The sequence below is a fragment of the Caretta caretta genome, chromosome 7, assembly GCF_965140235.1.
Source record: "Caretta caretta isolate rCarCar2 chromosome 7, rCarCar1.hap1, whole genome shotgun sequence".
NCBI lineage: Eukaryota > Metazoa > Chordata > Testudines > Cheloniidae > Caretta > Caretta caretta.
This window is the reverse complement of record NC_134212.1, coordinates 122541445-122660344: the sequence shown is the minus strand read 5'-3', so window position 1 is coordinate 122660344 and position 118900 is coordinate 122541445. Positions and strand designations below refer to the sequence as shown.

Sequence of the window (118900 nt, the reverse complement as noted above, 5' to 3'; positions counted from 1 at the left end):
CAGCCCCTTGGCTTCAGTGGGAATTTGCGGGTATGCATGCAGAGAACAAGTAAATCGGGTGGGACAGGAGAGAGAGCACAGAGAACACTTATGAAAAAAATATCACTGAGCTAATGTTGCAATGATTTCCCAGTAATGCAGAACGATTTTGCAGTAATCTTTTTACACTCTTCAGTAATAAATTCTTTTAAGGTCAGAGAGAGGGAGGGTGGAATATCTGAGCTGGGGGAGGGGAAATGACCGCCTAGAAAGGAAGGGAGAAAGATGGATGAGGAGAAGAAATCCACTTTCGGTCTAGATTCTTTCTCTCTCCTTGAAGGGATACTGTTGGGTCACATCATCCTTAATTTAAATGGAAACAAGTTATCCTGTTGTCAGCAGAAATGGTTCCATGAGGTTATTTTTGAAGTCTGACCATGGAAACCATTCATTTCGACAGGAATAACCTTTGTCCTATAAACAGTGCAGCATCCTGCTACTGGGAGAAAAACCAGCAAGTGAAACTGACCCTGGCAAAAACTGAAATTGACTACCTTGTTTCCAGGGCTCACCCTGAATGGTATTAGGATTTTTGGGTTAAATCCGATCAGGGTTTCAAATGCCCCACTCGTTAATGTCCATGAACTGGGGTACTAGGTACCACTGAGCACTGCAAAGTGCTCAGCTTTACATGGGGCTGGGCTATTCTAGGAGCGTGCGAGAGAACAGGGTGCTGACTTGATTCCAGGGCCAGTGGCACTGAAGACATGCAGCTTGTCTTGCTCCGATCAGGTTGGCTGGAGTTCAGGCTGACACGCTGCAGGAGGGGATGTGCCCGGAGGTGTGGCTGGGTTTTTGTTTCTGTTGGAGAGCCCTGCCAATCAAGTGGGAACCCCAGGGAAGTTACCAGTATTGGGGGGGCACCCAATGGCCCAAAGCAGCATTCAGGGCTCCCTTGTGCTCTGTCCAGTGTGGGTGCAGACACACGCAATGACAAGATGCGCCCTGCCCCAAAGAGTTTGCTGCTGAAATATAAGACAAGGTAACAGCAAGGAGATGGGTTGGTAGTGTCCTGATCCTGGGCCTACTGTGAACGTTCTCTCCAGCCTCTAGGCCTGGCCCTGGCCCTTAAAACAACGGCTCTGTGCTGTGCATCTGGCCCATGGCGCTTGGTTAATTCAAATGCTGGAAGGTTGTGCTGAGAGCTAAGCACCAGGTAGAGCAGGGGCAACGTGCCCAGATACTACGGTGATGGGCAGCAGTATAAAAGCAGATGGTCGGGAGGGAGGATGGGTTGGCCTGAGGTCATCCCTTGAGGCAACTGAATTCTTGGGTCCACATCTGACGCGGTTTCTTTGGGCAGGCAACCTCTCTTCACGCCCCGGCCTGGGAGCTCAGTGGGAACACTGGCCCCTATGGTGGACCCTTCCACAGCAGCAAGGGGGCCACCCTTCCACAGCAAACACTGGAGGAAGGAGGCAGGTCAGAAAAGAAAAGCCTCTCTGTGTCACCAAAGCCTGTCTTTTGGATGCAGGTGGGGGGGCCCTCCATATGCTGCTTTGGTTACAGCCTTAGATCATGCTTGAAAAACCCCAAGACTCTGCCTTGGCTTCTTAGGGGGGCGGGGAGGAATTGTCAAGATCATCTCCACACCCACTTGTGCGCTAGCTTTTGGGACTGCCTCTGAGCCAGGCAGCAGCAGCCGCTGCCTTCTTCCCTTTCAGCTGCTCGCTGAACTCTGCCCACACAAGTTTTGTTTGAGTGTGGACTTAACCAGATTAGTCAGTACCACTTCCTGGAACCGATGAGAAGCAGGGCTTGGCCCCCACACATTCTCTGGTTTCCTGCTTAGGCTCCTTTTAAACCCCGTAGGAGTTTATGTGTCGCGGCCGTGCTCATGTTCCTCCAAGGGGCGGGGTTTCTGTCTCCCAAGACCCAGGGAGCTGGAGTCCTTTTTGCCCCTTTTGGGTCTGTTTTATACAAGCTGACGCCCTTCAAGAGGCGCTGTCTGTGGTGCTCTCGCGGGCGGCACGGTTAGAGACACTGCTGCTTTTGGCACCCCAGAGCTGATGAGCAACAGTTACCGGTTTGATGGCCCTCTACCCACTGCTGCCTCCTTAGCAAAGCTCAGCAAGTGCCATAGACTAATTAATTACATATAAACGGCTCTGGGCAGCACAAAGAATTTGGCCTGGTCTCCTTCCGACGAGGTTAGCATCTGGCATGACGTTTCGCTCCTCTGGGAGGGGGGAGAGGGCCCTCGTTGCCTTGCTGCGGATTGGACATTTTAAGGGAGAAACCTCTCTGTGCTGCAAGGACGGAGCACGGCAACGCAACTGCCTTTCTGGGCGGCCTCCAGTTGAGACGAGCCAGAAGCAACAGATCTGCTGCTTCCTATTAACCCCTCAGTAAGGCACAGGCATGGCACGCTATTAGATAATGGATAGATAATAAGACCATATATAAATCCATGGTCGCCCACAGCTTGAATGCTGCGTGCAGATGTGGTTGGCCCATCTCAAGAAAGATACATTGGACTTGGAAAAGGTTCAGAAAAGGGCAACAAAAATGATTAGGGGTCTGGAACGGCTGCTGTATGAAAAGAGATTAATAAGACTTAGACTTTTCAGCTTGGAAAAGAGAGGACTAAGGGGGGATATGATAGTGGTCTATAAAATCATGACTGGTGTGGAGAAAGTAGATAAGGAAGTGTTATTTACTCCTTCTCATAACACAAGAACTAGGGGGCACCAAATGAAATTAATAGGCAGCAGGTTTAAAACCAACAAAAGGAAGTATTTCTTCACACAACACACAGTCAACCTGTGGAACTCCTTGCCAGAGGATGTTGTGAAGGCTAAGCCTATAACAAGGTTCAAAAAAGAACTAGATACGGTCATGGAGGATAGGTCCATCAATGGCTTTTAGCCAGGATGGGCGGGGATGGTGTCCCTAGGCTCTGTTTCCTGGGACATGAAGCTGGGAATGAGCGCCAGGGAATGGATCATTTGATGATTCCCTGTTTTGTTCATTCCCTTTGGGGCACCTGGCATTGGCCACTGTCGGGCAGATAGGATACTGGGCTAGACGGACCTTTGGTCTGACCCAGTCTGGCCGTTCTTATGTTCCTCAGGTGGTAACAAGGGGTTCAAAAGACAGAAGGGGTCACACAGGTTCCCTGATTAATCCCCTTCACCCCTCCCTTCCTGCTGTATTACATCTTGGCACTGACAGTCTGACCTTCTGCCTATAGACTTCAAAGCACAACACAAAGATGGGGTGCGCATCACCACCCCATTACTTCAGGGGGAAATTAAACTATTGGCCAAAGCTGTAGTAAATCAGTGACCGATTTGGGAAAATAACTTGGGTCTCCTGACTTCCATCCAGCCCTGTGCTCAGTCCGTTAGAGCCTAGCTGCCCTTAAAGAGGGGCTAGAAAAATTCCTTAAGACTCATCCTGGGAAGAATCTTTATGCTTGATTCTGCCCTCTGGTTGGTTATTCTGGTCACTTTACACCCCACTCTAAGCTGGCTTCCTTTACATTTAATAATGAGAATTCTTAGCCCTCTGTGACAGGACGTATCTACTCTGCACCAGCATAGCTGGGATTGACCACACACGGTGGGCTGAAGAGGCCATGCCCCCTCGCCCCTGCTGGCCGTGCTCTAACTCAGTGGTTCTCAACCTGTCTGGACTACTGTACCCCTTTCAGGAGTCTGATTTGTCTTGTGTACCCCCAAGTTTCACCTCACTTAAAAATGACTTGCTTACAAAATCAAACCTAAAAATACAAAAGTGTCCCAGCACATGATTACTGAAAAATGGTTGACTCTCTCATTTCTACCATAGAATTTATAAAATAAATGGATTGGAATATAAATATTGTACTTACATTTCAGGGTGGAGTATATACAAGTCACTGGATGAAATTTTAACCAGTAGTCAAGGGTTCAGGCTCAGTTTCCCATTTCAATCTTCGTCTTCCCTGGGCCGCTTCCTACCCTTGACTCCTGCTCTGTCAGTTCCCTTGGGGATAGCTCCTGTCGCTCTTGTCCTCCGCGGCGGGCCAAGGGGAATTCTGGCTTGGATTCCGCATCTTCCGCCTTAGCAGTCTGGATCTCCAGCAGCTCTCTGGTAGGAGCCTGCAGCAGACACCCACTCTCCTCCTCCGTCAGTCCAGACTGAGCTGGACCGCTCCCTTTTATAGCCTGCTTCCAGTTAGAGCGGTTTCAGAGGGGTAGCTGTGTTAGTCTGTATCAGCAAAAAGAACGGGGAGTACTTGTGGCACCTTAGAGACTTGGCTAGGGCTTTTTCTGCAGCCTGTTGTAAAACTAGGCAAATATCTAGATGAGTTGATGGACCCCTGGTACGTGTACTCCTGGTTGAGAACCACTGCTCTAACTAAAAGAACGAGGCCCTGGGTCAGGACCCAGGAGAAGGCTGGGCCCAGGCTGCCCCTACCCCACCGCTCGGTGCAGGGACTGCCCGTAGGCTGGACATAGCTGCCCAAGGGCAGCTCCAAGGACTCTGGTCTCCAGGCTGCGCCACCCCAAGGGCAAGGGCGGACCTTGCAGACTCTGGCCGCTTGAGCTGTAGCTACCCCTTTGTCTGCCTCCACCGGACGGTGTTTCTACCCCAAGACCCCATCTTCAGGGGGCTTTGCAAACATGAAGTGCAGGGAGGGAATCGCTGTATTTGACTCCAGCAGTCAGTGTCCTCCACTTCCTGGCTGGTCCAGCAGGCTAAAGGTCCCCTCTGCTACAAAAGCTTGGGTCCTTGTGTCCACTGCCCCAAACTTACTTTGTCCATCTAACCGACCCAAGCTTTGTGTTTTTAAAGGGCTGCCCCCACATCTCATCTCATGTTGACCAACGGTGGGGAACACAATCCCACTTCCGTCAGGAGGCAGCATTCTCGATCTGGGTTTGCCTGGGGTGGGCCAGATGAATGAGCTAATCCAGTGATTCTTGACCTTGGTACAACAGATGTTTTGAGAGCCCTTCCCTCCCATCTAGTCATAAAGATAAAGAGGGAGGTGGCAAGCTGATGGAACCTGCTTGCAACCCCCTGTCGAGAAGCCAGAAGCTGATCATTCGGTCATTTCATTGAATGAAAATGCCTGGTGATGCTGAAAAGCAGGAACATTGCTTTCTCGAATAGCTTGCCGTGGTTAGTTAGTTAGTTATGGGTAGAAAGCCTGTTTTAGTAAGATCCCTAAAGAGGAAACAAACTGTCAACAGGGACAGTAACTCCAGCTCCACCCCTGACAAGAGGTTCAAGCCATAATCCAAGATCCACTGAGAGAGAGGAAGGGACTGCTGATGATCATGCCCTGTTCCTGGGAAGATGTGGATCGTTGCATAAGGCATCACAAACATGTAGCAGAGGAAATCCCAGCAGCAGTTGCTTGCCTTCAGATTCAGATTGGGGGTTGTATTGCAAGGCTTAGTTTGGACTTTGATGGTTTCTGTTAGCAAAATTGGAGGGGGGAAACCAGCTCCTTTAATTGCCCAGACCGAACAAAGGAGGTTTCACTTCTTTCAGGTTAGTCCTGTCTGCTCTCTAAACACGTCAGTGGGGTAATTAACAGCATCAGCACAGATGCCCGGCCCAATGGATTTGTGATGCTTCCTTGAGCTGCAGGGCCTGGGGATGCTGAGTCCTAATGTCATGAATCCCGCAGTTCTCTGCATTCTCCTTGGGTATGTAAATATCCCCAGAGAGCGTTTAATAGGACGCTCCCAGCCACAAACTTCATGGATGGTGGGTGCTTCATCAGCCTGACATGGATACGTTTAACTGCAGTGGGCACCGCTGGCTGCTGTATCCTGCTGGAAATTTAATTGGCTGCATATTTCCCCCCTTGTTTACCTTTTGTTTGTCATCTTTACCCAGCCATTGTGCCACTCCACTGCATTGGGGGGGTCTTATATGATCCCCTTGAATTTCAGTCCCAAGTGTTTCCTCTGCTTGGAAGTGACCAGCAGAGAAACCGAGCAAACTGGAGAACAAAAAAACCTCCCATTTCCTGCCCCGGGATGGCTGGATCCCCTATTGTGTCTGCAAAATACACAGTTAAAACCAAGTTCTGCACAGCCAGACAACCATGCGAAGGCTGCAGAGACTTGGTGGGGGGAAGCAGCCATGCTACTTCGGCCAGTGAGCTTGTCTGATGACTTCAGCTAAGAAAGGTGATGGTCAGGCTGGTGCCTGGACGGGGAGGTGCCTAAGGAGCAGCACCAGCGTTCTGTGGGGACTGCTCTTACCTTTGAATCTGTGAATTAGTTGGGGATTGGTCCTGCTTCGAGCAGGGGGTTGGACTAGATGACCTCCTGAGGCCCCTTCCAACCCTGATCTTCTATGATTCAAGGATTCTATGAATGGCCTTGTAATGCACAGATGTTCTCCAAGAGAGGTGTGTGCATGCAGAGGTGTGTGCTGACTCTGCACTGATCTAATCCAGGTGTACACCATACATAGGTGCTTAGCTGCCTAATCTACATGAGAGAGCAAGGCGGGGGAGGTAGTTTCTTTTATTGGCCCAGCTTCTGTTGGTGAAAGCGACAAGCTTTCAAGCTCTTCTTCAGTGACGTGATCGCTCCTATATCCTGGGACCAGCACGGATACAACAACACTGCAAATAACACGTACGTGTTACAAGTACCTACCTTGCTCCCTCACGCTGGATTTTGTGGGCTAAGTTTAGGTGAGTACAGATGCCGGACACCTAATGTGCCTCAGCCTTGATTGTGTCAACAGGAATTCAACTAAGACCAAGCCCTGCTCTTTTGAAGAGACAACTCGGGATCGCTGGTAGAGTAGTGCGCTCTATTATCAGAATATTCTCCCCAGATAGGTACTTGACAACTGTGATCAAGTCACCTCTGAACCTTCTCTTTGTGAAACTAAATAGATGGAGTTTCTTTAGCCTCTCACTGTGAGGCCCGTCTCCCAGTGGGCTGTAGCTCACGAAAGCTTATGTTAAATAAATCGGTTAGTCTCTAAGGTGCCACAAGTCCTCCTGTTCTTTTTGCGGATACAGACTAACACGGCTGCTACTCTGACACCTGCATCATTTTTGTGGCTCTTTTCTGAACTCTTTCCAATTTGTCAACCCCCTTTTAGAAGCCTGGACACCAGAACTGGACCCAGTCTTTTAGTTATGATCTCACTAATGCTCTATGTAGTGGTAATCACATTTCCCTACATGTAGGAACATAGGAACGTCCAGACTGGGTCAGACCAATGGTCCATCTAGTCCAGTGCCCTGTGTTCTGCCCGTGCCAGATGCTTCCGAGGGAATGAACAGGACAGGGCAAATCCATCCTCTGTCATCCAGTCCTAGCTTCTGGGGGGTTCAGGGACAGCCAGAGCATAGGGTTGCATCCCTGCCCATCCTGGCTAATAGCTATTGATGGACCTATCCTCCAGGAAGTCAACTAATTCTTTTTTTAATCTCGTTATACTTTTGGCCTTCACAACATCCCCTAGCAAGGAGTTCCACAGGGTGACTGTGCTATGGGCGAGGAAGTATTTCCTTATGTTTGTTTTAAACCTGCTGCCTACTAATGTCATTGGTTGACCCTTGGTCCTTGTTTTTATGTTAAGGGGTAAATAACACTTCCTTATTCACTTTCTCCACACCAGTCATGATTCAATAGACCTCTATCATATTCCCCCCAAGTTGTCACTTTTCTAAGAGGAATCTCTTCTAATACAGAAGCTGTTCCATCCCCCTAATCATTTTTGTTGCCCTCTTCTGTACTTTTTCCAATTCTAATGTATCTTTTTTGAGATGGGGCGACCAGAACTGCACACAGTATTCAAGGTGTGGGCGTGCCCTGGATTTATACAGTGGCATTATATTTTATGTCTTACTATCTATCCTGTTCCTAACATTGTTCGCTTTTTTTGACTGCTTCTGCACATTGAGTGGATGTTTTCAGAGAACTACCCACAATGACTCCACGATCTTTCTTGAGTGGTAACAGCTAATTTAGATCCCATCATTTTGTATGTATAGTTGAGATTATGTTTTCCAATGTGCATTACTTTGCATTTATGAATATTGAATTTCATCTGCCATTTTCTTGCCTAGTCACCCAGTTTAGTGAGATCCCTTTTTAACTCCTCATAGTCAGCTTTGGACTTAACTACCTTAAGTGATTTTGTATTGTCTGAAAATTTTGCCATCACACTATTCACCCTTTTTCCTAGATCATTTATGAATGTTGAACAGTACAGGACTCAATACGCATCACTGGGGGACCCTGCTATTTACCTCTCTTCCTTGGGAAAACTGGCCATTTATTCCTACCCCTTGTTTCCTATCTTTTAACTCGGTGTTCCCCTGCATATACAGCCAGAGATTTACTGTCTTAACCACTGAGTCACTGCTTTCCAAAACTGTCAGCTCCTTCTAGAAGTGTGACCTATATTCTTGGCTCCTAGAAGTATGACACTATATTGAGCTATATTAAAACACATGCTGTTCAAGCTGGCCATGCAATCTAGCTTTCTCTGTAAAACCAACCTGTCCTTATGACCCTTCCACTAATTTTTGTGTCGTGTGCAAACTTGACAAATCCAGGTCATTGGATAGTATTGGGCCAAGAATAAATCCTTGTGGGATCTCCCTAGAAAGGCCCCCAATAGATGATGATACCCTATTTAAAAATGTTTTTGAGATCTATCAGTTAGCCAGTCTTTCATCCATTTAATGTGTTGCACTAATTGTTTGCAGTGCTAATATTTTAATCTGAATATTGTGCAGTACTAAGTCAAATGCCTTATATAAGTATAGTATGTCAACACAGTTACCTTTTGTCAACCAAACTTGTGATCTTATCTGAACACTTTATCAAGTTTACTTGAGAAGAACTTTTTTCCATGAAATGACATTGATTGGAATTATTTATGCTCCATCCTTTAATTCTTCACTCATTGAAACCTGTGGTAGCCTTCCAATGATTTTGTCTGAGATTGATGCACGGCAACTGGGCTAGGGTTACCCAGGTTATCCTGTTCACTTTTTAAAAATACTGACACATTAGCTCTCCTCCTCAAACTTACTGGCCTTAGATTTTTTTTATTAATAAATTTAGCTTCCCTTATCAATTGTCTGCATTTTATGACTGCTAATTTAGCCATTTTTATAAAGTACCTCCTTTTTTCATTGATTTAATTTTTTTTTTTATTGCTGCTTTCACTTCCCATCTTAACTAGGGTGTGGTTTTTTTAACCAACTAAAGACATTTTTTTTCTTGATTGAGGAACTGTGGGGTTTTGGGGCATCTGATAATCTTTCTTACACAACTCCTAGTTATTAGTTTTATCTGCCCTATAGCTTGATACTGCATCCCTCGCCACCAGTTTATTTCCAAAATCTTGGCCGCTGTATGTGGCTTAAAAGCACAAACACTCAATGCTCATTGGAAACATCTACTTTTATTATTGGCTTCCCCCCCACACAGCCCCTCAGTGCAGATATGGGATGGGAGCAAGGAATTTTGTTAACAGTAGCGACTAAGAGTGGGGGAAATGAGGAATCCTCTGCAATCCCTGGCTATTTCATCCCCCTTCCCCCTTTTCTCTTTACCTTGTCTAGGGAAAGATATTAACATATTACTGATAATGATCTTTAGACCCTTCACAACTAATTTGATTAGTTTAACCCATAGAGTTCTCAAGCCTTGGCATCACATGCCCCAGGGTTGGGACCACCCTACCTCACTTTCTGGCTAGCTCAGGGGTCACGTCTTACCTCTATGGGAGGGGACTAATGGGGCCCTTTCCTGTCGTAACATGGGGTCGTGACCTGGCAATTGGCCCAAGCCATTCCCAGCCCCAGGGCAGGAAGCCTGGCTGAGCTGACTCCATCCTGCACCAGCCCTGGGGGACCTATCAAGTGTCTCCAGTCCTGCAGTGGCCACAGTCCTCATCCACATTCAAGCGTCCATCCATGCTAGGAAATGGACCGCTGGCGGACAGCTGCCTCTGCCCCATCCCCTCACTGCCCTGGATGCTAGCTCTTAACGCCTGGGGAGGGGAGGGCCCATTGATGACAACCATTGTCTTAGCATAGATGGGGGTCTTGCCCGTTCGTAGGCATCCTGTGGAAGGTTGTGCCGTAGCCTCATAGATCCCTCAGCATTTGCACGTGTTCCCTGATGGGCCGCTTAAGTGCTGGCTTTGGATACGGGCAGGTTCGCAGCTGGCACTGCCCTGGCGGGAGGTCCGATGCCGACGGAGGAATCCCACCCCAACACCTGGGTGAATTAGAGGGCTTCTCCTCCCCTCCCTGGGTGAAAAGTTCCCTTTCTCTGAGTCAGTCTAAGCTGCCTGCTGCCTTCCCGAGGGGCTCCTCTGGCCGGAGACAGCCACCTCTGGGCAGCGAATTTAATTAAGGTTTCTAACAAAGGAGTCTGAGATCCCCTCCTGGCTCTGATCTTCATTAGGAGCTGGTTCGTTGCTAACGGACACCCTTCTAATTAATAATGGCTCAGAGCAGCTGCCAAGCTGGGATGGGGAGGTCCTTCTCCTCCCCCCCCAAACCCCTTCCCCCACCATGTGGCTTGTTTTTTTTAAATCAGCAAAATAAATATTCCTATCTATGGAATGTAAATAACAAGGGGCTGGGATAAGCCACCTATGGGGCGGAATTAAGAGTCGGCTCCCTGGGGCGCAGTGTCCTTTATTAGAACCGAGGGGAGCTAGCCGCTTCCCCCATTTCCATGGCAGAAAACCCTCCACCAGCTGAGGCCTGCTCTGAACCACCCCTCGCGCTCTGGGGCTGCCCCACTGAAGCATGGGAGACAGCAGGGAGCAGAGGAGGAGAAGAGGGAACTTGATTGAGTGGCAAACTGACTCGCCGGCCCTTTATTCCCTGCCCCATAGGGACAGCTGAGGCCTGAATGACAAGGGCTGTTTGCTGGGAGGGAGCTCAGTGGGGCAGGCATCCCCCATGCTGCTCCTGCATCCCCCCTGCTCCACGCTTATCCTCCTGGCGTGGGAAAAGGGAATGGCCAGCAGTTCTACACCAGCCTCCCAGCCCTGCGCACAGGGATCCCCTGGGCTTGCAGCTCCTCTCTTGCGGGGAGGCCAGAATCCGGCCGCGCAACTGCCCAGCGACACTACAGTCAGGCTGCCCCAGCCCACCGTCAGGGAGGGGGCAGGCCAGGCCAAGCCCCGCCCATGTCAGTGACCGGGAGGTGAGCAGTCGTGCCTCATGGGGGGAGCAGGAGTCAGGCCTAGTAGTTAGAGCAGGAGTCAGTAGCCGGAAATCTGAGCCCAGGGTCAGAGGCCGGGTGCCAGAGCTGGAGTCAGAAATCCGAGGAGTTAGGCAGGGCTGGGAACAAGCAGATCCAGGCGCTATCGTGGCTGATGAGCCGGGCTGCTGACCTTGCAACCAGGCAGCCAGCTGCAGGCCAGCTGTGTTCTGCTTGTTAGGCTGCCCAGAGCCTGGCTCTGCCGCAAGCCCTGCTTCCCGACGCCCTGCATGGAAGGAAGTGTCCGCAGAGGAACTGCTGCAAACGAGTTTGGCTGGGGTGATCTCTACTGCCCTTTGGGCCCTGTCCGAGGAGCACTGGGCCGATAACTAACCCAGTTTAACCCCGCGCAGGTTGGTGGGTAGAAGCGAAGAGTCCCGCTTCCCTGGCCGCAACAGGACCTGCCCCCGGAGCACTTTGTGCCACCGGAAATGCTTCCTGAGCTCCAGAAAATGGTTTGTCTCCTGCAGGACAGGGAAAAATCAAAGCAGCCTCCCAGAGCCCGAGAGGAATAGAGCAAGTGGCTCGTGAGGTCGTGCCATGCATGGGAGCGTCTAGCAGCGGAACTGCAAACCTCGCAGAGGGAAGCTGTGTTTCCCCCTCTCTTGCTTTTCTTTCCTCTCCCTCCTGGTGCATTTGTCTTTGCTCTGGTCTATGCTACAAACGTCTGTATAATGACCTCGCTCAGGGTCACCGACAGCCCCCGGCGTAGAGAGCCCTGTGCTGGCAGGAGAGTGTCTCCCGTGGACGTAGCTACCAGCTCTCGCGGAGGTGGAGTCCCTACCCTGAGACAGAATCAGACTTTAACAGCAGAACCTGAGATGGCTTTGAAAAGACTCCCAAGCCAGGGCCTTTTCCCCGTTTTGGGACGGGACATGATTAACACAGTTAACATGATTTCTAACAATTTAAACCTTTTGACTATTCCCTTGGTATCAGGACCCCAGCTGGCCGCACGTCACTGCTAATGATGTGGAAGGGGAAAAGTAACTTTAAAATGATCCCCCATGAGATCCTGTCTGTCTAAAGCAGTGGCTCTCAAACTGTGGGTTGGGACCCCAAAGTGGGTCGTGACCCTGTTTTAATGGGGTCACCAGGGCTGGTTTAGACTTGCTGGGGCCCGGGGCTGAAGTCAAGTCCGAGGGCTTCAGCTAGGGGTGGCAGGGCTCTGGTTACAGGCTCCCCCTGCCCAGGGTGGCGAGGCTGGGGCTGGCTGGAGCAGGCTCAGGCTTTGGTCCCCCCTCCTGGGGTCGTGCAGTCATTTTTATTGTCAGAAGGGGGTCGTGGTGCAATGAAGTTTGAGAACCTCTGGTGTAAGGTTTCTGCAGCCCCCTATTGTTGTAGAATCTGTGCACCGTCCATATCAAATCAGCAGCAATAGCAAAGACCCTGGTGCATTAGGATGGATGTGCGAAGTCTGTGATGTGGCTGACAAAATCCAAGAGGCCTGACTTTGCTGGTATGGACACGTGCAGAGGACGGGGGGAGGGATAGCTCAGTGATTTGAGCATTGGCCTGCTAAACCCAGGGTTGTGAGTTCAATCCTTGAGGGGGCCGTTTAGGGGTCTGGGGCAAAAATTGGGGACTGGTCCTGCTTTGAGCAGGGGGTTGGACTAGATGACCCCCTGAGGTCCCTTCCAACCTTGATATTCTATGATTCTATGAACAAAGAGGTCCTGGTGAAGATAGCATGGCAAGAGAGTGGTGTTAGGAAAGAGACCCCGTGGAAAGCAGAGGAAGTGGTGGATGGATTGCATCAAAGAGGATGGCAAACAGGTTGTCTTATTTCCACCTCAGACAAAGATAGCGGACGCTTGCATGAGGACCCCACCCCAGATGATGGGATGAGAAGCCTATCCAAGTCCCTAGTGGACTTGGTGCAGTCTCTGGCTCTTCTCCTGTTGGGATAGGGTGGGGATGGTTGGTAGATTTGTTTGTTTCACTTTTGGGGAGGAGGGTGCCCGTGTTGAGTGTCATTCTTGCTATGTGGGAAGGCAACTAATTAGGGTCAGGCTCTGAATATGCTTGATCTCCTCTGGAAGGTCCCATACTTGGGGCCCCTTGACGGAAAATGCTTTGTCCCCAGCTCTCACCCGCTTCGTCCTGGGCTTTGAGATCTGCACTGTCCCTGAGGAGCCCAGCTGTTGTCCTAGTTCAGAGATCAAAATTCGATCTTGGACGTAACTGGGGTTTAATCCATGAACTGCTTTGACATTTAGGACTAAGGCCTTGAACTGGCATCAGAAAGTGACTGGGCGGGACTTGGGCACAAGCCTGATGTGCTTACAGCAGCCTAGATCATGGCAGAGGCAGGCGGCCGCCTTCTGTACCACCTGGAGCCTGAGGTACTTGGCTTCAGAAACCGTGAGTGACGGCAATCCAGCCTGATGAATGCAGCCAGGTCCTCAACTTATTGGAGCTTATTAGCCCCTTTGCCTGCTAGATCGAAGAGGCCTCTGTTATCAAATTTCTGTTCCCCAGGTAGTTACCTATAGACTGTGGTCAGGTCACCCCTTTATCTTTTCTTTGACAAGCTAACCAGGTAGACTGAAAGAGCTCAGTCACCGAAAGGCAGGTTTTCCAGTCCTTTAATCATTCTTGTGGCTCTTCTCCGATTTATCAACTCCCCGTCTTGCATTGTGGACTGGACATAGGCTTCCAGTAATGCAACCTCTTATAAAAGCGTTCCCTCAACGCTCGGCGCCCCTGCTGGACAGGCCTGGTATTGCAGCACTCCCTTCTAGAGCGCCCCCTGCCAACGGTTCTTCCGGCGCTCGGTAACTCAGCCTCCGGCCGGGTCACTCTCTTCAGTCCAGGTCTCTCGGGGTCACAATCGTCCAAACTAAAAGTTCCCAAAATGTCTGAATAGAAACAAAATCCTTCCACCCTCACTAGAGCCGTTCCTCAGCCTGTCTTCAGGGCTCCTCCCAAAGCCCCCTGGCTGGGCTCGATAACCCTTCCGATGGGCTTGGCTGCCCCCTTCCCTGGGCCAGGAGGGGAACCCAGTCGTACCCTCCATCTGGGTGCCGGCCCCGAGCCCTGCACGGCACAGCTAGGTCTGCTGCTTCACCTGTGCTCCGATTTGCCCTGGGCCACTCCCTACCTCGAGGCTTTTTATGTTCCCCTCTGGATCGCCCAGGCTCTTCGCTGTTTAGTCGGGGTCTCTCCCAGGCCTCCCTGCCCTGAGCTTCTTGCCCGGCTCTCCCACCGCTCAGGCCAGAGAGGAACACGGGGCCCACTGTTGTGCGGAGCCATCTACGCCTGCTGTGGCTTGTAGGTGAGCTGGATGTGCCATGACGAGAATGATGAAAATACAGCCGGGCCCAAAGCGTGCCATGCTTCCCCCAAACCCTGAGCCCTGTAGAATTCTGGACCGAATTCACGGATGGGGACGCCAGCTGATGTTAACAGGCAATAAATCTAGACCTGTTACTGCAGGGATGGGGGAAGGTACTAAAATCTGATTAGAATCATAGAATCATAGAATATCAGGGTTGGAAGGGACCCCAGAAGGTCATCTAGTCCAACCCCCTGCTCGAAGCAGGACCAATTCCCAGTTAAATCATCCCAGCCAGGGTTTTGTCAAGCCTGACCTTAAAAACCTCTAAGGAAGGAGATTCTACCACCTCCCTAGGTAACGCATTCCAGTGTTTCACCACCCTCTTGGTGAAAAAGTTTTTCCTAATATCCAATCTAAACCTCCCCCACTGCAACTTGAGACCATTACTCCTCGTTCTGTCATCTGCTACCATTGAGAACAGTCTAGAGCCATCCTCTTTGGAACCCCCTTTCAGGTAGTTGAAAGCAGCTATCAAATCCCCCCTCATTCTTCTCTTCTGCAGGCTAAACAATCCCAGCTGAATGGTGTTACTGTGGACAGGACCAGTCCCCTCCCTCTGCCTCAGTTTCCCCCTGTAAAAGAGGGATGTTGCGAGGCTTAATCCCCTAATGTCCATCAAGTGCTCTGAGATGCTTGGATGGAAGGGCAGAAGAGGTGGTCGGACTGGCTCTGTGGCGTCATGGGGCCACACGCCAGCCCTCGGCGCAGGACAGGTGATGGGTTGCTCAGCCCCGGGGGCTGAGGCCTTGCTGGGGCTGCTGAGCAGTGTGTGTGCTGTGCTTTTCTTACTGTCTTTCTGGAGGGGCCTGCGTCAGGGTCTGCCTGGTCGGCGGCTCAGCGCTCAGGAATGCCTCCCGGCCTCTGCAGGAGCTGATGCATTAACACCCTGAACTCCTGCGGGGCTCTGAGTCATGCCACGGTAACAGGAGATGCAGAGTCACCCAGCTGGGAACAGGGCAGCACTCCTTCCCCACCCTGGCGCTGGTGCCAAAGGAGGGCCCCTTCCAGTTTCTCAGCCGCTCTCCCAGCCCACAGGGCGGAGGGATGGCAGTGAGCCATCTCCCTTCTCCGTCTGGCCCCAGGCTATGGGATTTTCTGCGCCGCTCTGAGATTGCCTTGGAAAGAACGGAAGGGGGCTGGCCAGGGGATAGGGAGCGTTTCCCCTGCAGGCTGCCAGTTCACAGCCCAGAGCCAGAGTGTGATGGTGGTTCGGTGACTGAGGACCTTTCGCGGCTGGCGCAAACCAGCCCCTTTGTTGGCAGCCTCAGCATGGATTTGAATAGGCCACGGAGACCGACTCCTCCCAGATCCGATCCATGGCCCCTCCGGCCCAGGGCTGCGGCGAGCATGGCTTGTCCTGACGTTGTTCCTCCTCTAAGGTTATTCCAGAGTTCCTGAGGTCTCCAGGGTGCCCTTCACCAGAGATGGACTTCTGACACTAACGAACCAGCTGAGCTGGTTTCCTGGTCCCCCTGTAGTGATCCAAGTGTCGGTTTCAAGATCGCCGGCCTCAGGAGACAACTAGCTCTTTGCTTCTAGAGAAACTGATTTGATGTAGGCCCTATGTAAACGTCAGAGTTTGTTTGGGTTTAAATGCTCATGACAAGATTGTGGAGCGACTTAGGAGGTCGAGCTCTGGGCTTAGTTTGGCTTCATTATTCGTTTCCGGCAGTGCCCGCAATGTGCCGGGTGCTGCACAAACCAAAGGAAGGCACAGTTCCCTGCCCCAAAGAGCTTACCGTCTGATGTGTGCTTCGGAGTCCCCTGGGAAGAGCCTCTTTCAAGTCCCTCTCCCCAGCTCTGATTCACTGATGCCACAAGGCTCGCCGATCGTACCTCCGAGCTTTGGGACTTGGTGGGGGAAGGGAGTCCTCCGTCCCGTCACTCAGCACGATCCCTCAGCTGGCTGGTGAGCGGAACAACCATGGCTCCAAACGCGGATACCCACCCAGTCCATGGCAAGATGGTGACAGTCACGGGAAACCGGGGGTGGGGGTGGGGAATTGTGGAGGTGGGGGGAGGTGGCTGCTGTTTCCAGCCAGGATGGTATTTCCCGACCAGGCTCCGACAGGTGCAGAGCGGGTTGTGTTTGGGGCGGGTGTTGCCCGCAGGGAGAGCAGGCCGTGGGGAGGAGATCTCTGGCCAGGTGGCGGATAAAGGCAGCGCCAGGAGGCTACTCGCTCTCCAGGGAGGTGGAATTTGCCTTGGTTTGACTTAAGGAAGGACACGACGATTGGGATCTTGGAACTTAGAAATGACCCGACTTGGGTTTGCTCTGAACTGTTAGTCCCAGCCAGGCGGTGCTGGGAGCTGCAGGATCCTGCAGGGGTGATGGGTAAATCACAGGCCAGCCTACAGGAGGCTGCAAAACCCTGTGTGTGAGAGGGAGACGATACCGTCTGTGTGGCATGTGTTGCCCGCTGGGGCATGTGTGCTGGGGCCCCCTCTGTGGTTGACCCACAGAAGAGATGAGCCTGGTCCAGCCTCAGCTAAGCAACCTGGTGTTTTTAGCTCACACTGCAGCAGCTCCTGCTTTTAGTTTTGCAGGTCCTTGGTGCGTCATCCAAGATGGCTGCTGTCACATGCCCGTGCCTCTTTGTGGCTGGATCTCGGCGTGTGAGGCCTTGCTTTGTGCACTGATACACATTCTTGTGTGCACCGCTCTGTGTGTGTGTGTTTGCACCAGGCTGCATTCACACCTGCTTGTGTGCACATGGCTATGGTCCCGGGTGTACACATGGGCGCCCACGTGTGTTTCTGTATGTGCTGCCCGTACACACGTGGGCGCCTGCGGGCTCCTGTTTGAACAGGTGCGGAAGTAGCAGTGTGACCCTTACGGGCTGGTGCAGAGGGTTCAAGGTGTCCTGTTGCTGTCCCTGAGCGCAGAGAGTTCTCCACGTCCGTATGGCCAGGCAGCTCCTGGGGAACCAGCCCTGAAATCCTGTTTACTCTCCTCCCCGGAAAAGGAAGGGGACTCGCCCCCAGCAGCTCTAGTCCTTGCTGGGTTTGCTCAGGACAACTGCAACCATTCCCTGGCCATGGCGTCCACCTTGCCCCAGTTGCTTACACCTAATTCCTTTCCCTGCCAGGTGACCGCTGTGGGATGCCCGTTCTCACTCATTTGTTCTGCTTTCACCCTGGCCTCTGCCCTGGCCCCCTTTTCTGCTCACTTGTTTTGCAGGTGAGATTCTGATCTCTGGGCAGAAGGGACAGGAAACCCCCCAGGGTCTCTGCAGGCAAAGGAGGCATGTACTTCCGTGGGCCTTAAAACTGCCATATAGATCCCAGGATCTCTCTGCCTGCTTTCGGCACTCCAAAACCCTCTCCCTGGAGACCTCCCACCCACCCCACGCTCAGCCGTGAAACCTCACGGCCTCCCCCTCTGCTGCTCCTCCTTCGTGGACCGAGCGGAGCAGAGCGTGGGGGCCGGGTAGCTCAAGGGCTGGATGCGGCAGTTCAGAGCTGTCCGTCTCACCCGCTCCCACCCAGCCCCGGGCAATAGGAACAGCATTGTTACCGGGCAATGGCTACCGGTGCCCTGTGTGTATCAGGGAGAGGCTAGCGGACACCACGGGTGGCAATCGGCACCTTCGTAGGCAACCTGAGCAGCCAGGCCAAGGACCGAGTGGACCACACAGACTCTCATCCCTATGTCTGTCCAGGTAAGGGCTGGGGAACACGCACTGGGCGGTGCTTCCTCGCTTGCCCTTGTTCTGTGTCTAAAGGCAGCGTGGGTAGTGGCCAAAGCACAAGGCTGGAAGCCCAGGGCCTCCTGAGTTTTAACCCTGGCCCACCCTCTGGCTCGGTGCATGGCGGGGAAGCACATCACCCCCCACACCCCGCCTGCTACTCTGCTCGGTGGGGCTTATGCTTCCTGCCGGGGGGAGGGTCAGCTAAGTTTTGTGCAGTGCTTTGCAAAGTGCTTATTACATTTTTTTTTTCTCCCCGTGTTCTAAAAAGGCTCCCACATCTTGCTGTGGGTGCTAGGATGACCAGGTAGCAAGTGTGAAAAATCGGGATGGGGGAGGGAGGAATAAGGGCCTATATAAGACAAGCCCCCTAATATCGGGACATCTGGTGACGCTAGTGGGCGCACATGGGCCCAAACTGCCCCACACCAATCGGATCAAATAAACCCAGAGCTCCTCCCCGTTACACAGAGAGCTCACCCTTCCCTTTACGTCCCTTTCACTTCTTCTCTGCGGGGAACCCAAAAGGGAAGCAGGGGCTCAGGCAGGAGGTGCTAGAGAAGGGCTAGCTGTTACTGTTAAGGAGCTGGGCACTTAATTCTCCTAGGAAAATCCCAGTGCAGATCATCATCCCATTGGGGCAGCTTCCGTCCCAGGGGTACATCAGCAGGGGGCCCAAGTGGCAGCCACGTCTTCTTTGCAAGGGAAAGAGAATCTTAATCTCACAGCCTGGCCGCGTTTTAATGTGGGGTCTGTTTCGTGGGCACCCCATTGCATAAGGCCCCCGTGCCAGCCACAGGAACTGCTTGCACAGGAGCCGTTTGTTGGGAAAGGAGTCATGCATTTTTAGCTATGAAACAGCTTGGAACGAGGGGGGGGGGGGGGGGGCAACAGCCTCTGGGATCACCAGCCAGGGCTGTGCACGCCGCAGTCTGAGAGCCCCCAGCGTGTGCATGTAGCCTCAGCAGGGTGTTAGGCGCTGTACAGACATGAAGAAGCCCAAGTCCCTGCTCCGTAAATATTACAATCTTGGGATCCAATCCTGCTTGCAGGGCACCTCCTATTGGTGACTAAGTCCATAGGAACTGAGGCGCTCGGCGTCCTCAACTCCTGTGGACTCAGTGGGACTCGGTCACCAACAGGGGGTGTCCTGCACCTTGCAGGATTAGACCCACCGAGGGAAGGGGATCAAAGTGGTTGAGGGGGTGGGGAGTTGAGCACAAGCTCATTAGGCCCGTGCTTCTTGCACCGACTCTCTTTATCCTATTCTCTCTCTTGTGACCATCGGCGCTGACTCTGCGGGGCTCAAGCACCCACCAAAAATAATAGGGGATGCTCAGCACCCACGGGGCCGGATGAATCTTTCGTGCACCCCAACCGTGGCCCTGCCCCCTGCTCCACCCGCCCTGCCCATGCTCAGCCTCTTCCTCCCGAGGCCCCGCCCATGCTCTGCCCCGAGGCCCCGCCCCCATGTGGCTGCTTCCCCCTGAGGCCACACCCACTGCTCACATGGAGGGGGGCAGAGAGGAGCAGCCACCCGCAAATTCAAAAGCCCGGACCTGTGTTGTGACTAAATCGCAGCAGCTGAGTCCGGGATCCCTCTCCTTCCTTTCTGCAGGGACAATCGCCTCTGAAAGGGGGTGACCGGGCAGGGGGGGGCAGCTGGAACCCCGACCGAGCCCTGACCTGCCTCTTGGCTTTGCATATGAAGCAACCATACAAAGCCGCCCTCCTGAGCCTAGGGCTTGGCGCCCTTCCCCCCGCTCCGCTGCCGAGGCACCAAAACCTTTCGCGGAGACGCTGATATGCCCAAAAGCTAGAGCAATTACGAATTCTCTGAATATCTTTCATAACAACGGCTCCATCTGTCCAGCAAAGTTTGTGTTGGATAAAAAATGGCTCTGTCTTGCCACAACACCTCATCACTCACTCTAACTCAAACAGCACGAGAGACAGGCGAAGGCTGGGCCGCTGGGGTCAGCTCGAATGCTTTCTTTGTTTCCTGTTATTTACCTCCTGGCCCTGGCCTGCTCCAGTTCACCTGCCTCATCCCAAGGATAATATGTTGGAAAGCAGGAACGGGCTGCCACACTTCGGGATTTGCACAAAATCAGCTGGGGGGCCATTTTAGCTCAGTTCAGGAGCCGCTTGGATAGGCCCGAAGGCTGAAGCCTTGACGGAGCGTGTGTCACGTGGGAGACAGTGACGTGAGATTCCCCCCTCCTTGATTTCAGGTTCTCTGGTCCATTCAATCCCTGGCCTGGAAGTAAGGGGAATTCCCACCCTGCTCTGAACAGAATAGACGCACGTCGACCAGGATGTTTGGTTGGACTCTACACCCACGCTCGGCGCACGCCTTTTGAGAGCGGTTAGATTTGCAGGCTAGCTTTGCTCAGTGGATGCCAAGTTCTCTTGAAAATCCAGCCAGGAGCGTCAGCAGACCTGGTGGTCTGAACTCAGTCTCCACACCGCGGGGCAGCTTTAGCCGATGATTGTTTGTGTTAAAGTAGTGCGTAGAAATCCCAACATTGCTCAGGGGGCCCATTGGGCTAGGTGCTGTACACAGAGCGGGAGAGACAGTTTATGTCCCATAGAGCTTCCAAGCAAAATCAACTAGACAAACAAAAGTTGGCAGGGAAACTGAGGCACAGAAGCAGAAGTGATTTGCTCAAGGGCACACAGCTGGGACTACAACCCAGGTCTCCAGAGGCCTAATTCAGCAGTGACATTGATCCTTGATGTGGTCTTTCAGGGGGTCTTTATTGCACCCTGACTGGCTTTCTCTGGTTAGCCCCTGGTCAGGACAGTTCTTGGCCCAGGCCCCTAATTAGGCCTAGTGGTGTGTGTCAGTCCCCGTGGGCTGTTTCTGGAGGCAGCCTGGTACTGCTACCCCTTCACTCTCCCAGGCCTTTCTGCCTCTCCTCCTGCTTTGAGCCCTCTCCTTTTATAGCAGGCCTTGTTTTCCCCTATTGGCTGCAGCTGTGAGTTCCTGCCTTCATGATTGGCAGCTGCACAGGGGTGTGGCCAGGCTGCTTGCCTGTAGGCAGGAGGGGCTCCCCTCCCCCTTCTGCATCTGCTCAGTATGGGGTTTCTAGACTGCTCTGCACACAGCCTGGCCCCTGGGCCACACTGCTTGCCCTGGGCCTGCTGGCATTCTTTTCTTATTGCATGCTGGTTTCCCTCCCCTGCAGTGCATCTTCTCTAGTGACCGCCGTGACCTGCTAGCCCTGGGGTGCAGTGCTGGATAGCGTCGAACGCCGGCTTCGCCAGAGCCACGCTCCAACTGGTGCAGCCCTTCTCCAGCCAGCTGGCCATGCACAGGCGGCAGGGTGGGAAACCAAGGAGAGACGAGAAGAGAGAGCACCAGCCAGAGAGCACGAGAGAGATTTGACTGAACAGCGGGCCCCCTGGTGCAGCTCCGGTGCCCAGAGTTCCATGGGAATTGCCGTCGTGGATCAGAGCAGGGCTCCCTCTAGTCCAGTGTCCTGTCCCCAGCAGCGCTATGGAACCAGAGGAAGTGTGCGAGCACCCCAACGGAGTGGGAGAGCACCTGTCTTCCTTACCCCTGCCAGCCAGGGCTTGTTTTGTGCCCTGAAGAATGAGGTTTGTATTTATTTTATGTTTTATCCCAGCTAGTGTAAACGCAGCTGTTCTCGGTATCCCTGTACATCGACTGTGAGGCCAGAGGCGACCATTTTGATTACCCACTCTCTCACCTCTGGTGTAATGAAGGCCAGAGATTTTTACCCAGTGAGTCCTGCACATCTCCGCAGTCTTAATCCAGTACTACATTATTGCCTTCTTGTGGCAGTGAGTTCCACAGGCTCACGGCACGCTGTCTTTTACATGTGTTACCTTTTAATGTAACTGACTGTCTCCTTGTTTCTAACATGACGAGGGACTGGACAGGAGCCTTCTTTCTCTCCCATTCATTATTTAATTTACATGTCCTCTGTTTGTTGCACTAACCTAATCTTTCCACTCTCTCCTCTTATGAAAACGTTTCTGAGCCCCTTAGTAATTTTCATAGCCCTTTGCCATTGTATAAACCTCAGCTGGGATGCCACCTTCCGTTCTGGCTGCCTCACCTCAAAAAGAGTAGCGCAGAAAGCAATCAGCATTATTCGCCCCTAATACTCTCTAGCATTGCATTGGATCATTTGGGGGATCTCACTTTATACCAGACTGAAATGTGGCATGTTCCAGCATGGCCCCACCCCTGGGAGCTCTCTATTCCAATCGCACGTGCCCTTTGAGTATCCACTGCGTGATACGGAGCCAGAAATTCTGCTGATAGTAATGAACGAAATGATTATATTAATTCCATTTCCGACAGCACCAAATCCCAGAGCTTTGCACGCCTCATGAAACAGGAGTTTATCTCCTTAACCACGCCTCCCTACCCATCCCACCATACAGCCTGCCGCTGAGCACATGCAAACACAGCTGGGGTATCCTCCCTGATTCCCCCAGGTAAACCTGACACTGGCCCAGTCCCAGCTAGCAGATGATGAAAGATTTAACTTGGCGTGTAATTGATCAGCTCTTGAAAGGTCCCAGCTTGGGTGAGGGCAGTAGTTTGAATTGATTAGACTGTTATGAAAACAGGATCAGGCACCTGCTGACCTTGCCCACATCAGTAGCCTAAGGAAGAGGGAAACGGAAAGCAGGCAGGCAGCAGCTGCTGCTGCGTGGCTTTTGGGCTGGAGGCAGATCAGGGTAAATTTCACCAAGTGTTGATTGAAATATACTGGGTGCTGCCTCCTTAGCTGCATAAGTCTTGATGAATTCTGTAGCTTGACTGGTCATGGGAGCATGGTTTAAGAGAGCTCCTGCGGCACAGAAAGGCACAGTGTTGGCTGAGGTTGCAGGAGCGAGTGGCAGCGGTGGGATTCGAACCCAGGGCTTCCTGCTCCTTGCACAGCCCATGAGGCAATGCTGCCCCTCGAGTAAATTGCATCGTTTTCTTCTCTTGATATGCTTATTTTTCCACAATGAAAAACTAAACAATTAGTGGCTATAGTCAGAGTTCTGGAAACAATTGGTCAGAAGGGCTTGTCAGTCAAGCGATTCTCATTGTGTGTTCAAAACTTCTGACCAATAGTAGCTTTTGGGGGTTGATAGTATCATGGCTCAGCCGTCATATGTTATGAAGGGAAATGCCCCTAAACTAGCCCTTGGTCTATTGCTGTTCAGAATTTGTCTAAAAGGTACAATACGGAAAATGCAATACTTCACTGCAAAACTACCTTGGGGTTAATTCACACAGACACACTCCTCTCTCACCCTCTGCGTGTGTTCAATGCAAATAGTTAGGCTTGGATTTTTATTGGCGAACGTCGATTTCACCGCGCACGCACAAACTGACGACAAATATTTCCGTCAATAATACTTTGCCTCTCTATACATTTCAATTAAGAGAACTGCTGCTTGAGAACTTAGTAGAGTTGGATTGAAGGCTATAAGTAAAACTTTGTATATTTTGACACGTGGTGGTGACAATTTGTGCTGTAGCGGTTAGAAAGCGTTCTCTTTTTGAAATCAGTTTCTGCTGCCATGGAATAATTATCGCCTAATCCACCCTGTTGTCTGACTCCCCAATAAATTGCCCACAACCATGAACATTTAAATCGATAAAAATTGGGGGAAAAATGCTTCAAACTAACCATCAATATTATCTGTCTAAATGATTTAAAAAATTAATTCTGCCAAGCCTACACATGGTCCATATGTAGAAATGGACCCAAACTGCCATGTTGATAGCCAGATGCCAAATTCACCATACTTCCAGTGTAGTCTGAGTGGGGAGATTAATGTTTCACCAAACTTTTGAGGCTCTTTGGATCCAGGATTTTGATTCAGGCCTTTAAGCAGCATTAAACCTAGAGGCCGCAGATAGGACACTGAACTGGGAAACAAGAGACCTGGGTTTTACCCCTGACTTGCTCTGTGACTTTGGGCAGGTCCCTTTGTTTTTCTGTATCCTTTGTTTCTCTTTCTTATTTACTTGCTTTAAAGCTCTTTGAGCTTTCCAGATAGAAGATCCTACATAAGAGCTAAATATTGTTCCTCTCTCAAATTCATCCAGCACTAGTGACTGGAGAATGTATTCTTCACTCAGTGTCCTAACCTGTGGTTGCCATGTGCTTTGAAACAGCTGCAATGATCCACCCTAGAGCTGGCTGCATTTCAGAGGTGGGTGAGGCCATTCTTGTGTGTCTATGTTGTAAAACACTTTGTGAGCCTTTGGTGCTACAGAAATGCCAAATAGCGTTAGCATTGTTTCCTATCTGACATTTCCTTTCATGAGTTGCTGCAGTTGATTTAACAAACTCACTGGTAGTAGCAAAAAGAACAGGAGTACTTGTGGCACCTTAGAGACTAACCAATTTATTGGAGCATAAGCTTTCGTGAGCTACAGCTCACTTCATCGGATGCATGCTTGGTAGTAGGTGAATCTGTTTTAACCGGTTAATGAGCAAAACAAATAAAATCGCTTCCTATGTATAGGGGATTTACCATTGCAAAGGTGGATTTTCCTTCAAATCAGACTGGATGCCTTTCCTGAAGAGATGCTTGAGTCAAACCCAAGTTACTGGGCTCAAGTCAGGGATGACTGGGTGAAATTCTTGGGCCTGTGTTATGCAGGAGGTCAGGGGTAGTTAATTATTTTTTGTCAAGGTCCAAATTTCTTGGTCAAGGTATAGTCAAGGTCCAGACTCAGGAGAAAAGAATAATAAAAAAGAACAGTCATGATGATAATAAGTAAATAAAAAGATTTCGGGGTCTGTTCAAAGTGTCTGGCTGTCTGGATTTGGCCCACAGTCTGCCTATTGACTACCCCTGGACCAGATGATCTAATGATCCCGCCTGGCCTTAAAATCTGTCATCTTATGAATTATCTTTGGTCTTTCCAGACTAAATTTGTGGTTTTAATTGTGCAGCCATGACATTCCATTACTACAGTATTTTGCATTTGATTTCTTAGCTTTAAAAACAAAACAGAAAATACATTTGCAGATCTTACCATCTGAAATGTAGGGGCCTTTGATCAGGGGAGTTTGTAACTCCACAATCTAAGCAGCATGCCTGCAGCTCGGTGAGAAGACGTGTGCCCTTCGTCCATTGTTAAGGGCCTCGTTGTAGATTTCATGGAACTTTTTACTTTGCAAAAGTAAAGTAAAAAGTGATTCACAAACACTCATAGCCTTTATGAAATCAAAAGCCGTTTTTTTCAAACCAGACTGAGACACTCGGCCTCAAAGGCCCTGTTGACACGAGGAAAACTTGGAAGCGTATTTCTGCTCCAGGGCAGTGCCCCTGGTGCTACCAAAGGTAGATGCTATAATATAAAGAAGGGGGAAAGCATTTTTGTTTATATTGTGAACTTGTTCGACAGTAGCTCTTAGAGGCCCTGTGGTGCTAGGACTGTACATTTGTCATGAGTGAGGGTCTCAGTCCTGAAGAAATTCCAAGCTAGACAGAGACAAGGAGAAGGAAATGACTCACCCAAGGGTACAGAACCAGAAATAGACCCCAGATCTCCAGAGTCCCAGCTCAGGGCACTCTCTGTTAGCCCATGTTGCTTCCTCTCTTACTATTCTTAGAACAGGGGCTCTCAAACTTTTTTTGCTGGGACCCCCTTTGAAAATATTTCAGGCTGTGACGACCACCCCCAAAAAGTGACAATTCCCCCCCGTACGAGGCCACCCCTACTTCTGCGCTGCTGCTGGGGGTAGCACTGCCTTCAGAGCTGGGCACCTGACCAGCGGCTGCCGCTCTCCAGCTGCCCAGCTCTGAAGGGCTCCGTCTGTCAGCCCCACGCAGGGTTGACAGCTGGAGCCCCGGCATGTGCAGGGGCTGACAGCTTGCAACCCTCCCGTAATAACCTCATGTCCCCCAGTGCGAGAACCCCTGGCTTAGAAGATATGGGGGTGAAAATGCCAATGGTAATGCCAGTGGGGCCAGCCCAGTAGAAGGCAACACGTCCTCCTTGTCCCATTCCAGCTGTGCCCGAGGACAACGCGGACAGCCTCAGATTTCAAAAAGAAAAGGAGGACTTGTGGCACCTTAGAGACTAACCAATTTATTTGAGCATGAGCTGTAGCTCACGAAAGCTCATGCTCAAATAAATTGGTTAGTCTCTAAGGTGCCACAAGTCCTCCTTTTCTTTTTGCGAATACAGACTAACACGGCTGTTACTCTGAAACCTCAGATTTCAAAGTGCAGCTTTTCACCGCAAGGGAACAGTATTTGTAATTTGCTTTCCCATAACTCTCATTTTCTCAAATTTACCACACCCTAACCACAAATCATTCACCAAAAAGTGAGTGGATTAGAGCAGGTGTATGCAGGAGAGCGCCATAGAAACGGCTCTGCCGATACAATCTGAACATCCAGGCCGAGAACTGGTCCCAAGGCGACTCAATGGGAACAAAAAAGGAAAACAAAGAGTGACGCTTAGGGATAATTCCTAGCAGTGAGATCTCTTAGGCAGCTGAACAGCTGCCTAAAGCAAGCGGCTTGAATCATTTAAACATAGACTGATCAAAGCACTGGAGAAGAGACTGTGTGATTATTTATACAGCCAGAGGCCTGCTCTGCGCAAGACAAGGAAAGGAGCGGCAGAAGAAAGGTCAAAGTTCGCCCAGCCCGGCAAAGCCAGGCATAGCGCCCTGAGTCTCCAGAGTCTCTGTCTAGTGGAGACGACACTGCCTCTGAACCGGAGGGGACAATCCTGACCCATCCGATGGTGAAGTGGTAGATTTTTGTTTTTCTCTCTCAGTTTTCTCTGATCTTATCTACCCTTGCCCGCCTCACCATCAGGAAGAAAAAAACCCACTCCGCAGCCTGCGACGTGTAGCGTACAGAGTTCACCGTACTGTACTAATCGATCTGATATCATCCAGAGGCATTGCATGTCGTATCCCGGTGCACTTCAATTGCCACCATTTTATCTATTTTTAGAGCAGTCGTGAGCCCCATTAGCATGATTACTGCTCCAAAAACTTTACAACTCACGGCTTAATACGCTGCTGAGACCCAAGTGTATTTCATACTTTAGAGAGAAACTAATAGCTGCAAACATCTCCTGTTGGTCCCTACTCAAAAGGCGGGGGAATCTGTTTATTTCAATAGACTAGATCCGAGTATTTTGTGGGATGCTGGTCGGATCCTCAGGCCAGATCCTAGTGAGCAGCTGTCCTCATCACCCTCTCCCGCTTGCTCCAGCCGTGTCACTTTCAAGCAAATCTGCCAAGCAGACAACTATTTTCTCCTCTTTGGAGCTGGTCCCTTCGGGTCAGGGCTGAGGTATGTTGCTTGGTGAAGTTGGAGCTGCTCGGGGCCTAATCGGGCTTTTGGGCCAATGCGTCACTGCTGCTAAACGCAACCAGCAATGAAAATAAACAGCTAAAGGCAAAATCTCATTGCCCTGGTGGGAGCTGCACTGCAAACCAAAGAGGATTTGTGGGAGCTGTCGTTAAATTCAGCAATTCCACTGCACGTGGCGGGGGACAAGGAATTCTTCTTCTGAAAACCCCTTGCACAGATCTCAGACCCAGACGAAGGGGAAGAGCAGCATGCTGTGATCTATCACCGAGTGCTAAAGTTCTTCCCATAATCTCTCAACACAGCATCCAGGACACCTGATAAAAGCTTTTGTACTCTCCTGGCACGTGCTCCCTCCTTTGCCCAACTCGCTCCTGTAGATTTAGCCTACAACCAGTTTATAAAGGGGAATTGTCCTAACAGTAGTTAAGAGAACATGGTAATGCACTTGCATATGTATGTATGTGTGGCAGAGCTCGCTGCTGGGTACAAGTGGTATTACTCCGCTGTGTCTCATAAGCTCCATACTGATAGACATTCATGGAGGTTCTCCTACGGCTCAAGTAGCACTAGCTTGGGATTTTGGAACAAGGTGATCGGCGTTCCAGCCCCCTTCCTGCAATGACGTTCCAAGCAGACAGCGTGCGTGTTTGTTACACTCCTCAGCATTCATATAGTGCTTGACATTTTTTTCAAACAAACTGCAGCTAATTAAGCCTCACCCCCACCCACTCCCACGCACAGACTCTGAAACCCAAAGGCCGTTCCAATTGCTCCTGCTTTATCTCTGATTGCCTTCTGGACCACGGCTTGGAAGGGCAGCTCGGAGTCACGACACCTCGTGATGGAGGAAAATGCGAATCAACACATGGACAAAAAAATTCTCCAAATACAAATTCGAGGAGAAGTGCACAAAAACACCTTTGGGGTGAGCTATTTCTGAGCCTGAGTGGGCACTTTAAATAGTAACCTGCTTCATATTTATTCTTAGATTTGTTTGCAAATTTCATGTAGCTGGTGATTTTTAGAAAACTAAAACCATTTTTTTCTCCCATACTCCAGGGCAGCAGCCCAATATGCAGGAGCGACCCACTGATAACACCCTGGAGTGTGCATGCCTAGCCCACACGAAACACCCTCCACTGCTCAACTGTGCATTTGTGAGCCACTATACAACAACAAACTATTGTGTAAAACCCAGTGTTCATGAGAGACTCTACAATAACAATCCAAAGCATGTAATTCAGTCTTCATAGGCAGCCCTAGCAAATGAGTAACGGGAAACCTTACAGCTGACCTGTGGAACTCATTGCCACTGGATGCTGAAGTCAAGAGCTTGCTAGGGTTCAAAAGAGAATAATCTGTTTAGCTGGAGAATGAGATTATCCAGACTAGATTAAAATGAATAAAAGGGATATTGAACCTTCCTGCAGCAACGCCTAAGCCAGTCACTAATTGGTTGGGATTTGGATGAACCTTCTCCTGTGAGTGGCTTCTTCCATAATTGTGTGCCTCAGGAATCCTTTCACCTTCCTGTGAAACATCGCTGACTCCAGCAAGAGCCAGGCCACTGGACTACATGGACCCTAGAGCTGCTCCAGTCTGGCATTTCCCATGGAATGAGCTGGGAGAAGACTTTTTTTAATGTGAAGAATACCGTGAGAGTCCTTTAAAGAACAAAAGGGAAATAATCAAAACCAGAATGAATTCGTAGATGCCTGGCAAATAGTTCCGTCCTAGGCCTCTGAGCCAGCCAACAAGTCGCTGATCGGTCTTCTCTGATGCATGGGAGGCTGCCTTGATGATTTATGGGCAACGGAGCAGGAGCAAGAGGCATTGGGAACACGATCAGCAATGGGAATGCCAGTCATTGCCTTCAAAGGCGTCATCGGGGTGATTTGATTGGAAATTGTGTTGCAAATAATAAGACGAAACTCGGCAAGAGGGCTTTAGGGAGGCACCCGAGTTCAAAACAGCGGCAGAAGATGTTTTCATACATTCATAGCATTTAAGGCCAGAAGGGACCATTGTGATCATCTAGTCTGACCTTCTGTATAGCACAGACCAGAGAATATCACCCAGTCACACCTGTATCTCAGCCCAATAAATGGTGTTTGACTCAAGCATATGGTCCAGAAAGGCCTCTGGTCTTGAGCAGAAGACTTCAGGAGGTGATAAATCCAGCACTTCCCTTGGTAGTTTGTTCCAGTGGTTAAAAATTTGTGTTTGATTTCTGTTTTGGAGTTGTCTGGCTTTCCTTGGCCTAGGAAGGCCTATTCCAGATGGTGCAATGACACCTCCCTTTGAGGCACCCGACATGATGAGACTGCAGGTGAACACAGGCAGGGTTGATTGCCTCTCCTGATGAGAGAGAAACAGAGATTTCCACAGGGAAACCTCCAAGCTGCCCATCCAACCCAGGCTCTCTCTAAATGTTGACCCTTATATTTTTATCACATTTAAGGTTCCATTTATAAATGGCTTGTAAAGAGTTAATACACAATTCACAGACGTGATCGGCATGTCACCCCCATGAGCAGGATGTGTCATGGAGGTTTAGAAGCATATTGGTGGAGGGTGTTTATAAATGTTTATATGCCCCGGCAATAAGACACCTGTTGTCTTGTCTGGACTCTGTTTGATCAACCATCTATTAAAACACCTAATCGTGTATTAACCCTTTATAAACTATCATTAGAACTTAATCTCAAGTGAGACTTTTTTTAAACTAAAGCCATAAGAATTTTCCTTCTTTCTGCATTTTTGCTTTCAGAAGAGGAAGTCTGGGTCAATGGTTGGGCCGCTAACCTTGGACTCAGGTGACCAGGGTTTGGTTCCTGGCCCCACCCCTGACTTCTTGTGTGATTGGGGGCAAGAGGCTTAGGCTCAGCTCCACAAATGTATTTAGGCTTCTAACTTCCATGAAGCAGGAACTGCGATACCTTTGAGAATTTGAGCCTTTGTCTGGTTGTGTCTTGGTTCTCCACCTGTCTAAAGCAGATGAGGGCACAGCCCTCCCTCACTGCCGTGTTGTGAGGCTAAATACACTAAAGATTGTGAGAAGTACCAATATGACAGTAATGGGGACAAGATAAGTACCTGTGAGCACAAATCTGAGATGATGCCTTTGACCCTATGCATCTCAGACAGCAACTGCAAGCCTGCCTGTCCAACAGTTTGTCACACAAGGATCACCCAGTGTTTTTCTACGCTGCCCTTTGTACACAGAGCACTGTCCCAGGCATCAGCTGTAAGTCACTGCCCTCGCCTTCAAACCTGATCTCAAGACCCATCCACCATAGGTACTGAGTTTTACTTTTCCCTGGGGGTGCCCCACACCTGAACCACCCTGAAGCCCTGCCCCCACTCCACCCCTTCCCCTGAGGCCCCGCCCTTGCTCCGCCTCTTCCTGCCCCTGCTCCACCCTCTCTCCAAGGCCCCTGAATGCCTGCCGCTTGCTCCTCTCCGCCTTCCCCCAAGCTGTGGCTGGTGGATGCTGAGCACCCCCATTTTTTTTTCCTGTGGGTGCTTCAGCCCCAGATCATCCATAGAGTCAGTGTCTAGGACCACCTCTTCCATGGTGCCTATAGGAAACCAGCCCATTCATAATGGGGAGATGGGGATAAGTGACACACCCTAAAAAGAAAATTACAAACATGCAGCCCATTTTGTATCATGGTCTTACCACCCTTCATATGTCACTTGTTTGCTTAGACTGTGTCGCTACATGTGTTTGTACAGCACCCTGCACAAGAGAGGTGCTGCTCCTGATTGGGACCTACTGTAAAACAAGAGATGTTTGTTCCTAGAGATAATCCTGACCTGCGACTTGCAGTGTGTTTGGATCCAGGTTTTGAGGTGGCCTGTGATGGTGAATGGAGCCGGCTGCACAAGATGGACCCAGATTCAATTCCACAAGGTTCCGGTGTTCAAGTTTGGGCCCTTTTTTTATTTTTCTGGTCCGTTAGTGGGGTGTTTGGTTTTTAATGGCTGGGTTAACCTGTGGATGATTTTTAAAAGGCAGCCAAGAACAATGGAACCGTTTTGTGGCTACCGCCGGTCATGTGTTTTCCTCTTAGTAACTCGCGCCCCAGCAAAATAGCCAGCATGTCACGCCCTGCCGTGATATGTGGATTTGGTATCTGACATGCCTGACTCAGAGTCCGCAAGGGCCTGGCCTGGATGAAGTGATCACAGGAGGAAAGCTATCTTATTTGGCTGCTAGGACTCATGGGACCAAACCCACCCCCACGCAAGGAAATTCTGCGACAGAATTCCAGTCGCTTATAGCGCTCAGTCTCCATTCAGTCCTTGGCTGTTCTGCTGAAGCAGCCAACAAAGGAGTCTACAAGAGCCACTTCCAAAGCCCGCTCTTTAGAAATCAGCTTCTCTTTGGCTTTCCTGCCGGTGTTCAGGATTCTGTTCTCTGGAGAGCGCCAGTGGGCCAGCACTAAATGATCTGTGAGACACGACCCACAAAGGGCCCCAAAATCAGCCTTGGTGCAAGCTGGAGCCACAGACCCGCATCTATATGGCTTTTGTTTGTCAGTAGAAGCGTTTAGGGAATCTTTCCTTGCTCTGTTAGGAGCCGCACGTACTTTGTCCATCAGCTGTTGGCTTCAGGTTGGAGAGAGGATATGGTAGTGTGTCTCCCGAAGACCTGATTAAGCCTGTCGTGTACAGTCAAGGGCAGGGGAGTCTGCCTGGCTCCGCAGAAGTTAATTCCACATGGTCTCTCTCGGAGGGGAGGTTGCTTTTCAGCTGAGCTCTAACCCAGCCTTTCGTGTGGATTTTTGCCCTTATCCAAAATGGTGGCAGGCTGCCCTCAGCAGAGATGGCTACCATTTCCCCTCAGGCCTGTGGAAGCAAACTGCTCCTAGTCAAGATGGCTGCCATCTCCCATTATTTCCCAGTGGGACTGAAGCCAGGCTGCCCTCTGGATCTGGGTTCAGTGGTTAGGAAACTGGCCAGGGAACTGCGAGCAGCCTTGCAGGAGGGTTGCAGAGGAATTGGGGGAAAGCAGGGTAGACTGAGGGGATGGGTGGGAATCTGGGGACGAGAGGGGCTGACTGCAAGGGGATGCAGGAGGTAAAGGGGGGAGCAGGGAAATGTGGGTGCAGGGGAGATGGGGGCTGGGAAAATGGGTAGGGAGAGAGAATGTAAGTGGTAGGATACTGGAGGGAAATGGGGGCAGGTGGCTGTGGGACAGTCTGACGGAAGAACGTGAGTGGGGCAGGAGGCTGGGTGGGGGCTCAGAGGTGTTAGTGACAGCAGGGGGCCCAATTGGGGAATGTTGATTTGGCCACCCTGACTATAGCTAATGAATAAATGCTTGTGCTCCAGGTATCAGATACCAAGGTGATGGGCACCTTAGAAACACCCGACGTAAGGGTGGCTTTTGGTCTGATCCCTCCTATAGGAAGAGACAGCATTAATCAGATTAATACAGTGGACTTAATACAGTGGTGACGCCCAACCTCCGGAGCCTATATTGTGACCCCCCCCAGGGGTGGGTGACTGTATTAGGAAAAGGTGTGTTGGGTTATGAATGGAAAATGTGTCCCCTAAGGCAGACCCCACAATGTTAAAGCTGTGAGCCTGTAAGCAGAAGCCGACTATTGCCCGGCGGCAACTGCTCTGCAGCGCCCCCACTGGCTGCCTGCTGTGTTGCAGGAGAAGGAAGCGCGTAGCTTCTGGCTGTGGGACTCATCCGGGGAGAGTGGAATAGTGACTCAGCGGGTGTAGGGGTCGAGTCAGGAGAGCATCCCTATAGGTGCGTAAATCACCTGGCACATGCTTCAATGCTTGCCTGAATCTCCTAGCAAACTGAAGGTGGCAAGAGACATTGCTTGACCCTGTTTCAAGCCGCCTGAGCCCTCTGTCAATAGACCATCCTCTTTCTTTGATCTCAAGGAGTCATCCTGAAAGGACCGTATTTTTTGTGTTGTGTCCTTTCCAAATATACACAGGTCTAGATCCATAATTGCTCCTGGTACACAACCAGCACTCATGTTTGACTAGCACGCATTCCTGGCCTAATTTACACCGATATCTTTGTGCTTTTAAAGGGCTTGCTCTTGGGCAAACAAAACTTTTGGTCTTTGGTGAGGAGAGTTGGTTTGGTGGTTAGGGCACTGGACTGGCAATTAGGAGGTCTGGATTCTATTCCCAGCTCTATCCCTTTGGGCAAGTTACCTCACCTTTCTATGCCTCAGTTTCCCCATCTGTAAAAGGGCAGGGGGGAGTCACTTCTCTACCAATCAGGGGCGCTGTGAGGCTAAATGGATGTTTGCAAAGCGTGCTGGGATGGGTAGGTGGAATGTGCTATATAAGTTTGAAGCATTAAAATAGTATTTTGTTAGAGCGCTCAGTAACTTCCAGGGCAGTGAGTTTATTAACATGCATGTGATGCTAGTTGTTCGGAGGCAGCAGGGTTTAACTGTATGACCCATGTAGAAGAGGAAGGAACGGCAGAGAAACAGGTCCTTAAAAAGCATAAATACAGATTACAAAGGTTACAAAAAGAACAGGAGGACTTGTGGAACCGTAGAGACTAACAAATGTATTTGAGCATAAAATTTATTTATTTGAGCATGCATCCGATGAAGTGAGCTGTAGCTCACGAAAGCTCATGCTCAAATAAATTTGTTAGTCTCTAAGGTGCCACAAGTCCTCCTTTTCTTTTTGCAGATACAGACTAACACGGCTGCTACTCTGAAACCTGTCAAAAGTTACAAAATGTCTCAGCCAGCCTGAGACCTGCGAGCCCGAGTCAGCTGACTGGGCCAGCAGTGGGTGTTTAAATGCTGTATATATATAGACGTAGCCTGAGCGGTAAGACTTGACTACAATCCTGAAGGTCGTGGGTTTGAATCTCATTTGATCTCATGCTGAAAGGCCACCTCTAGTTCCCCCAGCGCTAAATAGGTACCTGATCCACCCAGTTAGGGCATTCAAAGGTAGTCAGTGCTGGCCCTCTCTTGTGTACCTTTTGGAGTTCATTTTCCATGGTCCATTCAGCTCTCTGCTGAGGCGGGCAGCAAGAAGCCGTTACTTCCGTGTTCTAAACATTTGTGAAGTGTTGCCATGTGCTGTTCAGCAGCTGCTGCATTCTGCCCAGAAGTGGCTGCATTTTACTGGTGGATGAAGTGATCCCTGAGTACATAGTTAAGCCCTCTGGAAATATGAGGAGGAGTTCTATATGCAAGGCACCAAATTCATCAGAGGACTATTTTGAGGGTATATTTCTAACTGAATGTGCTGTTCCTCAACAAACCTCCCTACCCAAAAAGGGCTGAGATGTCATAAACAGCTCAGACAAAAAGTTTGGGCTCATCCAGGGGAGTATGAACAGTCCTCAGGAACAGGCTTCGGGAGGGCTGGAACCAGGCCATGGCCCTGTAATTACAGCTTTGACTGCTTCATACATTCCCATACACTCTGGACACCCTTGCACTAGGGGCTGCTTGCTGTGCACCCTGCTGCTGGCGGAATCCCGTGGAGAGGAAAGCGGGAAAGGAGGCCTCTCAGTATTTCCCATGTGCTCATCCCCGTGGTGTCTAGGCATCTAGGGCCGTGCGTGGCTCCAGAATGAAGTGGTTCTATCCGCATGAGTGAGTTAGGCAAATCATGCCAAACAGGTGCCAATAAAACCTTTATCCCCTTCCCTTCCCCCAACTCCAACACGCTTTTTAGAAATGCCGTATCTAACAGAAAACCTGTTCAAATAAACCCCACTCCCCATCTAATGTTTAAACCCCTTTTTAATTGCTCCACCTGCAGAGCCAGGCCTGGAAGGGAAAGGAAAGTTGAACTAATGACATTTGAGGAAATATCCCTCAAATAGCTTATCTCCACTCATCTCAGCTTTCCGAGCCGATAGAGCTGGACCTGCTTGGGCTAGAGAAGTAACTGCCGGAAAATCCTCTCTTTCCGACTGTATAAAGAGCCCACTTCTAGCCCTCAAGTGTTGCGGGCAGGGCCGGCTCTAGGTTTTTAGCCACCCCAAAAAAAGAAAAAAAAAAAAGGTGGTGGGAATGCCGCCCCTGGAATTGTGCCGGCCCAAGCACGTGCTTTGCTGATGCCTAGAGCCAGTCCTGGTTGTGAGATATCGGAGCTTTCACGCCACACCGTAGTGTATTACACAGGCCTTGTCTGCACTAGGGTTTGGAAGGTGTTTGCTAAGCGATTAACATGTATTAGCATAGACCAGTGGTTCTCAACCTATTTACCATTGTGGGATGGTCCTGCTTTGAGCAGGGAGTTGGACTAGATGACCTCCTGAGGTCTCTTCCAATCCTAATCTTCTATGATGCGTATGCAGCTCTCTCTGTGTTTTGTGGGCATCCGATGAAGTGAGCTGTAGCTCACGAAAGCTCATGCTCAAATAAATTGGTTAGTCTCTAAGGTGCCACAAGTCCTCCTTTTCTTTCAACCAGTTTAACAGGTGCTAAAGCTGAGGAGGTCTAGGCTTTAACTTGACCAGTTTTACGCACGTTAAAGGAACGCTGGCTTGACTATATTGGGCTGCTGACGCATGTTGACAAACACCATCCAAATCCTAGAACTTTTCCTGTTCTTGTCCTTCTACCCCTGTGGCTCCCCCATTGTGCCTCTGGATTGGGTCATCTCCCCTGGAGAAACTGAAGGTGCGTGGAAGAGGAGGAGTTTGAGCTTGTCTTTCTCTCTCTCCCAACAACAACACACTTCACTGTACTTTTTTCTTCTTCTTCTTCTTTTTCTTCTTCTGTGTGTGTGGCTTTGACGCAGTTTCCTGAAAATCCTGCCTCATTCTGCCAGGGCCTGAGCGAACGCACACCCCTGATCTCGGAGGAGGAGCAGAGAGCTGGGGAAAGTGAGCAAAGACTTTGCCAAACTGGCCTGACCAGAACGTGACAGGAGAGCAGGAAATGAGTCACTCCTCTGGGGCAGCTGCTCTGCTCTCAGGCATTTGCACAGAAAGAAACCTCACCAGCCAAGGGGAAATTGACACCATCCCTTGGAGCTTTAGCTCAATCTGAGGTGCCAGGGGGTTATCTAGCTGGATCCATCTGTCCATCCTTGATTGTTTCTCCAAGCTTGCGGGGGAGCGGGGGGAGACCTCCTACCATGTCAACCCATCAGCCTCTGTTTAAAACCAGACCAAACCAACCCTTTTGCTAGGCCAGGAAAGGCTCTGCCTTGTGCCCCAGGATGGGCCGGGCTAGGCCGGGGGAAGGCCACTGGGGGCCCTGCTAAGCCCCGCTGGCCTGCTCGTTGCACAAGGACAAAGCTCTGGTGAGGGGATGATACAGACATAACTGGTTCAGCATCAGAGCTATTGTCTGCACTGGTTCCTAGCTACAAAGGGATTTATTTGTCTCTTGCGCTGGACCCAGCCAGCAGTGGGGACAGGGCGAGGGGGGGACAGGAGGGGTGAGGGGCTCGCTTTGTGTGGTTTGATGTTGGTAGCCGGTGGATTGTTGGCTGGCTCTAAGTCCTCTTTTATTAATCATTAAGGATGGGAGCCTGTCCCTTCAAATGGCAGCGCTGGCTCTTAAAAGGGCAAAGCCTCCCACGCCTCAGGCGCCAGGGCAGGTGGGAGGCTGCTGGAGAGAAACCCACTGAAAAGATCGTACTGTGTGTGCAGCACACGTGTATACAGCACACACCCTCACCAGCAGGAAGGCATACACCTCTGTGTGTGTGTGTGTGCGCACTAGTGCAATTGTGCATGGGGGTGAGTAGTGTGTGCATGTGCGTGTCTGTGCAACTGGTGTGTGTGAGAGACAGAGTTTGGGGTATGTGAGGGTGCGTGTGTGATCATGGGAGAGTGGTGTGTGCATGCATGTGTGTCTCTGTGTGTGTGTGTGTGTACATATGTCTGTGTGACTGGTGTGTGTGTGTCTGTGGGGTGTAACTGGTGTGCGACGGGTGTGTGTCTGGGTGATGTGTGCCTTGCGTGTGTGTATATGTGTGTGTCTAGTGTGTGACTGGTGTTTATGTATGTGTGTCAGCATGAGTGGTGCGTGTGTGTCTGTGTGGTGTGTGAGTGGTGTCTGTGTGTGTCGGAATGCTGTATTTCTGCAAAGATCTGTGTCTCTATGATGTATGTGTAGACCTGTGTGTCTGCAGGGTGTATGTCTGTGTGATTGTTGTGTGGGGGTGTGTTTGTGAGGGACAAAGAGATGTGTCTCTCTCAGACCGGGGCCGTGAAGTGACAAGTGTCGTGTTAAGTAATTTCTGTTCTATGACACTCTCTCATAACATGTTCCAGGGGCTGCCATTAAGCAGACATATTTATGGCTGCAGCCATTTGAATCCTGGCTCATGCCACCCTGTGAGTTCACTTAGTCCATAAACCTTAAACCCAGTCTCAAAACTTCAGCTGAAGCCTTTACCATATTACTCAACACAGGAGGAGAAGTTTGTTCCACAAGCCACTAGCCATCCGCTTGGCTTTAACGGGAGTTTAGCCACAGGAGTCAGGTCTGAGTCAGGACTTTCAGAATTGCCCCTGGCTGTTTAGTTTAGTTGCAAAAATCTGTGACCTTTTAAAAAAGGTTTATAAGAGTAGATTTCTGGCAAACTAAAGTGAACCCTCTGCTCAGAGCCGGTGACCATCGTCCTGGGCAGCAGTGGAGAAGGGACCTGTCACTTTAATAAACCCTCACTCAGTAAATCTGTGCAAACAGCTCCATTCTCCAATCAGATTATAAGGGTCTGCGGCCCTAAATAGCAAACATCGGTTCTGTAGCTCTGTGGGCTGATTAAATATAGCGCAAGTAGCTTTGGGAAGCAGAGGCGAGCTCTTAATGCGATCCACCAGGCACAAGTACATCAGCCTTCTTTGTAGACAGCAGGAAAATGCATTTTCATGCATGCTGAGGGACAAAGCGACCTTCGCTTCCTGGATGTGAAGCAATTTTTCCCTACAGTGCCCGAGACATTTACAGCACATAAAAGCTGGTTTGGGGGATTGAGATGCCTTGGGCTGGGGAACCTTTTGCTGCTAGGATGCCTGTTTGAGCCCAGAATAGGTCACTAGTGAAGAAAGCTGTTGCCAGCCAATGGGCATTTTGGTGGCCTGGGACCATGCGTGAAATAAGCTGCTGGACTCACATCAGTTTGAAACGGGCAGGCATCCAATACCTCCCAGAGCCAGTAGCTTTAACTGGCAGCTCAGCAGAGAAGCCAATGATTTAAAGGGCCAGAGAGACTGAATTCCTTTCTGATCTCTAAAAAGAAAAGGAGGACTTGTGGCACCTTAGAGACCAACCAATTTATCTGAGCATAAGCTTTCATGAGCTACAGCTCGCTTCATCGGATGTGGTGGTCCCTCCCCATCAGAACTGAAAGCAGCAAGGTGGCTCCCAGTACATAGATGAGAGTGGTCAATTTATCAGCGAGCTAGGTGCCATTAAGATCATCTGTCACTGCAGGGGAAATTAGGAAGCAGACAGGTACAGTGACCACTCTAGCTCTGATGCAAGTAGGGTGGCCAGATGTCCCGATTTTATAGGGACAGTCCCGATATTTGGGGCTTTATCAAATATAGGCGCCTATTACCCCCCACCTCCGACCCGATTTTTCACATTTGTTATCTGGTCATCCTAGATGCATGGCCTATTGCATGCAGCCAGGGTTAGAGTTATATCCCCTGGTGCATACGGTGCCATATATGCATATAGCAAAGCCACCCCGACCAACTGCCTCTAACCACACATCTGTTTAGTATAAACACATCCTTTTCTGCCGCGCCCGGTGCATCAAGTGTGGAACTGAGGGGCCTCAAGGAGAGGGTAAGAGCACTACCTTGTTTAGTTGGAAGGATCTGAGTTCTATACCCGGGGTCTTGCCATGTGCAACTTGATCTCTGTCTATCGGATTCCCTGTGTAAAGTTAATGGCCATTAATGATTGTAAAGTGCTTTGAGTTCTGCACACTGGAGCCATGAAGTTTTAGAGTCAAGGCTCCCACCACAGATTACCCCTTTCCATCCTTTATAGTCCTTGCCCCACTGGGTCTGGGAAAGGATTGGCAGGCGAGAGGGGAATTCTAATTCAGCTGGTCAGGAAGCCCCAGTAACAAGAATTACCAGCAATTAAACACACGAAAGGCTTCAAGTTCAGTGAACAAATTGAGTTGTCTGTCTGTTTTTAAAGCTTTTCTAATATTATTCTTATGTTAACAGTGAGGGTAATTAACCATTGGGACAACTTTGAAGGCCGGAAGGGACTGTCTGATCGAATACTGACGTCCTGTGTATCACAGGCCAGAGGATTTCACCCGATTCTCCCTGTATTGAGCCCAGCCTCTGGGGTTTGGCTAAAGCATCTCTTCCAGCAAAGCAGCCAGACTGACCTAGCTGTGGGGTGGATTCTCCATCACTGAAAGATTTTTAAGTCCCTCTAGGACCCGGGGAGGTGGCAGGGCCCTAGAGCTCGGGGGCTGCAGCCAGAATGTCTACACTGCAATTGTGTAGGTGCCTTTTTAAGAGACATGCGCAGACAGAAGGTCTGGGCTTGATGCAGCAATTTCTGGGTGAGGCTCTCTGACCTTTGTTAAGTGGAGCTCAGACTAGGTGATCCTCATAGTCTCTTGTAGCCTTAAATGCTATTTAACGATTGCAGGGTGGGGTCATTTTTGGCTTCTGTTTGCGCTATTTCATAGGTTGCTATTTGTAGCATCCCTGCTCCCAAGGGGGTGGCGAGGGAAGGCAATCTAGATCTGTGTAGAATGGAACCCTGGACCGGATCTCTTCTGGATACAGACCCAGAATGTCAAGACATTAGAGAGTACAGCTGGGGGCTGCCTCTCAGGAATGAGACTATTGTGTCAGCCTCTTGAGCCCCAGCCTCTAAATCCTGTGAGTCTCAACCTCATTTGGGATCATCCTCATTGCTCTGTGTGTGTGTGTGTGTGTGTGTGTGTATGTATTTACTACTGCCTCCCACTGGGTGGAATAAAAACAGCTGTGTCATGGCCCTTTACTGTTACTAGCGCACAGGGATTCTCCTTTAATTCAAGTGGATGGGTGCCAATGCTTTACAGTGCATCTACACTTTGAGCTTGGGGTGTGATTTCCAGCTTGAGGAGAAATACGCGTGTAGCCCTGGCACTGCGAGCTAGTCATCCAGAGTACATACCTAGAGTCTCAGACAGGTATGTACTCGGTGCAATTAGCCCCTGCTGCTACCTCAACAAGGGCTAGTGCGAGAATGTCTCCTGAAGCTGGAAAAGCACAAGATTAAATCCGCACAGACACACCCCTGGAACCCCTACCTGGGATATTCTATCTACTACCCAAGATCCATAAACCTGGAAATCCTGGACGTCCCATCATCTCAGGCATTGGCACCCTGACAGCAGGATTGTCTGGCTATGTAGACTCCCTCCTCAGGTCCTATGCTACCAGCACTCCCAGCTACCTTCGAGACACCACTGACTTCCTGAGGAAACTACAATCCATCGGTGATCTTCCTGATAACACCATCCTGGCCACTATGGATGTAGAAGCCCTCTACACCAACATTCCACACAAAGATGGACTACAAGCCGTCAAGAACACTATCCCCGATAATGTCACGGCAAACCTGGTGGCTAAACTTTGTGACTCTGTCTTCACCCATAACTATTTTACATTTGGGGACAATGTATACCTTCAGATCAGCGGCACTGCTATGGGTACCCGCATGGCCCCACCGTATGCCAACATTTTTATGGCTGATTTAGAACAACGCTTCCTCAGCTCTCGTCCCCTAAAGCCCCTACTCTACTTGCGCTATATTGATGACATCTTCATCATCTGGACCCATGGAAAAGAAACCCTTGAGGAATTCCACCATGATTTCAACAATTTCCATCCCACCATCAACCTCAGCCTGGTCCAGTCCACACAAGAGATCCACTTCCTGGACACTACAGTGCTAATAAATGATGGTCACATAAACACCACCCTATACCGGAAACCTACTGACCACTATTCCTACCTACATGCCTCCAGCTTTCACCCTGACCACACCACACGATCCATCGTCTACAGCCAAGCTCTGCGATACAACCGCATTTGCTCCAACTCCTCAGACAGAGACAAACACCTACAAGATCTCTATCAAGCATTCTTACAACTACAATACCCACCTGCGGAAGTGAAGAAACAGATTGATAGAGCCAGAAGAGTTCCCAGAAGTCACCTACTACAGGACAGGCCCAACAAAGAAAATAACAGAACGCCACTAGCCGTCACCTTCAGCCCCCAACTAAAACCCCTCCAACGCATTATTAAGGATCTACAACCTATTCTGAAAGATGACCCAACACTCTCACAAATCTTGGGAGACAGGCCAGCCCTTGCCTACAGACAGCCTCCCAACCTGAAGCAAATACTCAGCAGCAACCACATACCACACAACAGAACCACTAACCCAGGAACCTTTTTGCAACAAAGCCCGTTGCCATCTGTGCCCATATATCTATTCAGGGGACACCATCACAGGGCCTAATAACATCAGCCACACTATCAGAGGCTCGTTCACCTGCACATCCACCAATGTGATATATGCCATCATGTGCCAGCAATGCCCCTCTGCCATGTACATTGGTCAAACTGGACAGTCTCTACGTGTAAGAATAAATGGACACAAATCAGATGTCAAGAATTCTAACATTCATAAACCAGTCGGAGAACACTTCAATCTCTCTGGTCACGCGATTACAGACATGAAAGTTGCGATATTACAACAAAAAAACTTCAAATCCAGACTCCAGCGAGAAACTGTTCAATTGGAATTCATTTGCAAATTGGATACAATTAACTTAGGCTTGAATAGAGACTGGGAGTGGCTAAGTCATTATGCAAGGTAACCTATTTCCCCTTGTTTTTTCCTACCCCCCACCCCCAGACGTTCTTGTTTAAACCCTGGATTTGTGCTGGAAATGGCCCACCTTGATTATCATACACATTGTAAGGAGAGTGGTCACTTTAGATAAGCTATTACCAGCAGGAGAGTGGGTTTGTGTGTGTGTGTGTGGGGGGATGGGGTGAGAAAACCTGGATTTGTGCTGGAAATGGCCCAACTTGATTATCATACACATTGATCACTTTAGATAAGCTATTACCAGCAGTGATCACTTTAGATAAGCTATTACCAGCAGGAGAGTGGCGTGGGGGAAGGTATTTATTCATGCTTTGTGTGTATAAAAAGATCCTCTACACTTTCCACAGTATGCATCCGATGAAGTGAGCTGTAGCTCACGAAAGCTTATGCTCAAATAAATTGGTTAGTCTCTAAGGTGCCACAAGTACTCCTTTTCTTTTTGCGAATACAGCCTAACACGGCTGTTACTCTGAATCCTGAAGCTGGGAATCCTCCCATTTCTGTGTCCACATTCCCTTTGAGCAGCATCAGAGTTGATTCCCACTGCTGCTGGGCCATTCCAAGTGTGCCACATAGTGACAGTCAGGAATGCCCAGGTGGATGGTGATTAGTTATCAATTAATTCTGCATTCCTGCAGCACGTTCTAACTCAGGATCCCGAAGCACTCTACAAAGGCTAATACATTTAGCTCTACAGCATCCCATGGGAGTTTGGGAGCTGCTAATGTCCTCTTTTTGCAGATGGGGAAACTGAGGCACAGAGCGGCTAAGTGACATGCCTCTGGTTACATTGGGACTCTTGCCCAAAGATAGCCTCTGTAGCAGTTTAGTACCCCCTAACACCATGATGGGATACTGGATTTAATACTGAATCAGAGGGCAGAGTGCCCCTGCCCACAAATCATGAACACCACATTCTGCTGTGTGCTGGGTTATTTTCTTTTCTGAGCTCTCTCCTCTCAGTCTGATCCATCCCTACTAGCTATGATATGATCCCAGCCCATGGGCGTGTAGCTGTGAACCCAGCTTATGGTGATGTCTAGGTGGAAGCAGTAAGAAAGGGCAAGCCACTTCTTCATATAAAAATCCAAGGAAGAGCCGTGTTGTGTGGTTGAAGAATGACAACGACCCGCTTGAATTTCCTTACAAAAATGTTTTGCTTTTATGACCCAGACAAATATTTTTTCTGACGTGTGAGAGTGATCAAAGCAGTCCTTTAACCAGCTTCCAGAAGCTACAACCCCCACTCTCAAGTTGCTGTTGTACACAGAGCTGTGTCTTCAAACTTACTGAACAAACACAGCAGGTGCAGGCTAGAACATTTGTTGAAACAATGAATTTTTTTTTGTCTGCAGCACTTGTAGCCAATAAGAAAGCAGCAGATTTGATAGACTCCAGTTCAATCCTTGTTCATACATGCTGAGATAATTAACCCTTTTGTTACCAGTCTAAAATATAACATGGGTCAAAGCACATATCTAACGACTTAGCACCAACTCTTCCTTTTTTAGAATCAACATGATTGCAGTCTGCTAATGGAAGAATGAAACACACACATGAATGCATCCAGGGCCTGTTTGTCTGTGTGTCATCTTAGGTATTTATAAGGGACTCGCTACCTTAGGATCTAGGTGCTTGCAGCATTACATTTAATGCAGCGCATTCTCGAAAGTTGTATTAGATAGCAGGGGTGCTCTGTGTTGGGGGAGGGGTGCATAGGGAGAATTGGAGAGAGGAGTGGCCCCAGGACAAACCAGCAGTGGGTGCTACGCTTCAGGACTGCTCTGTGTTACTGAGCAGGAGGCCCAGGACTGGAGCAACAGTGGGGCTGCGTGTCAAGGTTGAGGTATTTGGTAGAACTTCATAAGGACTACTGGGAGGGGCTGCAGGCCAAAGCTGAAATGCCGCGCTGAGCTGTGCCAAGCATGGGCTAAGCAAGTCAGTGTTGGCAGAGCTGCATGGAAAACGCTTGCTCAGCATTTGCCTTTCGCCTGTGCTAGTCGCCTGTCACGTTTACAAGCCCTCCATGTAGGTTCCCCTCCCCCAGAACGAACGCCCTGCACTTTCAAAGCTAGAATCAAAGTTAAACATTTTCTTCACTGACGCAGCCCCATGCCTTCCGGACACAGTGGGGATTGCCAGGGAGTGACTTGTGCCATTTCCAGGGTGGAGCCGGTCGGCTGTCACTCACGATTGCCAGGGCGTGCAGGAGTTTATATAGAAGCAACAGTCATGAATAGTTTTGAGCTGAGCTTTTCCAAGGGAAGGTTTTTCTTATTAATAATTTGTCCGGCTGACAGAGCCTCTGACACAGCACCCGCCACCCTGCCCAGCTCCTACAGATCTGAGTCTTAAGAAAGCTTGTAAAATCCAAGAGGAGGAGAACAGCCCCAGGCTTCCAGTGCTGTACAAGAAATTACTTTCTGCTGTTTAAATAGACAGATTCTTTCAGTTGGCCTTATCCTTTAAAACAAAACAAAAATCATCCAAGGAGCTCAAAGAACTTTAGAGACCTTAATTAAGTCTCACACCACCCTAAGCAGTAAGTAAAGGCACCAGAGAGGGATCATGTCACCCATCACTGGAATGCAGCCACCTCTGAGGTGGTAAAGGGCAGCTGTTTAATACCACAAAGCAACATTATTGCAGGCGTTCAGGACAAGAAGTCAAAAATACCATATCCAAGTCAAACAGCAGGGCTAAATTTAAGGTGCCCAGGAAGGCAATGCTGGAGCTAACATTTGGCCAGCACACTTGGGCATTACCCTTACTTTTGCAAATAAAACTGTAATGAAAGTAAAGTCTCAGAACTTTGGCTGTAAGTATTGTTTAGATGGCAGAACCTCAGCGCCCCTTAATGCCATGTTGCATTCAGAGGGACGAGTGCAATCTACTGCATTGCTAGCATCCTTTCCTGTGCTATCATGGGTTTTCTTATGGGGTCTCATCCACCTGCAGATGAAGCCAAACTCTGCACAGCGTGTGCACTGAAAAGTTCTCAGTACAAAGAGGCCTGGTTGCAGCCACACCTTGTTTTACTGCATTCTAACGTTAAAGGCAAATGATGTACCACACACACACAGCAGCAACTCTGTGCTGTTGGGGCATGACCTTTTAAGGGATCACAGCAGTTTTCTGCCAGGAAGTTGTTAGGTTCACAGGCCCATACACACACAGAAGTTAGATAAAAACAAAATACTCTTGCTGGAAAGTTGTAATGTAACATGACTTTATATCTTAGAATTCGGAACGATAACACACAAGAACCGAAAAACAGAGAGAGAGAAAGCAGGCTGCTCCCTAAAAATGGAGTGACACAACTCATCCTTCCTTATTCTAACCTGGTTCTCTGCAGAGTGATTGCTGCTAGGTCTGAATTGCACACGTCCACACAGAGCCACCTAAACTGCAAGCAGGACCAGGAAAACCCCCTGCAATTTAAAGTGTCAGCCAACAATTTTAACAGAATTTTCAATGCACCGCAGAGGTGGGCCTGCCCCCTCTTGTCCATTTCTGATCTTTACTCAGCCACCAGCTACCCCAAGTGCCAGGAACCCAATACTTGCGTCAATGCTTGTGGCTTCTTCTTTGAGGTGCTATTGGGACTGGCATAGAGGATTCTCAGGGAATGGTTTCCAAGGAGTATAGGTGGCGAGTGCCGTACGGTATGAGCAAGGCTGTGAGATCCTGACACAGAGCCCTGTGATAATCTGTATTAATGGCCCTTTAAACAGCCTGACTGGTCTGTATGGAGTAGGGGGCGGGTAGCAATCAAAGCTCCTGTTCCAAAGACGGAGCCTATTCAACAGCGATGAAATTCTAGCTGGCTCAGGGTTGCTTCCACCCTCTGCTGCTTATGCTTTCTATTTATTCCCTAATAAATGGCAAACCCTCTCAATTAAGCCTCTCCTGACCTAGGCTATGAGAACCTCCTTACAAGTCTGCTAGCTCTAGCATTCCTCATCTGGCCCCAGACTCTTTTTGATTGCCGTCATTCTTGGAGAACTTTACAAACATCAGCTCCCTGAACCTTAGGGCAGCCCCTGGGAGGAAAGGCATTAAATAAATGCTATTTTTCAGGTCGGGAAACTGAGGAAGAGAGCGTGTAAATGGCTGATCATTCGAGAGAGTGTGTAAAATCAGCACCTACTCACTGAGCTGGCGTGCTCCCTGTGGGCTTTCAGGGTCTGTCTACACTGCAATTTAAACCCTGGGGCTGGCCCTTGTCTGCTGAGTGACTTGGCCTTGCAGGGCTTGGGCTAAGGGGCTGTTTAATAGCAGTGAAAGGGTCCCAGAGCTTGGGCTGCTAACCTCGTGAGGTTGGCTTTAAACTAGGCTCAACGGGGGCAGGTGACCAAAGCCCACAGGTAAGTCAAAAACATGGAGACCTGGGAGAAGGGTCGGAACCTGGGGGGAGCACGAGCTGTTATAACAGGTATAAGGGAGAGACAAGACAGAACTGGGCAGGGGGGAATCAAATCAGTATCTTAGATGTCTGTATACTAATGCGAGACATATGGGGAATAAGCCCGAAGAACTCGAAATGCTAGTAACTAAACACAACTATGACATAGTTGGCATCACGGAGACTTGGAGAGATAATACGCATGACTGGAATATTGGAATAGAAGGGTACACCTTGCTCAGGAAGGACAGGCAGGGAAGAACGGGAGGAGGTGTTGCCTTACATATTAAAAATGTGCACACTTGGACTGAGGTTGAGATGGAAATAGGAGACAGACTCGTTGAAAGTCTCTGGGTCAGGATAAAAGGGGTAAAAATCAAGGGTGATGTCATGGTCGGGGTCTACTACAGGCCACCGAACCAGGAAGAAGAGGTGGATGAAGCTTTTTTAAACAACTAACAAAATCATCCAAAGCCCAGGACTTGGTGGTGATGGGGGACTTCAACTACCCAGCCATCTGCTGGGACATCTGGGGCACAGATTTTCCAACAAGTTCTTGGAATGTATTGGAGACCATTTTTTATTTCAGAAGGTGGAGAAAGCTACTAGGGGAGGCTGTTCTAGGTTTGATTTTGACAAATAGGGAGGAAATCTATATTCAATCAGGACAAATGCAAAGTACTCCACTTAGGAAGGAACAATCAGTTGCACACGTACAAAATGGGAAATGACTGCCTAGGAAGGAGAACTGCAGAAAGGGATCTGGGGGTCATAGTGGATCACAAGCGAAATATGAGTCAACAGTGTAACACTTTTGCAAAAAAATGCAAACATCATTCTGGGCTGTATTAGCAGGAGTATTGTAAGCAAGACACGAGAAGTAATTCTTCCGCTCTACTCCACGCTGATTCGGCCTCAGTTGGAGTATTGTGTCCAGTTCTGGGTGCCACATTACAGGAAAGATGTAGACAAATTAGAGAAAGTCCGGAGAAGAGCAACAAAAATGATGAAAGGTCTAGAAAACATGACCTATGAGGGAAGACTGAAAAAGTTGGGTTTGTTTAGTCTGGAGAAGAGAAGACTGAGAGGGGACATGAGAACAGTTTTCAAGCACATAAAAGGTTGTTACAAGGAAGAGGGAGAAAAACTGTACTTAACCTCTGAGGCTAGGACAAGAAGCAATGGGCTTAAATTGCAGCAAGGGCGGTTCAGGTGGGACATTAGGAAAAACTTCCTAACTGTCAGGGTGGTCGAGCACTGGAATAAATTGCCTAGGGAGGTTGTGGAATCGCCATCATTGGAGATTTTTAAGAGCAGGTTGCACAAACACCTGTAAGGGGTGGTCTAGATAACACTTAGTCCTGCCATGAGTGCAGGGGACTGGACTAGACAACCTCTGGAGGTCCCTTCCAGTTCTATGATTCTGTGCTCCAGCCTGCTTTGCAACCTGTTTCGATAGTGCCTGAGTGGCAGAGGGCCAAGAATCTGTCCTCGTATTTAAAGATATTGTTATGAACTGGGTGCAGGGGTGCAGGAACAGGGGGTAGGGCCACAGTTTGGGCACCTGTGGCCCCCCCCCCACCTTTATGGTGCTTGCACTGCTCGTGACTGGGTGAATCCTTGTCGTGGGTGGAGACAAAACCTTGTTCAAACTGATGTGTGAACACGCACTTCATTTAAGACAGGGTAAGAGGTCGTTAGGGGGCCACACCTAACACAAGGCCTTATAGAGTCTGCCCATAAGCCAGCTTTGTTGTGCACCAGAGTTTCCCAGAACGCAGATGTTAAATGTGTGCCGGGCTTGTTAGAATGATGCCAGTTCAACGACAACCCCCTTTATCTGGTTTTTCTGCTGCAACTAGATTTACTAGTTTGTCGTGAGCGCTTGCTAGGTCACGGTCCCAGCTGGGCCTTCTGGATAATTTGTCTTCTGTGTGCTCAAGGAGTCTGCCTGCCTGTTTCAATCGCCTTGGCAAAGCAAATACATGCATGTTGGAGCGTGTCTCACAGCACAGCCAGTAATCCATCGATGTTTGCTTTCTTGCTGCTCATCAGGGGAACTGGTGCAAAAGTTTTACGTGCTGCAGCTCCTTCTCAAACCTCTGGCCTAGCCTTGTGTCGCCAGGCATCCAGTTTTCGACTGGAACGCCTGGTCAAAAAGGGACCCTGGCGGCTCCAGTCAGCACTGCTGAACGGACTGTTAAAAGTCCAGCCAGCGGTGCAGCGGGGCTAAGGCAGGCTCCATGCCTGCCCTGGGTCTGCGTGGCTCCTGGAAGTGGCCAGCATGTCCCGGAGGCCCCTAGGCACATGGATGATCAGAGAAGCTCCATGCTGTGACCCCACCCCGAGTGCTGGCTCCACAGCTCCCAGTGGCCGGTAAGGTTTTTCATAGTTCCTGCCAGGAAATTAGTCCCTGCATCTGTGAGGATGTCGGAGGGCCAACCTACCCTGGCAAAAATGTCTGCTAGTGCCTGACACACACTTTTAGCCCTGGTGTTGCTTAGAGCTACTGCTTCCGGCCATCGGGTGGCAAAATCCATGAAAGTCAGTATGTACTGCTTTCCTCTGGGTGTCTTTTTCGGAAAAGGACCCAGAATATCCACAGCTACTCGCTGAAATGGAACTTCAATGATGGGGAGTGGCTGGAGAGGGGCTTTGACCTGGTCTTGGGGTTTTCCCACTCTTTGGCACACCTCACAAGACTGGACATAGGTAGAAACATCCTTGCCCATTCCCTCCCAGTGGAATGATCCCCCCAAACGGTCTTTGGTCCTGTTCACCCCAGCATGGCCACTAGGGTGATCGTGGGCTAAGCTCAAGAGCTTGGCCCGGTATTTAGTTGGAACTACCAACTGTTTCTGAGGATGCCAGTCTTCCTGGTGTCCACCAGAAAGAGTTTCCTTGTATAAAAGTCCTCTTTCTATAACAAACCTGGATCGATTAGAAGAGCTGAGAGGCGGTGGGTTGCTCCGTGCCGCCGTCCAAGCTCTCTGGAGGCTTTCATCTGCTTCCTGTTCGGTCTGGAACTGTTCCCTTGATGCTGGAGACATCAGTTCCTCATGGGATTGTGGACCTAGGCTTGGTCCCTCTGGAAGCGATATAGGGGATGGAGCTGTTTCTGTTGACTGTGAACCGCTCTCCGCTGGTGCACTATGTTGGGATTCAGGCTCCGGCTGAGCCTCTTGGGTCGGGTTATCGGCTGCTGCCAGTTCAGGTTCGGTGGGGCCCTCTGGTGTTGAGGTTGCAAGTACTGGATTCAGTGCTGACACGGGGTCTGGTGTTGGTTGTTCGGCTGGTTCCGGTTCTGGGACTGGTTCCGTCTGGGTCTCTGGGACTGGATCCGCTACTGCTGTTGCAGACATTGGCCTGGGGTCCAGGTCCATCACCTCTGACTGGGTCCTGATAGAAGTTTCCGGAACAGAGCTAGGCCTCACGGCTTGTTTAGCCTGGCTGCGGGTGACCATTCCCACCCTCTTGGCCTGCTTCACATGATTGGCCAAGTCTTCCCCCAACAGCATGGGGATGGGATAATCATCATAGACTGCAAAAGTCCACATTCCTGACCAGCCCTTGTACTGGACAGGCAACTTGGCTGTAGGCAAATTGAAAGAGTTGGACTTGAAGGGTTGAATCGTCACTTGGATCTCTGGGTTGATTAAATTGGGGTCCACTAAGGAAGCATGTGGAGGAGGAGAGGGAAAAAGAGAGGAAGCATGTGGAGGAGGAGAAGGAAAAAGAGAGGAAGCATGTGGAGGAGATGGAGAGGATAAAGGCCCAGCAGAATATACCAACAAACCCTAGCAATCCTTCTCCAGGTACCACTTCCCATCCCAGAAAGTTCCCCACCTACAAGGCAGGTGATGATACTGAGGCCTTCTTAGAAAACTTCGAAAGGGCCTGCCTTGGGTACAACATCTCTACTGACCAATACATGGTAGAGCTGAGGCCGCAGCTCAGTGGACCCTTAGCTGAGGTGGCAGCTGAAATGCCTAAAGAACACATGAACAAGTATGAACTGTTTAAATCCAAGGCGAGAGTCAGAATGGGGATAACACCCGAGCAGTCTCGTCGGAGGTTCAGAGCCCTAAGGTGGAAACCAGACGTGTCATTTACCCGACATGCCTACCACATTGTGAAACATTGGGATGCCTGGATATCAGGAGCAAGTGTTGAATCTCCAGTAAATTTGCCCTTCCTAATGCAAATGGAACAATTCTTAGAGGGTGTTCCTGAGGAAATAGAAAGATACATCCTAGATGGGAAACTCAAAACTGTAATTGAGGCAGGAGAGATTGGAGCCAGATGGGTGGAGGTGGCAGAGAAGAAGAAAACTGGTCGCAGTTGGAGCGGAGACCAGAAGGGACCACCCCAGACCACACCCTATTACCGGGGGCCGCCCAAAGCCCCACCTACCTCCCAAAGAACCCTCCAGACCCCTTATCGTCCCACCACCCCGTTCTCCAGCAACCCTCCTCGCCCCAGTGACCCGTCAGCTGGACAATGTTTTAAGTGTAACGAGCTGGGGCATGTAAAGGCCAACTGCCCCAAGAACCCCAACAGATTACAGTTCATTGCACCGGAATCACACCAGAGGTCCACAGGCCCAGATACCTCCCAGATACCCTTGGAGCGGAGGGAAACTGTGAGTGTGGGCGGGAAGAAGGTCACCGCGTGGAGGGACACCGGAGCACAAGTGTCAGCTATCCATGCTTCCTTAGTGGACCCCAATTTAATCAACCCAGAGATCCAAGTGACGATTCAACCCTTCAAGTCCAATGTATATAAAGTCTGCTGCAGTTTCCACGGTAAACATCTGATGAAGTGAGCTGTAGCTCACGAAAGCTCATGCTCAAATAAATTGGTTAGTCTCTAAGGTGCCACAAGTACTCCTTTTCTTATTGAGGTGAAGGTGGCTTAGGGCAGAGAGCTCTTTGGAGAGGAACGTAAAGAGTGGGGGTGGATGCACACCATGGGAAAGTCCCAGTTATTCTTCAGCACGTTCATAAGTCCCTCCGTAAGGGCAGTGTCATCCTTGACTTCAGCTTTCCACCAGGGAAGGGCGTGAACTGCATGAGCAGCTGTCTGGATTGACTCTGCCACTTCTAGAGATTCCCATTCGGGGACCATCCAAGCTGGGTTTCCTCACCTTGCCTTTCCACTCACTCCCCTCCTGATTTACCTGACAAAAAATTCCCAACCACCCTCAGTCGGTCCCTTTTTTTAACGAGCCTGGGTGGGAAGCAGGAGAGAGTTTGCATTAGGGTAGATCTGTAGCATAAATGACTGCTAGGTAAATATGTAAGCAGTGGCGGTGTAGCTGGGTGGGTCCCAGGATGTAAGAGAGAGAAGATGGGGGAGGTAATATCTTCTATTGGACCAAATTCTGGTGGTGAGAGAGCCAAGCCTTTGAGCTACACAGAGCTTGTCTTCTGGTCATTATTTGTTAGGAAAATAGCGAGACTCTTCTGACTAACCCTGAGCTGGGTTCTCGGAACCTGGTGGTACATACAAATCTTCAGTGCTGTTATTATGTGTCTGGGGTTCCTGTTACAGAAGAGGGCTCTTCGGGAAGGAAACAGGCTGCTTGTCTCAGGCCCACAGAGGTATGTCCTGACTGGGTTTTAGCCCCGGCTCACTGGCTCTGACACAACTGCACCAAAGTTTTACATAAAGTTATGAAATGGGGAAGTGTGGAAAGAACCCAGCAAACCAATTTCATTCACGAGTGACTGAACTTGAGTACAGTTTAAACTGCAGCTCTCGGAGCCCGAGTCTCTTTGCTGCCCAATAGACTCTGCTTAAAGAGGAAAGTTGGTCTTCTGGTTCAGGCACATGACTGGGGGTCAGGGAGGTCGGATTTGATCCTCCCTGACCTTGGGAAAAGCTAAAGCCAAGTTTCCAGCGGGGTTGCTGATTTTCAGGTGGACACCTCAGGCTGGATTTTTCAGAGGGATTGAGCCACTGATTTCAACAGGAGGCATGAGAGCTCAGCCATGCTGGAAATCAGGTGTTACAAGCCAGGTACATAAAAGCAGGGACTGCCCTTGAAAATGCCGGCCAGACTCCCTGGGTTTCATTTTCCTCGTCTGTGAAACAGGAATAATGACCTGCTGCATTGATATGTGCAAAGTGCTTTGAGATCCTTGGATGGGAAGTATTATTAAATTACAAATCGAATTTACTTGACCCGGCTAAAAAAGAGGTGCGGCTGGTGTGGATCTTTGGGGGCGTCTACACAGCAGCTGGGAGCATGGGTCGCAGCCCCCCCCAGACTGACACGTGCTGGCTCTGCTCAGGCGAATGCGTGTCCTAGGCTAGCCTGAGTACATACTCAGGGGCTTGGGCGGGTTTGGATTTGAGTGGCTAGCCCACGCTGCTGCTGTGGTGTTTTGAGTCTGTTGGCCCACGCTGGGAAGCACGCTCCCGGCTGCAAGTGTAGACGTACCCTGTAAGTCTTGGGCAAAGGTTCAGATGAATGCAGTGAATTTGGAAATATATTCAGTCGTTTTGTGCCAATTTGCCCGTGCTGGGGACCAATGTCTCCTGTTTCTCCACAGAGCGGGTAGGGTGGCAGTGACTAGGCTGTCCATTCTGGCGTGACCGTTTCTAGAGGTGTAAAGAGGGGTCAGTCTGCAGGGTTCATTCAGTGCTTGGCCTCTGTGCCCAAATTGCTATCAACGGGGCCAGAGGTTTTGGTGGCTTCTGCGATGCAGATTCCTGTCCGCTAGGGATTGGATTCAGCCCCACCAATGCACAGCTCAAGGGGCACCAAGCACCCACTGGGTTGCAATGACTTGCAGACACTTCCAAAGTCGGTCAAGTTAGCAAAGGCAGAAGATTTCACATCCCGCACAGCCGTTGGATTTAATTCAGCATTGAATTATGCGTCCATCAGGGCAGATGAGCACTTGGTCCGGTCGTATTTATATTGTGCTGGGCCATCTGCCAGCCTGATGGCTGTGTTTTGTGATGCGAAAGAAGCTAGCACAGCACTGTAATAATGAGCATACTATGCTTTGCCACGCTCTAGTTTCCTCTCTCCGAGGATCTCAAAGCATTTTTACAAGCAGGGACAAATTAAATCTCACAACCCACTGAGAAGTAAATCACTGGTATCCCCATTTTACGATGGGCAAAGAGAGGCACGGAGCGGTCACGTGACTTACCTAAGGTCACACAAAAAGAAAAGGGGGACTTGTGGCACCTTAGAGACTAACCAATTTATTTGAGCATGAGCTTTCGTGATCTACAGCTCACTTCATCAGATGCATGCTGATGAAGTGAGCTGTAGCTCACGAAAGCTCATGCTCAAATAAATTGGTTAGTCTCTAAGGTGCCACAAGTCCCCCTTTTCTTTTTTGCGAATACAGACTAACATGGCTGTTACTCTAAGGTCACACAGTGAGTCAGGAATAGAACCCAGGAGTCCTGACTCCCAGTCCTGGGCTTTAATCACGAGGTAGTGCTTCCTCCTGCTAACATGCATTACAGTGGTATCTTGATTCGGCAGAAAGCACTACGTGGTTTTTTAATCTAAATGTTCCCTTTTTAAGCCGCTCTTGAGTTCTGCCTTTTCAATTCTCCTTATGGGAAATGTGTTTACATTGGAAACATATTTTGCTTCCAACACCCTAGCACATTCAGCAGGAGTCGGATATACAACCCCCCTCCTCCTGCAAAAGCAGCTGCTGATAAGGAGACTGGCAGGAGAGATGTGATAACAGACACACCCCTATGTTCTCTTCCAAGGGAAAAGGAGAATTGCCCAATCTCCAAGAGAAGGGGGAAAAAAAAAAAAAAAAAAAACCACAGGTAGGAATTTAGGTTTTAAAGAGACCTTGTGGGCAAAACATAAATTGTTCAAAACTGGGGAGAACAAAGCACAGCTAAAATGTTTGGACACAAAATAATGGCCCAGTCCTGACCCTAGGGCAAAATGCTCATTGGGAGCTGGATTGGCCCATGAGGATTCGGCTCTTTCCAGAGTTTTTGGTACCCATGGCCAGTCTTGCAGTTCGCAGGACCCCAAGCTAGAACCAACTGCTGGAAGGGCTGGATCAATCTACGAATTGCTCCCTGGTGTGGCTGGAGATGAGGTTCTCCATCCCACACTGGTATCACAGCATGATAGGGACGCAGGCCCTAGGTGAGCTGTCCTGGGACAGTGCGTTCAGCTTGTGTGTGAGGCTGGCCCCAGTTGTACTAATTTGCCAGGCTGACAGCTTGATTCATCATCCCGTTTGCGTGCGTCAGGCCTTGGACTTGTCTTTAACTGAAGTAGATTCTCCTTATTTTTCATCAGTTAGCTGCTACCCTCCACCCCAGAGATGGCAGCATTCAGACCCTGATGTCGGTTACACGGAGCAACTCTCCTGAGGCAAGGTACCACATATTGTAGTCTGTAAAATGGTGTGAAGGTTTCTATAGATTGTCAGCAGCTGCTTCCTGGTCTGCTGTGTGCTCTCTAACCTGGCCGAGGGTGGGTGCAGCTGAGTGGGATGCAGTAGCACATCGGGGCCCAATTTAAGAGGCTCGCTATTAAGGCAGGAACGGGCCAGCCACAGGCTCTGAGGCCTACGGAATCAGTACCTGGAGGTGCTTGGGAACAATTGCTGTAAACTACTAATGGCTCTTGTCACCCTCCAGCTTGCTAGATTCTAGTTCATCTGTGTTTTAAACCATTGCATGGACGCACGCCACCACCAACCGTTTCAAATGTGGTTATGAACCCTGGTGAGGACAGACTATACAGAGCTTGTAGGGCCCCAGTTTGAAAGCAAGCGACTATTGGCTCTTCCTTCCTCACTTGACCTGCTGCCCGTGTGTTTTCACAGTCAGATCAGCTCACTTTCACGAGTAAAATGAGTGCTTACTACTTCTCTCTTCCCAGGACCGGTTCTAGGCACCAGCAAAGCAAACGTGTACTGAGGGATGCACAATTCCAAGAGCGGCATTCCGGCCGTCCCCTTTTTTTTTGTCTTGGGCAGTTGCGCCCTCGGAGCTTAGAGCAGCAAATTTTTTGCTTGGGGTGGCAAAAAACCTAGAGCCGGCCTTGTGTCTTCCTCAGTACTTCGATGGTCTTCACCACTCTAGACTCTGAGCACCTGCTTTATACTCCTCTTCTCCTTGCAGAACCAACACAGCACTGAGAGAGAGAGAGAGATCTGGATTCTAGTCTGCGTTGCTCATGGTCAAAAGAATTAACAAAACAGTGACGTTATGTGTATTGTTTCTTTAAATCTGTAGCAATCCGCCAGGCAGCACGGAGGCTTGGGGAGATTATAGGCAGAGCTCTACAGTAAAGCAGAGAGAAACAGAGGAGCTTTAGGGTTAGCATTGAGTTGCTTATTCTAATAAAGGTCCATGGTCCATGTTGGAAGAAAGTGACACTTTCTAGGATTCTTTGCCACTGGCACATGACGGTGTCACAGATGAACTCATTCTGAACCAGCATCAATAACAGGAAAAGAAAACTGCCAAAGTCCAGCGCTCCCCAGCCCTTTGGGTTTGACAAGCCCATGGACTGGCCTGAATGAAAAGAGCTTCACCAAATCCCGAGCCGCAATGAAGCTAAATGCAGAGTGCGGTGAAGTGCAGGTCAGCTCACTGTGATCAGCACTGGTGAGCAAAGCTGGAAATATTTCTCAATCATTTATCTTCGTTGAGGAAAGAGAGAAGAATTACTGCGAGATCACTCCTAAAAAGTGGGGTGAGCATTTAATTCCCAAAAGAATTTGGCTCCAGGGACACTTATAGTGTTGCCCACTCTCACAATTTTATCCCAGCTCTCATGGTATTTGGGGTTTTTTTCTTAAAGCCCCAGCTCCCAGATTCATGTGACTATTCATATTTTAAAAAGGGTAAGGTGTGGGCTTCAAAAACATGACCCAAGTGTAGCTCAAGGGCTCAAAACACAGAAGTAAGATAAAAAGTAGCGAAACTTCATTATTTTTGGTTTCATTCTCATGATTTTGAAGCCAATCTCATAGTCTTTTGGGGGGGTGACTCATGATTTTGGAACACTTGGGGTTGGCCGGACTTAGACTGCTTTTCTCATGGGGTGCAGAAAACTTGGAGGCCTTTACAAGGTTGTATGCAAATCTATAAGACTCTGCTATGCTTAAAAACCAGCACCCCTAGAAAGAACGCACACACCCCTACAAAGTCCTAGCTCCAGAATCTGTGTTGTTGGCAATGCATTCATCTACCTCTCAGATCTCAGGTGGAGTTTGCAGGGTGGGCAGCTAGAAAAACCATGTATTTTCCTGGAGACTGAAGAGCTTTGATCTCACACAACATGGTCTGGTGCTTAGGCCTTAGTCTCTCTGTGCCTCAGTCCCCCATTTGTAAAATGGGGATGATAGCGTTTCCCTCTTGCACGGGGGTGTTGTGAGGGTAAATATATTAAAGATTGTGGGGCCCAGCTCCCCAAAGGTATTTCGGCACCTACCTCACATTGATTTTAATGGGAATTACGTGTCTAAGGGTATGTCTTTACACCACCTGCAGCAGTGAGCCTCTGACCTTGACCGCCTCGGGCTTGCGCTACCCGTGAAGCGGGCCTCAGTCTGTCGAGCCGGGCTCGGAGGCTCGCTGCCGTTGGCTGCATCGATGCCCCCGTACGTGCCTTGGAGGATCAGGGCCTCAGATGCTGTGGGAATGGGGGCCAGAGCGGATGGCTGTACGCCCGTGCCCCTGGCCAGAGTAGAACGCTTGATGCACCGGAGCCCTGACCCCTCGGCTGCCTTGCGCGCGGGGCCGGGAAAGGCATGCTGATCCCGTCCACCGCCTCCCGTGCTAACCCGCCGGGCCTGGTCTTTCCCGGCAGGTCCCTCCCGCCAAGGATTGGAAGCTCTTTGGGGCAGCGGCGGTCTTGGTCCCCTGCCTGGTGCTGCGGGACCCGCCTGGGGCTGGGGGTCCCGGGTGCCGCGGTCACAGCCCTAACCCTGCCAGGGGGGCAGCGAGGGTCGCCGGCGAGCGGGAGGGGGAGAGCGGTGGGCCCCCCCCTCACCCCCGGCGCCCAGGCGCGGCCGCTTTAAGGCAGGAGGCCCCGAACGCGGCGGTGTTTCAATGTAGCGACTTGTGGCGCTCACGTGGGCCGGCGGGGCGGGGCCCGGGCGAGAGGCTGGTGCGGCGGCTCGGCCCCGGCGTGAGAGGCGGCCACGGGCGCGGGGAGGCAGCGGCGGCGGCGGCGGCAGCGGGCGAGGAAGCGGCGGCCGCGGCACCCTCCGGACCGGATCCCCCCGCGCTCCCCGAGGGTTGTCACGCGAACGGGGCGGGGGGATCGGGCCGCCCCCCCCGCGCAGCGAGAGCCCGAAGAGGACCCGGACTCCCCCCCCCCCACCTCCTCCCCTGCAGCCTCTGTCGCCCCCCCCCCACCCACCCACCCCGCACGGGGAGCCGCTTCCCGATTTCCAGCCCCCCCTCCCCCCCCACAAAAATCCCGAGGACTTTGGGGTCCGCGCACCCCCCCCCCCCCACGTAGCATCTTGAGGATTGATAGGGCGGTGTGGGGGCCGCTTCTCCTGCTCTGCCCACCCCCCCTCCCTCCCCGACACGCATCTCCCCCCCCCCCCCCCCCGGGATGTGGCAGCCTGGCTCCGGAGCTGCAGCCTGACGATGGCTCTGTAGCTGTCAGGGGGCCTTATTCCTTCTTTATGGCCCAGCCCAGGGGAGCCGCTGCCCCGGTCGCCGCTGCCCCGGCGGGCGTGTGACATCGGGGCCGAGCCCGCTTGGGTTGGGGCTGTTGCGTGGCGGCCGGGGGGGGGTGTGTGTTTTTTTCCCCCTCCCTCCCTTTTCATTCTGTAGGGGAGTCGGTTTGTTTTTTCCACCTCCCCCTGCGTGGGGCAAAGAATCCGGGAGGAGCGGGTAGGGCAGAGGAGAGAGCCTTGAAACCAGGGTGCTGCCAGATTGGTGTGTGGTTTTTTTTTATGGTTCTGGGGGCGGAGGGAGGGGGAGAAGAGACGGCTGTCTTTATTAAAAAGATTATTCAAAAAAAAAAAAAAAACCACACACACACACACACACACACACAGAAAAAAACAACACAACAAAAACCAAGATGGCTGGAGGTGGCCGTGATGAGCCTGTTGGCTTTTTTTTTTTGATCTGATGATAAAGCCAAAAGACAACAGCAGCTGCTGCTGCTGCACCGACTCAATGTGGAGTTTCCCCTCCTTAAACTGACACATCAGGCGCATACTTTACAGGGTGGTGCCGTCTACCGGATCGGTTATTTTTTTTTTATATATTGTTTTTATTACTTTTTCTTGTTAAATCCACCCTCCTTTCTCTTGTCGCTATATTTTTAAAATCCAAACTGAGAGCGGCAACTCAAAATGGCTGAGAATTGACTAGATCCTGCTGGAATTGTACATTTCAGCAGTCGGCTTTCAGCTTCTTTCTCACCCCCCCCTTTTTGCAGGCTGGATCTGAAAGGAGAAATAGCTTTCATGTCAGAGAGAAAACAGAGAAGAGAAGGAAAAGGAGGGGGAAGGGCTCTTCATTAGCAGTTGAGAAATTCCTTTTCAGTTTGATCAAGGCATGCTTGTTTTCCTGCCAGCGACCCAGCTCGCTCCCAAATATTGAGCTTTTGTTTTGTCTTATTGTTTCTACTTGGGGACGTTTTTACCTTGAATCAGAATCTCTCCAGATCCTGAAACGAGATTTTCTTTTTCTAAACCTGTTCCCTAGTGAGAATTTAGAGCACAGGTTGATTTTTGTTTCATGGGCCTTTTTTTCCCCTCTCCCAAACCTTTTTTTCTTCTTTCATTCTCATTCCTATTTGTGAAAGGAGGAAGGGATAGGGAGGGTTCCTTTGGCTCTGGGCTGGAATTTCATCTGAATGATTGACCCGTCTTCCCACTGTGTTCTTCCGTCCAAGATCTCACTATTCCAAAGCAACCGAAAGAATTTTTTTTGCTGCTGAGCTGGGTTAGAAGAAAATCGTTGGGGCAGTTGAAAGAATCCAGTTCATTGTTTCATTGTTTTTTAATCTTCCTCCTTCCTTCCATTTGGATCTTAACTCTGATTTTTTTATGTTATTTTTTTAAAAAAAGACTAATTCCTAGCTCCCCTCAGGGAGAAAAGGAAGGGGGAAAAGAAATCGGAGGCAGTCTATTCTCTTGGGCTTCTGACTGGGTTGGTGGACAAAAGTCCCTTTAAAATATTGAATGTCAGTTGCAAACCGAAGACAAGAAAAATCAAATCCGGAGTTCTAAATTTAGGAGGTTTTTAATGGAACTTGGACTCTGCTACTGGATTTTGTATGGATTTTTTTTCAACCTTCAGTAAGTTTCGATTCACCTTCCAGAATCAGAAGAAACAAAACTGCTCCTAAGAGTTGTTAAAATTGTGGGCTTTAAACCCTGAAAGCTTCTGTGTTTTTTTTTTTTTTTCCAGCTAACACTGGCCCTTAATCAGATCGTATATATACATTTTTGTTAGTGTTTGAGTTTCGTAGGACTCTGCTCTGTGGGTTATTTTACTTTGAAATTTAGAATATCCTGTAGTTTTTATTTTTTATTATTTTTTTATTTTTCAATAGCAGTTTACCGGCAGGCTTCCCACTGCAGGGGGAAAAGCCCACTCTCCATCGGCATCTGTAGATCAAACTGAAATAGTAAGAGAGAGATTATATATATATATATATATATATATATATATATATATATATATCCGTAGAAATGGCTGAAAATTGGAAGAACTGTTTTGAAGAGGAACTTATATGTCCCATTTGCCTGCATGTCTTTGTGGAACCCGTTCAACTTCCTTGTAAGCACAATTTCTGCAGGGGCTGCATAGGGGAGGCGTGGGCCAAAGAGACTGGGTTAGTGCGCTGTCCGGAATGCAATCAGGCCTACAACCAGAAACCCAACCTGGAGAAGAACTTGAAACTGACCAACATTGTGGAAAAGTTCAACTCCCTCAACCTGGAGAAGACCCCCTCCGTCTTGCACTGCGTTTTCTGCCGCAGGGGCCCCCCGCTGCCCGCCCAAAAGATCTGCCTGAGGTGCGAGGCCCCCTGCTGTCAATCTCACGTGCAGACGCACCTGCAGCAGCCCTCCACGGCCCGGGGGCACCTCCTGGTGGAGGCGGACGATGTCCGGGCCTGGAGCTGCCCCCAGCACAACGCCTACCGACTGTACCACTGTGAAGCGGAGCAGGTCGCCGTGTGCCAATTCTGCTGCTACTATAGCGGGGCCCACCAGGGCCATTCGGTGTGTGACGTGGAAATCCGGCGCAACGAGATCCGGGTAAGTGGACCCCGTAGTTGTCCCTTTTTGTCTCTTTCTCTGCGATGGTTGCGCTGGTTGCAGCGCGCCCGTGGTGTGCATGGTGCTGCCCAAGAGACAAGCAAAGGCAAGTAAGTCCCTGCCCCGAGGAGATTCCAGTCTAAAAGAGATGGTCAAAATCCTTAAAAATAATGTGTCGTTGGAACCGACCTGGGACTGGCCAGTGGGGCAAGGCAAAGGGACTTCATGGATCTCTTCCAGTTCAAGAGTGGGATGGAAGCGAATCACTGCCCCGCATTGCCTGTCTGAACCTTTACCTAGCCCCCCACGGTGATTCTTTTGGATCAAGGGCTTTTACTCAATTGTGAAGATTCCAGACTCAAGTGGGCACAGTCAAATCTGAGTCCCCTCCCCTCCACAAAATCCACCTGGTTTAAAGTCATTAGGGGAGGAATTTGCCACTTATTCTACTTCATTTTTAATCCTCTGCTGTGCCATTGAGAAATCTTTTTATTTTTTGAAAAGGCCAGTGTTTACGTAGGACCTACACAAAATAACTCCTTGCACTCCTCCTCCCTGATGGTTCTGCAACTGCCATTTGATGCAGTGCCCTGTTCCCAGCTCCTCAGTGGTGCTGGGGTACAAATGAGGAAGTAAACAAAAGCAGACATGAGAGAGACAAAGTAGGTGAGGTAATATCTTTGACTGGACCAACCTACCTACTGTGTCTCATATCCTGTGGACTAGTCTGGCTACAAAAGCAGACGTTAATTTCAAGCTCAGCTGGAAAGGCATCATGGGGGTGAGGAGAAAGGGGGCGGGGGGAGTGCATGTCAAACAGGGGTGGGTGATAAAATGACTGGTATGGGGTTTGTGTTTTCAGCTTTCAAGGGGTTATTCAAACAATGGAGTGGAGGTGGGGGAAAGGAAGCAGTGAGGTATTTGATGGGGATCTTTTGAAGTCATTTGTCACCCACTGGTGACAATAGGACTTGAAACCTTCAAACTGCTTTGCAAGCTAATTAACGAAGAGGATATGGGTAACTTGCTGATGCAGCTAATTATGGGTATGTGGTTATAACGTAAAGGATCCCCTCCGTGGGCCATTTGTTGCAGCGGATGAATGCAGAACATAATTGCCCTGGTTTAGAACAAAACATCAGCAGAGAGAGACCCTTTGCTAGAGGACTTGCCTCCAGAACCTTTTCCGAAGGCCCTGCCCTCTTCTGCTTCCCAAAAAAGTGAGGATGGAAGGGAAATCAGATGGGTTCGTAGGTTGAATTGCTTTGAAATCTGGTTTCAGGCAGCTTGCTCCCAGGGGTGGCAAGCAATGCCTTGATTACAATGCATCCCTCCCTTGGTATGGCTCGTCAGTGTCAAATCAGCATCTCCTCTCTCTTCCCACCACCCGGGCTCCACCAAAGTCTCCCTCCTCTTGTGATGTTTGAAACCGGTTGGAGGTGGGTGTTGTGGAGGAGGGGTGAGGCAGGGGTAGGAACTTGAGCAGCTGGGGGTGGTGTCACCAGTGACTAGGCTTCTCCAAAAGCCCCGGGGAGGGGGCAGCATGGGGGCGCAGCGGGCTAATGCACCAGCTTTTCTGCCTGTGGGCAGTTAGCTGACATTTGGCTGAACAATGAAGAGTTTGTGGTGGGGACGGGTGGGACCAGTGCCCATCCTGGGAGGAGCACAGACCACTGGGGTTTTGTGTGCTCGTGCCCAGAACTGGAATAATAGGGGGTTTTGTATATTGAGCCTTGTTTGGCAGCGTGGCCTGGTGGAGCCCTTCCTGCCCTAATCCTGGGGTCTAGTCCCTCCCCTTAGCTGTGGAGACTGGGGACAGCTAACAAGCGCATAGGCCATCAACCCACCCCAGCGTTGCTGTCTTCCTTGGGCTGGCCCCGAGGTCTCTCCTGTTCTGTCCTGCTGTCTCCCGTACAACTGCTTCAGGGCAGTGGGGCCCTCTGCTTCCTCCCAGGGCTGCAGTGCGCGGAATAAATATTTAACAGTGAATCGAATGGTGGTTGCTGTAAAATGGGGATGATTTCCTGTGTATTTTAACGCTGCCAAAATGAGTCACCGTTTAGCAATTAAAAAAAAAAAAAGGGTAATAAATAAAAAGCGCAACGTGATTACTTTCCAGTTGGATGGCCAGGCCCGGGGGGAGGGGGGATTCTCTGCGGAGAGGAGTCAGTGTGAGCTCACAGGAAAGTGGTTTTTCCCCCTCCGGGTTTTTTGGGGAAAGCAAAGAGTTGCATGGGGCTGCTAGTGGTTCTTCTTTTTCTTCTCCCCCCCGCAACCCTGAGGAAGGGCAAAGACTCAGCCAGACTTGTGAGAAGCATTTGTTTGCTTCTGTTAATTCTTCCCTCTCTGGGAAAAGGGCAGAGCCAAGTAGGAAAGATACCTTCATCCCAGAGCCGGGAGTGGCTGGCTGGGCTGGGAAACCCACGCACTGGGGCGGTCCGCTGCGCAGCGTCGCGCCAAGGAATTTTCCGGGTGGGTTCCCAGCAGACTTGGATCTCATCCACGCCCACTTTTAAAATGTGTTGTTGCTCGAAGGATACCTTCTGCTGGCTCTGCGTTAGCCCCTCAGGGCGTTTCCTGGCTAAACTGCAGGTTGCAAAGCTACAGCCAGGCAAGGAATACACTTCAGTCTCACTGCAAACCTTTAGTATTTAGGAAAGATGGTCCAGTGGTTAGGGAACTAGCTTGAGGCTCGAGACCAGGGTTCAATTTCCTGTTCTGCCACAGACTTCTTGTGTGACCTTAGGGGAGTCACTTAGCCCCTGTGTGCCTCAGTTTCTCCTCTGTGCAGTGGGGATGATGGCACTGGCCCCCCCCTACAGGGCCATGCACTGAAGATTGTGAAGTGCTCTGATGTTGTAATGGGGACCAGATAAATTCCTTACATAGATTAGGCCAAATATTGAGGTTCTTAATCAACACTGCTACAAGTCATCAGCCTGAGTTTGTCTGAATAAGCGAGGCACCCTGATCCAGTGGATAAAGCACAGAGCTGGGAGTCAGGAGATCTGGCTTCTATTCCCAGTTCTCCCGTTTGCTCACTGTGTGACCTAGGTCTTGTGCCTCAGTTTCTCCCTTCAATAAAATAGCAATAAACCCACCTTTTGTCAGTGGGCCTTGGGATCTGCCCATTTAAATGTTTAATGTGCATGGTGCTTTGCAGACAAATAGGAACTGGCAACTTCCTGCCCTCAGGATCTTGGACTCTAAGGGCCAGATCTGGTGATTTTTTTTTTTTCCTCAGGCGAATATTCCCTTTGACTCCCTTGGAATTGCTTGTCTGAGTGTGGTTAGCCACAACACAACAAGGGATGGCAGAAAACCCCAAACCTGGGCTATATAATGACGTTGATGAATGGCTAATAGCACGGAGCTAGTGAGATCTGCGGTTGTGGGGGGAATGTGTCTGAGAGGAACTGGTCATGTGATATTCCTCATGGATCTTTTTGTAGCTCCTTTTTTGATTGTTTTTTAATTACTTAACAAAGACTTTTGATGACTCTGGGCCTGATTCTCTGCTCTGTCACCTTCCTAATATCAATGTGTAGCGGGACTCTGGATCCAGCTCTGTGTCTGTAGCAAGGGCCTGGGGCTGAAGTCGGCATGGGAGGCCTTTGAAGGTAACCTGATCACAGCTAGCCAGGTGGCAAGTTGTGATGGTTGCCTAGACAAGCCCAAGGCTTGTGACCCCTTGTTTGTGTCCTCCGCTTGTTAGGTCAAGTCTTGGAGACTGTACGCTCTTTGGGTGCAGGGGCTGTCATTTTCAGTGTGTTTGGTTTCAGTCATGCTAGGTGCTGTACAATCTAGATGAGACCCTTTGAGTACTACTGCAATATAAACAGTACGTTGAGCACGAGTCAGGCGAGATCGTTCCAGGTTGCAGGGGCACAGATAAGACTGTATGGGAGAAGGGGCAGGTGTGTCTCGAATAAACACATTCAGAATTGCAAAGGCAGATAGTCTTGTATGTAGGTAGCAAACTCTTCAGGGCAAAGATTGTCTTTTTGCTCTGTATGTACAGCACCAAGCACAGTGGAGTCCTGGTCCATGATTGAAGCTCACCGACACTATTGCAATACAGATATTAGCAGCACATATCATTTGTGGTTAATCTTTTGCTTGCGAATGTGTGTAATATATCTCCCCCCACCCCGAGATGTTTTCTCCTTTTAGTTCCTGTTTTTGTGGCATGAAAATAAAAGCCCTCTGTTTGTTTCTTGTCATTTTGTTTGTATTAAGGAATCAAAAGATGAGGGGGGTTTTCTTCAGGCCCTGCTTTCGTTGCTGAAATCTTAAATTTCCCGGGCTGACCTTTATCCCCGGTTATAATGCAGTCTCCTTCCAACCTTGCAGAATAACCCCATCTTGGGAACAATTTGTTGTTCTTTTGTTTTTTTGTTTGTCTATTAAAGAAAAGTTATATCCGATTCTGAAGTCACCTAATGGGGATTTGAAGGAAGATAGGAAACAAAACCAGCAAAATGACAGGTTTCAGAGTAACAGCCGTGTTAGTCTGTATTCGCAAAAAGAAAAGGAGTACTTGTGGCACCTTAGAGACTAACCAATTTATTTGAGCATGAGCTTTCGTGAGCTACAGCTCACTTCATCAGATGCATACCGTGGAAACTGCAGCAGACTTTATATATACACAGAGAATATGAAACAATACCTCCTCCCACCCCACTGTCCTGCTGGTAATAGCTTATCTAAAGTGATCATCAGGTGGGCCATTGAAAACCTGGATTTGTGCTGGAAATGGCCCACCTGATGATCACTTTAGATACGCTATTACCAGCAGGACAGTGGGGTGGGAGGAGGTATTGTTTCATATTCTCTGTGTATATATAAAGTCTGCTGCAGTTTCCACGGTATGCATCTGATGAAGTGAGCTGTAGCTCACGAAAGCTCATGCTCAAATAAATTGGTTAGTCTCTAAGGTGCCACAAGTCCTCCTGTTCTTTTTGCGAAAACCAGCAAAACATTTTTTCCTCCCAAACATTCTCCAAATGTTGCCATGTTCATCCTAATCTCTGTACTGGATGCAATTGATTTAGACTAGCCTGAATCAAAGCTCACTTGGGAATCTCAAAGCAGACAGTACAGAGTTAAAATGCCATGTATACCCTGTGCTTTGGCCTTTTTTTTAGGGATGCTCAGGGTTTTTAATCCTGCTATTTGACTTGCCTTACAGGTAGAACAGCTTTGGGGTGTGTGTGGTGGGGTGAGGTGTGTGTGTGGGGGGGATTCTTCTGTGTTCTGAATAGCTGTAGTATTTTTTTAAGAAGAATGGGAGATCTATATGTAACCAGTATTATTTTGGTGAGACCTTTTGAAAACAATGTTCAGTGCTCCCTTTCAGGTGCTAAGGCAGTACGGCCCTGTTTCCAGAGCAGTGCTGATTTGGCTATTGCACAGGGAAGATGGTTTTGGCTTTATAGATGGACATGGTGGGGTGGGGAGTTGTTTGTTTTTAATCACACAAAGAGCCGAGTTGATTTCAGCTCTCTTTTAAAATCCAGGAGGGAGGAGACCTGTAGTATTTGCCAAAAGTCTGACATGGATCGGTGGGGGGAACAGTGCTGAATTCTAAGCTCCTGCCGGGGAAGATTTTTTGGAAGCGAAATTTCTGTACAGAGTCAGGCCACCGCTGGGAGAAATGGCTACAGAGCCTGACATACGTGTGACCTGTTAATCGTGCCTGTCCAGGCAAAGCAGTGGCTGGCCATACCCTCCCTGCAGATGATCTGTGGAAAATGTCCATGGTGGCTTTTTTCCACCCCTTTTCCTGGCTGGCCCTATCGATTTGCCCTGACGCACTCCAGCAAGGACAAAAAATGGCCAGTTACACAATGGGTTTCGGAGCGGGAGCTCTGCAGACCTCTGTTTGATAGACAGCTGTGGAGCTGGGGGAATTTTTTTTTCCCCTTGAAAGGGTCCTTCTCTCCCAATGGTAAAAAATGTTATTGGAACTGGAGTGCCTCTAAATACCAGGTGGCTGGCACCAGCTAGAACTGGGACGCTTTAGGCAGAGCTGAGGTGGGTTGCATTTTAAAAACAAAACCAGGTTTTGTAGCTTATAGTGCATAGGGTTTGATTTAATAGGCATGTGTATATTTCCAGGTGTTTTGTTATCAGACGTGTGTGTGAGGTGCAGATCATTGAAGGGGTAGTGTTTATACATATTTGCCTAGAGCTTGGTGTAATTTAGTACTCGTGACTGGTCAGTGGGGGCAGATGCTGTGCAAGCATTTCCCGTAGAGCTCTGCAAAGTGCCTCACTCCAGACTCAGGACTATTACGGCACTAGGTCCCGCCCAGCTACGCCAGTGGGCCTCCGTACTCACAGGAAGTCCCTGGCTATTCTGGTCCGAGACACCCGTCACATAGCTCTGCTGGTGTCCCTCAATTCCCTGCCCACAGCTCTTCCGATGTTCCTCAGTCCTGACCTGCAGCACCCCCTTGTTGTTCTGGCTCTGGGCTGCCAAATGGGAACGGTTTTTTGTGCCCTGGGATTCTGCCTTTGTGTGCAGTGTCTTTTTAGGCCATCATAGGTGATCTCGTCAGACCTCCCTGGCCCCATCTCCGTGTCTTTAACAGTCCTTGGTTTGTGTGGGCTTTGCTGTTGCCCTTGGTTTTCCTGCCAGTTTAGAAGACAGGAAATTAAATGCATAAGATAGCAGGAAAGGGTACTTCAGAGGAATCTTGGGGGTGCCTAGCCATCCCTCGTGTAAAGCCTTTGAAGTCTGGGAAGTTACCCCTAGCATGAACTTGTCTTGATCCTCGGAGTCCCCCAAAGCAAGACGATACCTTTAGGCCATCGGTCAACTAAAACTGTCTTGAATTTCCCTATTGAATTCCTTGGCTGTGGGTTGAAATATTTCTTTCCTCTTCCTATACCCTCCCCCTTGTCTTTCTTGCTGCATTTATACTAAGGCCTCGGAATGCAGTCGCACCTAGGCAGCTTGGTTGCTTGTGCCTGCTTTGCTACAAATCCCCATCCCCAAGTGCTTTATACACAGCTAACTGAAAAATAACTACCAGAGGAATTAAGAGGCAGAGGTTGGGGAGAGGTTTTTGGCAGAGACCGGATACAAGACTTGGAGCTGATGAAGTGGGAAGGATGGAAGAAGGTGGCTTGGTGTGGTAGGAGCTGGAAAGGCAAAGGCCCTTGGGCTGTAATTTGGGACTGCACATAGGCATGTGCAGTGGAGGAGGGACAGTGTTAGGGGTAGGTGTATAAGGATTACATCTGCATATGAGACAGGTCCATGTGGTACTGTGCATAGCATCTTTTATCGGGGCTCCCAGAGTGCTTTAGAACCAGAAGCAAGTTAAGGTCCTCCCCCCACCCATGGTTTAGCTATTATCCCATTTTACAGATGGGGAGACTGAGGCATAGAAAGACTGGATGTTTTGCCCAGCCACTGAGTCCCTGACAGCTTGGGTATAGAACCCCCCCTTCTGACTGCTCTTCCTGTGTCACAAATTCTAGCACAAGGACCTTCTCTGTAGCTCCTACCACACCACGCAGCCTGCTTTGGAGAGCTTCAAAAGCAAAGGGAGGGCAACTGTGAAATAGGAAGTCAGTGGAGCGTTGGCCGGGTCTGTTCCAGTATAAACCTGCGGGTATAAACAGAGCTTTTGATGGCTGCGGAAATACCCTTGTTGTAATAAACTTGGTCCAGCATCTTGTTCAGTCTGAGGCTAACCTGTGGTATTCACAGAGTGCCATTCACCAGAGAAGCTGGGCAATGGAGAACCATTCTCTGCTACACGTGATCTGGCTGGGGGAGGAAAGGGCCAGCTGGGTGGTTGGTTGGTTGAAAAAGAGAGGAGAGAAAAGAGGCCTTAATTTGAAAGTATAATTTCTTTAACTCCCCTCCCCCCCTCCACAATAGAGGCGTGATGGGGAAGAGAGGGAACGTTTGACACCCTCCCTGACCAGCTGTAATCAAAGGAGCGAAGGAGTTTGAGTAAATATTAGAGAGGTTTTGAAGACTCTTCCCCTGGCCTCCCCCTTCCCAAACTTTCCGCTCTCAATGGCTGGTTTGGGCCAAAGGCAGAAAGAAGCAGCTCTCCCTCCCCCCCTCCCTCCCCCGCCAGGAGCCTGTGGACCTGATTCTGCTTAAGCCCCACTGAGCTCAGCAGGTGTGCCCGGGTGATCTCCTGGCTCAGACCAGCATAAGCAAGAGCTGGCCGCACGAGGAGCAGGTTGTTGGATAAGTGGCAATAGGTTAGAGCAATGAGGGAAGCAAAGAGCTCTGTGACTGCTTTGCAGTGCATTGGCCTATTCCGTTGGGTGTGTGGGGTTTTTGTTTTTTCCTTAGCACACCTCAGTGATCCTACCAGTTTTTGCACTCGTAATCAGAGCTGAACTGGGCCTGACAGCAGCAGATCCTCCCCTAGAGTGGAGGACAAAAGGTGGGGAAGGAGAGGAGGGGCTAACAATGAAATAGCCAAGAGAGGGCAGCGCCGTTAGGTAGCTTTGCAGAACTGCTAGCCGGTGCGGTGTTTTATAATCCGCTTCTGTGCTGCCCTGGCAATGTGATCAGCGCTGGGAACTCAGCGGCCGCCGTCGGATTTATTACTCAGCACTCGGGGCCGGATCCTGCTCTGGGTCATGCATGTTGTTCCCGTGGGTTCCAGGGCGGAATCCAGTCTGCTTTTTATTTATCTCCAGGCTGGTGTCTCTGGAGACTGTCCCCTCTCTGCCTTAGCAGCAGCAGTAGGCTAAGGGGGAGGGGGGAGTTGTCAGCCCCTTGTTAAGAGAGATGGTGTTTAGTGGACTTGTAGCCAGGGACTCTTGAGTTAATCTTAAGATCCTTTATTCACTTGTCATGTGAATGTAGACAGGCCACTTCACTTCTCTGTGCCTCGGTTTGCCCACCTATAAAATGGGGCTAACTTTTATTATACCATAGATGCGGGCTGTGTTTGCACAGTGCCTTGGACAGAAGCGTTGCAGTAAACTGGCTAGTGCGGTCTGGGTGTGTACGCCACTTCCTTTATTGTATGGAATCAGAACTGTTCAGCTGTGTGTCATAAACCCTGTACTGATAAAGAAGATTCTCCTTTAGCTCAAGGGGTAGGGGCCTGTGCTTTTGGAGGAAAAGAGAACTAGTCCTGAGCAGTTGTTGGAGGGCAGCATAGTTTCAGCCACGAAATCCTGGGTTTGTTATAAGTATTTTATGTCTCTCCTCCAGATCAAACTCGTTAAAATAGTCCTTGTCCAACCCCATTGTTTTCGGCAAAGGAGAATCTGCAGCCCCAGGTCCAGCATTCAGTCACAACCTCAACCTCTTCCCCTTTCTTATTGGTTGTATTACGGCAGCACCAAAAGACCACAGCCAAAACTGGGGTTCGCCTGTGCTGGGTGCTATATAGCTACATAGCAAGACATTGCGAACTAAATTAAATTATTTCTGTCTCCTGGTGGTGATGTGCCAGGAAAAATGGGGTTTTATTTTTCAGCCTGAGGTTCTCTCCCCTGTCTTCCCCCCCCCCCCACCCCCATTGATGCTTTTTATCCTTTGGTTTGTACCTTTTATTTTTTTGGACACATCTACAAGCAGATTTGGAAACTTCTCAGCCGTGGATGGATCCAGATGAAGCGCTTGGCAGACACAGAAGTTCTGGCTGGGGAACGAGCACTCGCATGCTCTCTAAAATATCAGTGAATATTGGCAGGCCGACAGAGTGTATCGTCTAGTGGATTCATGGAGAGCTGGGCTCTCCTCCCCCTTAGCATGTCCTCCAAGGAAGGATCCTCTTGTCCCCTTGGCACTCCTGCTTTCGAAAACCTCAAGGTGACCTGGCTTCTGAAGCTTTGGGTTCAGTGCTGGACCATTTTTTTTTATTTTATTTTATTTTTAAAAAGAGGTTATTAAATTGAACGGGCAATTTCCCTAGAAATACGTGGGGTTGATATAAACCCTGCTTTGAGCCCAGTTATTGTGTGGGTTTCATATCCTGTCCCCTGGAACCTCCCTCCAGTCCGTTCTGATGTTTTGCTGGGATTGCTGCAGCTGAGTTGGAAGGTTGATGCTCTGCCACGGACTGATGAGCGTTGGTTGGGGTTTCTTTTGGCCTCTTCATGGTTGTGCAGCAGGCATGAGATGCAGGTGTAAACTACCCCCCCCTCCACCCCAGCATCGGCACAAACTGCAGGTCGCTCAGTGGAAGCTGATGTGGCTGGGTGAGGATCCCTGCTTGCAGACAAAGGGATTCTCTCTCTGTGTGCGCGCGCGCCTGTCTCTTTGTTCTCTTGGCCGGGCACGCTGGGCTCTGACGGCGAAAGCTCATTTGAGCTCGGCTTTCCAACAGGCTCGGGGGGGGGGGGGGAATAAATAATAAAGCCACGCGGTCTCCATCACTGCCAGCAGCGTTGGGGGAGGGACGAATGAGGGGAAATTTGGCCCCTGGTTGGTTTAATTTCAGTTGACTTTCGCGGCCAGATGACACTTTTTGCTCCAGGGTTGATGTCCAGTGGAGCAGGGGGGTGGGGGGCTGGGCTGGGCAGGCCAACAGACCATTCTAGCTCTGACATTGAGGGCCTGTCCAGCCTCGGCTTGACTTTAATAGAGCTATTCTGGAGCTGGTGGCGTGGGACATCTCGTAGCTCACGCCTGGCTCCGAAGGGAAGACCCTTGTGGATGAGGTCATAAGATTGCATCCCTGTACCATGCAGGGTCCCCAGTTTTCTCTCTTCGCCCCTTCTGTGCTGTTCCCGCAGGTAGGAGGTGTGGGTAAGCTGCCTCCCCGTGCGTGGCCCTGTTAACCTCCCCGTGTTAGCCAGCAGGAGGTGCTGATCCGCCGCAGCCGGTAGTGACTACCCCGCCCCAGGCCAACGTTCCAACCCAGCAGCTGTAACAATGTGCCTGTCTCTGGCCTCTGTCCAGGGATTTCAAAGCACTCCACGTACATCGGGGAAGTGAGCTTAATTGCACTGCTGTGAGGTGGGCTGGCGTTATCCTCATTTTACAGCTGGGGAAACTGACGCAGAAGGGGGAAGCGCCTTGCCCAAGGTCACATGGCAAGTCAGGGGCAGAGCCAGGAGTCCTGTTTTCTAACCGCTAGTCCATGTGCAGACGCCATCACCATATACGCTGCGGTGCTGAGAAGGTGGCCAAGGCTGGAGCGTGCAGCTTCTGGCCCCGATTCAGCAAGCAGCTTAGGCACGTGACACCCATTGAAGTCAGCATGGCTACTCAAGTGCTTAAGGACTTTGCTGAATTGGGGCCCCAGTGGCCCAGGTTTCCTTCCTGACCTTGATTCACCTCAAGGTTGGCTTGTGATTCTTGTTACCTGTTAATTTAAACGGCACCAATCTCCATGCACCGGAGTGCACTGTGGCCCGCTAATAATAAACACAGACTCGACAAACAAAAACTCAACCTCCAGCTAAGTGGTGAAGCTCCCCCAAGAACAGAATGATCTGCCCGAGAGGCGAGGCATGCAAAGGGGTACGCTGGATGATGGAAGGGTTGGGGAGGAGAGTCGAAGGGTGCGTCTACACTGTGATAAAAGACTCGCTGCACAGCCGCAGCTGGCCTGAATCAGCTGCAGTAGGCTCGTGAGACTTGGGCTGCCAGGCTATAAAATTGCAGTGTAGATGTTCGGGGTGGTCTCAGAGCCCGGGCTCCAGCCCACTGCAATTTTTAGCCCCATAGCCTGCAGCCTGTGAGCCTGAATCAGCTGATCTGGGATCTGAGGCAGGGTGCCATGGGTATTTTTAATCCCAGTGTAGCCATATCCTAAGGGAGACTGAAGAGACCCCTAGAATAATACGTAACCTGAATGTAGCACTTCTTCGCGAAAGATCTCAAAGCACCTGAAAAAAGGGGGAATAAGGGTCAATTATTCCCGCTTTTCTGGGACTGTGGGGAAATGAAAGAACAGAAATTGGTTTGCCTCAGGCCACGGCAGTGAGCCAGTGGCTGAGTGAGGAAGAGAACCCAGGAGTCCTGGCTCCCAGCCCCCAGGCACTCCATTAGCCTGCAGCTGCCCAAGCCAGATCCTGCCAGTGGAAGGGAGCAAATGTTGACCTGTCGAAGGTCAAACCAGATTTCTGAGGTGCCGCTTATGCAAATATCCAGGTAATATGGAAACAGCCAAGAAAAACCTCTGCAAGCAGTCAGGCTCTGATTGTTAGAAATGCAGGAAGACTAAGTTCCTAGGTCAGAATAAACACAGTCGTGAGTGAAGCCAGGAGCTCCTGGTAAGGATCTGGGAGCACAAATGGTCGAAAGAGATTTTAGAGAGAATAAGACCTCCAGAATTTCCCAGTAGAACTGAGGGCATGATGAGCAAACTTTAAATCTGAGCAAACCAAGTCTCTGAGAGCCATTGCTGCAGCCCCGGTGGAAGGGCATGCTGGAAGACAACAGGGTTTCAGTGAAGATACTTAGGCACAAGAAAATTGGCCTCTTCTTTGATCCCTGCTTCAGAAAATGGCAGTATACCCGAATCCAGAAATTAGGCCTGAATTTGAATCACTGCTCTGACATGGTCTCCCTCTATGGCCACGGGCAAGTCACTTAACCTCGCTGCCTCAGTTTCCCTATCTTTAAAATGGAGATAATGTTAAGACATTGGGAGGGAGGATGAGAAGGTGTCATAGACTTTGTACTGTTGAATTCCACAGAATCCTAACGGAGACTCTCCTGGAGCCGAAGAGGCTGTACTTTAGAGTCAGGAGACCCGATTTCTATTTCTGCTGATAGCCAACTTCCTCGGGGCTGCTCTGGTTTACGTGTACCTCTATGGCCGTGGGAAGCAGGACCACAGTGCAGTCTGGCCACTCTTTATGACGGAATTGAACTAGCCCAGAGTTTCATAGATACTAAGGTCAGAAGAGACCATTATGATCATCTAGTCCGACCTCCTGCACCACGCAGGCCACAGAATCTCACCCACCCACTCCTGGAATAAACCTCTCACCTATGTCTGAGCTATTGAAGTCCTCAAATCGTGGTTTAAAGACTTCAAGGAGCAGAGAATCCTCCAGCAAGTGACCTGTGCGCCATGCTACAGAGGAAGGCAAAAAACCTCCAGGGCCTCTTCCAATCTGCCCTGGAGGAAAATTCCTTCCCGACCCCAAATATGGCGATCAGCTAAACCCTGAGCATATGGGCAAGATTCACCAGCCAGATACTACAGAAAATTCTTTCCTGGGCAACTCAGATCCCACCCCATCTAACATCCCATCACAGTCCATTAGGCCTATTTCCTATTTACCATGAATATTTAAAGATCAATTAATTACCAAAATCACGTTATCCCATCATACCATCTCCTCCATAAACTTATCGAATTTAATCTTAAAACCAGATAGACCTTTTGCCCCCACTGCTTCCCTTGGAAGGCTATTCCAAAACTTCACTCCTCTGATGGTTAGAAGCCTTCGTCTAATTTCAAGTCTAAACTTCCCAATGACCAGTTTATATCCATTTGTTCTTGTGTCCACATTGGAACTGAGCTTAAATAATTCCTCTCCCTCTCCGGTATTTATCCCTCCGATATATTTATAGAGAGCAATCATATCTCCCCTCAACCTTCCTTTAGTTAGGCTAAACAAGCCAAGCTCCTCGAGTCTCCTTTCATAAGGAGTTCTTTTGTAGTTCTGTGCCAGCTGGGAAGGTCCCCTGTGCAGGGGGTATTTCCCAGGCTTGTCTCCACCAGCTTTATACACCTCTGAAGTGGAGTGTGTTCTGATGGAGAATCTTTAGATATATTAATATCATCTTCAGAGAGAGGATACTGAAATCGACTGTAGCTTTATCAAACTCAGGGTAGGTTTGCAGATCCCAAGATAAACAATCAAAGTCCAAGGATGGTTCCCTCAAATACCTCAGCTTAACTCTCCAAAACCCTCTGCCATGTACATTGGTCAAACTGGACAGTCTCTACGTAAAAGAATAAATGGACACAAATCAGATGTCAAGAATTATAACATTCATAAACCAGTCGGAGAACACTTCAATCTCTCTGGTCACGCAATCACAGACATGAAGGTCGCTATCTTAAAACAAAAAAACTTCAAATCCAGACTCCAGCGAGAAACTGCTGAATTGGAATTCATTTGCAAATTGGATACTATTAATTTAGGCTTAAATAGAGACTGGGAGTGGCTAAGTCATTATGCAAGGTAGCCTGTTTCCTCTTGTTCCCCCCCCCCCCCCCGATGTTCTGGTTTAACTTGGATTTAAACTTGGAGAGTGGTCAGTTTAGATGAGCTATTACCAGCAGGAGAGTGAGTTTGTGTGTGTATGGGGGTGGGGGGGATGTGAGAAAACCTGGATCTATGCAGGAAATAGCCCGACTTGACTATGTAAAGAGTTGTCACTTTGGATGGGCTAGCACCAGCAGGAGAGTGAATTTGTGTGGGGGGGTGGAGGGTGAGAAAACCTGGGTTTGTGCTGGAAATGGCCCACCTGTTGATCACTTTAGATAAGCTATTACCAGCAGGACAGTGGGGTGGGAGGAGGTATTGTTTCATATTCTCTGTGTGTATATAAAGTCTGCTGCAGTTTCCACGGTAAACATCTGATGAAGTGAGCTGTAGCTCACGAAAGCTCATGCTCAAATAAATTGGTTAGTCTCTAAGGTGCCACAAGTACTCCTTTTCTTTTTGCGAATACAGACTAACACAGCTGTTCCTCTCAAAACTAGAGAGAAATTCTTGCAACCCGTCACTTGAGGTAATTGACTAGGCTAGATTCAAACCCCTGAGCACCAGTCCCTGGAAATCAAAACAAGAAGATCTTAAGATCAGTAGTGTCAAAGGCTGCTAACAAATCAGGGAAGATTAAAAACCAATGACAGGCATCCGGATGCTAGCAGGAAAAAAAAAATTTTTAAAACACAACAGTTATAATCATTTGATTATCATGGCAAGTACCCAAAATGTGCTTCCCAAACACAGAGGGAGACGCTTTACCTTCCCCAAGGAGCATGCGATGCAAGAAGATCTCCAGATCAATATTTACTAATCATACCTCTTGAAAAGGAATGTCTGAAACACCTGCCACTACTTCATGGTCTCCATCAAACGGCCGGGACCTCTCAGTCCCTGAGAATGGCCAAGGGTCTGACGCTCCCCGGGAAGAGGTGCGGTCTGATTATAGTTTGAGACAAAGGAAATTCAGCTCCACATCTGAGCGTGGGGGTCTCTCAGGGTTGCAAGGCAAATTGGGTTGTGTTCAGGGAGGAAAAAAAATTTCTTGGGGTTAATTAACAACAGCTTAACCACTGTTCAACCTGGCATCGCTGGTGCTAGTCAAGGGAGGAGTGTGGTCGTAAAGAAAGGTGGGCGCAAAAAAGGGTGTCAAGATCCTGGAAATGGATAGTAAGAAGTTGCAGGGATTTTTGTGGAGTAGGAACTGCAGCTGGCCATGTGTAGGCCTGGTCTGAATTTGGGTTTTTAATGCCCTTTGGCCCTCTTGATATTTTAGCCAGTTAACACTGGTTTAATGCAAGTGTAGCTGGGGTTCAAAAAAGGTTCTTTACTGGCCAAGGGAGCGAGCAAAAAGACAGGTGTGTTCATGAGTTGATGGGCAGATTAGGATGGCCAGCAATCCTCACCCAGTTGATCTTGAATGTGATCGGCAAAGAGGAAGGAAAACACAATTGTGCTCTTTATTCCTTCTTCATGATGCGTAGAAAAAACTGTACGGTTGTTTTGGGGGTGTTTGGGTTTTTTGTTTTGTTTTTAACCTGACATTTTAAGAATTAATTAAACCCTTGTCTCCCTTGCTTTTGCTGGCAATCTCTTTGGAGTACTTAGAGAACTGTGGATGAGTGTTTACACAGCCTTTGCCTGAAGGAGCAGTTATGTTGGATGCCTTCACAAAGAGCACCTTTCTCCCAATTGTGTATTGGGTGTTTGAATTCAAACAGGTGTAGAGCAAAACCAAGGGTTTAAGCCCGGGATATTCAATTACTTTTATCAAGGTCCAAATTTCTTGGTCAAGGTATAGTCAAGGTCTAAACTCCAGAGAAAATGATTTAAAAAATAAGTAAATAAAAAGATTTCAGGGCCCATTCAGAAGCATCTGGAGGTCCAGATTTGGCCGACCATCTGCCTATTGACTACCCCTGATTAAAACAGTGCAAATGGAAAACCCCTCCCCAGCTCTCCCTTGCTCAACTTTAATCTCTTGAAATGTCACAATTCTACTAAATTTTTCAACAAAAATGAGGAAGTCGGGACTTCATAGATTTCCCAGGCCAGAAGGGATCATGATGATCATCTACTCTGAACTCCTTTATGACATAGGCCATAGAACCTTCCCAAAATAATTCCTGGAGCATAAATAATTCCTAGACTTGGTATTTTGGGTGTTTTTTTAAAAAAAAAACATTGAACAGATTTTTTTAATTTAAACTTCTCCTTTGAACATCATAAAGGGGCGCAAACTGATGCGGCTGTGATAAGGCCGAGCAACTGATGGTCTCCTAGGCACATTGGCCTGATAGTAAAGACACTGGGAAATAGAACCTAACCTTTCCTTTCCCAGCTGTGAGCTCATACTGTTCTTCCATACTGGTGCGCTCATCAACCACATGGTGTTAGCTAGAGGCCCCAGTTGCCATAGGCACAGTGAGTTTCCATCCCATGTCTTCCCAGGAGGCGTGGCCTTTGTGCAAAATAATCCCTCATGACATCAGAAGGGATCCGTGGCTTCCTGAATGGCCTGTCCGCTGGCCTAGCAAGGGGAGGAAGGTGCCGCTCTCAATTAGGGGTAAAGAAATCCAGAGGCTCACCGGCAGATGCCTGGCTTGGGAGGAAACACATGGTGACGGCCCAGGCTCGTTCACATCAAGCACCCCTAGCAAGCAGCAAAATACCTATCGACTGTCCCATGAGCATGACCCCTTTTGGTGCTTTCAGTGACGTCTTTATGAGCAGTAAAGTGTGTGGGCAGAGCACACAGGAAACAATTCCCTTGTATCCCCTCCAATCTGGGATGTGCATGAAATTTATCTATGGTGTGCGCCACTGGAATTAAGAACCGTGAAGCTTGTACATGAGTTTTCCCTCCTGTATTAGGCAAGCTCTCATCTTAGAATTTCAGGGTTGGAAGGAACCTCAGGAGGTCATCTAGTCCAACCCCCTGCTCAAAGCATGCCCAATCCCCAATTTTTGCCCCAGATCCCAAATGGCCCCCTCAAGGATTGAACTCGCAACCCTGGGTTTAGTAGGCCAATGCTCAAACCACTGAGCTATCCCTCCACCACCCCAAGCTATTGGGTCTGATTTCCCTCCTTGCACATGTAACTCGATTCGCTTAAATGGAATCGGTCCGAAGTCACATGGCTGAGTGGGAAGGATTGGGCTCTAGCACTGGGGAAATCCCTACGATCTGTCTACAGGTCAGACGAGATGGCCTTACGGTCCCTTTGAGTGTTAGTATACCGGTTCAGTGGAAATGAGGAGCCTAAATACCATTGTGGAGCTGGCCCTGAGCTAGTTTACTAGGCCTCGCGTAGGCCACCTGCTCTGAGCAACAGTGGCCAAATCCCAGAAAACCTGGGGTGTAGACTCAAACTCAGCCTGGGAAGCCAGCGGTAGAATAGGGATTAGAATCCAGATCTGCTGGCTCCCAGTCCTGGGCCTTATTCATTAAAGAAGCATTCCTGCCTGGGTGCTGCATCTCTCGGGTGAGGACACGCTTACACCTGAGCACAGGTAGGTTAATGAACTTCACTCAGGCCTAGCTTAAAAGGCAAGGAAACTAACACGGTGGTCATACCCAAATTTTTCCGAGACAGGAGGCTGCATTGGCCATACCTGATTCTTACCAAAATGATGCAGATTTTCAGCTGCCCCCGGCACGACAGTGGGACTCCATCTCCCAGAATACAATATTCTACATAGCCTGGCTCCTGAGAGCAAGATGGGAGCAATGCATGCTGGGACACATAGTCATTGTCACCCCTTTGACTGATGCTCCGTTTGCAATCAATGGAAGTTTTGCCATTGACTTCAGTGGGAAGGGGATCTGGCCCAGAACCTCCATGAGCTGCATTTGCTCTGTGGCTGGACTTCAATCACGCCTGCTCCCCGTTAGCCTCCATCCTCCCAGCATAGGCCTGGATTCAGCGTGGGAGTCAATAAGGTTTGGCCTGTTTATGCCAACAGAGAATTTGGTCCCTTCTGTGTGAGCGCAAGATTTAAATAGTCTGATGTCAAGTATTTGTTGAGGGCTTTAAGACTAAGGGCAAAGATTCATTAATGGCTGTGCAGTGCTAAGTGTAACGAATCATTGTTGGACCTGATCTGGACAGGTATGGAGCACTTGCAATGGGACAGAAAATATCAGACAGGCTGGTATGAGCGAGGTAAAATTCCCCTTTCCCCATGGGGGTGCTTATATCCTCTCTCTTGATGCGCAGGAAGCGTATTGCCATGGATAGAGAAATTATTTCACACAACATGTGATTAACCTCTGGAACTCCCTGCCACATTATATTAGTGAGGCAAATAATTTATTAAGTTTGATCAAAGGAGCAGATGCTTAGCAATAGGAACAGAATCTGAAGTTACTTAAGCAACGGTTAGCTTTGGAGTGCAGTCAAAACTCCAGATCTGAATACCCCACCCTTGAGAGTGTTTAAATTATGGGGTTGCAATCCTGGCCCCGTTGACTCCAGATCTGAATTTAATGGCTTGAGCTCACCTGCCCAGGGAAGAAAAAAACACATGGTATTGCATTGTACCCTTGTACTTCAAACTGTAAAGTAATCGCCATGTGGGGTTTCCCCAGGGAGTGACATTGTACCACTGGCCAGGTGTATTTCAGCTAGGGGTTTGTCCCCTTCCTTGGAAGCATCCAACAGTGGTCACGGTGAGAGACAAGTGGTTGGACTTGAGTGACTATGGGGCTGGTCCAACAGGACAACTCCTTTGTCCTGTGCCATTCAGTGCTAGTAGCTTGCAGTATTAACTTCAGAGTCAGGTTCTGGTCCTGCCTTGGATTCTTCTTGCTAGGGTTGGTTTTCCCCAGCATTCTAATGGAAGCTGGGGCAAAATAATAAATAGTCTTAACAGACGCCTCAAAATGTGAAGAAACGTGGAGAATAAAGATAGGTGAAATGATTTTCTGGTATTACTTTACTAATAGGACTGATGCTGCCCTTCTCCACCGCCTTCTATTGGAGGATCGCAGAGCACTTTACAAACGTTTAAGTTCCAGCATGGCAGAGCATTATTATCCCCACTTTATAGTCATGGAAACTGACCACAAAGGGGAAGTGATCAATGCAGGGAGTCATCGGCAGATCTTGATAGTATCTTGATTTCCAGTCTCCTGCTTTAACCACTAGACCCCACTCCTCCGCAGATGGATGATCAGGATGACTTTTAGTCAGTCTCCATTCTGCGGAGAGGCTCTGTATCCCTTCAGCGCCTCATTCTGAAACTGCTACCCCATGGTTCTGTACATGTTCCTTTTATAGCATGTTGGGGGTGGGGAATCTTACCATGAGCGAAAAATGAAAGTGTGTGGGATTCTGCTCTTGTGAGTTTTGGTGGCAGGGGAGCCCCAAAGTGTTAAATGGGCACAGGTAAGTGGAAATTAGTAAATATAATTATCTCCATTTCATGGGGAAACTGAGGCACCGTAGTTAAGTGACTTGTGCCCAGCGAGTCTGTCACTGAGCTGAGAATAAACAAAGATCTGGCTCCTATTCCTATGACTTCATCACAAGATCATCCTCTCTCTCCCCCCAGACTTTCCCCCTGCATCCCTCAACTAACACTGATCTGAATAAAAACCCAGACTGGCCCTTCTTCACTCACTCACACACACACCCCGCCCTCCTGTGCATCTCAAGATAAACAGTGCCAGTGAGGTGATGCCATTAAATCCGGGTGCTGGCACCATTAGATGGTGTTTATTTGTGGTGCTTTTCTTTTTATTGGCAGGTTTGGACAGACCTTCAGAAATCCACCTCCCCCCTCAGAAAGTAATGTGACTCTTTCCTAGTAGGAGAAGGGCCAGGTTTCAAGGGAGGGTTGTTGCAGAGATCCGTCCCTTCACTGCCATTCTCACGTAAGAGAAGCAAAACCCACAGCCTCAATCAGTACCATGAGGCATGCATGTATCTAAAATCTATATAATTTTTTTTTTCTAGATCTATATCATTTTGCTTTTTAAAATAAAAACAGGCTGCAAGCAGCTGCTCGTTGGCAGCTTGGCTGGAACATCTGGTGTTCTCGGGCCGTTTTTCAGCACATTCTAACTATGGGATTCATAAAGATCCTAATCCAACCTTTAGAATTCTGAGCAAACACCTCCCCCCCCGCCCAAAAAAAAAATATCCAAGCTGATTTTGCTTTAAAGGAGACAGCTGACGGGTCCTGAGCTTCAGCAACATTGTAATTGGTAATGGCTTTTCATGGTTGAAATGCCAAGCTTCATGGGCAGAAATCTCACGGTGCTATAAACTTCTGTTTGTTTAATCAGCTGTCGGGTTTTGCTCCAGAGGCTAGTGCGATTCAGCGTTTGTCACATGGTCCCCAGGTGTCCCTTACTAGGTGTGGCCTAAATTAATGTTTGTAAACCGCTTTGAGATCCTGCGATGGCCGGTGCTGGAGAAGTGCAAACGCTGATTTAATTTTTCATTTTGATTGCCGAGTCCAGCTGGCTCTCAGATTCCTCTGGTTTGTTTCTCTCTGTTTAGCTGAGGCAGCAGGTTTGCTGTTTGCTGGACTAGCCATTTGCAACTGTCAGAGGCACCAAGGGACTGCATGTTAAAACTGGAGTGTTTGTATAAAGTGAATGACGATGCAGTAAAATTTTCAAAAAGTGCCTGAGCCTAAATCCTATTCAAAAGGGGTTAGGGTCAGATTGCCAAAGGTATTTAGGCACCTAACGATCCAGATAGGCACTTAGTGATATTGCTCCTATCTGCATGTTTAGGTGCCTAAATCCCACTGACTTACAGCGAGGTTCTTGAATTCCTGAGTCACTTTTGAACATGGGACGAGGTTCCTGGGTACTTCTGAAAATGTTGCCCCACATCCGCACTAGAAGAGTTGCCCTGGTTTAACTTAATCCATGTGGAAAGCTGTCCCTTTCAACTGGCGGAACCCCCTCCTGGAGATGCATTTAAGCCGGTTGAACCCACGTGCATATCGATGTAGTCGAAATTGGTAACTTACCAACACAATTTAAATCTCTTTGCATGAGGGTTTAATCCACCAAGCTCATCTACATTAGGGTTTTGCATCAGTTTAACTAGAGTGAGTTTAAAAATCAGTTTATTTAAAATGGCGCAAGCTTTCTAGTGTAGACAGGACGGAGGGGCTGGATAGCGAAGAGTGGACACTTCAGACCCAGGCTCTAGAGACAACTGAAAGTCGTTGCTCTCTCATTTTGCTTGGTGGTCTCAACCCAATTCCCAATGAAGGGCAAAGGGCCCACCACAGTGGGCAGCGACTAATCCCCTTGTTGCTGGTCTTGGCAGAGGGCGCTCGAAGACTGAATGGAGACTGAACCGCGCGCCCGCCCCTGGAGCAGGGCCTTCCGTGTCAGGACTGAGACAGGTGGGCCAGTTTTTGCTGCCTGCTCTGTTCCCTAGAGGTGCCAATACCATCAGCCGGAGGTGCGGGCAAAACATAAGGATTTTTTCAGCCCATTGTTAGTATAAGAATGAGAACAGATGCGGGGATGGAGGATGGGTAGCCTGTCAGGTTCAAATCCTGGCTTAGGTAACAGATAAAGATGGATTTAGATGATCCCATCTTCCTCTGATGCCATCTCAGTCCCTGTGTGTGGGTTGCCATGTGCCCTCAGGCTGGAGGGACACAGGAGTTCTGGCGATGATTAATTTCCTCCAGTAAGATGAGGGTGCATTTGCCGCGGTTAGTGACTAAATGCAGTGGAGGACAGAGTTCTCTGCTCACTAAACGGCACAGAGCAAAATAGCGTGAAGCATTTTAAAGGCTGAGATATTGTGGTCTATTGTGCTTTCCATCTGAAACTCTCAATGCACTCTAGAAACCCTAATTAACCCTTTTGCACACACCCCCAAGATAGGGAAACTGAGGCCCTGAGAAGTGAATTGATTTGCCTGAGGTTACCCGGGTCTCCTGACTCTTCCTTCCTGTGGTCTGAGCCACAAAACCACCCGTTCCTCTCTCTGATTTATTTTCCCTGCGCGGTAGCCAGCCCAGCCTGTGTTTCCCAGGATTTCATGGCTGCGGAATTCACAGTGTTGGAGAATTTGACTGCAGAATCTAGATTTGCATTGGGGAAAATAAAGGTCAGGTCTCGAGCCATTAGGAGCGTGGAGTTGATCTGAATGTAACCCACGCAGTGATAGCTGCAAGCAGCCTGAAACAACAGCTCTGAGAGGTCACGCCTTGCGCACACCTAGTGGCTGTGTTAACTCTGAAGCCTAATGGCAGCACAAGTGATTATTTCGCTGCTCAACCTTTTAGCAAAATCATTTGGCTGTTATGCTTATCCACCATTGATGCAGTGAGTATATTAGGGAAGTGGAGTTGCTGGGATACAAGAAGAGGAGTTCAAACTCCCCAGAGAATTTCAAGGTCTCTTCCCCTCTCACGCTCCTCGGAGCCTGCCTGTCTAGTCTGGACTGGAAATAAAGGAAGGCAGCATTGCCATGTGGATGATTCAGCCATAGCACGTCCCCAGTTCTGCACGCTTTCTGCCCACCGGGAAACGGACTGGGTTCTAATGCCGTTTTACATTGCCTTCGGAGACCAGACAACCTCTGCTTGGTGGAGCTGGGGATGGGATTGTGCAACAGAGGAGTAGCTGGATCTTGCACTTGGGGGCTGCTCAGCAATGAAACCAAGTGTTTTGCTTCACAGTAAAACATAAACGGAGAAAGGCCCTGCAGGTTCCACCCTGCCCCCGCATGGAGAAGACACAGGACTTGGCTGTAGCCCGTAGAAAGGGGGTTTATTTAGGCTGTCGGACCCCAGGCAGACCCTGTGGTTCCTTTTGTCCAACCGCAGTCTGGGCTACCTAGTTTTTCCAGGCAGGAGCTCCCTGAATCTTGGCCTGCACTTTGCAGTTGTGGAAAGGACTGCTGATTACAATCCCCACCCCCCACCCCCGGCCGCCTATTAGCAGCTGGGCAGGAAGATCTGCCTCTTTCCCTTCCGAGAACCAGGTTGCTGGTTTGTGCAGGATTTCCTGAGTTCCTGTCCCTCTGAGAGCCTGCCTGGTTACTGGTTACCCTGCCCTCTGGAAATCCAGCAGGGCCTCTCTGTGCTGCCGCGAATCTGGCCCCACATCCCAGCCTGGCCGTATTAGCAGAGCTACCTCGTGCCAGAGGAGGTGGCTTGGAGAGCACAGTGCGGGGGGGGGGGGGGGGTGCTGGCAGCACCACTCAGCAAGAGGGTAAGCCACAGAGCGACCTAGTTTACGTCTTCCGAAGTACAGAGTGGATCTGCCTGGGCTTGGCAGGGGATGGAATGGAGTTGGGGGAGGAGGGGCTCACCTGCTTCCGCAGAGGAGGAGGGGACCCGAAGCGAAGCTGGGAGCAGGACCATCCAGCCAACAGATGTCGGAAGTTTGATAGCAGGCTGCGGAGCGCCGGCTTACCAGCAGCACAGCATCTCTCTGCTCCCAGCCTGCGCTGCGGGGCTCTGAGAAGGACCAGAGAAGGATTTGAGGGTTTGGATTCAGGGCTCCCTTCGGTTCAGGGGGTCAGGCTTATCTCTAGCTCATTTACACCTTAACCTCGCCAGCCGTCACAACAAGGGTGAGAGATTCCAGGCACCCGACTCCCAGAAGATGTTAGGCGCTTAACTGCTACCTGTCCCTTTGGAAACCCGCCCAATATTGCTATCTCCTATTCTAGAGCTGAGGACACAGAGTGGCCCCCAAGGAGTTAGGTGAGCTGCCCAAGGTTACGCAATGAGTTGGTGGCACAGCTGGGATTAGAACCCCGGGACTTCCAGGCATCCGCTGATTATGTTCAAGCCAGCCGGAGAGATCAGCTGCTGGCTTTGGTGTCACATTGTTTCCCTGGGTTGGCCCCACCAGGAGAGAGCAGCTGCTTGTGAAAGAGAGAATTAGGGAAAATCCAGGGACGGGAACCGGTGAAGTTAGTGGGAGTTTTTTCCATTGTCGTCAGTGAGGACAGGACTTCACCCACAGCTCTTTCTTGATTGTTGTAAAGGGCTCTGGCTTTCAAAGTTCAAGGGGTTTCGTGCCTAACTCCCTTAGACTCGTTTGCTGACTTCAGCCTCTGTCCTGTTTACTGTGTTGGTACAGCGCTTGGCTGGTGACTGGGGCTCCCCAGTGCTACCACAATTCACATTATAAATCATAATTTCTGTGCTATATGGTCACACGCTGACTGTAGGAATAAATCCCTCTTCTGCAGCCCTCGTCTCTTACCACACCATGGCCGTCTTGTTCTTTTTCCTTGGGCTTTTCATCCTCTCTTCCTGGCCAGATTTCCTTTCTGCGAACCCTCCTCTTTCTCTCCTGTGCTCTGTGGGATCCCCCCCCCACCTGGTATTTCTGTTTTGCTGAAAATCAATACAACTCTTAATCGTTAAAAAGCACAAGAGAGAAGTGATGAGCTAAGGAGCCGATGGAGGCGAGCGGGATGTGGGGCTGTGCCCTGGAGCCCCGCCAGGGCTAAGCACCGTGCATTCGGAGGGGCTGTGCTCCAGGGGTTGAGAAGAGGGTCTCTCTGTGGCCTTAAACCCGTGTTCTAGCAGTTAGATGGGGTGGGGGGACTGGACATTGTGGATACAGGGTTGTGTTCTAATCCAGGCCCTGCCTCCTGCTCGTTTCATGGGCCAGGCGTGATACATCCCAGTCAAGCTGGGCCTCCAGAATTATAAAAGGACTTAAAAATATACTCCTGAGTCCCCTATGCCCCCCATCAACCACAGGGAGACAGTTGTTACCACCCCCTTTGCAAAGGGTTTCGAGATCTGCCGGTGAAAGGCAGCTGTAGAAGAGCCAAGTGTTGCTGCAAAAAGACCTGGGATGACGAGCGGTCGGGGGGCAAGTCACCTGGGTGCGATCTCCCCACCAGGGCATCCTAGTGCGGTTTATGTACCCGTAACGGTTTGGATCTTGCTTTGGGCCATGTGACCTCTCGATTGCCCTTCGCATCCCTGCTTTCTGCAGAGCAGTTCCGGTTCCGCTGGCCCCTCATCTCTCTTATCTCCTTTGCTTTAAAGCAGACAGGAGCCTACGGTTAGCCATTCAGCTGCTCGCTTGGCCAGAGGCCTCTTTCCTCTCCCTCCCCGAAAGCCTAGCTGTCGCCCCTGGTTTCTCCATCCCGTTGCCATGGTGACTGGGCAAGTGAAAGTAGCTGTCTCTGATTTGATGTGGTGGGGCCTCCCCCTTAGGAAGTTTATGGCGGGGGATGTTGTTATGCCCTTAGAGAGACTTTGCTGCTTGTCACGTAATTATGGTCAGGAGGCTGATCTCCTCACTGGGAAATGTCAATATTGATCAGTTTCCCTCCCCGTGGTCCAGAAAGGGGGAATTTTTCATTGTTAATCATCAGGATTTATAAAGAGGGATATTTTTCCTTCCATAAATATCGATTGAGGGCAAATTACAGAGAGAGACTCTCTCTCTCCCCGCTGGACCATGGGGCTGTGATTGAGAGTATGAGTATGTGTATCTGAAACCCGGATCCCTGCAAAGAACTCGTTAGTCCATGATGCCTGATGCAGCGTTAAAAAAAAAAAAACCAACAAAATCTGCAGCCGTTGTGAACTATCCCAGTTACAAAATCCGCGTTTATTTTTGACTCTGGGGGCAGTGCTATCTCTTGCAATGTTTCCGTGCTGCAGAGCTAACCATTAGTATTCAGGGTGTTCAGGGTTTTGGAATTCTGCCAGGGCAAAAATGTAAGTCGATTGCAGATCGAAAATCAGCCAACGTCACTAGAAGATCCTCTCTGTAGACAGCACATCCTCTCACTGCAATGTGACCACGGCCTTAGCATTATTATTTGCATGACGATAACACCTTGAGCTGGGTGCGGTGCAAACCTAGTGAGAGACCGTCCTTGCTTCGGAGAGCATGTACATATCTAAACATGGAAGACAAAAGGTGGGAAGGGAAACGGAGCAAATCCGTTCCCATCGGTAGGTCACACATCCGGTCAGTAGTGAGCTGGGAATAGAATCCAGGTCTCCAGAGTCCTTAGCCTGTTCATTATCCACTAGGCCACACTGCCTCCCCATCCCACATGTATTGTCTTCCTCTCTTTGCCAGCCTTTGCCTTCTGCCACGTTCCTTTAGGCTAGTGGCTGATGCAGGAGCCCTCTGCTCTGCCGGGGGTATTTTATATGCATATAAAGCACCTGTCCCTGGATTATGGCATTGCAGAACCTGGACGGTGTTTTCTTCTAATGCGTCTGTCGGGGAGGGCAGCCTGATGAGAAAGGAAAAGCATTCTCATCTAGCGCTCGGGAAGGGTAGGCAGATAGAAGAGGAGGTGTGTCTGGCCGGCCCGAGACGGAGCTGAGACGTCCTCTCCCTGTCCGATCTGTCCTCTAACCATAGAGAGATTTGTCCTGTCTGTCGCACCTGAGTTAAGCCTCAGGCTGTGGCTCTAGGCAGTAGAGTTCCCTGGACTGGGGTGAATCGCACTGGTGCAGTGTCTCTGCACGAGGGGCTCACGTTGATGGTACCATGCTTGTCCGGTTCCCCTTAGCAGAGCCCTGCCTGCGGCTCCGTGCTCAGCCTCATGGTATCCGTGCTGGGACTGAGGGAAGGAGCTGCTGGTTGGAGCAGAGAGATCACCAACGTGACCAGGATAAACCCACTGTCCCCACCTTACCTGTGGCTAGGGTGACTGGGGGGACAGGAGGGGGGAGCGCTGGGTGCGGGGGAGGGCTCCTGCATTCACTCCTGCCAGGAGCTTTCTGCTCTTCCTCTTTTCTCCCCTCCTGTTTATCCTTCTTAACCCCCCGGTTCCTACTCTGGCAAAGGACCCTGGCCAGCTAAGGACAGGCCTGACAGCATGCACTGGTCTGCAGCGGTTGTAGGAAGGCTTTGCCTGCGTGAGGGGGTGGCAGCCTGAGGGGAGAGCCAGGAAAGGATCAAATCATCCGCCTGGCTGTGCGATCACAATCACTTGCATTGTCTCCCCCTGGAACCCGCTGACTGTGGCTTTCCTGTCTCGGGCGCTCACCACCCCAGAGGGGTGACCCCCAACAATGCCGCTGAGGACCAGGTGACCCAGCAAAGGGCCATGGCCCACATGGTTCCAAGAGGGGACGTTTTCCCCATAGCAGCCTGGAAGCCTCTCTAAAGAAAACGGGCCAATTTGTGGGGCCATTGGAACGGGCAGGACTCTTACCAGGTGGCGCCCCTCCCTCCCCCCCCCCCCCGTGGCAGTACCGGTGCCCAGGAAGTGCGTTCAACAAAGGGCACTCGCAGGCCACCCCATGGGAAATGTGGCTTGTCTCTTTCTGCGACTGCAGCAGCAGGGTAAGAGGGGAGAGAGAAGGCTGCAGAGCGGCTTCTCCTGTGGGTGTGACATGGGTGGAGCCGCAACACAAGGAAGGCAGGCAGGCCCAGTGGTATTTAGGCTCCTAACTCCCATTGGTTTCAGTGGAAGTTAGGTGCCTGAGTACCTCTGAAGATCTTCCATAGGCGCATTTGGCCGACCCGACTGTGGGGCCAGCGTGTGTGATGCTTCAGAGGGAGGCCACCATGATTGGACGGCACTGTGCACACGGGGAGGAGTGGGGAATTTCTTCCTGACCTCAGCCTCCTGAAGCATGAAATTTAATTACCCCCATCTTGCCATGCGTGACTTGAAAATTATGGCCCATAAAATTATCCAGCCGCCGCATTTGACTCCCTGACCCTCTGTGAATTGGCTTTCCCAGGCTGGGGGAAAAGGAGTTCCTTTTGCTTGTTCTGTTTGTCATTCGTTGCTTCCCGTTTATGGGTGGGACCGAGCAGTGTTTGCTGGGCCCTTTGATGCCTTGGATGCCTTGTTCTGAGCCATTTTGCACATGGTGTCCACAGAGGGGTAGGCAGCATCTAGACAGGGGGAGTGGGAGTTTCTCACCGATCACTGGATGTTCTGCCTGTGTGTGTTTGGGTTTGTAGGGGGTAGATTTCTGGGCAGGGCTGGAGTGATACACAGACCCCAGCAGGGCAATAATTCCCCACCCCCTTGGCGAATCCAGACCCTGTGTGGTGGGAAGGCTGCTCCTGGAGTTCATTAGAAAGTCTTACGAGCTCTCCGGCATGTCAGCATGTCGGGAGCTGTGACCAATGACTATCCCCGTCGCTATCCACTGTGCTGGGGAGCAGAGTGTGATTAACTGGGTGCGGCAGGGCCTTTTGCTTTAGTGTTGTGTGGGGGAGGGGCGGGGGGGGCGTGGAAACAGCAGGGAGCAATGACTGGAAACGGGGCTGGCAGTGGCAAACCCCGGAGGAAACCCGGGCACGCGACTGCTATTTCATACCAAGCTGAGTTGGAGGCCAGTACAGGGCAAGTCCCCCTCGCCCCCAGTTCTGCAGGTGAACCTCAATCCAGACCTCATGGTGCCCTCTAATTTTTTTCCCCACCGAGCTTTCCCAAGGAGAATGGGGAGCTAGCCCGCAGTGTCTCCTGAACAGGGGTGCTGGCGCTGAGCAGCCAGAAGTACCGAGCGGTGGAAGGAGTTTGAGAGAGAGACGCTCACAGGGCTGCTGCGTGGGGGCTTCTTCGCAGGGTATGGCTGGAGAGCCACCTGCTTGGCAAAATAAAGAAACCGGGAATATTATGCACCTTTCTCCTCCAAAACTAGCTAGCGGTAAGATGGATCCTGCGGGCATCCATGGCCCCCTCCTCTTCCCTCCCGGCCTGCAGGTGGTAATCTGATGGGATGGGGGAAAAGGGGACGTACCATTAAGGACATGAGGTCACTGAGGCTGCAACACAAATTCAGATTCCTCTGCCCAGAGCTGTGCGGTATTTCAGCAGCAAGCGGTGACAGTAAACGGGCTCTCAGCCCTCTCCCACCCAACGTTCTCCCACTGGGCTCCTTCCATGTGTCCCAGCAGGGAGCATCGAAATTGCACTCTGTATCCAGGCCCCAGTGCGGACAGGTGCGAGTGAGGGCAGAGCTTGACCCCAGGTGTTGTCCAGGTAGCATCTCACGACATCTGTCACAGCTGTGGGATATTCTGGGGCCAAGAGCTGACCTTGATCCATGTCCCGCTGTGGTTGTGAGTCCTGACTCCAAGGAAGGACTGGAAGCAGACCGAAATATACAAGCATATTGTTGCATCTTACTGGAGGGCGGGGAGAAGGAATGTGGCTGGACTCCTGGGTTCTCTTCCTCACTTGCTGTGTGAATTTTGAACAAGTCACTTCCGCTCTCCATGCTTTAGTTTCCCACGGGTAGAAAGGGGCTCCAGCTTACAGGGGTGTTACGATGGTTGATTAAATGATTGTCCAGTGCTTTGAAATCCTCCGTTGAGGCCAGCCAAAGGTGGTTATTTGGAAAGGTGACAGGGAGGCATTTGGTCACGACTTCACCACGCAACATGCTGATTTTAAAGGCATTGGAGCTAACTGTGGAATTTCAGTGCCCAGATATCAATCTTTTTTTTTTTTTGTAATTGTGGCAGATCTGCAGGGCTCTGTGCAAACATAGAAGTCACTAAAAGCGCAACCATTTGGGGAGACAAGGTGGGTGAAGAAATATCTTTTATTGGACCAATTTCTGTTGGTGAGGGAGACAAGCTCTTGAACTTCCACAGAGCTCTTCTTCAGGGCTGGCGAACATACTAAGTGCCATAGCTAAATACCAGGTGGGACAGATTGTTTAGCGTAAGTAGTTAACACACATTTCAGACCTGAAGAAGAGCTCTGTGGAAGTTCAAAAGGTTGTCTCTCTCACCAACAGAAGATGGTCCAGTAAAAAAAGATTTCCTCCCCCACGTTGTCTCTGTAATATCCTGGGACCAACACCGCTATGCCAACATGGCATAACCATTTGGGGAATCATGTTCAAATTCCACTTAGAAATAGTTTTGTGATCACATAACGTATTCTGTTCAAGGACCTTAAACCAAATGGCTCTTCCGTGTGTCATGGGCCCTATACAGCTCAATGCCAGGGGAGATGTTCCTTTAGTTCAAGTGGGCAAGGCCTGTCGTTTTGGAGCAGGGGGATCTGAGTTCTGTCCCTGCGGGGACTGTGAAGTTCCATGTGGCCCAGCTGTATTCAGCCCAGTGACCTCCCGGAAGTGTTTCCTGGATTTGTTACAAGGCTGACCGGGAAACAGGGAGGTGCCTTTGTCAAATCATTAAACTTGCAAGCACCAAAAGCCGAAATGCAACTGAATAGACTGCAAGGCCAGAAGGTAACCACTGTGATTGTGGAGTCTGAATTCCTGCATATCACAGGCTACAGGGCTTCCATAAAATTACACCTGACTTCCTTATAAAAGGCTCGTCCTGACAGGAAGAACAGATCGGTGCAAGCAGTGTGGTTTTGATGCATCCGTAATGGTTTGCAAAACAAGATGGGCCTCTTTGAAATCCAACTGTAAGAGTGATCTTGAGGTGTAGCTGAGCGGGGGTGGGTCAGTTCTTAAGACCCATTTTTGCATTGTCTCCTTCCTAGGGGGACATTCAGCCCTTGCGGGTGTTGCGGGCCCCCCTCTCCCGGTAGCGTTGGTGGAACTTGGCCTGAGATTTGGATCCACCCGAAAGTAGCGTGAGACTGGCCAGACCTGAAAATAGATGATCTATGTGTTTAGCTAGCTGGGGAGGAGGAGAGGCGTTCAGCTCGCCTAAGACCTCCTCTGTTGACTGCTGGTTACTGTAAATTTGTGTAAGATGAAACCCAGAAAACATTTCCTTCCTGTCTATGTAAATGGATCGGCCTACAGTCAGTCTCCTGGGGGTTGGAGAGATAATGAAAGGGCCAGTGCCTCTCTGTTTGCATCAGTCGTAGGCACTCATCCGGAGCTTAGCGTGTTTCACCCCTTCAGAGGCTGGGGTTGTTTCAGATGGGGACAGGTGGGGTCCCAAGGTTTGCCCAAGGAGTTAGCTCTGAGGCTTCCTGGCTCTGAGGCTGTGAAGTTCTGCATGCTGATTTCTCTGTGTTAAAGGAACACAATGCTCCTTCTCTCCATTAGGCTGTTTGTACAGAGACATCACCTCAGGCTGCGAGCGCATCGCATCTGATGAACTAAGTGGGGCTGGGCTTGCATAGGGTTTGAATGAGAGGCATGAAGGGGTTTCGGGGTCACTGATCCCCCACAGTACTGGAGCAATGCCCCAGCATAGGACTAAGGGCTTCTCTGCTGCAGGAGGTCCTGTCTTCTGTATTGGGGACCCTAAACACTCTTTGTCATTTAAAGTTTCTGCAGTAGGTGGGGTGTTCACCCCAGTGTCCTGGCCAAATTCCAAGCCTGGTGTTTACTTCCGGCCCCCCTGAAATTCCTTCTGTGGTTTCAAATGGGTATAGTGTTCGTCATGTCCTGTCATAAATTGCGCTCGTGCTGCAGCATGCTGTTAAACAGCCATTGTGCTCCACCCCAGAGACGGCTGCATTTTAGTGGTGGCTGAGTGATCTCCATATAAAGTCTATTGCTTGTTTACAGGCTGGGGCACTGTAGTCCTCCACTGGATGGGAAGGGGTCACCATAGTTATGAATGCGTTTCTCTTAGGAAATTCACTTTTTTTGTGGTGAGGGCTGAAAAGCAGCAACCACAGAGGGAGGAGTCTGGTGTTGGATGCAGCCTGAGCGGGGCGTGTGTGCCTTCTGTGTGTGTCTAGTTCATTGTGTTCTAAAATTCAGTGCTGGTGACTTAACCCCACTGCTATGCTGGGACACTGGGGCAGCCAGTATCCGCTTTCCCGCAGGGCCGCTGTGCCGGACTCAGGTCTCAGCGTGGGGCCCAGATACTGTTTTACCTCTGGCCGATTTAAGGTATCTGGAGCTGTTGCTCTGATTGTGACCTCTTTGCTCTTGCTGCATCTTCCTCCTTCTGCCCCCCGCCCCCACCTCCCTCTGGCCCTGTAGTGTTCCCTCAGCTCTGTCTTTCCGGTTGTTGCAAACAATGACCTTATTCACTCGGGCGCTCAGCACTGTAATTTGGCTGCAAGAGGAGAGCCAGAGCAAGAAGAGAGCGAGATCAAAGCCCTACAACACTTGCCCTCTGTAGAGTGAGACAACTGGACTAGCTAGCCCGTGGTGTTTAAAGGGACAGTGTCAGGTGGCATAGAGTTTTATTTATTTATTTATTTTAACGGTTTCGGGTATTTAAAACAAATACTGTAATAAACTCTGATCAGAATATAAATTTTATTCGTGGTTCAGTGAAAGCGTGTCATTTATTGTTTGCCTTATGGTCGCCTCTAGAGACCCCAGTCTGCGATTGAGGCCTCCAGGGTGCTTGGCACTGTACACATCTAACAAAAGAATGGTCCTCGTAAGTTACAAGAGGAGAGACAAATAACCAACAGACAGGGTGAGGCACAAGAGGACAGCAAAATAGTTCTGATCAGTGTGGCAAGCAGCGGTCACAGCACGCGAACTGTGCTAGCCAAAGCTTTCACGTGTGTGTGTGGGGGGGGGGGGGGGGGATTTCAAATTACCTTGTGGCACTTGCAGCCCAGACTTCTGCCACAGCATGAGCACTAGCGAGCAAAACTCACTAGAGCCAAAAAGAAACGGGGGCTCCTCTGATTGTGTACTGCCCCAAGCTCAATGAAGGAGCAGAAATGTCAGCGAAGGGCAGAACCAGTGTGAAGCGAAATGTAGAAGTTTAAAATGCTGCTTTAGTGATCGTTGGGGTTTGTTAGTAAGGACTTAACCAAGCCTTCCTTGGAAATGGACAGGACCCCCTTCTCACTGATGGTCACCGGTTCGTGTCTGATGCGATGCAGAGATCCCAGCAAGAGGTGCTATGGAAGAACCTCAGCTAGACAAAGCTTTTTGGTTCTTGCCACCAGATGACCTGCTGGGGGAGGGTGCTTCACTGGGGTGGATCGTGTGGCAGATTAACTTGCAAGTTTAATTTACAAAAAGAAAAGGAGTACTTGTGGCACCTTAGAGACTAACCAATTTATTTGAGCATGAGCTTTCGTGAGCTACAGCTCACTTCATCAAGGCTGATGAAGTGAGCTGTAGCTCACGAAAGCTCATGCTCAAATAAATTGGTTAGTCTCTAAGGTGCCACAAGTACTCCTTTTCTTTTTGCGAATACAGACTAACACGGCTGTTCCTCTGAAACCTGTCATTATGCAAGTTTAATTTAGTCTGGGTAGCTGCAAAAGCACGAAAGGGCCCCCTGATAGGCGGCTGATCCCCTTTGTTTTAAAGGGGAAGGGCGTGCTCGGGAATTCTCACTTCTGTGATCTGGAGAGCAGGAAAAAGCAGCTTTCCAAGGACGGCCTGGGGTGTGACCCACTCCAGTAGAACTCCATAGGAGCTTGGCCATTGACTTCCGTGAGAGTGGGATTTGAGCACGTAGTTTTCAGCTTCTGCCGGGGTACAGCTCAGACATCGAACTCTCCCAGGCTGGGCTGTCACCTTGGGTTAGCGATGGCAGCTTCCAGGCAGGGCTGGAGGGTGCTGCTGGGGGTATCGATTGTTATCTGACCAGGGTTCAGCACTGTTCAACACTTGAAAGTAGGACAGTCGCAGGATTGCTATTGAATGGATTTGGCAGAAACACTGTGTACGAGCTGCTTGCTGCAGAGAGGATAGTCTAGTGGTTAGGGTATTCACCTAGAACATGGAAGACCCTGGTTCATTTACTATGGATGAGTCATTTGAGTGTCTCTGGCCCTCAGTTTCCATCTATCAAATGCAGATAACAGCCCTGCCTTGCTCTCTTTACCTAGTACACCTTGTTTGTTTGTTTTTTTTCCTTCTCTCTGGAAGCTTAAAATATATATATAATTTCTATGAAGTTTTAGTCCCTAGTACCAAAATCACCTCCCCCCAGGTCTCTGTGCATGTATTGTGCCCAGCCCTGATCCATGATTAGATGCTAATACAAGCAATGTAATACGATTACAATACAATGTAATACAAGCAGTAATTGTGTATCTATGGGGGTGGGGGTGGGGGTGGGCGTAATGACAGCTGGAATTTTTATAGGCAAATCCTATTGCTGTTCAGTGAGATTTGCGCATCTAACTCCCCTCAGCACCTTTGGAAGATTCCAGCTCCCGTGCGCCCACTGTGCTCTAGACGTGTATAGATGAGAGAAAGAGACAGCCTAGTCGAAATTTTCAAAACAGATTAGTGCTTTAAGGTCCCTCTGTTTTTGGGGGGCCCAATTTGAGACATCACAGGGTACATCTATGCTGCAAAAAGCCCGTGAAAGCGAGTCTCAGCCTGGTCACTGACTGGGGCTTGGGAGGCTCATGCCGTGGAACTAAAGTAGCCGTGTAGACGTTCGGGCTCAGGCTGGAGCCTGGGCTCAGGCTGGAGCCCGGGCTCTGAAACCTGGCAAGGGGTGGGTGGTTCTCAAGGCCCGGGCCCCAGCCTGAGCGGGAATCTCAACAGGGCTACGTTTAGCCCCGTGATGTGAGCCCCCGTCCGTTGGCCCAGGTGCTGAGCATCACTACTGTGGGGTGTTTTTTGTCACAGTGTAGACGTGCCCTGAAAGGGGCCTGGTTTTCAGGAAATGCCGAGCCTCCTCCACGCTTGCGCCCTGCAATTAGAGTTAGCCGTTTTCTCAGCAAGTGCAGCCTCTCTTTCCTGCTCACCAATTCCCTGCTCCCAGGCCTCGATTCTTACCAGTGTATCCGTTGGTCTGAACGACCCGGCGATCGGTTTCTGTCAGTGGAGCTCCATCTGGGAGCTGCTGGCGGTGACTTAGCGCTTAGGATCCTTGTGCTGCCAGGTCGATTATCGGTTTGAATGTGCATTTGCGATTCTCTCTCTTCCCGCGAACAAAATTTCACTCCTGTTTATGATCGCAGGGGACCTCAACACCACTAACCCGAGTAAACATTCCCAGGTGTTCACCCAGCCCGGACCAACATAGATCCTCTGATAATTAACCTGGATTTTCTTTCCTCCGGTTACCTTTAATAACAGCTTGGTGTTTGTGGCCTTCCTATACTTGCAGAGTATGATCCCATCCTTCCCTTGTCACGGTGGGATCAAAGCTAGCTATATAGCTACTTTGGGGGCGGGGGAATGATCTGTTACGCTAACAGAACAGGCAGGTGGGGAGTGCTGCGCTGCTGGGGGTTGTAGTACGTCCACTCAGCCCAGGCTCCGATTAATTTGGGATCCCCACTGGCAGGCTACTCTGAGGACGTAAAACAGTATTTCCCTCCATTCAGAAATCCATTGTGCTCCGATGCTGGGACTGCTTCCGCTTTCCGCCTGTGAGCCAATGTATTGCCGGCTGCTAAGGAACCAGTTACTGCTGTGGTAACTATGCATGGAGCGAACAATAGATTCAACACAGTGGGGGCCAGCCGTGCAAGGTGGTGAGCACCCTTCTTCCTATGTGCTCAGCACCCAGCTCCTCCAGCACCATGCAGGACTCAACCCTTGCCACGTTGGACTATAAAAGAGACTGTGTTAAGTGTTGGGGCAGCATCTCCTTATGTGTGGGGATTTCTGTGGCTAGTAATGTTATTTATTAATAAGACACTGTCAAAATTTGCATATAAAATAAGAATCCTTCCCTGTATTACTGACAGCACCGTGAATTACTAAGCCTCAAAGAGCCTAAACAAACAGATCTACTTTTCACCACTGATGCGGTTGATTCTCTTTTTGCGTTTCACTGGCTGGAGTGGTGAAACTGGACCAGTCAGTTTCTCTGTGTTTCTGGTCAGTTTCACTTTTGGTTTTCATAGGCGACTAGGTTCATGTCCCTGTACTTAAGTTCACAACACCACAGGGGAAGGCTTAAATTTAAAACACAACAAAACAAAATACCCACCTCTTTACGCTGAAATAAAAAGGAAATTATTAATCTTCATTTTATCTTTTGTACATTTTGTTCCTCAAAATTCACGTTGTGGAGCAGTGTAAACTGTGGGGCGTTTATTGCTTTTTACGGATGAGGGGTGTTCTTTTTGTTTTTGTTTTTTAAATGGAATAAATTGATCAGCTGCCATCCCAGCAAATGGCTGCACTGTCCCATTTCTCAGAGAAAGGGCGTAAGGTTTCTTAGACACTGGGAAATGCAAACAGATAGCCAGACATCAAACAGATGCAAAGGGGCTCAGGTTATCCCAACAGGAAAGTCCTGCATGAACTGAGACCTTGCTGCAAATCTTGTGGGGGGGGATCACCCATTAAGTGGTGATCCCTGCTGAGCTGGGAGGAGGGGGTAGTTCCCGAATTCAGAAATACCTGTTTGGCAGGAAGTCAGGGGGAGAGGGAAGGGATATATTTTCCTTTTCAAAATACCTGAAGAGCTCAGTCCATATTACAGAGAGAGGAAATTGCTCTCATCAATACAGCAAGGGGTGGTTTCTGCCTATATTTTTTATTATTGGAACTTGTTGCTGTGGGTGCAACTGTATCGTGAGCTGTATCAAACCGTCATAAATGTTAGGTTCTTTTATTGGTCTTCTGAGTCTTTAGATTGTATTCATGGCACATTTTCCAACTTTTCTCTGCACCAGTGAGGCCTGGGAACTTCAAGCAAGCAAGCAGTGATTCTCATGTAATCACAGGATTCCAAGAGCTGGGGCTTTAGATGAAACACCACGTATTGTAGGGCTTGTAATTGAATCACAAGAGTTGGCAGCATTGCGCGGAAGGGTTGAAAGGATGTACAGATAGATAGGGGTTAAATAGTTAAAAGAGCTGCCACATGGACAGGACAGGCCCTAAGTGCTTAGTGTGTTGATCTTGCCTTTCCAGAGGCTTGGGCCGAGGATCGAACCCAGATCTTTTGCATTGCTGTGCAGCGCTAACAGCTGTGAGCCGGTAGACCTGCTTCGGGCCCCATTCTCACGTTGGGATATAGAGTCCCATTGAGGTCAGTGGGAACTTTTCCCGCGGGCTCCGGGGGGCCTGCTGCAGGATGTGTGTGGGGGGCTTCTGGTGGAGCTGGAGTGTGGGAGAAGAGCCAGGGCTCAGGAGTGGGGAATGCGAAGGGGATTCTGCATCGAGGCAGCTGAGCGGGGACAGCCCCTGTAGCTTCATGGGTCAGTAGCCTGCAGCATGAAAAACCCAACCTGTACTGCACGAGGTCTGGGTGGGCCTTCCTGGAATGGATTGCTGACGGCGCTGCACGCCTCCCACATTTAAACTCCCCAGCGGTCAGATGACTGAACTCTGGTTTAACTACTCCTTGCTAGGAACGTCGATGTATTGATATCAGTGGCAAAGCTCCCATTGAGTTCCATGGAACCAGGATTTCACCCACTACATTCATATTTAAAAAAAAAAAAAAAAAAATCCTATTATCCTCTCACAGTCGATGACCACGGCGCGTTGACCAGTCACCACGGAGCTCGACAGGGTTCTGGACTCTCAGGAGTCGTCCGTGTTCGGGGCTCTGGTCGTGGAGAGATGTCCCCCTCAACAACATCCTCCTCCTGCTCTGTGGCTGGAGGCCGAGAGTCACGTCTGCGTTCTGTGCAGCATGTCTTGTTACAGAATGCCCGTTACTTGGGCCACTGTAGGAGAATTGAATGGGGCCATCCACTTCCTTCCTTGCTCCGGCAGGCTGTCGTGGTGGCCTCGCGAAAGGCTCTGATCAGGCTGCTGCGCCGTTGTCCGGCCCTGGGAATGGCCCGGGTTTCGCGGTGTGCAGCTTGAGGCTGGGGATCGGGACGGGCGTGCAAGCCGGAGCTGCGCCGGAGGCTGTCCTGGGGGTTTCTTAGCGTCCCAAAGGAGCTTGCGTCGCCTCTGTTTCCATGGCTGCCTTTCTGCTGCAGAGGCTGTAATGGCTTTTTGTAGAGGGTTCATGAAGCGCTCGGCTTTCTGGGAGGCCCCTGAGAAGGGATTTTTCCCCTGAGGGGAAGCTGGGGACATGGCAAAGTTTGTCAACTCCTGGCCTGGACAGTGGTGATTCGTGGTTAGATCTGACTTCCCAAGGGTATCCCAAAGGCAAAGAAATCGTTGTCAAGCAGTGAGGTAACCTCGTGAGCAGATGCAGAGGAGAAGGCTCGCTCTCGGGCTGGTTCCCTGCATGTTGATTGAGGAGAACCAGGAGCCAGTCATCCGGGAAGAAGTGACCCACGAAAATCAGCAGGGTCCTTTGGACAGATCTTGCATTTGATAAAGGTAGTTGGCTTATGTCTGCGGCAAACATTGCTTGGCATGGGACTGGGGAAATCAGCTGGTCAATGCCCGTCGTCCACTGTGTGTGAGATATGCCGATACCCCATCCGCCGGGCTTCACTGCCCCCCTCATCACTTCCCTCTACTGGGTGGGACCCAGCTCCACCACTGACACGTGTGACCGGAGGCAGGTCACGTCCCCTCCCTGTACCTCTGCTTCCCTTCCCACTTGGCCTTGTCTGTTGAGATGGTGAGTTCTTCGGTGCCGGGGGGCTCTCTGCATTTGTACAGCGCCTAACGCAGCAGGGCCCTGATCTCCCTGGTGGCTAGTCAATGCTACTGCAATATAAATATTAATAATGCTGTAAGTGTGTGTGTGTGTGTGTATGTACACACCCACAACCCCCAACACCAGTTTCTTACAACCACCTAAAGACATACACACCAGGGGCACCAGAACTGGGGGGACCAGGGAGCCATGGCCTCCCCACTTTTTAAAATTGGAAGGGCATAGCCATAAGAGCAAGCGCTGGGGGAGGAACAAGCGAGGGGGTCTTGTGGGAAGGGGTGGCTGGGAAAGAAGGGGCGGGGTGGGGCCTTGAGGGGAATGGGGAGCGGGGGCTCAGGGAGAAGGCGTGGGGAAGTGGGGGCAGGGGCACCTGTGGCACCCCCACACACACACACTTTTTAGGGTGCTTCTGCTGTTCCTGACACACACACACACACACCCTTCCTGTTCATTGCACATCTAGTCAGGCTCACTAGTGCTGCAAGTCAGTTTCCCCCTTAGGTCCTCATGCCCCGCCCCACCCCACCCAGGAGAGCAGAGTGGGGGCTGCATACGGACCCGCTGGGGGCTACTGGTTTGATCCAGAGCCTAGATTCAGGGCCAATTTGACCCGTCAGTGTCTCATTAAGGGACCGAGGCTGGAGGCGAAGAAACCCAAGAAGGGGCCCACTCCTCTACTAGTGCTTGACTTATCCAAGTGTTAACGAGGCTGCAGGTGCCCCAGACCTTCAGAAAAACACCGAATCGAGGAGGCTCCAAATTCTTGCTTACAAAATAAGTTGAAGGCTTCAGCCTCTCCCTGCAATGCAACTAATCGTGGCAGCTCCATCCTCCGCCTCTCTCCCGCCCTCCCTCCCCCTGCTTAGACCAGGAATTAATTACTTGATTATAAATCCCCGAGTGCTGGTTTATATTAGCAATAATCCCCTCAAAATTGGTCTTAGCTGCCATTTCCCTCCGTGTCCCCGTTGCTGTGCCGTGTTTTCTCTTCCAACCGGTCAGTTTCCCAGCTGCCCCTCCCTTCTTCCTCGGTCAGGTTAGGAGTGCAGTGGCTTTTCCTGAAGGGATTAACGCAGGAAGAATTAAGGGCAAATGTCTGAGAATTCTTCTGCGTGTGTGTTACGGGCTGGGCGCCCCTGACGTAGCGCCTGGAGTTGCCCGGCGCTGATCCTGTACCAGTGGCTCATTGCTTGCCTTCTGGCCGGAATGCCGGGCCTCCGAGCCAAGCTGTTTAGCAGATGACTCATATGGTTGTAGCCATTTTTGGATTTCTGATTTATTCTGTCTTTTAGGGCGTGTGCGTGTGTGTCTCTTCCATCTGGCTGAGGCTGGAAAATACATGGTCCTCTTCCCAGAACAAGATTCCCCCGTTAGAAAATAGAAGCTGCTTGCGGGGCAGCTTTTAAAATGTTCTTTCCTCTCTCATCCCTAAATTCTCGAGGATGGGCCTTCTCTCCAAGGGCACTGCCGTCGGGGAGGAACCTGCCGGAGCTTCCTCTCTCGCCGGAGTAGCTGAAACCCAACACGAAAATGTACCAGCCCAGCCACGGATTCCACCTTGACAGCAATCAGCCTGGAAAACGTATCGTGATATTTCACTCCCCCAGCCAAAAAAACCTCCGTAGGATTTCACAAGCTTGGTTTAGCTGAATCTTTATTATCCAGAAAAAAACACGTGTATCAGAAATGAGGCCACCTTCTCCCATCTTTTGGGATGAAGGTCCCGCATCTGAAACGCTGTTTATCTGCTCTACCTTCCTATCACCCATCTTGTTGTGTCTTTCACTCTTTACAGCACAGAAACAATGTGAAGGAACCACAGGGGCACAGTTAGGTCCCAAATAACCATGTTTAGTAAATATACATGAACATGCGAGGCCAAGGGGCAGACACCCGGCTGTTCTGACTGGTTTCTGGCAGTGTCTACAGCATAGAACACAGTGAGCGCCTCTAGAGGGCTCACAAACTATTAAAAGGGATACTACCTTGTTCCAATACACTGCACATTTCACTCTGATCAGCGAGGCTATACTATAAATATTTCCTTCTATCATCACCTCTAAAATAATCGGGGGATATAGGGATTTGGACTGGAGATCAAGAGATCTGGCACTTGTTCCCAACTCTTCCACTGACTTGCTTTGTTACCTTGGACATCTCTCTTTGCCTTGGTTCCTTGTGTATCAAATGAGAGTAACCCTTCTTTTACATGGCACTTTGGGATCCTCCCATGTAGGGAAAGGTCTCTAGAAGTGTAACTGAGTAGTAGTAAGATCAGCATATATGTAACACGCTGTACCGGGAGTCATGAGTGGGGATTGAACTTACAAACTTCTGTACCTATGCATCGGCTTCTACCTCTAGAGCTAAAGGAGTAACTCAGTCAGCTGCTGGTGGTAGTAGGCTCTTATCCTTAGCAGCCACGAGAGAGGGCTACAACATGCTCAGCCAGCCTGTAAAATTTATCGCCAGTATTACTATTCCCTGGATTCTTTACTTGGTTGCTTAGACAAAAACCCTGTCCCTGGATAATGGGGAAGTGGGGCTACAAGGGACAGAAGGAGGAGAACGAATGAGGAGCAGACGAGATGCACTTTTTTCTTCATTTATCTTGTATAGGCTGTTACTCTTGGTAGCCGCTTCCGATTGTGTCAACTCTTCTTCGCAGCCAGACCTGGTGGTCCTATAAGAAGTGACTGTGGGAAAGGGGTCTTGTATGGGAGACCCCGGGAATACAGCACAGCTCTGTTTCTCCAAAGGCCTGGAAGGGACAGTGGATAAATATCTTTGCGTATTCAGTGGAGGCGGCTGTGAGTGCAGTCAGCAGCGCCTCCCTCAGTTTATAGAGGGGTGCTGTTTTCTCCAGGCCAGCCAGAGCCCCAGATCTGCTCCTGGGGGGTGCCAGAGCGTCTGTCCCGCCAAACTCAGTCTGTATCGGCTTGTTGGGTAATTGTGATGGTCATTATCCCTGTGACAGGGCTGTGCAATGTCACTTGTAGCGGGGAGCCGAAACGCAGGGTCTGAAACAGAAACGGGTCAGACCCCACAGTGGCCAGGCCCTCTGTGTGGAGAGGGCACGCTGACCTTTCAAACCCGACCCTCTGGACGGCTGTTCCAAGGTGGTTTCCAGGCACAAACAGGCTTTCAGTCTAGAGGAGTTTTCTTATCGGCTCACGAAAGCCACCAAGAAAGAACCAATATAAAGTCTCCCATGAGGGAGGAGGCGGGGATGTCTCTCTCGCTCTGCAAGACCCTCCCATGGTCGTTGCTACCCCCAAAAAGCCAGCTAGGCAGAGACTGGCACTACAGAGAGGCCGCGAATCAGGGACGGACACTGCCTGCTAGCTGGGGAGGGTTGCTTAGGATGGGACCTTGTAGATCAGAATTTCATACCCCTGAACGGTTGACCCGGTAGCTAGCACGCTACCTCCGCTGCCCCGTTGATGTTCTGTACCGCTGATCCCGTTTGCGTCTGTCTTCCCTCGCGTGCCCCTGCGGCTTGCCCCGGTGACTGACGGCCGCTTGCCGTCTGTTCTGTTGCAGAAGATGCTGATGAAGCAGCAGGACCGCCTGGAGGAGAGGGAGCAGGACATCGAGGAGCAGCTCTACAAGCTGGAGTCGGACAAGCGGCTGGTCGAGGTAGCTGGTGCTTTTCCCTCCCTCGTGGCCGCGCCCTTCAACCAAGGCAGGGTCTCTTGCGGCAGCAGGGCACGAGCCAGTCCTCCCGCACCAGGGGCTGCCCGGGCATCGCCCGCCGTCCTCGAGGAGGCTGCGGCTCCGCGGTGCCGGGCTTAGGGGGGACAGAGGTCCAGCCGGCGTGGAGTTAACTCTCTGCTCGGGGCCAGGGCAGTCAGCCCAAAGCTGCCATTGCTGTGAGGATCCAGAAGCGGCCCGATGCTGGTGGGAGGTCTCCCGGAGCTGCTGGCCATCTGGATTCATTAGGATCTTGGGGGAGGGAAGGGGAGTCAGTGCCCAGAATGGACCCCCAAGTGAAGCCAGGGCAAAGCGAAGATGTGGGGAAAAGGGGCTGATGTGGGGCTACCCTCTCAGGGGAGGAGGGGCGCCCTGCTCAGGCGCAGGGGGCTGGGTTTGTCTCTCTCTGCCTCATTACTCAGGTGCTAGCTAAGCAGCCCTGGTTGGGGAAGTGGGGGAAAGTCTCTTGGTACAAGAGCTTTTCATTGCTGGTCTATGCAGCCCCTCTGCCTGCCCCCAGCTCCCTCAGGATACAGGGGGTTTCACTGCTCTCCCCCAGGGCCATGGAAGAGGAAGGAGTGTGGGGGGGTGTTGGGTGGGTGGGGGAGGGAACCGTCTTAATGCACTCCAAGCCAAGTGGGATGCCAGCATCTCCTCGGAGCAGGGCATGGGACCCAGAGGTGCGAGACCCTTATATAGGGACGTCAGAGGGGAGTGCTGAAATCCACAGGAAAGGGGAGACTTCGGAGATCGAGGTTAATATTTTACATAGGGGAAAATCTGCTGGGTCCATCCCCCTCCTCTTTATGGCCCCACCACAAGGCAGGTCACCCCCCAGGGGGCCCAGGCAGAGCAGGGGGCGCGTAGAGCCTTTCAGCTCTAGCTCACCGGCTCCGGTGAAACTGACAGGGGGGTCTCAAGCCAGTGAGCGCGGCGGGATCTGGCCCCTACGTGGGCAGGCTCGGCTGAGGAACTAAGGGCTGAACGGGCCCTGGAGAAAGCTCCCCTCGCTGGTGGAGTTGGTTGCTCCGGGGCGGAGTTGAGCCCCCATAGATCCCAGGTGATCTGCTTGGATCTGGAGGGAATTCGCTATCCCAGCAGAGGCCTTGAGCCTCCACAGCCGCCCTGGGACCTCTGCGATTCCCAGGCTACTCGGCTGCACTGCCAGCGATGGTCCAGCTGGCAGGTGGCCCTGGAACTGCTCCGCCACCCATCACGGGCCTTCCCAGGCATGGCAGAGGCCTTGCACGGAGGCCTGCGGCTGCAGGTTGCGTTGGCTTCTGGATGGAGGGGAAGGCTGTTCTCCGGGTTGTTAGAAGCTAGGCCTGGGTGGGTGACACTAATTAATTAATCCATTGTGATCACTCAGCTCACCCTGCCAACCCCCCGAGCCAGAAATGGAACCCAGGCGTCCTGACCCACAGGGCCAAGCTGTTCCCTCCTGTAAATACCTCCACAGCCCTAAATATCTTGGTCCATGGGCTGAGGCAAAGCCGAAGGGCTGTCCCACCAGGAGACAGGCCGGGGGAGGGGTGGGGCAGGCCGGGGACGTCGGCAAAGCGCTAGCAGGCCCTGTCCCCGTTTCTCCCTCCGCGAGGGCGGCGGGCAGGGCTCTGCAGCGAGCGGGCATGGCGGGGTCTGACTTTGGGCGCTCTCCTCCCCGCCGGCCCCCCCAGGAGAAGGTGAGCCAGCTGAAGGACGAGGTGCGCCTGCAGTACGAGAAGATGCACCAGCTCCTGGACGAGGACCTGCGCAAGACCATGGAGATCCTGGAAAAGGCCCAGGCCAAGTTCTGCAATGAGAACGCGGCCCAGGTGCTGCACCTCAACGAGCGCATGCAGGAGGCCAAGAAGCTGCTCAGCTCCGTCCAGGTCATGTTCGACAAGACCGAGGACATCAACTTCATGAAGGTGCCAGGAGGGGCCCAGCTGGCCATGGGAAGGCAGAGGGGGAGCCCCTGGGATAACGAGGCTGGTGGCCGGATTCTAACAGTAGGGGAGGGATGGGGGACATCTTGGGACAGCAACTGCTTTGTCAGGGTCCCTGGCCTGACCATACACCCCCATCGTGACCCCAGAACAAAGAGACTCAGGTTTAGTGATGGGCTGGGAGCAGAGTAACCTCGTGATTCCCACACCCCTTCCCTGGGTCAGCTCTCCCCACGCCATCAATATCCCCATCTCCCAGCCTGGAAGAGTAGGTGGAGCACCTTAGGGGAGGGGGCTAGGGGGCTCCTGAGCAGGGGACAAGGCAGGATCTGCTGCTCCTAAGAGTCTAAATTTGGCCCCACTCTCCTGATGGCCGGAGTAGCTTTTCCAGCCCACATGCCTGTTTGGCTGTAAGCCAGCACGCTCCTCGGTCCTTGCTGTGGATTAGCTGGTTTCTCCTGGGATAGGCTGGCAGTGGTTGGCCCTGCCCCTGTCATGGCCCGTGGGGATAATCAGTCAGCCCGGGGAGGGAGAGGACAAAAGATGGGCCAGGAACAAAACCCAAGTCGCACAGCAGAGCTAGGGGTGGGGGTAGGCCCTGTGGATCATCGCTAAACAGAAAAGGGGGACCCTCAGGATCTCCCTCCCTTCTGAGCCTGGGTGGGTTTTAGGGCCTTCCACTTAAACCCTGATTGAGCTGGTGCACGAACCGGCTCGACCCCTCTGCCTCACCTCACTCCCCGGATGGATTCCGACTGATTAAGGGGCCCTTCCTGGCCTTGAAGCTGGGGTGGGGGAGCAGCTGGGCCAGTGTCTCCCCTCTCCTCACCCTCCTCTGGTGGTAATCTCCTGCTCACAGGCCCCAGACAGCTCTGCTCCTCCTTTAAGGCGGATGATCAACACCTGAGCTCCTCATGAGCCTGCAGCCTGTGCTGGCTTCCCTCGTAAGGAGGCTTTAAAGGAAGCCGGGAAAATCTCTGACCAAATCCAGCAGATGAGCAGGCATTTACACCCTGATAGAGGGGAGCGCTGGAGCCAGTGGGAAGGGCCAGGGCCCCAGATCCCTTCCCAGAGGTGAATCCGAAGGCTGCTGTTTTGGGGAGTGGCAGTGAAGCTAGCTGGGGGTGGGCACGACGGGGCAGTGCTGCGTTAGTCGTTCATCCCTGGTGATCCTCCTCCTGAAGTGTAACACCACTGCCAGGTGACTGTGTCCCGTCCCAGCTCCTGGCGGGTGACTTACCGCATCTCACGCCCCCTGCGGCAATTTGGCATCATCTCTGCTCAGGAGAGAGCCAGGCCTGGAGTGTGGGGGGGGCTGCAGGTCCTGGGAGAGGTGCATCGGGACACAGCTGAGACGATACACAGCAGTCACTGACCAGGGTTTCTCCTTTCCCTTGTAGAATACCAAGTCCGTGAAAATCTTAATGGACAGGTAAGAAGCCAGTCTCCCCGGATGAAGGATGTGGATAAATTGGAGAGAGTCCAGCGAAGGGCAACAAAAATGATTAGGGGTCTGGAACACATGAGTTATGAGGAGAGGCTGAGGGAGCTGGGATTGTTTAGTCTGCAGAAGAGAAGAATGAGGGGGGATTTGAGGGGGGTAGCTGCTTTCAACTACCTGAAAGGGGGTTCTAAAAAGGATGGATCTAGACTATTCTCAGTGGTGGAAGAGGACAGGACAAGGAGTAATGGTCTCAAGTTGCAGTGGGGGAGGTTTAGGTTGGATATTAGGAAAAACTTTTTCACTAGGAGGGTGGTGAAACACTGGAATGCGTTGCCTAGGGAGGTGGTGGAATCTCCTTCCTTAGAAGTTTTTAAGGTCAGGCTTGACAAAGCCCTGGCTGGGATGATTTAATTGGGTATGGGTCCTGCTTTTGAGCAGGGGGTTGGACTAGATGACCTTCTGGGGTCCCTTCCAACCCTGATATTCTATGATTCCTGGCAACTCATGTTCTCAAGCAAGGGTGGGATCGGAGGCTCTGTCGGCTGTGTTGCAGGGCTACAGAGTGTGGCTTAGACACAGGGCTAGGCGTCGCCCGACCTTGGTTCTAGCCCCATCTCTGCCACACACTCACTGAGTGACGTTGGGCAAGTCACTTTCCGGCCTTGTGCCTCAGTTTTCCCCATCTGCAAAATGGAGCTAAGAATTTACCCCACAGGGGTTTGGGAGGTTTGAGTCATTGTCATGTGTAGAGTGCTCTGAGATCTTCTAGAGCTCCTAGAAGGAGAAAGCGTGGTGGTGGTGGTTGTATGATCCGGAGCCATTATCTGGGGTGGGAGGAAGGTGGGGAGAAAAGTCACACGCTCTCCCAGAAGAGCAAGCCTTCATGAGAAGGGACTGAGTGCCACCACTGTTAGGTCAGTGGATCCATCCCTGGGCCTAGCTACCAGCACTGCTAGGACTTGCGGTCTCCACCCCTGCAGTGTGTGCCTCTTGGTCTCTCCAGCATGGTCCTCGCCTACTTGCTGGCCGCAGAGACGCACGCAGGGCACCCCGAGGAAGAACATGCCCTTCCTAGGACCCGAACGGATGCATTTGCCTCCCACCGAATGGGAGCTCCGAGGAGAGCCACAGACTGATTTGGGAGGAGAGATTAAAAGAGCTGGGAGTAGGGGGGCCGTGATCACAGGGCATAAGACCCCCAGAAGGGAGGGGTGCCATGTCGGTTGGTACCCTGGGATGTAACTGGGGCTAACGGGCTGAACGGAAAGGAAACGCAGGCTGGATATCAGGAGCGGCTTCCTGCCTGTGTCCTGTCAGGCTACGGGGGCATCTCCTAATGGAAATAGCGCTTGCGGGGGATGCGGGAGTCGCACCATGGGGGCCTTTTAAAACTAGGCTGGCCAAAGCCCCAGGAGAGGGACTGGCTGATGTAAAGGCCTTTCTGTCCCTGGCTGAAGCGGAGCTAATTACAGATGAGGCTGCCCGGCAGATGTTTGGCAGCTGTCAGCCGCTGGGAAAGGCCTGGGGAGAGATGAGAGCCGGGCAGAGCATGGGGGGTGAGGAGGGGAAGCTTGACGCTTTTAATGAGTCCTTTCGCTCTCCTTGCGGGTTGGTAAAGGACTCAGAACTGCACGGGCGGCAGCCTGCCACCTCCCAAGATCGGCCACCTCAACTCCAAGCTCTTCCTGAACGAGATTGCCAAGAAGGAGAAGCAGCTGAGGAAGCTGCTGGAAGGTGAGACATCCCTCTGATCCATGAGCCTTGTCGTGTGGCACCGAGATCCGGGGAAAGAGGCAGCCGGATCTCCCCCCCCTCCCCTCCCCCCCCGTGTCATTGCTCTGAGGTCAGCAGGGTTAGCCCAGGGCTGGAGTCGATCCACTCTTTGCAGCGTGGTGCTGGCAAACCATCGCTCGGCATTTCCAGGGTTACTGAAGGAAACAGGGCAGCTCTCCAGGCTAAAAATGTGCCAGGGATTGAATGCGCCCATGCTTGTGCGTTAATTGCATGAAGGTTTAAATCAGCCCAGAGCCCCTTTGTGACCTCTGACCTCTGTGTCGCTGCAGGAAAGCCACAGGAACTCCAGGGGCTCAGGATTGATGCCTGCATGAGCATGGTCAGGGTCCGGCCCTTTGTGCGGGAAGGGGGTTTACATGCAGGAAACAGCCCTCTGTATTTTGTGTGTGTCTGCAAGGACGGCAGACCCATCAGGAAACATTCTCTGCCGCTCTGCTGCCCTTCCCTGGGTCTGCTGCAGCCACCAGGCGACGAGCGGAACTAGCTCCCAGCACAGGTTGTCCTGTGACTATGATCTGGATCACCGGGATGAGCGAGTTCTGGTTTTAGGGATCCCTGGGCCCTTTTCCCAGGACAGGTGATGGTGCCGGTGCTCTGGCCCGCTTGGATAACTGCATTGTACCTCCCTACATGCCATTTCCATTGGTGATGGCGTCGTTTGTTGTGTATATACAGTGCCATGGGCGCATCTGGGGCTTCACCCGGCCCAAGGATCTTCCAGGCTAACGTAGAGTTAACCCAGCAAGGAGGACAATGAACAGGGTCTGGCGGGAGGGCATGTGGGAGGATGGAGGATCGGGCAGTGATGATGAAATGGTGTGCCCAGCTGCTGGCTGTACCAGTTTCCCCGGGTGCTCCCTGACGGCCGAGCAGATTTAGACATCAAAAAAGGCAGCACAACTCAGTGCCAGGTGCCCATGTGCAACTGCTGTGCATTTCAGGATTGCTTTCTGCAAACATTCGTGCCAGTAAAATGCAGTGTCTCTTGAAGGCTGCTTGGCAGCCAATACAAAAGGGGACTGGAGTGAATTCTTTTAAATAGATGCTGGTCTTTTTAATTACTATCCCAGCTCTCCCAAAATAGTGACAGAAAACGGCTATGCAGGCAGGGGACTTTCCCACCCTGTTCCAATCACAGAACACATACAGGATCTGGGCCAAATTTGCCTCTGTCTATCCCTGGTTCCCATCACCATGGTATCTGGGCACCTTCCTGCCATTTGCCTTTAGCATTAACTTAAATAACAACAAAAGAAACCTCAACTGGCTGTCCTTAAAAGTTCGTCCCTGCAGGACCCCTTTATCCCTGCCCAGAGTTCCCTATGTCTCTTTTCATACCCCTAGGTTGGAGCTGATAGGGGCCGCCTGGTCTGGCTGCCAGCGTGAGTCCGCAGACATAACTCTGCCTCTCTGTTAGCAAGAGGCCTGCAGGTCTGCGCGGGCTCCTAGAACTGGATGCCCTGTTACAAGGCAGAAATCTGAGTCCTATTCTTCTCCTGTAAATGGCTCTGGAATCAGTGGTGTTACTCTGGATTTCTGCTATTGCACCCCTTTAGTTAAAGAGGAGGCAGAAGTCCTCTCTAATGGATGTAGATGGGATTCTGTATTGAGGCTGCTGGACACAGCATGGGAGCTGCAAACCCCATGGCTCCCTCTAGTTCCCAGGGTAATTAACAGCGCGTGATGACTAGTATCGCCCCCAGGCAGGGTCTCCTGAACTCGTGGCCTGGGGCTGCACTACTAATGCAGAGCGTTCCTAGCCAGCAGTTGCTCGGCAAGGAGATGAGGTCATGTTTGGCTGGTGTACAGAGCCCTGCATTTCCAAGAGACCCAGCCGGGGTTCACCTTGTACGCTGGCTGACATCAATGCAGCTTCTGGGCTGGGAACAGGCTTCGGGAGGGCTGGAACTGGACCATGGCCCTGTAATTGCAGCTTTGATTGCGGCTCTGAAACCAGCTTCCAGCCCCTCCTTCCCGCCTCCTTCCATGTGGGCAGTCGCCTCGGTGCACGGGGCAAATTCCATCTCTTCAGATGGTTGCCGAGGGCGCGGGTTCCAGCTCCCTCCCTCGGGAGGAGTGTGGTGATTTGGGGGGCTGGTTCCAGGGGCCCGCCCTCTCTGGAACATGGCAGCGACGCCTCGGGCAGGGCTGGAGTCTCCAGGGAGAAGGGAATACTGGGAGAGCGGGGTGGAACTGACGCCGACCTTTAGCTGTCCCCAGTGGGGTGCTCCGCCCCGAGACCCTGCCCCCACTCCGCCCCTTTCCCCACAGCTACAGCCCCTCCCCACCTCCTGCCACCCCCACTTGTCCCCCTCCTCCTCAGTGCCTCCCGCCTGCCACTGAACAGCTGATTGGCGGTGGGCGGGAGGTGCTGTGGGGGAGGGGGAGGAGCTGCTCGGCGGGTGGCTCCAGCCAGGGAGTAGGCGCCTATGGTCTTGTTGTTTCTCTGAGCCATTGTTCGTTTTCCCCTCCGGCTCCTGAATTCCAGCGGTGGCTTCTGATTGGGCCGTTTGTCTTTTCTCTCTCCCCATCCAGGTCCATTCAGCACCCCGGTCCCATTCCTACAGAGCATCCCCATGTACCCGTGCAGCGTCAGCAACTCCGGAGCGGAGAAACGCAAGCACTCCGCAGCCTTCCCCGAAGGCAGCTTTCTCGAGCCATCGTCTGGGACTGTGGCAAGCCAGTATATGAGCCAGGGGGCTTCTGCTGGCGAGGGCCAGTCCGCACAACCCATGGTGCCTTGTAGCTCCACGCAGCACATTGTTGGACTGCCCAGTGGCCCGCAGCCAGTCCACTCTGGTTCGGTCTTCAACCCGTCTCACTATCCCAATAGCACGTCCTCTCAGCAGTCTGTGCTATCCCAGTACGGCGGGCGCAAGATCCTGGTCTGTTCAGTGGATAACTGTTACTGTTCCTCGGTGTCCAATCACAGCGGGCACCAGCCGTACCCCAGGTCGGGTCACTTCCCCTGGACAGTCTCTTCACAGGAGTACTCCCACCCGCTCCCCCCTGCTCCGGCTGTACCTCAGTCACTTCCCGGACTTGCCGTGAGGGAATGGATTGACGCATCCCAGCAGCACGGGCGCCAGGATTTCTATAGAGTCTACGGCCAACCTTCCACCAAACACTACGTCACCAGTTAACCATCAGACTCCCCACAGAGTGTTGTTAATTACACATTCGGAGATAAAAATCCAGTTTTCTTGCTTTTCTTTTTAAATCGCACCCAGTTTTCTTCCTTCCCACCTCTTTGGAATGTGGGAGGCTCTTTTCTCTCATCTCGCTTTTTTCTTTTTTAATATTGGTTTTTAATTTAATTTTTCAAAATTCCTCCCCTTCCTGGAAAAAGATGAGGAAGAAATGAATGAGGTTTTTCAATCAGACATCTGGTTTCGAATTTCACACGTACTTGCTACTTTCTGGTTTGGAAAACTTAGAGGGACGGTGGCTCCTTTTCTGTTTCAGTGTCTGTGGGTTCTTTTTGGTTTGGTTAATTTTTATTTTTTCCTTCCCTTTAAAAAAAAAAAAATTATATCATTGATTCAGTAAGAAACGATACTTGTAGATTTTTGGGTTTGTTTTTTTTAAAAACAAGGCTTATCTTTTGTGTGTGTGTGTGTGTGTGTGTGTGTGTGTGTGTGTGTGTGGAAAGGCCACTTACCATGCATCCTGGCATTTTTTTTTTCCCCTTCTTTCGGAGATTTGTAAATACACAATGGCAGGAGATTTAATGCACAAACAAACAGACAAACAAAAAAAGGGAAAAGAAACTTTAAAAAAAAAAAAGAAAAGAATAAATAAAAAAAAAATTCTGTTTTAGTTTCCGGGGGGGAAGCGTCGCCAAGTTGCACACGCCCCTTCCTGTGTATCGCTGATGCAACTTCCTGTAACAAGCACTTTGTATAAAAAAAAAAAGTGGACTTCCTGCTATAAGGCACAGGTATTTATTCTGTAACCAATTTTAGAACACAAAAAAAATATTCAAATAAATGTGATCACTTAGTGCAAATGCCTCGCTCTGCTGCCCCTTCTGCCTCCCCCGCGCCCCCCCCCCAGGGAACAGGGGCCCGTTTCTGCTCCAAAAGAAGGCTGTGACCTCATTTTAGAAATAGGCTATTCTCCGGTTTGGTGGGTTTGTCTCTCTAATTCAGGTGTTGGAAACGATCCGATGAGCAGCGCCTGGGTTGGGGGAACACCGCAAATGTTGGTCAAACGCATGCAGGCTTTGGGCCGCTCACGCGGAGGTAAATCTGGAGAAGCCCTTTTAAAATCAAGGGGCCCGATTCTGCGGCGCTCAGTGCCTTGGATCGTTGCGGTTGGCCTGCTTCTCCGTTGCCTTGCATGGTTTACCTGATTCTCCTCCTATCTTACTCCAGTTTTTCTGTGGTGTAAATCCATTGACTGGAGCGGAGTCACTCCTCATTTGCGCTGGAGAGAGGCGATTCAGCCCCCTTGTGTCGGCCTTTTGCTCCTAATTCAGCAGAACACTTGAACGTGTGCTTAAGTCCTGTTGATTTGACTTCATCTGGGTGCTGAATGGGTGGGTGCCTTCCCTTGTTCTGATCTGGTAGGTTTCACATTCACTTTGGGAGGAGTACGTGAGTACACCTGGCACAGCAATGAAGGCAGCCCTTTGACTTCAGTGGGGCTACACCTGGTCATAAGGGCTACTCCAGGTAATAAGTGCATGCAGAACTGGGCCCGCATCCTGGTTCTACCCAGTGACTTAAAGTGTAATTACTCCTGATTCTCGCTGACAGAGCGTGAGATCCGAATCAGACCCATTGTTTTGTCAATATAAATCAGTCCCCCGGAGCTCTGTGTCAGAGCTGTAAGTGTGGATGCTACGTTCTAAAAAGCTGTGACCAAGCAAGGTTTATTGGGGGATGTGGACAGGACAGAGATTGCTGTCCCCATGGACTAGAGTGAAATCTTGCTGACTACGGTGTAAGGATCTGCCTGCCTTTATCAAGTAGCAGTGAACCCAGTATGGATACAGTTCAGAGCTGCCCTGGCACATCCGGAGCTGGATTGCACACCCGGTTGTGGCCAACTAATCGGCCAACAGCTGGTCTGGACCAAGAGATTTAGGTCCCATGGATGAGTGGGCGTTTCATGTCTCCGCTTTTTATAGCGTAGCTCGTACTGAGACCAGCTGACCTGGAAGCTGTGGGGGCAGATCAGAGGGAGCCGTTCAGACAAGCTCTAATTCTAGTTGACTTCCACAAACCACCGAACTCCCCCTTTTTGCTGCAGAAGCAAGTTGGGAGGCGCAGCCTGTGAAATCCAGCTCGGCTCTGAGCTGGTGACTGCGGGTTCAGCGCTGTTGACTTCGCTCCTGACTTACATGGGCATTAGTGGTGTCTGGCCTGGCCTGGCCCTGTCGGGACACCAGACTCCTTCCTGGAGGAACATTTTCGTTGAGCTCGGCTGATGTTTTGGCTTCAGATACCGGCGCGTGGGAAGGAGGCTGTGAGGTCCAGGAACATTTGTGGTTCCTGAACTGGTGACGCTTCCCATGTGCCCTCCCCTGTAGCCGGTGGAGGGCTGCATGCTGGAGAGAACAGGCAGGCGTGGTCTAGGCTAGCACTGCGGAACCCAGGGTCTGGGCATTGGCTGCTCTGGCCCAAACAGAATCAGAATCAACGCCTGGCTCTGTTTGGCCCTGGAGTTCCCATTTGGGCCCTTCTTTGATCCATCCTGCCTGTGTGTGGCTATCAATCCGTGCCGTCTCCCAGCTGGTCACAAACGGTATCGGGACAGGAACTGCGGCTGCAGTCTTTTTTCCCCGACCTGCCGTGTGCAAATGTGATGCACTGCTGCTTCTCCCCACGGGCTACTGATGGGCGCATGGGGTGCAGAAAGACCCTCAAGCAGGGGCTGCTTAAGCTTGAGTGTACCAACGGAGGAGGGGGCCAGGGCAAGACGTTGTACAAAGGGATCAGATCCCCCTGGGGCTTGTGTTCTCTTTCCTGTTGCATTTGAACATGTAGACATGGAATAAAGGTATTTTCTGTCCCCCCTCATTCAGTGTGTCCCCTCCTCTGGCTCCTTTCTCCTCTTCCTCCGGTTCCCAAGAGACCAAGGTTCGCAGGCTGGCGTGGCGTAGTGGAGGACTGGTGCTCACAGAGAGCTGTGGCCTGCTCCCATGATCCTACAGAATTACGTCTATTACATCAGCAGCTAGAGGGCCCCTGGCAAGACCAGGCCTGGTTGTGCTAGGCACTGTATAAAAACCTAATGAGAATTAGCCCTTGCCCGGAAGAGTTGATAACCCAAATACACAAGGCAGAGGGAGGGAGGGTGGGTGGAAAGAGAACCGATTTGCCCAAGGGCACCGGCAGAGCCAGGGATGGAACCCAGGTCTCCTGAGTCCTAGCCCATTGCCTTATCCACTGGCCCCAATGGCTGAACTCTCAGTGTCTGTCTCCGCTGCAATAAAGGACCCGGGGGCTGGGTCTCGGAGCCTGGGATCCAGCCGAGTCAGTTGACCCAGGCTCTGAGACCCAGTGCCGTGGCGGGGTTATGGCAGTGTAGACGTACCCTCGTTGGCTTTGACGAGAGACCGATCGTGCTCCCTCTGCCGTCTCCCGGGATGTACCAGCAGGCCGCCGCGGAGTTCCCCTCTCCACAGAGCAGGGTTTGTCAACCAAAGTAGTTCCTCTCTCTCACGCAGTGCGAAGTGCTGGGGTTGCTCATTTGGGCCCCGATCCAGGCAAACCCTTACACACAGGCTAGGTGCTGTGCAAATGGAACAAAGCGGCCATCTCTGCCCCCAAAGAGGTCCCAGGGGAAGGGCTTTGCTCAACAGGGAATACAGCGAAGCAGGCGCTTAAGGGCTTGGCTGAATCAGCTACAGAGTCTCCAGTCCTCCTCGCTTTACTCAGGTCAGCATATCTGTTTACACCGGAGGTGCAAGCGGGATGGCGGCACTGAAAGAGAAGCCTTTACTTTCCCCCACCACGGTGTTCCCATGAGAGGGAGCTGCTGTACTGGGAAGAGGGAGGGGAGGACACATCAATTGCTGTTTCATTCAGAGCAGGTTGGAGCAGGAATTAGTCCTATGGTACAGGGAAGGCTCCTTGTTGCTGTTTGAAGTCAGCTGGGAGTTGAGCTTCTGGCTTTGATGGCAGCAGGGCCTAGCCCTAGATTTCCCCCCTCCTCCCCCATTATGTCATTGCTTTGTCCTCCCCCACCTTCCTTTCCTCCAACATCTGTCCCTCGTGTGCTGAGCGCGTCTCCGCTCTGGGCTGACGCCCGTCCAATGGCACTTTCACATGGACCAGAAGGCTCCCGGCTGCAGGCAGTTTGCCTCTGGCAGCTGCAAAGTGTTTGTCATGCAACCTGCTCCATAGGGCTGGTGTCCTCCGCAAGCGTTTATTGCCAGCCTGTGGGTTAGGGACGCGTAATGATACCTCTTGGAAGCCTCACCAGCCAGGCTGAACAGGGCATGGAAGGAGCAGCCTCGCAGCCGTCACTAACCGAATAGCTAATGCCAGGAAACTCAAATGAGCGTTTGTATTGCAGTGCATTGCCCAGTGTGTCTGGGCTCTGCTGCCCTCTGCTGGCTGCAATCAGCACTGCTGAGCTCTGTGTCATAGACCCTGTACTGAAAACAGCTCATGGGAGTTCTCTTTTAGCACAACCTGTACAGTCCTGTGCTTCTGGAGGAGAGATTTTTCCCTGACATTCTTGGTGATCGTGGGGTACAGCACAGAGAACCTCAGGACGTTCTAAGCCACTGTGGAGTTGCTACAGGCGCATTCTTCTCATTTTACAATTGAAGAAACTGAGGCACGGAAACTGTGACTTGCCCTGGCCTTTGACTCCCTAGGTGACCTCAGCCAAGGAACTTCACCTCTCTGCCTCAGTTTCTCTTTTGATAAAATATCTGTTTTTTTCCCCTCTCTCTCTTTTTTGCAGCAGGTCATAAGTTTCCATGTGTTTCTTTAGAGTCAGTATGCAGAAAACTATAGAGAGGTGGGGGGGTTTTCAGGGCGGGGGGGGGGTGGTTGCTCTGTGACGGTTCTATACAAAGGTGACCTCAGGCATCCAGGAGGGACAATAGTCTAGAGGTCTGTCTTGCAGAGAGTCATTTTTTGAAATGGGAAAAGGAGCAGCAGGAAACCCTGCTAACAGGTTAAATAGACACAGCCAATTAAAAATGATATTGTCCATCACTCCTTCCCTTCACTAACAATGACACTGGTGAGTGTCAAAATCGAATCCCGGCAGCACTGCTGTTTACGTTCCCTTTTGCACTTGGACCGCGGGTCTGTCTCCCTTGAATACCCCTGAGTCCTGTTGTGTCGCGTGTTCATTAACATGATTGAATATGCTAGTGTACAAACAAGCTCCAAGAGTGGGAAGTTGAAGCTAGATCAATTCAAACTGGAAATAAGGTGTCAGACGAGATGGTTATAATGGACCCTTCTGGCCTTTAAAATCTATGAACCAAACATTTCTGCCCCGCTGTGAGGACAGCCTGGGGTTAAGCATGTCTAGTAACAAAGGGTTGTGTCCTGTCTACACTAGAATGTATTGACATGCCAATGTGTGTTAATACACAGCTAAAAAGTGACATGTAGCCAGACCTAGCCTAGGCAAGTCAGTTTAGTATTAGATTTTTGTACAATTTCTTTCTTTCAAAAAGATCTAAAATCTGTATTTTTATGCCAGGCAATGTTTCAATAGAGATGGTTTCTTTACCCTTCTGCCTAGCAAGCTGGGTAAGATGGTCCCACTTTGGTTCTCTTTGCACTGCACGAGCAATCATATTTTGGTAACTACGTGTGACCAGCTCATCTGCCCTGATTACCACACCTGCTTTTGCCACCAGCCATGCTGCCTAACTGGGTTTCTACTGGCACAGTCTGGGAACAGTTGGGCAGCTCTCCCATACTGCAAGGCACAGAATGCCATGGGGGCGTGCATTGCCGCATGGGGCAATGCCCTCGGGGACACCTTAGCTCACAGAGAGCTGGGTGGAAGGACACCTGGCCTCCCTGTCAGAGACAGGTGGTTGGGGGTCACCTCTGTACAGCGGAATGAGGGCTGGAGCCAGACTCCAGGAAGACCATCATGTGGCAGTCTTGGGCACAGCCAGCTGCTGGTTCGTATTAGCCCTGGTGAGAAGCCAAGCGTGGCTAGAGCCACCCATGTCTCCCATGGGATCACAGACCTGGTGAAAAGCTGGAGTGGTGGGAAGAAGCGGAAATCAAAACTGGGTGTGAGGCTGATCTGGGGGCATTCTCCACATCAGCCGTCTTCGAGGCACCTGTCCGGGCTACATAGGGACTGACTTACGCGTTCGTCTGACCGGCTCCCACTACCCCAATTCAGTGCGTCTATGCGACCGTATTTATCCCCTCACAACAGGGTGCCCGCAGCCTCCTCTGCCCTCAGCCATGGTCGTGTCAGTACTCTCCCGTCCCATCCGGCGGCCGCTGCTGGGGGCAGTGAGGTTACAGGTGCCTCTCACCCGCCGCGACGCTTTCAGGGCCATCCTCCGCTTCTGGGAGGAAAGGCTTAGCCGATCACACAGCTACGCCTGGAAAGGACAGAAACAGCGGGACAGAAGCTGGTTAGTGATTTAAGCCTGGTCTGAAGTGACACTGTCATGGCTTGTCGGGGTGGGTGGTGATAAAACCACTCCCCTGACCCACAGGCCCTAGCCTCTAATTTTCCCCGGGGGTGCTCAACCACCCGGTCAGCCCCAGGCTCTGCCCCCACTCCACCCCTTCCCCCGAGCCCCCTTGCCTCTTCCCGCCCCCACTCCACCCCTGCCCGCCTCTTCCCTGCCGCTTTCCGCCCCCCCACGAGTGCACACCATTCCTGCTCCTCCCCCTCCCTCCCAGCGCCTCCAGCTCACTGCGAAACAGCTGTTCTGCAGCGTGCAGGAGGCACTGGGAGGGAGGGGGAGGAGTTGATCAGCAGGGGCCGCCAGCGGACGGGAGGCACTGGGGGAGAGGGAGGAGCTGGCTGCCGGTGGGTGCTAAGCACCCGCTAATTTTTCTCCGTGGGTGCTCCAGCCACGGCGTCGGTGCCTATGCCCTGACTCCCATAGCTATCACACCCCAGTGCGGCCACGGCTGTGCAGCCAGAAGAGGGCTTCGGTGGGCAGAGCTAAGGTTGGTTGGGGAGTTGGTGCTTGGGTGGGAGTTGGAGCAGAAAACGTCCTCTGTCGGCGTACGCTGCGCTGACGCTAGGGGCCTCGGAGGGCAGAGGTTCCATGGCGTAATCATCGCCCCAGTGACCTCATCTGCAGCAGGAATGAAGCAAACCTGGTGTGGTAGGATGTGACTCACGTGTGGGGTTGGCCATGCTATATCCTGCCTATGCGCTCAGAGTAATCTGCCTTGGGGCTAGGACGGAGGCTGACGGGGCCTTCCTTCCTGCCTTGCCCCCTCCCTTCCCAGCAAGCGGCC

The 118900-nt window shown here is 50.7% G+C and overlaps 1 protein-coding gene across 2 annotated transcripts; it reads left to right on the top strand.

The window, feature by feature from the left end:
- Positions 1-58436: 58436 nt before the first annotated feature.
- TRIM8 (tripartite motif containing 8) lies at positions 58437-112482 on the top strand. 2 transcript variants are annotated; one of them, XM_075131098.1, is made up of 6 exons: positions 58437-61126; positions 103158-103256; positions 104984-105217; positions 106636-106667; positions 108298-108413; positions 111009-112482. In XM_075131098.1, the coding sequence occupies exons 1-6, from the start codon at positions 60557-60559 to the stop codon at positions 111614-111616; spliced, it is 1659 nt and encodes a 552-aa protein (XP_074987199.1). In that variant the 5' UTR covers positions 58437-60556; the 3' UTR covers positions 111617-112482. The 2 variants fall into 2 exon arrangements, with proteins under 2 accessions (XP_074987199.1, XP_048714118.1); XM_048858161.2 differs by having other exon boundaries at positions 58438-61126; positions 103158-103253.
- The last annotated feature ends 6418 nt before the right edge of the window (positions 112483-118900 follow it).

What these genes read in the sequence shown, in the direction of transcription:
- TRIM8 (XM_075131098.1), top strand. Translation starts at nt 60,557, where the DNA reads ATGGCTGAAAATTGGAAGAACTGTTTTGAAGAGGAACTTATATGTCCC. An exon ending in ACAAGCGGCTGGTCGAGGTA is followed by an intron (nt 103,257 to 104,983) that starts GCTGGTGCTTTT and finishes CGGCCCCCCCAG; the next exon opens with GAGAAGGTGAGCCAGCTGAA. An exon ending in GCTGAGGAAGCTGCTGGAAG is followed by an intron (nt 108,414 to 111,008) that starts GTGAGACATCCC and finishes CTCCCCATCCAG; the next exon opens with GTCCATTCAGCACCCCGGTC.